Here is a 144,179-nt window from a genome sequence, read left to right as displayed (position 1 = left end):
TTAGATAGTTTTCTACATTCATTAAGCAACTCCTGGGGAAAAATGTCATTGATCGGTGGAGTCAGGCTTGAGTAATCAAGATTAAATAAAAAATTACCATTTTTGAAAGTCACAAGAGTCGTTTTCAGTTTGTGTAAATACAAAGTGGGGCAAAGGTTGTTTTTTGGTGAATTTTAATGCTGTTTTACTATCTATCAATTAGCAATCCACACAAAATTTTGATAATTTGGTTCATGGTTGAGTGAGCACATTTTTGTGACGTATCATCATCTATTTGTAGGGATTAATGGTAGTATCCTCTGTAACCTGTTAAAACATGTTAAAATTTGACAATGTTAGTGGCTCCCCTCCCCCAATTTCTTGGCCCATCCCCAAATTCCGGCACCAGCTCTGATTTGTGTTCATAAATTATACTAATCCTAAAAAAATTATGATGAAAAGATTACATTTATGCAGCAAAAAGAGTATTAGTTCTCGAGTGTGCTCGCTCAACCATGAAAGTGTAAAAAGTTCGGAAAAGGCGTGGTGATAAAACGACGGATGATAAAAACAACAGCAATTAAGTAACATTTGAATACGAATTTGCCCCCAAATTCTCTTAATTAACCATAAAAATGGGTAAAAATGCCCCATTTCCCCCTTTGATGCGTGCTTACTCATCCATAAAATAATAAACAAATTAATTTCATTTTTGCATAGTAACTGCCAAACGATAATGCTAAAGACAGCTTTGAAAAAAAAAAATTCCACTACATTCAATAAGGGGTTACTAATTCCTAAACATGAACCCATTTGAAAGTCGTATTCTTTGTTTTCATTGAAGAGAATACATTTATGCAGTATAAAGAGTATTCATTCCTAAGTTTTCGAATGTGCTCGCTCAGCCATGAAAATGTTTAAGGTTCGGAAAGTGTGTGGTGATAAAACTGATTGATGATAAAATATCATCAATTAAAGTCACATTTACTTTATTGCCCTTTAAAATGAGTCTGAGACATTGAAAATACAAATTTTCCCAGTTTGATGCGTGCTCACTCATCCTTAAATAATCAAATCGACTTCATTTCTGCATAGAATTCTGCCCATAGGTTGATAAACATCATTGCCAAATAACATTGCTAAAAACGGCCCTGTAAAAAGTTCCACCATATTGAATAATACTTATGCTTAAAGAGAAATGCCAGTAGTTGCACTAAACACTGATTTCATGAGAAAATCTTCAAAACCAGGCTTAACTGTCAGTATATCATCGATGATCTAGATCTGGTACAGTTACATAAACTGAACTTTGTGAAATCTTGAAATCTATGTTGAAAATTGTTCACACTGAAGATCACCAACACAGATAGGCACACGTGGGACAGTGTATTATTATTGGTGGAATAAAGACCCGACGGAAGTGACCGAATCCGCGCTGATTTTGCTTATTTCTCAGCAATTGCACAATTCTTTGCAGAATCTTTTGGCACACATTTTTTATTTATTATATTAGATTCTGTAAAGTGTCATTTTGAGATCGTTACCAGAACTAGAATTTATCTTTAAACATATGCTCCCATTATGTACACAAGTCTATGAGAGAGGAAGTCAAAATGTTAACAAATATGAAATGAGGGTTTGTTTCATGGACGTTTTTTGTTACTTCTGCCAACAAGTAATTTCATGAAAATTCGCACATGGCTTCAGAGTAACACTATCCAAAAGATGCGCACACCAAAATAACAATTCAACATGCGACAGAGTGGGGCCAAGGCCTTGAACTTTCTTCTCATTTGCATAATTTTCGAATATTGTGTGCTCACTGATGCATTAAGCATCGGGATTTTCATAAAAATCAAATCGAATGAACTATGCAAGGAGGTTTCTGACAGATGTCCATAGTTACAAATTGTATTTTTTTACAATAACGTAAAAAAGAGCTAATCACATTCCACATGTTTATTCAAGCGTGAATGTTTAATTAAACACCTTTGAATCATTGAAACATGTTAATTGGTCAAGGACATAGCGAAGAAGTTGAGAAAAGATCATTTCCAGTTACCAAAATGAAACATTACTTGCCTAAGATATTTGAAAATCGTATTTTTTGTTTTGACACATTACATTCTCGTGGAATTTTGATTGAAAATTGAAACTTTGCGCAATACATGATTTACCATATAGATCTATGGAAAAGAGCGGAATTATCTTGAAACTTTCTAGAAAACTTTTGCATATCTAATTATTAAGTGGACGAAATTCCAAATGGATTTCGTATTTCTTTACAAACTTATAATGTCTGAAACTTGTAAAATCAATTTTCAGAGATGTAGTTTTTTTCACTGCATTTCCCAGACTTGGATATACTAATGAATTTTGTCACATTTTCAACCCAAAAAATGGAAATATATGGCACTTATATATGCCACATTGTCATACTGTATATACTTGCATGTTCATTTATATCTTTGTAATGATTTCTTTTGCTGTTAAAATTGATTTGAGTTGAAATGAATTAAACCAAACTGAATTACTGAAAACTGAAATAGGCCTTGAATAATGACAAATTGTTTATTATTTTGTTGGTAGAAGTTTATTGCAATCTCTTTATTCTTCAATATAAAGAAGGGTGATATAGTTTTCGAAAGAAGTAAGACTTTTGGCCAAAATTTGTATGTTTTTGGTAAAAAGAATTGCGCATGCATCAGATTTATTATGAATTGTGTACTAAATACACAATGTCAACATTTGATATGAAAGAGTATGTATCAACGAGAACATTGGCAGGCTTCATGCCACCATTGGTATGTTCATTTGCTTTTTCCAGTCCAAAGTTTACAACTTCTGGAACAGGGAATACATTTTTCAAGATCACATTGGCACAGAGTTTTATCTCCAAAAGATCGCCCAAATCTTGCAAATGAGCCAGAACTTTTCGAATGAGTTCTGAGCTTGACTGCCTTTCTATCAAAGCTTGGCCAGGAAAGTCCCTTGTAAGAACCATAAAGCTTAAATTTTGGCATGATAAAAGTGGGTTGTTGCAGAAGTAAAATGCAATTTACTGCATGGCTTTTCCCTGGTACTGATTCGTCACCAAATTTTCTACTCGAGCGTTTTGGCATGGTACATTGTCATTGGATAGCTGCTAGACTAAAACTATGCTATTGTTATAATTCACCAACAAAAGTCTAAATTTACAATCTTGCACCTAAAAGTGAAAAATATTACATAGATAAATAACACAACAGAAAATCTATTTATCTTTCATATGACACTAATTTTGTGGCAAATGCATGTTTGTGCCGGAATCTATGCACAAAAATCAAAATTCCATGAATATGGCGGCCATTTTGGACGCATCTGGGAATGGCATGTAAGTTGTCGCATGAAAGAATTTTTCACATGAAAAACGGATCTATAGGGCCTGTAACACAAAGCTTAGCAATTAACATTTCCTGTGTTTATTTTTATGACTGTAATGTACCATCAATCCTAAAAATCGAGTGTATGATCAATCGTTAACCATTGTGTTACGGGACCCTAATGTCTGCCTCCTCGAGATTGTGAAATCATGCTAACAGAGCACTCGCAGCACACTGTTAGCGAGGTTTTTGCCCGCAGAGAAGTAACGTTCTGTGCAACCTTCTAATTGGTCTAACAGGGCTAGCTATATAGTCATGCTAGTGATTGGGCTAACATTGGGCTTCTACAGGTGCGTGGAAACCTCGCTAACAGTGTTTTTGGTGCTCTGTTAGCACTGACAGCGTTTCTCTGCAGCCGATTCTGGTCTTATTATGCATGAATCGGAGGGATTGATGATTACTGTCGAAAAAACTACATAAAGGTAGTAATCGTCTATACAGCATGTACCAACACCAACAAAGTCACTCATATATCTCTTCAGCAGAAGCTGCTTAGGACCTTTGCAATTATTGAGAAGTTCCTCTTCTGCGAAGCCTACAGTGAGACACACAGAGTTAACACATTTTTTCCCCACTTCCATATTTTTCTTTTCTATATAGAATTCATCGTCAAACTGCAAATATGAAAGCTATCAATACGAGTTTAGTTGGTTGAAGGATTGGATTGGAATATCCAACCTCGTTAAGATTTTAACATTATACGTAATTATACAAAATAAATAAATATCATTACCACTTAGATGCATTTTAACCAGTAAATCCGATAGTGTCCGTTGCATGAAGATGAATTGCAAAATGACATTATTTTCACCGATGTCTCGTGTATCCACTCTGAACGAGACAATCTGTCTTCCCAGATAGCGTAGCTTCGTTTCGTCTAGAATCTTTTGTCAAAATAATGAGATAAAAAAATCAGAAACATGATGACTCAATAATTTTTAAGTTGACATGTCGGGGAGAATAATGCTGATACGGCTTGAGAAATTACCAATTTGACATTCGAAATAAGAATAATTGATTTTAACAAAGAAAAGTAAAAATCAGGATAGGAACGAGATTTGTGAAAAGTGATAGGTAAAACACAGTCTTGTAACTATTTTAATGGTCTAAATTTTGTAAGGTTATAACGACGCAAAAATGTTGCTGCCGCGTAATAAATTCGCACATTCTTGTCACATATCAAAAGTGAAGAAATCTGAAGAATAATAGTCCTTGGGTATTGTAGATGTTTGATTGGGGAAAAGGTGGGGGCTTTATTATTAAGGAAGTGAGTTTACATACAGGGCTGCAGATAAATAACGGAAAAAATAAATAAAAAAAAACGTTATTCTTTGTCAGATTTTGCTAGGTTTAAAATTTGTATGATTTTATTATCATGATCATAGTCCAATCTGTTTAAATACTAAAGTTTTTATCCCGTTGTACCATTGCAAGATTGCTAAACGAATGTCAGAATAAGATGTGATGTGTTGGGGAAGACAGTCAGTTGATAATCAATACACACTGATTACACACTGAAGATAAGAAGAGAAAATCTCTCCATTGAAGGGGAATTCAGCCTTGGTCACTGAGAATGTTGTATAAGAAAGGAGAAAAAAAAAATCAAACAGAATGGTGAAAGTTTTAAATAAGCAATAAGAAAGTTATAGATGCTTTAACATTGAGATCACTAAGACTATGTAGATTTAAAAATTGGCAACTGGGTAGGTAAAATATGACAGGGGCAAGGATTACTTAATAATGATAATAAGCATTAATATAGCGCCATCTATCTAGAAATATTCTATTCCGAGGCGCGTTGTTATTATTATTATTACCCCGGCTTTAGCTCGAGCTGCCTTTCAGCGCTCATGCATTCAAGGAATAAATCCTGCCTGGTACCCATTCACCTCACCTGGGTCGAGTGCAGCACAGTGTGGATAAATTTCTTGCTGAAGGAAATTTACGCCATGGCTGGGATTTGAACCCACGACCCTCTGTTTCAAAGTCAGAAGACTAATCCACTGGGCCACAACGCTCCACATTGCCATAACCATAACTTTGCCATAACCATGTACATAATATTCAGGGATTTGTGGTTTTCTCCTCAGTACCCATTTCCCTTGGCAGTAATCTAAATATATCCCAGGTAGTCATGGTTGTATGTTGTTTTAGGTTACACTTCGTAATTCCGAAGCTTCGTAATTCCGAAGGTTCTTTATTCCGAAGGTTCGTAATTCCGAAACACGTAAATTGCCTATACCTCGATGTTCGTTAATCCGAAAACGAAAAGGGGTTCGTTAATCCGAACATTTGTGGCGTAATTCCGACGATTCGTTATTCCGAAGGTTCGATAATCCGAAAACGAAATAAGGTTCGTTGTTCCGAAGGTTCGTTAATCCGAAAACGAAATAAGGTTCGTTGTTCCGAAGGTTCGTTAATCCGAAAACGAAATGAGGTTCGTAATTCCGAAGGTTCGTTGATCCGAAAACGAAATAAGGTTCGTTGTTCCGAAGGTTCGTTAATCCGAAAACGAAATAAGGTTCGTTTTTCCGAAGGTTCGTTAATCCGAAAACGAAATAAGGTTCGTTAATCCGAAAACGAAATAAGGTTCGTTAATCCGAAAACGAAATAAGGTTCGTTAATCCGAAAACAAAATAAGGTTCGTTAATCCGAAAAATGAAAACCGGGAAGCAGAGGCAGAGGCAAGGGGAGGGGGGCGGGGGACACTTTTGCCGTTCAATTATTATGAGGATGGGAAGGCAAGGGCGGCCGAACGAATTTTCGTTGGGGGTAAAGCCAAAAAATGAAACTCATACGTCAAAATGGGCACTTTGGTGATATTTTCACCTTAAGATTATCATCTGCTTGAAGTCATTGCGTGTTTGATAGTGATTAAGTAGAGATAAACCTTCTTTGAAGTGACTTCTTATTATGGCAAAATGTATATTTAGGCTTTATTTTTCGGGAGAGAGTATAATGAGCGAGCGGCTTGGTAAAACAAATTCAAAGGTGAAGTTGTATAACGTTTTTTGTGGTCAATTATTCTTAAAATGGCATTATTGCGAGGTGTTGCGAGCGTGAATCACAAGCTAAAACTTTAGGTTATTTCAATAAAAAATGAAAATTAGTTTTTAAAAAATCCGAGCAGATTTCTGCTGTCATTAAAAAGATGTGCATCTAACTAAAGAATTAACACGAGCGCAAAACGCGAGCTTAAACATACTGACCAGAAAAGGAACCTGTTAAAGAAAGCATTTAGTGACCTTTTTAGGATGCATATTTCACCAATCGAATGAGAGTGCGAAGCGCAAGCTGAAAATTTTCAGTATTCCAGCCTGAAAACTTAACTTAACTTGTATACTTTAAAAAGAGTATTTTATTTCGAAAAGACATGAAAACGGCATATTTATTTTTGAAAAAGTAACTTTCCCATTTTGGAAAATATTAATTCCCATGTTTTTAATTTCATTTTTGATGCCCCCTGCCTCCCTCCCGACCTGATCTAAAGGGGACATTTTAAGAACTTTTTCAGTTAGCCATGAAGACGATGCGTGTTTTAACCAATGGCGGCGGAACGTTTTTTTTTTGGGGGGGGGCAAAGCAAAAAAAGGGGCCAATAGGGGCAATTTGGTGCAAACGGATATTTTCACCATTAGATTATCATCTGTGTAAAGAGGTTGTGTGTTTTGTAGTAACTAAATTGAGCACAATTTTTTAAGTGATCTCTAAAGTTATATATTTACGTTTCATTTCTGCGAGCGTAGAGGGCAAGCGGTTTGGGGGAAAAGTCAAATCTGAAGATGTAAAATTCACCTTTTTGGTCAATTACTGTTAAAAGGGCATCCTTGTGAGATGTTGCGAGCGAATCACGTGCTCAAACTTTTGGAAATTTCATGTGGGCCTAGAATGATAATATTGATATAGATATTATTTACCCAGGGAAGCCACTTCAGTTCTGAAAACTATTCTCCCAGCTTTTATTATTTTTTTACAAGAATGCTTAGAATGTCCAGTTTTCAGGTTGGAAAATCGGAAAAATTTGGCTCACGTTTCTCGCTCGCATCAAGTATTGTTCATTGAGGAACTCATTCTATTCCTGGTTACAAAAAAGAAGTATGAAATGTCCAGTTTTCAGGTTGGAATATCACAAATTTTAAGCTTGCGGTTCGCGCTCTCATTATTTAGTTCGTAAGATATATATTCTATTCATGAGTTACTTAATGCAGTCCTTAAAAGATTACTTTCTGAAGCCTGTTGCATAAAACTTTTTACCTGAGAAAATTAACTCTGGTAAAAAATGAAAACTAAGGTTAGTCTGATTTCCGCCACTGACTTTAGCACAGGGCAAAAACTCCTGTAAAAACAACCTGAGTTTTCTCAGGTAAAAAGTTTCATGCAACGGGCCCCAGGTCAGTATATAAACAAATTACAGCTCGCCCTCGCATTAAATCTTTAGAAAGATACACATCTTTCTCACGATTACAAAAAATGCTCCGAATGCTCACTTCACGTCTTGTTACATGAAATGTCTACTAGTTTGAGCTTGCGATTCGATTTCAACATCTCACATAGTATTATTTTTATTTTTATTACCAGCAGAAGCTGTCATTAAAAATGACATCCCCTCCAATACAAATCCTATTATCTAGAGGTTGCTCGCACGCTTCCAACACACTTGATCCCCTGCATCTTTAATTAAACCATTTGCTTATAGGCAGCAATTGCTCAGATAAAATCGAAATTAGCCTATGCTTGATCAGGGCGCCTATCATGAAATACATGCTTTGGCCCCAACACACGCATGTATCATCGATCGTTATTACTATCATTGCATAATATCGTGTAATCTTGTAAGACAACATCGTTTTTGTTACCAAAATGAATTATTTTCATTTTCGGAAATACGAACCTTATTTAATTTTCGGATTAACGAACCTTATTTCGTTTTCGGATTAACGAACCTTCGGAATTACGAACCTTATTTCGTTTTCGGATTAACGAACCTTCGGAATTACGAACCTTATTTTGTTTTCGGATTAACGAACCTTCGGAATTACGAACCTTATTTCGTTTTCGGATTAACGAACCTTCGGAATTACGAACCTTATTTCGTTTTCGGATTGACGAACCTTCGGAATTACGAACCTTCGGAATTACGAACCTTCGGAAATACGAACCTTCGGAATAACCGAACCTTCGGAATTACGAAGCTTCGGAATTACGAATGTATGCGTTGTTTTCTGTCCTCATGGAAGAAAAAATATATTTTGAAATCAAACTATTTGGAAATATTACATTGAGCTCTTTTACGTAATGGAGTACATGGAAGAGTAGTCCTTGCCCGACATCACACATATGGCTAATTTGAAGTATGAATGCGTTTAGTGATTACCAATATTTACAACTTTTAAAAATTCATATAACTTTCTTATTGTTTGTCCGATATTGTTCAAAGTTTCACCTATCAACTTGTCTGATATTTCTTTTCTCTATAAAACAAGTTTTTATTTGGGTTGGAATCTCCTTAAACTCTTACCCTGGACTTTCGCAATGCATATTGAATTTCCTACAGTGTTTCATGTTATCATAATCATAATAATTAAACAACCTTCCAAAAGTGATTTCTTAACAGGGGTGGATCCGGGGGGGGGGGGTGGATCAAAGACAATCTCCTGCACCTCAGGGTTTCATTCTCGCCATCAACGACTTAGTATAGCTCTGCATAGGATGATTACCATATGCGCTCAAGTAGGCCTAATACATTATTACAAATATGCAATTATTACAAATATATTGTCCAGTTTTCAGGCAATAATATCCAGGAATTTTGCACTCTCATTAGAAATTAGATTATTAAATGAGTTGATATTTTCAGAAAAATATTCTATTTTAATTGTCCCCTTTTCTGAAGACATGTTTCATCTCTCGCTGAGGAAGAGGAATAGGAAGAAAGTCATTTGTATATCATGTATATATGACCAACTTTCTTTGTAATGCCCCGGTCATTTGGTCTAAAAATGATTTTAAAAAAATCAGCTCGCAATTCGCGTTCGCATCATTCGTTAAGTGAAATCCATTTCCACCTCAAAGTTTCCCACACACTTAAAGGCCTTAAAGTGACTCCTTTTTTAGATCGTTGCATCATTTTTTTTTCAGCTCGATCTTGCTTTATTGATCTTCATAACTAAAAAAAAATGTATTCAAAATTTCCAGACTCTAGGTCAAGATCGCAAAAAATGTTCGCACACATGTTTATTGAGATAGGCAGCTTGCTCTTAATTCAGATCGTGCATAAACTACAAAGTTTCAGATTGGAATATCTAAAATTTCATTTTCGCGCTTTTTCGCAGATTTAAATGATAAATCTTAGTGAAAAAATGTTGGAGAAGTCTGATATTTTGTTCAGATTCAATTATGTTATCAGATCCAACTGGCACAAAAAGGGAAAAGATTGTGCTCACTAAGTATCAAAATTTTAATTTTGGTGGCAAAATTGTTACAAAGTGCTTGCATGTATCCGTTTTACTCCAATCGACTCAGAGTGCAAGGAAAATGTATGAAAAATATTTCGCAGGTAAGTTTGATTTCGCCTTTCCCCTGGACGCAGCATGAAAACGAGCATTTCTGCGCAAATAGATTTCTGCGAGCTTTACAAATATGGACAGTGCTCATTGAAGTGTAACATTCTGTCATTTTTTTTTACTTTCATTGGATAGATGAGTCCCAAACCCAAGAATATATGTGAAAAAGTTACCCACATGTTGTATAACTCCCAGGGCTTTTTCAAAGTGTAAACTTTTTTGATACGCACTGTAGATCATAACAATCAACCTCATGTAAATTACTCCATCAGATTTGACATATGAGGGTCATTTTGGGTACTTTAGATATTACTGACAATTCGCGCAGTTTTGCGTAATAAACTGTTCCAAATGGCAGGAATTCGAGGTCTATAGCGTGTATTATCTTCTTCTCTTAGAAGATGGGAATGCATTTTAGGTTCTAACCTTCGTAATTTTTTATGCTGATCTTAAATATATCAGTCTTATGACCCTATTCAACAGCTTATGGTCATTTTGGCCACTTATGGCCCTCAAAATGACCAATGACACCAGATCTGTTTATCCCAAAAATACTTTAAATGTTACCAGAATCGTAACAAAGTATGTGCTGTGTCACCTAACATTGGTGTATTAATCTTTTGAATTGAACATCTCAAAAGTATTTAGACCTCAGTAAACTTACCTAGGGTCATTTTGGATTCTTTAGGCATACATGTACATGTAATTGAAAATTCGCGCAGTATTGCATAATAAACTGTGCAAAAAGGTGGGGATTTGAGGCCTTCAGCTTATCTTGTCTTCTATGGAAATGCATTGAGATCAATCTTGCGTAGAATGTTACGCTGACTTCAAATATATCAGTCTTAACGACCCCAATAAAAAGCTTATGGTCATTTTTGCCACTTTTTGTCCCCCATCAGTTCAATACTTCAATTTATCAAAAAAATACTTCGAATGTTACTACAATCGCTACAAGTGAGTGCTGTGACACCTATCACTGGTGTATATGACTCCTTGAATTGAGCATCCAAAAAGTATTTTGACCACCTTGGTCATTTTGGCCACATTGACCACTAACTGTTGCGTATACTAATTAAGCCTATATTAAACATAGCGAGGAGACAATTCAGGATTGCGTTAATATGAGCATCAATTATTGTAAAATGTGAAAAGTTTGAAAGTCATGGAGTGTAAATCAATGCAATGATTCCATATAAGCCAGTGTTATTGGCCTATAACTATTGAATCCTGTGGTCATTTTGATCAATTTGTCCTCAATACGACTAGTGACCACATATTCTTTTGTTTAAAAAGGGTTCAAATGTTGCTTAATATCATTATCGGCGTGAGCTACTACACCAATAATCAAGAGTGTTGAAAACATGGGATAAAACCTTCACATCTAGTACCTATACATAACGTTGTTGTTTGACCATGCACTTTGGTCATTATCATGATTTCAGGCCAACTAACCTCTTCGTAAATATTAATGGAAACGTATATTATACCGGGCAGCAAATTCAGGAATAAAATATTTTTAACATCATGTAATGCTAGATAGGACATATCACAAAACTTTCCGAAGTACATTAATACAATGATTCCAAATATATCAGTCTTAATGATTATTTACAAACTAGTGGTCATTTTGGTTACTTTTGGTTCCTACAATTACCAATTACAATTCAATTCAATTCTTTTACTTCATTTCCATTAAAAAAAAATACAAAGTAATATAAAAACAATACAAATCAAATACAATTTTACAGAAGGGCATTCTTACTTTGTAAAAAAAATTGCATGTATGAAAAAAAATTTTGTTGTGTATTTTTGTAATAGGTATTATATCAACCAGAATCAGTGACAAATTGTTTAATTCAATATGGTATAATTAATAGTACATAATCAAAACCTGACAATTTGGTAATTTTTGGCTACTTTGCCCATTTATCCAGTGTGTGAATTTTGAAATAAACATGAATGGGCAGCAATTGTAGGTCTATGAAAATGCCTTTAATCAAGGCTCACCTTGAGTAAGAATTGTGCCAAATATCTTGCGACTGTCTACCGTGGCCCCTTGGTCACTGTATGGTCTTAAATAGCCAGCAATATTTACCTTTTTTAAAGTCAAATTATGCTGAGAATCTTCACAAAGCAAAATTGGTCACGTTGGACTTTGTTAAGAATTTTGATCATCGTGGAATTTTTGTACAACGCGTCACAAACCTCATATTTATCCTGAATTCTTTTGAAGAAGTACTTGGTAATAAAACACATTCTATATGACATGTATGAAATTATTCTCTGTGCCGATTTTTTTGCCACTCTTCAACAATTTAGGGCAAGTTTTCCACTTTCAACCTCACCAATCATGCCAATTTGAGGTTTGTACAATATTAAACATATGGCGAAGGTGGTAAAATGCATGATAGTTAAATCTATTCATGAAATTCACTTTGTAATGACGCACCTTTGAATTGAATGAGCATTCATCAAGAACATTAGGGGAATGATGTATTTGGAAAGGAATTACATCATCAATAGGCTTACATGGTCATTGGTTTGGGGGAAAAATTACACAAGGTGAGCTTTATTATATTTCCAATCGAAAGGGATTGAACGCATTTGCATAATTGCTCCAAGTCATGTTTATTTACTGCTAAAGATATACATTATACACACAGAGAAATTTTACTTAATATTTCATTATGTAAACTTTCTTTTGTAAAATTTTGCTTAATATATGTAAAAATCGTTGCAAATTAATTTCATTAGGTAAAATTTAACAAGTATTTGTAAAAATTACATTTCATTTTAAAGTTTACTTAATATTTCATTATGTAAACTTCCTTTTGCGAATATTTTGCTTAATAAATATGTACAAGTGTTACAATGCAATTTCATTAAGTAATATTTAAGAAATATTTGTAAAAATTACATTTCACATGTTTTGTAAAATGTAAAATTTTAAAGTTTACTTAATATTTTATTATGTAAACTTCCTTTTGTAAATGCCTTTGCTTAAAAAATATGTAACAAGTGTCAAAATGTAATTTCATTAGGTAATATTTGTAAAATGTAGAATTTTAAAGTATATTTCAGCATGCTTCCTTTTGTAAATGTTTTAGTTGTTGCAATGTAATTTCATTATGTAATAACGGTAAGAATTACATTCTTCATGCCTTGCCAAAATGTAAAATTCTGATGTTTACTGAATATTTCATTATTTAAACTTCCTTTTGCAAGGTTTTTGGTTAAGTGTTGCACATAATTATATAAAATTTAATTATGTAGGCCTAATATCAATGAATAATAATAATAACATTTTATTTTTGGGGCAGCCAGTGTAGCCACTTCAATAAACTATTAGTGAGCTATAACATAGACTGGCAGAAGGTCCCATTTTTCAAATATTTCTTTATGCGCTTCTCAGTTTTTGTATTTTTTGGCTATTATGTAAAAAGATTATGAAAGGCCTAATTCTTCTGTAAGGATTACATATTTGCATTCTTTAATCTAAATTTCGTTAAGCACAACGAACTTCAGTTGTCAAATCATCAAATTGCAAAATGTTGTAAGTCCATGTGTAAATCACTTGACATTTTAGGTTATATTAGGCTTCACGGTGCATCAAGGTCGATATCAAAATCATAAAAACAACAGGAGAAAAAAGGTGTTAGCTCTTAAACATATGCCCTATATGACCGATCTTTTATGCAGCTGCATATATAAAAAATATCACTCTCACTTGATTGCTTCCCCCCCCCCCACCAATAAACAAAAGTAACGCGATGTTTTACCCCGGTGTTTCACATTTTCTTTTACATTTCTTTCTACCGTTTGAAAAATGGCGACGGTCATCATGCGATTGAGCACATGTACTGACGGTACATGTGCAGAGACCACACAGCGCAGCGCGCGTGGCCACGTGCAATACGTACGAGAGCTAGCTACCGGCGGCCGGCGCGGGCCGGCCAGCGCCACCGGTACCCAGACCCAGCGCTCGCAAGATCTTGAAGTTAAGAGTGACTGACTAGAATCAGAATGGCGACCTGGCAAATCTTATTAAAAGAATGGGACCATTCAGACCTCATTGAAACTTTCGAAGGTGAGTTTCGCTTTTTTTTTCTTTGTAGCGTTTTACCTTGGTCTTTATAAATGTTAAACTTGAATGGCTGAAAATCAATTGGCCGACTCACTATCTACCGTTGTTCGTAGATTCTAGCCTAGGCCTACGACGTCATTGAAGTTAACGGTACCGTTCGCCCGTGACAACCTGCCCTGCCGGCACCGAGGGCCATCCTTGGAAGGCTTGGCTTAGCCAGGCAGCTTTCGGGCCTAGGGCTATAGGCGCATGCCATTGATGCCCAGGCCGGGGGGGGGGGGGGGGATTGGGCGGATAACCAATAATGTCAATACAAATTGGTATGTCTAAGACTAAATTAGCCATCACCGTTTCTGCACTTCATACAGTTTCATTCTAGGATTCTACTAGATCTAGATTATAGATCTAGGTCATTTGGGGTCAATAAACATAAAATATGCTGATTTTTTTTAATGTTATAACTTAAACAATATATGGACCTAATTCATGAACTTGGACATAGGGGTAACCAAGTATTACTGATCATCCTGCATGAGTTTCCAGGTCACACGATTAAGGTCAAAGGTAATTCAGGGTCAATGTACTTAGAAAATGCTCAATTTTTTTGTTCATTACTTTAAAAGTATAAGGGCATATTTCATGAGGCTTAAAAGGTTATTAAGTATTGCTGATAATCTTGTATGAGTGTTAGGTCACATGATCAAGGTCAAAGATCATTAAGGGTCAAACTTCGTCCATGTTGGGGTGACATCACTGAAATCTTATTCTTAATCAAATATAACATTTTTAATTTTTGAAGAATATTTTGCAAGTAGGCCCTATATCCTTTTCACATAAATCAAGTATCAGCAAATGGACAAATGTGATCTCAGGTCAAAGTCAACATGCTATAATCATTATCAAATGCATGTGTACTTTTTTTCCTCTCTGTTTTACATGTAGTTGTTTTCAAAGTCAGCACTGCTGCAATAATGAATTATGTGATCCAGGCGAAACTGCCAGAGGGGATCCACTTGTTTATCATAAATGTGAAGTACTTTACATTTAAGCTTATTATTAATTTCTTTTCAAATATTTGTTTCTCCACAAACAGTAATAGAATTGATGATGATAGTTTCTGGCTGTTGGAGAGCGAGGAAATTAAAGAGCTTATTGCAAAGATGGGACCTAGGCTAAAATTCATCAAAAACTTCTCTGTACAGGTATGACTATTTTGTATTCTAGTTGTAAAGCCTGTGTTTAGTTTTAGTAAATCTACCAAAAATGCACCTATCACTATTCCAATTCATTGCTAGCTAATATGAATGGATATATATGCCCTATAACAGTTATGAGGTGGAGGATATGAAATGAAAATGTATTTTACAGGATAAATTTTGCGATTTACATGAAAATTTAATTTGATCGTTGCCCAATCAAAATAAAATATCTGCATGTTTTTGTTTTTTTTTTCAATTAAAACCTATTCCAGAGCATGGAATGAGCACTTTCTGGATATATTCTTTGTCTGTTATTCAGGATATCTAATCTTTAAATTAGATAAATGCTCAAAGACAATTTTTTTTTAAATTTAAAAACAAGCATCGCCGAGAGAAGGCGCTGATATCCAAAATTTGAACATTTGAAATTTTCTCAGAAGGGGTGGTTGGAAAAATATCTAGCGGTCTCTATGCTTCAGTAAGACTTTTATATCGAATTATATTTGACTATAAATCGCATTGTTGACCCTTTACCAAAGCTATACACAGGCTTTAATCATCATTGATATTCAAAATATTAAAGAAAGATATGTAATATGATGGGTAATTTTGAAACATTGCCTACCAGGTACATGTTTGTATTTTTTTCATTTGATTACAACTTTGCTGATATTCCTGAACTGTTGAATTTGAATTTTAGAGTAAAAACTATGTTTCAACCTAGAAAGATATGATGAGACCTTGATATTAAGAAAATAAATAAAACAAAAAAGAAAAACAGATTAAAATATGAATAAAAATTAAATAAAGACAACAAAAGTAAAATTGATTCATGACTGAAAAAAATACAAATGATACATGTAGTAAGATTTTAATACATAACAGGAAATGGGAAAAAAAATTTCTTAAAAAGAAATATCAATAGTTCATTATCACTTTTAACAGTTAAGTTTATCCATATGTAGAATTTATATTTTTCAACTGACAAAACTGCTTTCAAATAATTCTTGCCTCATCCCAAAGTGTATGTATCTCCAGGGATGTGTTTTGATTATTTAATAATTCATTTTGTTTTTCTCCAGTAACTGCTGCCAAAAATAATCAACATGTCATCTTTCATCTGCTGCAAATGTCTTTCTAAAATTCCTGGAGGAATTTCTGGGCTATTTTGCCACCTGAAAGTAGTCCATGGTATACTAACATCTACTTGCACAAAACTTGTTTGTGTAGAATGTAAGGAAATTTTGAGCCGTGGATCATCATACAAAAGGCACCTCATAGGGCATTTGCAACCCCCTACAGTTCAGGCTGATGACCAGTGCCAAGCTAATAGAGTTCCTCATATTGACATATCTGACTTATCTAATGTAAGCAGTCATGGGGAATCAAGTGATGATGACTGTAATCATGTTGAAATGAATGTGGATGTTGATATCGTTAATGACACTGAATATGATTCTCAAGAAAGCACATCAGACCTTGTAGCTGCTTTTTAGCTCATTTACAAAGCATTTAATTACTGTTAACTTGGAGTGTTATTGCCAAGAAATCATGGCTCTTGTAAGACTTTTAAACAATCCCTGTTTAGAAAGTGAAACACCTTTAGTTGTTATTTGTATAATTTTTGTTTGTTTTATTGTTTATATTCAAAAGGAACTAGTACACCTTTTTTCAACAGGCTTTTTAAAAGGTTTAGCCTTAAGAGATTCATTATTTCTTTTTTATAACTCAATTTTGATCATTGTCATTTATAGAGCATACATGTAAGTTGTTCAAGAATGCATGTTTCTTTGAAGACATTACAGGGGGAAACTACATTGATATCAATTTTTTTTATTCTTTTGATCTTAGTTGTAATTGAGAACTGTTATTACCATCACCATGTGTAAACTGAATAAGTGTTATATATATATGGTGTAACATGCCAGTAAATGGTTCATGGCCTTCTAGTTTTAGAGAGCTCTGTGTGAAGTAATTACAATGGAGGAACCTTTATAGATTTGATAGTCATATTTTATTGTAATGACTTGTTTATTTGATTAAGATGCCAGAAAGATACAATGGTAGATTTTTCCGCACCCATTTTGCCCCCCCCCCCCAAAAAAAAAAGGGTTAAAAACTGTCCAGTATTCATTGTGAACTCAATTATTAATATTTCAAAGTTTTTTCCTATAAACTGTAAGAATGCTTAATGTTGATATCCCTCTCAAGAAGTCATGTCAAGTCTTTTAGATTAAAATGGGAGAAAACTCGATTGCATTTCATGCGTAGCATAAACATAATTCAATGACAAATTGCTCCCTATATAGGTTAAAATTGCCATCACTTCATTCTACAATGGTAAGATATGCCAAGAATCCATCTCTGTCTATTGAGACTATAGACTTAAAATGTAATTGATACCAATGTTAAGAGTGAAAGCACTTTTGTCAATAATTTTATAAAGACATAGGGAAACCAGAGGTCCAAAAGATATCAACAGTGTGTATGGGTATTCAATAAAGGGGACATTTCTCATGATATTTTAATTTTCAAATATGCAATACCCCCAATACAATGAAATCTTTTTAGAATACAATACTTTATTTTAAGATAAATTTTTCTGAAAGTTGCTTCCAACATGCAACCAATTTAAATTAAAAGACAAAAATTGGGTTGTGTATGTGATAGGGCATACATTTGTTTACAAACATGTGGAGGTAAAAGTTTACCATTCAATGAAAATATTCAATTTTTCAATTGAATCATGTGATATTGATTATAAGAGAAAGTACTAGCCCCAGATTTACATTGGATACTGTGTACTAAGCCATTACAAGAATTTTGCATAATTGATAGAAATACAGAATACCGTATAGGTGGCACAAATATCTGAGAAGTGTTTATCTGGTGGTCACATGTGTCTATTGTCGTAAACAAAAGCTTACGAGAAAGAGTTTTTGGTCTTCTACCCCCCCCCCCCCTCCTGGTGATGGGGAGGTATGTCTTGAAATATGACACCGAGAGAGCAAAGGCCCATTTTCTTTATAAATATGTCTGATATAGTGATTAGATTTGATTTTTGCTTATTTCAGATGTAAGTCATGGCATGTCACAGAAAATTCCAGATTTCTTTGTAGAGAAGCTGTAAAGAACATATTGCAGCTTTATTATTTTACCTTAAAAAAAAGTTCAATGCAAGTTGGTAAATTAATTTTAAGAACTTAATTTCTTTTCTATCTGATGTTTTATTGTCAAGGGATGTTATTTCTTAAAATAAACACCAAATAGTGTACATGGTTTCTTTGTCAAATATTTTACTTATTTATGCATTTTAATTTTCTATGCATGTTCACATAGTCAAATGTTGCCCCTCCCGTCTACATTTGGAAAGTAGTAATACACTAATTTATCTAAAATGATTTGGGAAATATCTTGACACAATTAGATTTTTTTTCAAAGGCAGTTTGACTACTTATTACACCTGTATCATTTTATGTCACAATGGTTATGATTTTTTGCATGGTAATTTACAATGTCAACTATAATATTTTAGGCCTCAGGTATGTAGGTTGGTTTTGAAAATAGAAAATGAAGTAATTGGGTTTGTAGTTTACACAATGATTTGAATAATTGTGAAATTAACTTTTAGGTAAAAATTACATAAAAGTTATGAAGTTCCAATTTAATATCACTTTACATAATTTCTGTAAAAAGGTAATATTTACACAATGAATTGGGTTTTGTAGTTTACATAATGATTTACATAATATTTGTGAAATTTGCTTTTAGGTAAATATTACATAAAAGTTATGAAGTTCCTATTTAACATCACTTTTTACATAATTTCTGTAAAACATTCAAGTTAGGTAATATTTACACAATAAATTGGGTTTTGTAGTTTACATAATGATTTACATAATATTTGTGAAATTTGCTTTTAGGTAAATATTACATAAAAGTTATGAAGTTCCTATTTAACATCACTTTTTACATAATTTCTGTAAAACATTCAAGTTAGGTAATATTTACACAATAAATTGGGTTTTGTAGTTTCACATAATGATTTACATAATATTTGTGGAATTTACTTTTAGGTAAAAATTACATAAAAGTTATGGAGTTCCTATTTAACATCACTTTTTACATAATTTCTGTAAAATATTTATATCAGGTAATATTTACACAATAAATTGGGTTTTGTAGTTTACATAATGACTTACATAATATTTGTGAACTTTACTGTTAGGTAAAAATTACACAGAAGTTATGGAGTTCCTATTTTACATCACTTTTTACATAATTTCTGTAAAACATTTAAATAAGGTAATATTTACACAATAAATTGGGTTTTGTAGTTTACATAATGATTTACATAATATTTGTAAACTTTACTGTTAGGTAAAAATTACACAGAAATTATGGAGTTCCTATTTTACATCACTTTTTACATTTTTTCTGTAAACATTTCTCTGTGTGTATAAATGGTCAAAAATGGCCAAAATAGTCACAACATTTTGATTACGTACTGTTGGTAGTATTATATTGAAATCATTAAGTATATTGTCACTTATTAATGTTGATATAATGCATCTTATTAACAACACAGAGCAACAACAACATTTGAATCCTTTTTGATACATTCAAATGTCATTGGTCATTGTCGGGACCAAAAGTGACCAAAATAACCACTAGCTCATAAATGGTCATTAAGACTCATATATATGGAATCATTCAATTAATCTACTTCAGAAAGTTTAGGGTTATGTCCTAACACTGATCAATGCTAAAATGTATCGTTCCTGAATTTGCAGTCCCATATTATGTGAAATTTCTATTTACATTTACTCTGTGGTCAAGGTGGCTAAAATCATGAAAATGAACACAGTGCATAGTCAAAAACATTATGTATACTCGATATAAAGGATTTTATCACATGTATCAACATTCTCCACTAATTATTGGTAGTTCTTGCTGATAATAATACTGACCAACATTTGAACCCTTTTTGATTCATCAAAGCATGAGTGGTCTCAATCTGGGGAGGAAAAAAGTGGTCAAAATGACTACAGGGTTCAATAGTTAGGCCAATAACACTGGTTTATGTTGAATGTATTGATTTTCACCGAAAAGCTTTCAAACTTTCCCCATTTAACAATAATTGATGACAATATTAACGCAATCCTGAAGGTCTCCTAACCATGTTCGCTACAGGCTGAATTAATAGACAGATTGGGCAGGAGTCAAGCCCAGGGGACGAGGTGCCCAAAATGACCAAGGTAGTCAAAGTACTTTGGGGATGCTTAATTTCAAGGATTCATACACCAACGTTAGGTCCCACAGCACACCCTTGTTACGATTCTGGTAACATGCGAAATAATTTCTTTTTGATAAGTTACATATGGTCAAAATACTTTTGAGATGTTCAATTCAAAGAATTAATACATCAATACATCAATATTTGGTGTCACAGCACACCCTTGTAACGATCCTGGAAATATTGAAATACTTTTAGATAAATTGAACTGATGTTATTGGTCATTTTGAGGGCCATAAGTGGCTGAAATGACCATCATCTTTTAAAGAGGATCGTTAATAGTGATATTTTGAATCAGCATAAAATTCTACACAAGGTCGACCTTTAAATGCATTTCCATTTTATAAGGGAAGAATATAAAACAGGCTGAAGAACTCAAATTCCTGCCGATTTGCACAGTTTATTATCCAAAACTGAGCGAATGGACAGCTATGACTTAAAGGTCAAGTCCACCCCGGGAAAATGCTGACCTGAATAAATAGAGAAAACCAAACTAGCATAGGGCTAAAAAATTTCATCAAATTCGGATGCAAAATAAGAAAGTTATGACATTTAAAGCTTCGCTTATTTTTCACAAAACAGTGATATGCACAACTAGGTGAGTCAGTCAATAATGTCCATCACTCACTGTTTCTTCTCTTTTTTATTGTTTGAATTACACAATATTTCATTTTTATAGATTTGACAATAAGGACAAACTTGACTAAAACATATAATAATGAACAATGATAATTGTTAACTATTAAGTTCAGGGAGGAAATAATCGCTGTATCACTTGACAATGAAGAGAAAATTAGAATATTTCAAATTTTATATAATGAAATACAAAAGAAATAGTGAATGGATGATGTCATGGTCTCCTCATTTGCATACCAGCAGGATGTGCATATAAATATTGTTTTGTGAAACTTTAAAATATCATAACTTTTTTTTATTTTACATCCGATTGTGATGAAACTTTTATTGTTATGCTTGTTGGATTTTTTTTCTGTTATTCAAATCAACTTTTCGTTGGGGTGGACTTGCCTTTTAAAGGACAAGTCCCCCCCAAAAAAAAAAATGATTTGAATAAAAAGAAAAAAATTCAAGAAGCATAACATTGAAAATTTCATCAAAATCGGATGTAAAATAAGAAAGTTATGGCATTTTAAAGTTTCGCTTTATTTCACAAAACAGTTATATGCACATCTCAGTCGTTATGCAAATGAGGAACTGAATGACATCACTCACTCACTATTTCTTTTGTATTTTATTAAATGAAATATGAAATATTTTTATTTTCTCGTCATCGTCATGTGGAATGAAGTTTCCTTCCTCCCTAAACATGTGGAATTCAATTATTTTAACATTTTGTGCTTCAGGCAATGAGGTCCTAATCGTCAAATTCGTAAAAAATGAAATATTGTATAATTCAAAGATTAAAAAACAACAAGAAATAATGAGCGGTGAGTGACATCATCGACTCTCTCATTTGGATGTAACTGGCTCGTTCATATAACTATTTTGTTAAAAATAAACGAAACTTTGAAATGTCATAACTTTCTTATTTTACATCTGATTTTGATGAAATCTTAAGCATTGTGCTCTTCTGATTTTTCTCTATTGATTCAAATCAACATTTTTCTGAGGTGGACTTGAACTTTAAGTACCAAAAATGACCCTCATAGGTCAAAACTGACGGAATAAATTACATGAGGTTCATTGTTATGATCTAGCGCACATTTTCAAAATAAATGTGGATTTCTAAAGACATCAAATCGTAGTTCTGATCAATATTTGTTTCACATTTCGGACAAAAAAAAAATCATGAAAATGGTAATTTTTTGTCAAAACGTGACCAAAACGACCACTTCTATTGTGATTTGAGAATGAAGCTACTTTATTTGGAATCTGGGTGCATTTCTACTTAGGATGGACCCTTTTAATAGACCAGTTTGTAGTTACTTCATGGACACAATTTTGGGAAATGACCTTTCATTTCTTTCATTATGATAGGCAGATTTCAAAGCAAGATATTACGTAAGCTTGCCTTACATAGCAGGATGAAGAAATTGATAGACCAGTTGACTAGAATAGCACACCAATGAACACTTTACGAAGGTATTTGTTGCATTCCTTCTTTGAATGCATATCATAGCATGTTGCACAATGTACTTGGCAAACTGTGAAATACCAGTCGTTGTTTTTTGTGGATTTAAATGAAAACCACAATTCAAAAGAATACATGAATAATCAAGACATGAAAGTTGGTGCTTATCTCATTAGATTTAAAACCACCATGCCACTTTAGTACAAATGACCTTCCTCTGATCATGCGTAGAATCTTTTGATTATGCGCAGAAAGGAAGTACGAACTGGCTTATTGGATGTGGGTACAAAAGCATTTTGTTTAGGGACCATTTTCCAAAGAGTGGTCAAATGGTCATTTTTGGTCAAAACTTGACCAAAATGGCCAAAATGTCGTGAGTACGGTCAATAAGACCAACACACAACTTTACCCCGGATAAGACTGTCACACCTTCCCCACCAAAAATTCTTAATAAAGCCCCCTATCTCCTGGTCTATTCTAACAAGAGTTCGTAGACTAAATTGCTACGAAACCTTATATATTAAATGAACCAACAAGCTGTATGAATTGTGTATTGAAATAAACGACAGTTTGTATTAAAACATGTGAAATTTAGCAATATGCCTACTAACCTAAGACATGATCTATAATAACTTGTAAAGGGATGTCTGAAGGGGACGAGAGTAGAGATCGAGTAAACAAAAAACTCTTCAATTTTCTTTGAGCAATAAGTTAAAAAACACAAGTTGGCTAATTACAATTGCACCTCAGTCCTCAGTCACGCCCTTTTTGTGTCGTTAATGTCATATATTCATCTCTGTGTCCCATTAAATTGAAATGATGGAAAATATCACCTTAACATCATATTGCACTTGGGAATCTTGACACACAATCTCAAATCTCCCTAAATCGCATCTCAGAAGAAATGGTTCTCTACGTTTTGTGTCGATGAATCCATCCGGGGTCTTTAATCGGGGTAAAACAAGAAAAGAAGAAATAACAATATTTCGTTTGTTAGCACGCGGGCACACACAAAAAAATCCATCATCGAAAATTCGCTGAGAGATAGAGATGGTTTACGGGGATTGGGAAGAAAGAAACAGAGAAAGAGGTTTGAGAAAGGGGTAGGGTGAGAGAGAGTGATAAACTGTCATCATTCAGTTACGAAAATACTACAATTTGTTGCTATTATTTAATATTGTATTGTTATTTTGGCTTTGAAGCTTATCCCTTTCATCTTTTAAGTTGATAACTTTGGTTTGTTTCGCCTAAAATTAGTCATTCCTTTTCCATTCACTTCTGCCATTTTCGAGAGTTTTATTTAATGGTAGGCCTACTTGAAAGAAATATTTACCTTGGTGAATATCGCCAAAGACTATGTAAATAATGCCTAAATAAGCTGGCTTTTTTCGAGAAGTATTACATAAATATAAAACAGGAACAAATAGCATTGAGAGAAGTAATTGGTGTACGAAATATTGAGCGTATATTTTTTTAAGACTTAGAAAAAAAATATATAAAGAGAATGCACACACCTCTCCTATGAAGTTCTCATCTCGTACTTCGACATCCACCAGGTGTACTTCATTCTTTGGAGTTGACTTAGGAATATATGGTGTACAAATAACACGTTTTCCAATAAACGCCCGCTTAATGTCAGCCACAAACCAAAATTGACAGAAGTGGTCTAAGTAGATATCGAAGTCACGTTCCCTCATGACACACCTTGGGTTACTAGTGCTGGTCGATGGTATAGCAGTAAAGCTTGAGGAATCTATACGTGGAATTAATAATACATAAAGTTAAACATCCGACGTATCGAGCACGCAGTATTTTCCCTCTGCTAGTGCCGTACAAAGATATTTTTCTCATGTAAAATCCAGTTATGTTTTCTTTTCTTTTAAGGTTTCTTTGATTATCTGAGCAACATTTTATTAACATTTATAAATATACAGGATTTCGCGGCGAAATTCACGCGATTTTCATTTGAATCAATATTATTGGCATTTAAATTAGCATAGATCTGGTTAATAATAATAATAATGTAGGGTATTAATATTGCGCATATATCCACCTGGTTAGGTGCTCAAGGCGCTCCTACATGTTATTACCCGGCTATTAAAGCTAGGCGTTCATAGCGCACACAGCTTTTAAGAAATTACTTCCTACCGGTACCCATTTACCTCACCTGCACATTCATTGACATTGTGGAACAGTTTCTTTCTGACGTTTTGCCGTGCAAATTGTCATTTGATATATTTAGTTATACATTACATTTAGGATGTCTGTCTAGTTGAGCATCTGATAGTCACTGATTATCGAATATGTCTAAGCGTTGCTTTTAGTTTTTAAATTAGCGATTTGATTTTTAAGGGAACATTCAAGTTAAGAATGCAGGGGAATAAAAGATACAGGGGTGTTTACAAATCTAAGAATGTCCAATAAAAAATGTCTGTATGACGTTGTGATCTACTCTGTTATTTTATCTATTCGTTTTCAAGGACAAACTATATGGGTCTATTCAGAATTTAGCTATTAAGAAGCCCCAGTCACTTTTGTAACCCCTTCCTCCATGACCCACAATGGAATTATGAGAAATAAGTGAATGACAAATATATATATATATATATATATATATATACATATATATACACTTGGTGAATGCTATCCTTGTAATTAAGAGTGCTCGATGTCTGTGATGAGGCAGAGCATGAAATAAAATAAATAAAGTTACACAGATAACGTGTGGTTCATCAATACTTTATTGATTTGCTACTCGGAGTTTCACGCAGATGCGATCTTCAGGCAACAATAAAGGCTAGTGGCAATACCATTTGAACATTAACAATTCACTGAAAAAGCGCGCAGAGCGCGCAACCCCATTTCACGCATATGGAGCGCAAGCTACATGTACCATGGTAATTTAGCGCAGTTGGATGGTTCCACTGAGAAGAAGAGAGAGAGAGAGAGAAAGAAAGAGCATTAAAGAGAGAAAGAAATAGAAAGAAAAAGAAAGAGAGAGAGGGGGAGAGAAGAGAGGAAGAGAGAGAGCGCGGGGGGGCATGAAGCGACAATGCACCAGTAAGACCGTGAAACTGGGTTTGGCAAGAAGATGCAAAGCGATTACGAAAATTCTTTCTTGAAGTTGCACAAGTAGAACTTATTCTGATGACGGCATTTAGAAATGAGTTCCGGTCTCTTATTTAAGAGTGATTGCTTGTCAGCGTTCATTATGAGCAGCTTCTCAGATAAGCACAGGTCACACCTCTTAGACTCGTTGGTGTAAGGATTCGCAGGCGGGCAATCGACCACTTGATGGTGTAGGGTGTATCATGCCGTTTTAGATCCCAGATGAATTTTGATAGCTCCGTGCTGTGTTGATACCTCTCATGTCGGAAGGATAGGAGATAGTTGCTGTACTCTCTAAGAAACTCAATCGGTTTCAGAAGAAGTACTCAACTATTGAAAAAGAGGCCCTGAGTCTCGTACTAGCTCTTCAGCAGTTTGAGGTGTATCTAACCAATGGAGAGATTACAGTCTATACAGACCACAATCTTCTTGTATTTCTGGAGAAAATTCAAAACAAAGAATCAACGACTGTACAGATGGAGCCTAATACTCCAACCATTCCATTTGAAAATTGTACGTATAAAGGGAAGAATAACGTAATTACTGATGCTCTTTCAAGAGTATAAAAAGTGAAATTATTGGTGCTTTTGACCAAGTGTGTCATTTGAAGAAATGATTTTGATGTGATTTTGATGTTCATTTGTTTAAACATGGTTGTGTAGTACACATTTGTACACGATAGCTGTAAACAATTTCTCAAGATGACTTAGAAAAGTTAAAGGAAAAATGTAATCTGAAGGAAACCTTTACTTCGGTAAAGCTTTCTTTTCCCCGGTTGGGAGGTGTTATATATAAGAAAAATTGTAAGAGCAATTACATCCATTTATTTAGTTGTTTCTCTGTAAGGATATTTAAAGTATAGAATGATTAAGAATGTGCCAGAAGGCTTTATAGTACAACTTTGAGTATCTTTGAGTACTCTTTGTTATTTATGAATAGAGATTGCTTTATAATAGACTCGCATTGGTAGTGGAAATGAACGATAGGCTTATCTATTTTGTTGACATTGTTGATTTCAATGAGGTCATTCAATTAAATGTAGACTGCTCTAGAAATGGGCAGAATGTTCTTTTGCAGACAGTACTAGAAGCCTCTAGAATAGTGAATACTGGAAGTTTCGAAAATAGTTGAAGTGTGCATATATAAAGGTGGTAGTGTCTTCAATCATCATATCCAATCACTTAATCATATCAGATCAGAACTCAGAGTTTTACACCAGACTTGATGTTAGAGCCGAGTTTATTTCCACCTGGAATACTTATCTTCTGTGGAATTATTTGCACGCCATCAATAAATGGTTTGCAGTTATTTTGAGAGAAGAATTCTCAGTTCTCGAGATCATCAACCTGTTTTAATGACAACTCTTCAACCCATGGATTGCTGAAATTGACTGTTAATCATCATCAACATCGTCTTCACGGACATTCAACTCATTACAGTGACTCTTGTTATTCATCGTGCTTCAACACCGGTTTCATTGTCGCCATCTTTGTGAACTTTATTTTACGGAATTTTCAGCAGCCGACTGGACTTTTATCTGGATACTATCATTTGGAATAATTAACATCACTTTGGACTTGCACATCTGTCACCTCAAGAGATGTAAATGTAAGATCAGTATCTATTTATGTTTTGTTAGTATTGTTAATTATTCTGGAGCGTTGTGGCCCAGTGGATAAGTCTTCTGACTTTGAAACAGAGGGTCGTGGGTTCGAATCCAGCCATGGCGTGATGTCCTTCAGCAAGGAATTTATCCACATTGTGCTGCACTCGACCCAGGTGAGGTGAATGGGTACCGGCAGGATTAATTCCTTGAATGCATAACCGCTGAAAGGCAGCTCGAGCTAAAGTCGGGGTAATAATATTAATAAAAAAATGCGCCTCGGAATAGAATATTTCTAGATAGATGGCGCTATATAAATGCCTCTTATTATTATTATTATTCTGCTAGGATCGAAAGCTTAGGCCCCTTTTGACTTTTAATTATTTCTTGTAATAAAAAAGGTAAATTCAAATTCAACACTCAATATTTATGGTTATATCTTGCAGTATCGTAACAGGTTTCTCGTAGCAAGAATCTAAGTGTGCCTGTTTCCATTTCCCAACATAAGCTAAACATGATCCAAAAACACAAGAGTGAAACAAAGAAAAAAACAGTCAAAACAGATGTTGTTTATGGAGCATAATTATATGTTTCTGGCAGCAGCAAGAAGCGTCCGCATATAGCAATATGTCATTGAAATTCTATATTTCATATGCAGATGTTTTGGCATATTACACATGCAGATAAGATTATTGTCAAGTATCATTAACTCTTTTATGAAATTGACATATTCGTTATTCGAGCAATTTAAACGTTCCATCTATCCATTACCCCGTAATAAGTCAGCAATAACACATTAGAAGGCGAGCGAGCGACTGCAAAAAAGGCTAACTTTACCATTTGGTCGATAGTAAGTGGAGACTTTTGCATCCTCTGGCCTTGCGAATACAGCACAGTGGGGGATCGTTACTTTAACAGGACTGTCAAAGATTGCATCAGAAGGCGACATCTTCAATCCAGCCGATATGATGGCTTCTGTTTCCTTCAGCTCCAGCTCAGGTGGGACGTCTTCAATCACTTCCACAGAGATGTCCTTTGCACCGTAAACTTCAACTTTGGAAATCCTGACAGTGATGCCATGCTTCTAAAGCTTAATTAAGTCGTGTTTTTCATCATCATTATGATCCACATCTTGTTCTGCAAGGTTTGGATCATCTTGGGGCGTACTGAAATCCTCTGAAACTGCTTCAGCAGAGACCCTAGATTGCTCGAGACGTTCTGTATTCACGCTTTCTGTTGAGAGAGAGAGAAAAAAAACATAATGCATAATGACCCAATCGCCAACAACACACGGCAATGAACACCATGGTCCATACAGGCATACCTTGGATGCCCAGGATGCCCAACACCACCCCGGGACACAAACACCAATGCACACACTACAATACAATTTATTTTTTCTCGATTATAAAAGATATCAAAAATACAATCAATAACAAAAAAATGATTATAATAATATTGATATCACATCGGAGACGTGGTAAGAGAACGTCTGCAGATTCTTTGCTTTTTAACGTGAAATCTTACATTTTCGTTTGGCATTTGAACACAATTTTGAAAATTCTGACATGCCAACGGTTTCCTGGACCATTATGACGTTCAGCATTGCTACTAACAAATGCTCCCAAAAAGGAATAACCATATCTAGCATTTGTTTTATTATTCATCTTATTCGCGATCAGGATTGCCAGGCAGTGATATTGATACTGATAATAAAATTATATAGAACATAAACCACATAAAGAACGTAGTTCGAAGTAGTTGCTTCTTATGATGAATTGCAATATTTATGACTCCTTATGATAACTGTTCATAATTACCGGATAGATTAAATTCAATGGAAGTATTCATCCGTGACATCGTCACTTAGCTGAGCGACAAAAAAAATGACCACGTTTCAATAGAATGAAAATCCAATAGGATATACAGCCGATTGTCCTATTTTAGGGATCACTAGAGCTCGACGTCAGCCTTCTTCTTCTTTCAGTCTGGCACAGTACGCCACTTGCGTATTATCGTGCTTGCCCGGGGGGGGGGGGGCCACTTACATTGACGAGTGGATACCATGCGCGACCAAAAAAACACGTAAAAAGGATGTCTTTTTCACGATTGGGCACGTTACGTACGTAACGTGATAAGGGTGTCAAAAACACAAAAATAATGAAAAAAGGGTATCTATTTTGCTTGGACAATTACGTGTTTAGGGTCGAATTTGCGGGGATGATAAAACAAAATTAAAATGTTTTATAAAGGATGTCCTTTTTGGCCCAACACTTCGTGTTTAGAGTCCGATTTGCGTGAGGTGTAGAAGGTGGGGTCGTACTAACCAAATAAGGTAAAGCCGACGACCGAAGACCCGTAACAATAAAACATTCCTGTACTTGTTTAGGGGTTCATTTCAGGGAATATTTGCCAAGATTATTGTTTTGTTCCCATTACTTGTTAAGGGTAGGGTTTTGACACACCAATACTTCTTAAGGGGTGCATTTTCATAATATGGAAATTACGTGTTTAGGGTGCTTTTCGAGACCCCATGGTCGCGCATGGTATCCACTCGTGAATGGAAGTGGCCCCCCCGGGCGTGCTTGCGCTTGTCAGTCAAGTATTGAGTGTACGATGTAAGTAAAACATTTCTACAATGAACTCTATCTACAGCTTAAAAACAGACTAAAGCTTAACGAAGCTTAAACCACTGCATCACCAGATTGAAAAGCTCCAATGAGGTGCAGTTGACAGCGGCAGGAGGTAATGGACTCCACAGCCTGATAGCGTCTTGGTATATTGAGGTTTGAAGAAATCATGCCCTTGCATAGGGAACCTAGAGTTTAAGTTGATTTCCCGAGTGCGTGGTGCTGCTACTGAATGAGATTGGTGGCCGGAAGATCAACCGAGCCATAGAGTATGCTGTGTATATACTCCCTGCTGAGCCCTCCTCTCTTCAAGACTTAGCCAGTGATGCAGCATAGATGTTACACTGCTCGTGCGGCGGTAGTCATCTAGGACAAAACGGGCATAACTCATTGTAAATTTCTGATGTTCTCTTGTGTGGATGGGTTTCAAACTACAGCAGCATACTCCAAGACAGGGAGTCTTGTACAGCAAGAATGTATTTGGTGGACAGGCCCTCGTGTTCCTCTGCAGAATGCCTTCTGGGTTATTAAATCCACATCATATTACCATTTCAAGTTGCTCTGCAGATGGACTCCCAGATACTGGATGTAAGCACTTCCCATGAAGGCCAGAAGTAAAATAAAACACTATGGAAGTTTGACTCATATTTGAAACATGCACCTCCAGGCATTTTTGTTGATGGCATTGCATTGAGTCATTTGCCCATTTATGGAGTGCATCCAAGGTTTGCTGCTAGCATCTTGCATCACATGGGGATGATACCTTCCTGTACAGGAGGCAGTCGTCTGCGAACAATACCACTGTTGTGCCAGGAGAGGTGCGGCTAGGAAAATCATTATAACAAAGTAGGAACAGGACAGCTCCAGTCACACTAATTTGTGGTACGCCTGACAAAACAGGACTGGTGTTAAATGTGCGGTATTTGCTAATGTTCTGTTGATGGCCAGTTGCCCAGGCACGTGTAACCCATGGCTGACTAGATCGGCAAGGTTTGGTCTGTGATTGCACATGGGTCTCCAGCATTTCTTGAATATTGGACTTGATACAGTCCCACATCTTGTGGACTAGTTAACTCTGTAAACTATACTTGTTCAATAAAGCGACTGTAATGTCCTCTCGTGTCCGACAGATTGGCTTGTTTCCACATGTAGGCCTTCCTCCTCACAGGTTTGGATCAATTCGCTGTGACATTTGAATCAACACTAACAATATCATGATCCCAAAGCCCTGGTAGAATAGAAAAAAAACCATTTGCTCCATATATTGCAACTCATAATTATATCTAGGAGCATTTTGTTGAGGGAAACAAGATTGCTCTGGCCTCTAGCACCCAGGTCCTCCCAGGTTGACATCACTTCTGAGTGGGCGATACACTACTCCTACAATGAGACTAGTGTTTTTGCCAAACGTATCCCGTACTGCTATAGTGTCATACACAAAGTCATTACCCACTGCTCGCAAAAATACCCCATTACCATCGGGTGAGTCTTTCGTTTCAATCCCAGTGATGATATTAGGTTCTGTTGATTCTATAACCAAGGAAAGCTCCTCCTTCTTATTCCTGATACTCAGAAAACTAATGTTAAGTATTTTTTATGTTACTAAGATATTGTTTACGCTTGGCTTCCCTATTCCTATTTCTTATAGGAGATGTAAACTGAGGCTGGAGAAAGCTATTCACTGAATAGATGTGGAGGAAGTAGAAGAATCCCTACCTAAGTACCGGTTGCGTAAACCGGTGTTGTCGGCTAGCATTTCGAAGGTGTTGCATGTGTTAAGACCCCTTGATGAAACATGCTACTAGAGAACTGCGGCAGACCACACTCTATGCAAAGCCAACAGAGTTATATCCTTGTAGGGTTTCATAAATTTGGGGTAGACATGCCCATGTACTCATTGTACTACCAGCTACCGCAATCATCACACGCAGATCATGCCAATGCACGATGTTTCTGAGTCACTGCTTTACAGTGCGTATAAAAAAATTATACTAAGAAATAATCCTATAAAATCGTATATTTGAAATATTCTGAAGCTTTTTCCACATTTAAACATTGATACAGATATCTTTCAACAACTGATGATAAAACTGTCGAAACAAATCTTTCCCTTTGAGTTAGCACGACTTAATTTTTAAAAGTTCGTGACAGTCAGAACGCAGGTCCCTAAGCTAACGAGCAAACAGGCCAGATTAATCCAAATCCTCTGGTGGCTGAATCCCCATCCTGCAAAACCTCCTGAATCATGGGATTTTCTTTCTTTAAAAATTTATCAACTTTATCCTCAAATCCTTGCACAATTGTACAGAGCAAATATCTCTTTCATATTGGTCATTCCTTTTGCATAGAATATTGTGATACATAATTTCACGCCTGAATGATGGCATCAAAATTGAATTTCTTCCTTTGTGTTCTTTTGCAAGTTGGGCAAAACTTTTTTTAGCCTCGTAAATGTGTATATATACGCAAAGGTAAATTTTATGTACTTGTAATGTCACTCTTTACATGCGGCCCTTTTACTCGATTCAAGATCACACTTTTCCCATCGAGGTACAAGATCAACAATTTTGGAGCAGCATGAAATCTAGAGTTCTGAATGGCTGGATAAGGCTTCAAACAGCAGGGGGGTGGTAATTTGATTAGATTTGCACATGAGGAGTATGACTTTGCCTTGACCCAGAACTGGAACCGTTGAGTGTGTGCATGCATGGACCTATAGGTCCATGGTGCTTGGGTGGAAATCCAAGGGGGCAGGGGGACGCTTCCCCTTGCCCCCTCTACTATTTGTGGTCTATTATGACGGAATAAATACACTGTAAAAAATAGTTGAAATTACTCAATGAAACTGTGGCAAAAAATTGCCTTGATTTTCTTAAGTATTCATGAGTTTGGCGGTTTTAAGTAAAATTTACTTATTTCCTTTGCATCCATTTTACCCAAGAAAATTAAGTTACAATAATTTAATTCAATTAAGTAAAACAATCACCAAAGTATTTGAAAACAAATCTAATGGGGAGTGGACTTTCGTGAAAGTCCGCACCCACATCGTCCCACTTTTGGTGGCATCATTTTCATCTTAGACATCTTATATCCAAATATTAGACTTTGTTCATTGTCACTTATCTGTACATGTAAAGGTACTAACGTTGGTATTCGTTCTTACAATAAAACAGTGAGAAGTACATAAGCATTTTCTGAAAACCTAAAAAGAAATCTGAAATTTTCTGCTAAATTACCATTTATTGTTGCTCTTTTTTGATTCAACAAGAGAATAAAATAGTTAGCACACTTTAATCCAAAACATTTTCAAACACCAATAGATATGACAGTTATTAAAAAAACATTTACTTGCTCTAATGAATATTCATACATTATTTGAATAAGGCGTTAATTGAAAAATATAACTACATTCAACATGATTTTATAAGTAATAATCATCTTTGGCTAATTGAGTTAGATTTACTCAATCAAAGCAAGCTAGAAATACGTGAATTTTTTTTTTATTGTATATTGAACCCAAATAAATCAAGTAAATTAAAATACTAGTTAAAACTACTTAAATAAAGCGAAAAATAATCACAAATTGTAAATACATTAAGTTATGTAATAGATTCATTTTTACATTTACTTTCTTCTCTTAGTTTGTTTGATGCTCTATCATACTTACTTATGTCTTTTGCACATGATCAGTTGTTGTTCCCCATTCCCCCCCCCACCACCTTATGCACCAGTTTATTATGCCTTTCTTCGTACCTGTTTGACCCACCTCTCACCAATTCTCTTGTTATTCAACTCTTCCTCATACCCTCTATCGCTGTTTTGTTCCAGCTCCTGTTTGATGTTGCCTGCCTCGTATCTTAATCCCTATAGGCTTGAGGTCTTTCTTTGGCCTTACATATACTAACTTCCCTTTGTGTCTGCCTACTCATTTTCTTTCATCCCTTCATTTACCTGATTGGTCATCTCTTCTCACTAATGCCCCTTTTGTCTCCTTGTTTCTGGTGTTGCTGTTGAATGTCTGTGGTCTATATTATGGTTGTTCCACTTTATTTGTCATTTTGCCTCCGACGAAGATTTTCCTAGGATCGAAAGCTTAGTCCCCTCTGGCTCTCTAAATACATTAAGTGTTAGCTGCTGATCCAGATTTTTTTTTACAGTGTATATCATTCAAAGTCGAAATTAAGCATGTATTTCGGACAAGTTGACCCTACCTATTGGATGATTTATAACGCCCCACCCCCTTTTTGCTTGTCAAATTCATTTTTGTCGTCGCAATGACCTTTGGTGTGATAACCTTCTCTTATTCTTTTTTTTCCTTGACAAATTGCTTTCAGGTGAAAATGATTGTTTTGTAGCATATTTATATATGGTAGGAGGGCGCCCTTGATGTCAGGTAGGAGGGCGCCCTTGATGTTTGTAGGAGGGCGCCCTTGATGTCAAGCTAAAGAGACACAGAAAGGAGAGCAAGAGAAAAAAAATCCGTTTTTTTTTAGCCTGGAATACACATCCTCGGTCAACAAGGTAGTGATTTGATAGTAATTACGATGTTTTCTTTAAAACGACTCAGATCTCCTTCTCCAGAGGACGAACAAAGAGGAGAAAACAGGATTTTAGAGACGACAGTTCGTGAGAGAGGCGCCACACCCAGCTCTGATCCCAACACGGACATGGCAGAGGTACGTGATTCGAATCCAAACTCTACTGACCAACTCTTACGAGAAATTTTGAACAAAGTATCTGGTCTGGAAAATTTGTACAAGAAAGTTGATATCATTTCTGAGAAAGTTGTCAACATTGAAAGGAAAGTAGAAGCATTGGATACAAGGATCATAGATTTAGAGCAGGGTTTTGAGTTCATTGAAACAGAAGTTATGGATTTGAAACGGCAAGTTGAAGAAATGAAGGAGATGAAAGCGGATGTGAAATATGCAAATGAGTTGAAGCGGAATGTTGTTGATCTCGTGAATCGGAGTAAGAGGAATAACGTCGTACTTCATGGAATTCCGGAGGGAGTCGAAGGTGACGCGCATGACTGCTCGCATTTCGTCAAGGAATTCTTCGATACGCATATGAATGTTTCCAACGTAGAGGTCGAAAGAGCACATAGAACGCCGGGTGGAAGATCTAGACAAAGAGATGCAACCGTGGCAACGGCACGCCCCCGTCCCATTCACGTGAAGCTACTGAGATTCAACGATCGAGAAAAGATTCTGAAAAGGAGTGCAGCGCTGAAGGATGTCCGCGTAAACGATAAGAAAATAGGAATAAGCGATGACGTACATCCAGAGCCACGCGAGGAGCACAGAAAGTTGATGATAAGAGTGAAGAAGTTAAGAGAAGAAGGAAAGTTTGCGTTCATACCTAACTCCATTCCCAGAGTAATTAAGTACAAGGAAGGTGCCAAAGATGGACCAGGACCGTTGAAAACACTCCGCGTGACAGACTTACAATAGAATCATTCTAAAAGATAAAACGTGTCAAAAAAAATAATCGAGGAAACCAAATGGAGTGAGATAAATATAAAGGCAGATTATGAGTATTATCGACACATTAACAGAATATCAAACTTTTTTTTCTAATTGTCATGACCAAGAAGACAGTTAATGTTTTATTTTAATACTTATGATATTAGTATGGCTAAAACATGTCTTTTTAAAATGAGAAAGTAAAATCCTCCTGCTCTCTTTTTTTCGGAGTAAAGATCAGTCCTCTATCTGAATGTTATTTGGTTATTTGTTTCAAGCCTATAAGTCTAGGCTAGAACCACGACTGAACAGGCCATCTTATCTTATCTTGAATCATATATGTATTTTGTTATTGTTCAGGAGAAGTGGAAACAATTTTTGTATTTGTAGCTTGTTTATTATTGTAGTAATAATGTGTTCTGTTTTTAAAGAAAGTATAAACTCCACAGGATTTGTTGGTTTTTATAACAAACAGTTTCATGAAGGGTAGTATAAAGATTGTCTCAATGAACTGCCGAGGTTTAGGCAATTCAGTGAAGAGAAGAGATGTCTTTGAATTAATTAAATCAAAAAATTATCATATATGCTGTTTACAAGATACACATTTTAACACTGATAAAGAAGATGATATAAAAAGATTTTGGGGAAACAATTGTGATCAAGTACCAGTGAAGGTAATAAGAACTGAAAAATGTCATGATGGAAATTTTGTTGCTATAGATATGAAGTTATATGATTACAGTATTACGTTGATTTCACTGTATGGTCCTAACACGGATAGGGTTGACTTTTATGCACACATTGAGAAATTAATATTGGATTTCAACAACCCATTTACGATCATATGTGGTGATTGGAATTTAGTTCAGGATTTTGAAAAGGATGCACACAATTATATTCGACTAAATAATCCCAAAGCGAAACAAAGGGTTGACGAGATGAAGATTAACTTAGAATTGATTGACCCATGGAGGGAATTGCATGGCAGTGATAGAGTATTAACATGGCGTCAGCCTACACCTTACAAGGCTGCCAGATTAGATTTCTTTTTAGTATCAAAAGAATTAATGTCAGTAATTGACAATACAGAGGTAGTACCTGGTTACAGATTAGATCATTCGTGGGTAAACCTATCATTATGTTTGAATCGTGACAAAATCGGTCCCGGTTATTGGAAATTTAATAACTCCTTATTGAAAGACGATGATTTTACATATAGAATAAGACAGCTAATTGTAGAAACAGTTGAAACTTATATTGTAAAACCTGACGGTGATATAAACTTCCCGCATGATAATTACGAGAATTGTAAATTTATGATTAATGTCCAATTATTTTTTGACACCTTAATGACTTTAATAAGGGGTGAGACGATTTCATATTCTGTGAATAAAAAGAAAAGAATGCATAATTTAGAAAATGATTTAGAAAAGGAAATTGTAGCCTTAGAAATTGGTATGTTGAATGGACATGATACAAATAAATATATTGAGATGTTGGAAGAAATTTGAAATTTGATAAGAAAAGAAAAGATAGAGGGTGTAAAGATGAGATCAAAAGTTAAATGGATGGAATTCGGTGAAAAGCCTTCAAAATACTTCTTAAATTTAGAAAAAAAGAATGCAGTGAAAAACAAATAAATAGACTGATTGATAACGAAAATAAAACTATTTGTCTTCAGGAAAATCTTCAATCCGAGATTTTACGTTTTTATTCAGAATTGTATCGAAAGACCGAGGTCATTGATATTGATTTGAACACCTCTTTAGATTATGCTGATATACCCAAGTTAACAGACTGTTTATCTCAATCTTCGGAAGGCGAGCTTACTATAGAGGAGATATATCAATCATTGTCAAATATGAAGAATTGTAAATCTCCGGGCTAGATGGGTATACAGTCGAGTTTTTTAAACATTTCTGATAGATATAAAATTTTGCTTGCTTAGATACTTAAATTTTGCCTTTAAGTCTGGAAGCATGTCACAAATTCAGAAACTTGGTGTGATATCTCTTATTCCCAAAAATAAAAAAGAAAGACTTTATCTTCGAAATTGGAGACAACGAATGTACATCTTTTTGAATGTTACATAAAATAGCTTCGGCATGTATCGCAAATAGACTCAAAAAGGTGCTTCCTCTTTTAATACATGAGAACCAAAAAGGTTTCATGGAAGGCCGGTTTATTGGTGAAAATATTCGACTGCTTTATGATTTGCTTTTATGTACAGATGTGAACGATATCCCTGGTTTATTGCTTTTAATCGATTTCGAAAAGGCTTTCGATTCCATTTCTCACAGCTTCATTATAAAAGTTTTAAAATACTTTAATTTTGGTCCATCGATTATACATTGGTTTAATGTCTTCTATGAAAATATTCAATCTTGTATTGTGGTAAATGGTCACCTCACTCAGAGATTTAGAATCGAACGAGGTTGTCGCCAGGGGGACCCATTATCTCCCTATATTTTCCTCTTGTGTGCAGAGATTCTTGGAATTTTATTAAGAAATACAAGGTATATTAATGGAATAAGGATATCTGGAAAAAATTTGAAATTGATTCAGTATGCGGATGATACTTTACTCACGTTAAACGGTACTGCTTCGGAATTGAATATCGCATTAAATATTTTAGATGAATACGCTGCGATATCTGGATTAAAAATAAATATTCATAAGACACGAGCAAATTGGATAGGGCTAAACAAAAACACAAGAGATAAGATACTTATTGATCGTAATTTAACATGGGTATTTGATGAATTCTTTAGATATCTAGGTGTTGATTTTTGTACGGATTTGCAGAAGATGGTACAGTATAATTACAACGAAAAAATTATAGAAATAAAGAGTCAAATGACATCATGGTTAAAAAGATATCTAACTGTTTTAGGAAGAGTAACTGTGGTTAAATCCTTGTTGGTTTCTAAGCTTAATTACCTCATTATGTCTCTTCCGAATCCAAGTGACGAAGTTTTAAAAGATTTAAATTCATTATTTTACCAATTCATATGGGAGGAAAAACCGGACAAAGTTTGTAGGATTCAAATGTCCCAAACATACATAAACGGCGGGGTTAGAATGATAGACATATATTCACACTGTCAATCATTAAAGATTTCTTGGATAAGGAGAATTGTAAATGGATCAATTGATAGTTACATTCTATGCTTTCTTATGTCATCCTTGCCAAGACAACAAGATGTTCTTTTGTATATGACGTATATGGGTAGTCACTACTTTCGAGAATTATCAAAACAGACCTATAACTCTTTTTGGAGTGATATTTTTTTTTGTTTATAGTAATTTTTAACTATCTATTATAATAATCATGTTAATGTATCTTCACATCCTCTATGGAATAATAAAATCAGAATAGGCAATTTTCCAATATATATGAAGAAATGGAATGAAAGGGGTATTCGTTTCATTAATGATATTTTGGATGAAGGAGGGCATTTTTTATCTTTCAAAGATTTTCAGGATCTTTATGATGTCAAATCAAATTTTCTTTTTTATCATTCACTATGTGTTGCTATCAAGGAAGCCTACAAAAGATCTACATTCAATAGAATCCCCCAACCATTAATTCCAGATGTGCTAGCATTTATTACTAAACTTAAAAAAGGATGCTCGCATATTTATTCCATTTTATTGAAACGACGAAAAACAGAAAATAAAAGCTTTCTTAAATGGAAGTGCATATTTGATCTGAACGATAAAAGGTGGGAATCTTATTGCTCATTGGGTTTTCAGTGTACCACTGATGTAACATTGCGTTGGTTTCAATATAAGGTTGTGCAACGTATATTATTTACAAATGATTTGCTTTTCAAATTGAAATTAGTTTCAGTAAACAAATGCACTTTCTGTCGAAAAGAAATTGAAACGGTTTTGCATCTATACTCGGAGTGCAGGCATGTTAATCACATTTGGAAAGAGTTAGAGGACTGGATTAGGACCAAAACCAATGAGACTCTATACTTTTCAGATGAAAATAAAATATTCGGATTTATTGGAAAAAACAATTGTGCACTCAATTGTATTTTTATTATAGTAAGAAAAACTGTGTATGATTGTAAAATAAACAATACAATTCCTCTTTTCAGTATCATCAAATCCTCAATAATTATTACCAAAATGAAAAATACATTGCCCAACTTAATTTCAACCAACACAGATTTGACAAAAGATGGTTTCGATTGAAAAATCTCTTTATTGTTTGACTTACACATGTAAATTATTTTTGTCAGTTCATATCAGTGATTGTACTCTGTATCTATTGATTTTTCATTGCCAAAAAAATCCCTGTGGAGGGAAAAAAGATTGAAAAAAAATTAAAAATACATGGGAAAAAAATATTTATATTAACATTGATGTACATTTAGAGCAGCAATAACCGAAATAAATGAAGTTTATTGGTCGACATAGAGCTCATTAAAATTGCAAACATATAGTCATGAATGGTAATGATCATTTTCAGTGATCAGTAAATTTTTGAGAGAAACAAGTGTTAGATTCATAGAAGAATATAATCTGTAAAAGTCCAAATCGAATCAGATTGTGCATGTGATCACTAACCGGATATCATGTGATCTAATTACAGCGGGAAACAGTGTGTTGTGGAATACACTAGTAACGTGTGCACGTAATAAAGCCATTGCAGTCTGAAATTCCTTCGAGGCAACAAATTTTTTAGGAGGTTGCGACGTCTTTGTTTTTCCCCAACGACGAAATAGCGATATTTGTCTTCTATTTTAGTCATTTCATAATCGAACAGAATCGGGAAACAATGGGGAAGAGGAGAAAGGCCACAGCTGAACCGGCTCAGACGCGTTCTCGGGCAAAACGAGGTAGAAGTCGAGGCACCCGCCAGACAAAAACGACAGCTGCCTCACACACAACTCGGACGGTAGCTCCACCGGGAGGCGGTAGGCCAACGAGTACAACGGGGAATGAGCCCGGACAAGCCTCTGTAGCCACTGCAGCGGGAGCAGCGCCAGAACCCATTGACGTTGAACAGGGTCGTTCATCCGGCCGTTCACCCAGCCGTTCAGCTAAGAGGCCAGCAGCTTCACAGGGGCCTGTGCTGCAATTACCAACCACTCAGGGTCAGACTCAGAGTTGTCCCAGCACTGGTAATAATACCGCAGGTGAGCCTTCTCGACCTGAATGCATGTCAGTACAAACACAAGATCATACAGATTTGTTCTGTGCACCTGGCCATACTAATAATAACATTACAGGTCACGAGTCGCAAAATATTAGAGAACGAAGTCAGTCTGGGATGGTACAAGAGACCCCATTCACAACATCCTTCCCCGCGATTGTACCTCCTAGTGTTCAGATAAGAACCAACCTAACTCAAAATGCACACTGTGTCCATGATAACGAGGCCACAGGGCCAAATAACCAAACCGTAATCAATACAGAACATAGACCTAACACAGAGAACATGAATAGGGGCTATCACCACCCTCACCATTCCCCATTAAACCCTGTAGGTGACACACTGGGTGTATCTATTCCCCAAAGCATAAAGGAAAGGATTTGGAAGGGGGAGTATGTCGATCTAAATTTGTTAGTAAACGCCCAAGATGTAGCCTCCAACACACTGCGCGAAGCAGCAGAACAGAGGACTAATCTGGCGATAGCCGAGGAGGAAGGAAAATGGGTGTTAAAACCCTACAATGCCCCCTCCAAAAACAAAATCATGTCTATTGAAATTTGGACAAATGCCTTCCTAATATACATGAGCGTCTATCTGACAGCAAATCCACGACGCACTCATGAAATTCTTAAGTACTGTCACCTCATTCGTTCTGCGGCTTCACGCTACTATGGATATGGTTGGAGGGACTACGATATAGAATTTCGGCACCGATTTCATGCCACGGGGGGTTCCTGGGCAGAGATTAACGGGGAGTTGTGGCTCCTCCACGTAGTAGGGGGTGGATCTCCGCGTTCGGCAAGGGGCCCTGCCCCCATTCCTCAACAATGGGTAAACAAAGAGGGCAAACGCCCAGGCGTGCCAGCTGCAAATCTCGGACAGGCTAGGAAAAAAGGCCCTCAATATGCACAGTCACAGTCAACCACTTTTCGCAGATATGGAGTGTGCCACGAACTCAACTTCAGATCTGGCTCATGCAAACGTAAGGACTGTAGATATGCCCACAAATGTGTACAGTGCCACGCAGGCGGGCATGGGAAAGTTAATTGCCCACTCAAACAAACCAACGCAACCAACACCACACAAATTAATAGACCTAACACACAATAAGGGGCCAAACAAGGGGGACATACACAAGATCGATATCAAGGAAGTGATGTGCTTGGCCCATGTTCCAATCAAGCTTCAAAATCTTAAGAAGCTTTTAAGGGATTACCCTAATAAACAGGCAGCTGCATTTCTTAACAAAGGTTTCAGTGAAGGATTCGATTTGAATTATACAGGCCCCCGCATGCCCGTGGATCTCCCTAACTTGATATCTGTTGAAAACAACCTTGAAATAGCTCGTGAAAAAATTCTTAAAGAAGTTACACTGGGGCGTTATATGGGCCCATTTGAATCAAGGCCCCTGGTTAATTTGAGGTCCAGTCCCAATAGGGTTAGTGCCAAAAAAATCCCCAGGGGAATTCCGGCTAATCAATCACCTCTCTTTCCCTCCGGGCTATTCTATTAACGATTTTGTTGCAGATGAGTGTTGTAAAGTGGAATACACAAGCTTTGACAAAGCTGCAGATATGATCGTGCAAGCAGGGAGAGGAGCAGAATTAGCAAAGGAAGATATTAAATCTGCATTTCGCTTATTACCCATAAACCCCAAGGATTTTGAATTGCTGGGGGTGAAATTCGAAGGGAAATATTACATTGACAAATGTCTGCCCATGGGAATTAGAAACGCACCTGCTTACTTTGAAAAATTCTCCACATTCATTGAATATTGTGTAAAGGTACGAAGTGGCTCAGATAAGGTAATACACTACATGGATGATTTTCTGTGTATTGGGCCTGGGCAATCAAGGGGCGTATCGTGTCATAATGTGGTACAAGCACTGAAGTCAGTGTGTGAAGAGATAGGTGTCCCTTTAGCAAAGGAGAAATCAGAAGGCCCAGTAACACGGCTAACGTTCCTGGGTTTAGAGCTTGATTCCAACCTCATGCAAATAAGAGTTCCCCCTGACAAACTGGCTAAAGCTAGAAACAAAATCAAGAAAGTTCTGTCATTAAAGACAACAACAGTGAAAGAAATTCAATCACTAGCTGGCCTCCTGAATTTCATCTGTAGGGCAATTCGCCCAGGTAGAGCATTCTTGCGTCGCTTAATAGATTTAGTGCAAGGCCAAACAAACGGTAAGCAACAGGTCACATTATCAGTTGGAGCACAACTGGATTTGCAGTCATGGCTCCTATTTCTAGAGTGCTTCAATGGCATATCAGTTATCCCCGAGGAAAGCTGGGTACAGAGTGAAGAAATTGACCTCTTCACAGATGCAAGTGGAGAGATAGGATTTGGGGGTTATCTGAAAGGCAAATGGTTCAATGGGAGATGGTCCTCAAAGGATATTGTACATAATACCTCTATAGCATGGAAGGAAATGGTGCCTATTACAATAGCAGTGTTAGTATGGGGAGAGGAACTGAAAAATAGAAGAATTGTTCTGAATACTGACAACATGTCGATTAAGTTTGTGATTAACAAGCAGACATCACATGACCCCAAGATAATGAATCTGGTGAGAACATTTGTTGTAGCATGCTTGGAGAATAATATTTCATTCAGAGCAGTCCATGTTTATACACATGATAATGGCATAGCTGATTCCCTCTCTCGCTTCCAGATGGAACGATTTCACAAACTAGCACCTGGGGCAGACAAAAAAGCCACAGCAATACCAATGGGGATGTTGCCGACTTAGAGAAAGAAACTCGAAGATTGTTAGGACAAGCATTATCACCGGGGTCCCTCAGAGCATACCAGACGGCTGTAAACTCCTTCCAAGTGTTCCGCATAAATCACAACATGAGCCCATCATGGCCGGCATCACTTACCCAGGTTATGGCATTCATAGCTCACCTTTCCATTAACGGGAAATCTACCTCAAACTATTTCATTACATGTAGTAGCAATAGCTTATTTACACAACATGTATGGGTGGCCAGACCCCACTAAACATTTCTTAATTAAGAAAATGCAAGAAGGGAAAAAACGAGACAGAACTAACAAAGATGCTAGGAGGCCTATCACGTGGGATTTACTAGGCAAACTCGTAACCAACCTAAACCGGGTATGCTTCTCCAGGTATGAGTCATTAATGTTTCAAGCAGCATTTTTGTTGGCTTTCTTTGGGTTATTGAGGGTTGGAGAATTCACGGTTCAGAGTCAGAGTGATGATGGGAGGAAGGTATTGGCTATGGATGATATCCGATGGGGTCAGGAAGAAAATTCACAATTCATGTTGGTACAGATTAGATTTTCAAAGACGGACCAATACGGGAGGGGTACCACGCTTAAAATCAAAGAAAATAAGACAGAGGGCACATGCCCTGTCGAGGCTATGGAGACATACTTAAGGGTACGGCCTAAAGGGAGAGGGCCACTTTTCTGCCATGCGAATGGCTCCCCCCTTTCCAGGTATCAGTTCGATGCAGTATTGAAGAAGGCACTGTTAGTGTCGGGGGTCGGGGCAAACCAATATGGAACACACTCCTTTCGCATTGGGGCAGCCACAATGGCAGCCCTAAAAGGTATACCTCCCGAGCAGATTATGACCATGGGTAGATGGCGTAGTGATGCCTATCTACGTTACATAAGGTGACTTATTGCGACATTGTAACCACCACAGCTCACTATGTAGGATGGTTATGTATGCTATGGGCAAACAGTTATGAATGGTTCCTGTGGTTACTACTCAGGGAGCATACTTGTAATTCGCTATACTTGGTCGCAGTTTCATCCATATACTATTACATTTATTCATAACTATACAATAATAATAAAGGTAAAGTGCAGTAAGCCGAGTAGTGGGCTTCTACATGGGGAGCACATTTGCAATTTGTCTAAACATGTACATGTAAGCAGAAATAACACAATAATCATAAAGATATACCTAGTCGGCTAATTACAACATAGACAATTGGATACTGCATAGGGCGCATATTTGTAATTACCCTTTGTGTGTAAACAGATATCCAGGTTCACGATGACAATGAGTAATAATTCAATATTCATATAGTGCCTCTGCTTAAAACACATTTATTTGCTCATTGATTTTTTTCTCCTTATATGATTTTTTGTGTAACTATAGGTTTAAATATTCATGTTTAGTTCTCCTTCGTTAGTTTTCTTTGTTAGGGTTTAGCTTAGGCCTGGTGTTTTTAGAGCCCTTGTGAGTTATGTACCTGCCGGATTGCCTTCTGGGCAAGTTCCTTAAACTGCGGGTGAACAGGGCATTAAGATCAGGCACCAGTCCGGTAGATATATTTTAAGTGTTTAATGTAATTCTTATTATAAGTTATTTATTATAAAGCGCCTTGATCATATTTTTGGTAAAGCGCTATATAAGCAGCTGTTATGTATGATGTATGCCTATCAAACTTTCTCTAAACTCTTTACATCATGCATCCTAACCTACTTGACCTGTCAACTTAACTACAATCGGTTGTCACAATACACTAACAGAGATGATAGCCAATCAGCTATACACGTAATATGACAAGAAAGATGTCCGTGCACTGGGCATGTGCACATGTGTAGAACATGTTACTTCCGGGAACTATCATTTTTTATTGCAGAGGGGACTGGAGACTGGATCTGGATTGTCGGGGATAGCCTGGTCAGGAGAGCAAAAGAAAGAGCTTCACAACGCAACTATCAGCAATTTGGAGAGCGAGGTATCGTGGTTCGTTGGCATGGGCAAGGCGGCGCCACCCTCCAGGATCTCCCCAGGATGGTCTCTAACCGGCTGAGATGTGGCACTCCTCCTGCATTAGCTATTGTCCACTTAGGGTCAAATGACATCGGACAGTATGATGTCTGCTGGTGCAGGATGGCAATTGACACAGCCATCCAAGATCTACGCGCGAGAATGCCGCACACCCATATCGCCTGGTCTAGTATTTTACCGCGGCTCTTCTACTATGGTCGCAAGCAAGGCTCTAATTCACAGGAGGCCTTGGATGGAGTACGTAGGTCTCTTAACAAATACGCTAGGAGGAAACTAGCCAGGATGTCGGATACTACCATCATCAAACATGAATTTGACCCCACGATCCACAGCCTCTTCAATAGAGATGGGGTGCACCTCTCTGATTCGGGTTCAGACATTCTCATTGACAGTTTCAAAACTGCAGCAAGGGAAGCAGGATTTGTTTAGATAAGGAGAGGAGACAAACTTGAGAGACATCTTGAGAACTTGAGGCCACTGGCCATGTTTTTTCCTTTGTAATATATCTTGGTGTTATTACGTTTGTTGTTTCTAGTTGTCTATGTACATACTTCATTAACATACTTTGTGAAGAGGGTTACACTTCGTAATTCAGAAGCTTCGTAATTCCGAAGGTTCTTTATTCCGAAGGTTCGTAATTCCGAAACACGTAAATTGCCTATACCTCGATGTTCGTTAATCCGAAAACGAAAAAGGGTTCGTTAATCCGAACATTTGTGGCGTTATTCCGACGGTTCGTTATTCCGAAGGTTCGATAATCCGAAAACGAAATAAGGTTCGTTGTTCCGAAGGATCGATAATCCGAAAACGAAATAAGGTTCGTTGTTCCGAAGGTTCGTTAATCCGAAAACGAAATAAGGTTCGTTGTTCCGAAGGTTCGTTAATCCGAAAACGAAATAAGGTTCGTTGTTCCGAAGGTTCGTTAATCCGAAAACGAAATAAGGTTCGTTAATCCGAAAACGAAATAAGGTTCGTTAATCCGAAAACAAAATAAGGTTCGTTAATCCGAAAAATGAAACCGGGAAAGCAGAGGCAGAGGCAAGGGGGGAGGGGGGCGGGGACACTGTTGCCGTTCAATTGTTATGAGGATGGGAAGGCAAGTGCGGCCGAACGAATTTTCGTTTGGGGGGTAAAGCCAAAAAATGAAACTCATACGTCAAAATGGACACTTTGGTGATATTTTCCCCTTAGATTATCATCTGCTTGAAGTCATTGTGTGTTTGATAGTGATTAAGTAGAGAAAAACCTTTTTTGAAGTGATTTCTTATTATGGCAAAACGTATATTTAGGCTTTATTTTTCGGGATAGAGTGTAATGAGAGAGCGGCTTGGTAAAACAAATTCAAAGGTGAAGTTGTAAAACTTTTTGGGGTCAATTATTCTTAAAATGGCATAATTGCGAGGTGTTGCGAGCGTGAATCACAAGCTAAAACTTTAGAGTATTTCAATAAAAAATGAAAGTAAGTTTTAAAAATCCGAGCAGATTTCTGCTGTCATTAAAAAGAAGAGCATCTATCTAAAAAATTAACACGAGCGCAAAACGCAGCTTAAACATACTGACCAGAAAAGGAACCTGTTAAAGAAAGCATTTAGTGACCTCTTTAGGATGCATATTTCACCAATCGAATGAGAGTGCGAAGCGCAAGCTGAAAATTTGCAATATTCCAGCCTGAAAACTTAACTTGTATACTTTAAAAAGAGTATTTTATTTCGAAAAAACACGAAAAACGGCATATTTATTTTTGAAAAAGGAACTTTCCCATTTTGGAAAATATTCATTTCCCTGTTTTATTTTCCTCGATCGGCAGCTTAAAGTTGATTTCTGATTGTTTCTTTGAAAGGGTAGTCCTCACAGTCAATAATTAGCTTTATACTTATAAAATAAAGTAAATATGTAATAACAAAATAAACCCTTTTTATATAATGCGAGCGCGAGCTATATATATTTTTTTAATATGATGGGCAATATGTTTGTGATCTTTAAGTTCAAAACGAGATGCCTATGTAACTAAATTTAGATAATAACTGAGAGCAAGATCGCAAACAGAAATTTTAAATATATAAGCTCTGACCTGATCTAAAGGGGACATTTAAAGAACTTTTTGCAGTTAGCCATGAAGACGATGCGTGTTTCAACCAGTGGCGGCGGAATATATTTTCCGGGGGGGGGGGGGTAAAGCCAAAAAAGGAGGCCAATAGGGGCAATTTGGTGCAAACGTATATTTTCACCATGAGATTATCATCTGTGTAAAGAGGTTGTGTGTTTTGTAGTAATTGAATTGAGCAAAAAAAAATTAAGTGATCACTGATTGATAAATTATATATTTACGTTTCATTTCTGCGAGCGTAGCGAGCAAGCGGTTTGGGGGGAAAGAAATCAAATCTGAAGATGTAAAATTCGCCTTTTTGGTCAATTACTGTTAAAAGGGCATCCTTGTGAGATGTTGCGAGCGAATCACGTGTTCAAACTTTTGGAAATTTCATGTAGGCCTAGAATGATAATAATGATATAGATATTATTTACCCAGGGAAGCCACTTCAGTTCTGAAAATTGTTCTCCCAGCTATTATTTTTTTTACAAGAATGCTTAGAATGTCCAGTTTTCAGGTTGGAAAATCGGAAAATTTTGGCTCACGTTTCTCGCTCGCATCAAGTATTGTTTATTGAGGAACTCATTCTATTCCTGGTTACAAAAATATATAAAATGTCCAGTTTTCAGGTGGAATATCACAAATTTTAAGCTTGCGGTTCGCGCTCTCATTATTTAGTTCGTGCGATATATATTCTATTCATGAGTCACTAAATGCAGCCCTTAAAAGATTACTTAGAAGCCTGTTGCATAGAACTTTTTACCTGAGAAAATTCTGGTAAAAAATGAAAACTAAGGTAAGTCTGAATTCCGCCATTGACTTTAGCACAAAAACTCCGGTAAAAACAACCTGAGTTTTCTCAGGTAAAAAGCTTTATGCAACGGGCCCTAGGTCAGTATATAAACAAATTACAGCTCGCCCTCGAGTTAATTCTTTAGAAAGATACACATCTTTCTCACGATTAAAAAAACTGCTCAGAATGTTTAAGTTAACGTCTTGTTACATGAAATGTCTACTAGTTTGAGCTTGCTATTCGCGCTTTCAACATCTCACAAGGATCATTATTATAGTATTATTTTTATTTCTATTAAGAAGCTGTTATTTAAAATGACATCCCCTCCAATACAAATCCCTTTATCTAGAGGTTACTCGCACGCGACCAACACACTTGATCCCCTGCATCTTTAAACCATTTGCTTAGGCATGCAGCAATTGCTCAGATAAAATCGAAATTAGCCTATGCTTGATCAGGGCGCCTATTCTTAATGAAATACATGCTTTTGGCCAAAACACATGCATGTATAATCGATCGTCATTGCACAATATCGTGTAATCTTGTAATGACAACACCGTTTTTGTTACCAAAATGAATAATTTTTCATTTTCGGAAATACGAACCTTATTTAATTTTCGAATTAACGAACCTTATTTCGTTTTCGGATTAACGAACCTTCGGAATTACGGACCTTATTTCGTTTTCGGATTAACGAACCTTATTTCGTTTTCGGATTGACGAACCTTCGGAATTACGAACCTCATTTTGTTTTTGGATTAACGAACCTTCGGAATTACGAACCTTATTTCGTTTTCGGATTAACGAACCTTCGGAATTACGAACCTTATTTCGTTTTCGGATTGACGAACCTTCGGAATTACGAACCTTCGGAAATACGAACCTTCGGAATAACCGAACCTTCGGAATTACGAAGCTTCGGAATTACGGATGTATGCGGTAAAGAGCACCTCCCTGACTTTGTGGTGACGTGCATAAATTTGAGACTCAGAAACAAACTGGGAAGGGAAGGATGATATTTAAGACAGGAGAGCAAGATAGATATTGTTTTGTTTATATTTTTTGGGAGGATTCTGATGGTCTTGGGAAGGTTTTGCTGTTAGGGGCTACATGATAATATTTGTGAATGGTGTGTGATGCCTTGTCCAGGCCATTTTGCTCAGTATCCTACATCTTATAGGCATTTGGTACTGAGATGATTATATCAACTAAAAGTTGCTTTAATTTACCCTAGGAGGAATGTCTTTTTATATTTTTGCATCCATTCATGTGAGGTTGAGTGTTCAATACAGCTCCATGCCAATATTAGGTAGCTTTATTTTGCAAGCATGACAAGCTCATGTATGCTCCAAAATCATGTAAATTACGACGGGGCAAAAAAAAAAATTGGGTGGAAGGTTTTTGTTCAGAAACAATTTGTTTGAAACCTGACAGATCACCAATATTGATATCAAAGTATAAGCTCCAAAGATGTTGTTTACCAAGATTTAGGGAAACACCCGTGGGAACTACTATCCTGCGGGTGGGTCACGTGATTAACAGTCCCAGGGAGGAGTTACTACCCTTCCTGGCGATCACGTGACCATATCTTTCAGTAAGTTTAATAGGATGCCACAGATGTAGTTTTTCGTTATGTCTTACGACATTGTTCAGACTGTTTTGATGTTTATCACCTCTTATGTTATTTAGGCATATTGCCTCTCTGTTTTGATGCCTCGTACGGAATTAAACGGCGAGCAATGGCATATCATTTGTCCACGTGTTTTCTTCTCAAAAATCACTAGGATGAAAAAAGCCACTTTCTTGGAACCTGCCTACAGACTTGTGAAACATGATTTGTGCAGTACATGGAAATAGTTATATAAATAGAAGTAGAACAGTGCTCTCTTAAGTAAAACATCCTGTCAAATTTTTTCCTTTCATTTGATAGATGAGACCCGAACCTCAAAATATATGTGAAAAAATCATCCCCATTTTGTATATTGTTCAAATTCTATGACTTTTTCAGACTGAAAACATTTTATTGATACGCACTGCAGTAGAACATAATATCTGACAGAAATGTATTGGGTTCCTTGGGCCAGGAATTCATGTTTATATTATTGTATTTTGAAAAGGACGTACACTGTAGTTTCTTGCCTTACATTTAAAAAGAGTGGATTTAGGGAATAACGTTTAAAATAGAAAACGCCCTCTCTTGAAAAATTTAGAGGGATGGTCAATTACTTTTTGTATTAAATCAACCATTTTAGATTAAACTTTTTGATGGCTGATATTTTATATTTTGGAACCAAGTATGTCATTTCATTTTCTTCACATTATTTTGTAAACAAATTCTCTTGATATCGAAATTTTATAAGAAGGTTTAGGTGTGAAGATTAATTATTTTCAAAACAGCTTTAATTTCTATATTCCTTGTATCTATTATTTGAGGGGTCCACATTATACAAGCTTTGCTTTTCAGTGGACCCCTCCATTCTTCTTATGATATATAATTGCATTGATTCAAATATATTTAATGATATAGATTTTGTTGATTTAACTTGACATGTATGTTTATTTATATTTAAATTACTTTCAAATATGTACTTTTTCTTCCAATATTGAATTTTATTCATGCTATTGTTTATTTAAATTGAATCAATCTATCTTGTACTTATTTGTATCATTTTGAAGAATGAAAATAAATTTGACTTTGAACTTGAATTTGAATTATAAATCTGAAATAAGCGACTTTTTGGTGACATTGGATTTATAGTTATTGTTGATATTATATTTGTCATGTATAAGGAAGGAGTTATTCAAACTCGTATCGTTAAACTTTATTATATTTGCTTGTATGAATACTATACAGGACCAGGCTTTAGAAATGGAAATTATTTTATAAAATGATTGGCATGGGGAATTTTTATCATTGATACCCTTGCTTCTTAATGCCCCGTTATTATTTTACAGCCGTATATTCATAGGCTGGCTTTTAAAGCCATCATAAAATTGAGAGACATTGGCCGTGATCGGAAGATACTGGATATAAGGACTTGATCATTGGACACAAAGTCTACTGTCTACGAGGACCAGCTACGTCTGTTACGATCTTCAGTAAGCAAATCGTGCTTATAGTGTAACTTACCGGGTAAGTTCGCGTAAAAGTGTTGTATTGCAAATATAATGTACGAGCGCACAGTGAAGGGGAGTTTATGCGAGAAAATCACTTCAGTACAATATTAACGCACAAACACTCTGTTTTTTTTTTCTTTTTTTTCCAACTACTTAAGTTTTTCTTTAGGGGTTGGGGTTATAGTCCGTTCTAGAAAAACACATCTTTCTCATCACAAAATAAAAGAAATTTAAGACATATAATAACCTGGCAAAAAAAACCTGCAGCATATTTTTCTTTTAGAGCAAGTCATAGGCGATCGTGTACGTGTGCATGCAGTGGATCATTTGTGTGCATCCGGTGCGTTTGTGTCAGGTTGGTGTACAAACAAATGGTACCAAAAAACACAGAAGCAGTGCGCGCACACACTGGACACATTTTCAATAAGCTAGGGAGCGAGTTACACTATAGCAGGAGTTTACAGTTTAAGACCGTAACATACGTCTCAGATGACGAATCGGAGTATTCAATCAATTTTAAAACTAACGACTCTCTCGTTGTGCTGAACGTTTGAACTATAGAGATGAACTGGTCCGTTATCTTTTACTTTAAAGTAAAGATTATCACTACGGATTTTTTTTATATGGAGTGAAGATCCTCAGAAGCACATAATCAATTAAGCTTTCTGATTATTTCATATTGTCAGAATCATCTGTTGTCAACCTATATATCATTATATTTGTTTTATATTATTTGATTATATCGATTTGAATTTACAAGTTTAGACGATTTGTCTGTAATTAAAACTCGATCTAGCTTGTAACTTTCAAATCTATGAAAGATTCTTTTTTGTGTGTGTGTGTGTATCACCATATAAAATACTCTCATCTACATTATTTGTGACAACAATAAGAACAATAAAATGATAACAATAATAATAATAATTCTTGACTACCATGAGTAACCACTTCAGCTCTTATTAACAGATCTCCCAGCAAGCAAACCTACTTTCTTTTATACTCTTCGCCATTAGAAGACGTCGAGTGCCCATCAAGGAAGAAAATCCCATTTTAAAAGTTTGTAATCTTAACAGTGCGTCGAACCCACGAACGGTCTTCCATTTTGGAGGTAGACTTGACTTTTAATAAGGCGGATACTCTACCACTGAGCCACAATATGGTCGTAATGATCACAGTACAACTATATAGATATTTCTTACCTTTATGATAACCGGCCTGTTCTGGAAAATTCATTCTGAAAATTAATCAAGCGTACAATTAATAACATTATGCACAAGGTATCAAGGAACAACATATATATATTCAGTTATGTATATATATATATATATATATATATATATATATATTATATATATATATATATATATATATACATAATTGAATCAATTGCAAATACATGTATACTCTGTTAGAGGGAGGTTGAATATAAATATGCAAGATATGTATACAGCAAATGGAACAGGAGATATCATTTAATATCGCCATTCACGGAGTATTCAATCAATTTCAAAACTAACGACTCTCTCGTTGTACTGAACGTTTGAACTATAGAGATAAAACTAGGAATTAGAATGATTTTCATGCATCATGAAGTGTTTAATATGATATTTTTGTGAATTAGTGACAAAACTTAAAAAATAATAGGAAATTGCTGGTTAGGAAAAAGTGTGCATATTGAGGTTTTAGTCATGAAAACAAAAATCACCTTGCTAAGATCATCTGTTCAACCACTTCATCCTGGGCATAGTGGATTGGTAGTTTTCCTGACTTATCTTCCACATCTGTTTTCGCTCCACTGTCAAGGAGATAGAACACCAAAGCCTTCTCGGGCGGTAGTTTTCCATTATAATAGCTGTTTGAAATCTAATTCAACGAAAGAACTCTTAAGACATTATTTTCCCCGGGGGGGGGCATCACTGCCATTTAAATGTCAACAATATAACTGCAAAAGTAAACCTTTTTTCAATGTAGCTTTTCCATACTTTGTTAATCTGTTTAGCAACATGTAATCAATAAATTATGTTTTACTCTGTTTGTAAACGGTTCCATGATTGAATTTCATAAATGCATATTATATCATTTTACTATTTAGCTATATGCATAATGGTTTTTAAATCTCATTGGATTTTATGTGCTACTATCTCAATGTAAGTGATGAAATATGGTGTGTATATATTATGTCAAAATACGAGATGAACGTGATCTCTTCTCTTTCTCCTTCCTGTTTTTACCATTTTTTCTTTCTCCTCTATGCTATCCTCTCCATTTACACTACATGACTTCCATTTATATTCATATAGTTTCTTTTTTTCCTTTTTACTCACCTATTACTTATCAGAACCCTTTTTATTATTATTTATTTATCAAATATCTTTATACAGGATAGCAGTCTCAGATTAACTGTTTTTCAGCCTGGTCTTGGTAACATAAAAATAACAATATATATACATAATAGATAAAGGTAACATTGGGTTCTGTATTGATTGAGTTCAATAACATTTAAAATTAGAATTATTACAAATACAAAATTGTTCAAAGATAACATACACTACCAGTCACAATTCCCAGACTTACCACTACCTGCCTCAGCCAAAATCCAGCCGAAACAGGCAATAGTGATTCGAAGGAATGGTAACTGGTATTGTATTCATTTTTTTTACATTGACTCTTTATTTTCTAAGATCACATGTTGTATATACATAATAGATTTGTGTATCATTTAGAAAATGTTTTTATACTTATAGTATTAAAAGTATACTTATAGTATGAAAGTATGTAACTTAAGGGTCAAGTCCACTCAGAAAAAATGTTGATTTGAATCAATAGAGAAAAAATCAGACAAGCACAAACCTGAAAATTTCATCAAAATCGGATGTAAATAAGAAAGTTATGACATTTCAAAGTTTCGCTTATTTTCAATAAAATAATTATATGAACAAGCCAGTTACATCTAAATGAGAGAGTTGATGATGTCACTCACTCACTATTTCTTTTGTATTTATTGTTTGAATTATACAATATTTCAATTTTTACGAATTTGACGATTAGGACCTCCTTGCCTGAAGCACAAAATGTTAAAATAATGAAATTCCACGTGTTCAGGGAGGAATGAAACTTCATTTCACATGACAATGATGAGAAAATAAAAATATTTCATATTTCTAATATTTTGTTGAAAATAAGCGAAACTTTAAAATGCCATAACTTTCTTATTTTACATCCGATTTTGATGAAATTTTCAGTGTTATGCTTGTTGAATTTTTCTCTGTTAAGTCAAATCAATTTTTTGTTGGGGTGGACTTGTTCTTTAAATGTAAAATTGATCACAATTTGGCCTTTGGTTAAGATGATCTTTTAATAAACCATTCTATCTATCTAAGTGGCACTATCCGTGAGAATAGCCATTTCAAAAGCACACTTAACGAAGATTCAAGGGCAGGACGCTAGGACACTCCTGCCCATCGGGGGGGGGGGGGCACTCAGTATATAATGCATAGTGGGTATGTGCAGCGGAGGGGACCCCCATTTTTGCACTCAAATTTCCGTTCCAAGGCATAGCATTTTTGTCTTATTGAGAAAAAGAACAAAGAAAGCCGCTCCAAAGCATAGCATTTTCTTCTTATCGAGAAAAAAGAAGAAAGAAATCCGCTCCAAAGCTTCGCATATTTTCCGTTACGACGTTCCAGTCGTGTTTATCTGCTACAATGAGCCGCAAATTTGATGAAAAGCGGCCACAGAGCGCTGTCCGACCATCGCATCTGCGCTAGCCCACCCGACGCCCGTACCGCCGCACAGTGGGCCAGAATGAGTTGAAAGTGCGCCAAAATTATATTCCGTGTTAGATTTTTACTGAAACTTGTTGATTATAGGTATTTTGGGCGTAGAATCGACTGAACATAATTTAACCCGATATGACGTCACCTTGATACCAAACTTTGATTGGCTACTTGAAATATCTGTGAAAAGACAAATTACACTAGGTAAATTGTGTAGTATATAAACTTTGTGTTACGTGCTACTTTAAAGTTGGCCAGAATGAATGTTAGTTTATGCCTAAAAAGTGTTTTAAGAGATGCCGAAAACAATTTTTACTGCATCAAAATCATTATTAATAAGCACTTAATAAATTTAAAAAGACAACTCAAATATCTCAATTAAATATTGATGGTAAAATTATTGACGATCCCCACGCTATGGCGGAATCTTTCAATTCTTATTTTTCTTGTATTGGTGAAAATCTTTCCCGTGCGATTCCTAACTCGTCTAAACAGTTTCATGATTTCCTAACAAATCCTAACCCCAACTGCTTTTTTTTCAAGCCTACTAGTGCTCATGAAATTATCACTATAGTAAGTAAACTGAATTCCATAAAAGTCCTGGGTGTGATGGGATAAATAATTACCTTTTGAAAAATGTCATACACCAAATCGTTGATCCCTTAGTTTATATTTTCAATTTGTCCCTTTCTAATGGTCAAGTACCCAAAGACATGAAAGTTGCTAAAGTCATACCAGTCTTCAAAAAAGGTGACAATGACTTACAGTGCCGGCCGCGGGAAACGTCACAGTGCCCCCTAGGGCGGATGCGGTAGCCCGTAGCGGTCATTTGAGGGGAGCGGACGCGGGAAGACGCCCGCGTCCGCTCCCCTAGAAAATAAGTGCCCTAGGGAACCGCCCGCGTCTATCCTAGGCTGTTTTCCCTAGGATGTTCGGCCGTGCATTCTTGGTCGAAAGAAGAGGTCTGATTTGACACATTTGTTCAAGACTGCATGTGATATTTATATCATATCAACCATAAGTTTTCCCTCATTTATCGTGGATAAAATCTGTTATGAAAATTACAAAGTTTTGGGTTGATAACGGGGATTTTAGGCTTTTCACCGAATGACTTATTGTGTTGGATTACACACTGGCACCAGCGTAAATGGTCATTTCCTATTAATATTCTCCCCGTGGTGTCCGTTATTTCATTCACTGACATAATGAGTTTCTGACAAAGGAGCTGGTATTTGTCGATGTTGACCCTACATTCCGGAGGTCGTCCTGGAACTATTTACTCTATTCTTCCTCAGCATGGTCATCCTTTTTTATATACCCTGATATGCCTTTCAGGCGCGTATCTACGAGATCAGTGCAGATAAAAGGGAGAAGAAAGCAAAAATGAAAGAAAAATGCGAAAAAGGATGGGTGTTGGAAGGAAAGATAAGAGATATAGAAAACTGGGAGCCCGGACTGAGAGAAGGGGAAAGGGGAGAAAGAGAATAGAGGGGGGGGGTGAAGAAGAGAAAGAGGAAAAGGTAAGATGGAGAAGGGATAAGGAAGGGGGAAATTAAAAAAAACAAGAAAAGCTAGAGAGAGAGAGAAAACAGAAGGGATAAAAAAAAGCGAAGGTGAGATAGAAAAGAGGGAAGGTGGAAGGAAATAAAAGAAAGTTGGAATAAGAGAAAGAATAAGGGGTGAGAAATTAAAAAGGAAGGGAAAATTGAGAAAGATGAAATAGAGGGGATAAAAGTTACTGAAAGGGAGAAAGAGAGAGAGAAAAGGCCTAAGAAAAGAAACAAGGAAAAGGATAGAAAAGGATATAAATATGAAGCTTGTTTTATTCACTAATGCTCACGCGTGATGATTAAAGGGATTTTCGACTATATTATATAGAGGTGAACCGGGACGGGCTTTTATTCTTCAACTTGGCTTAACTAACTCCTTTGTTCCCCGAAAAGAATAGTTAGGTTTGATACTTAGCGTTTACGTGAGCACCCGCTAAAATTCTTAACAAAAGAAAAGAATGGTTTGTATAGCTCCATTCTTGCTTTGTCGGTAAGTGATAATTACCTCGTTAAGTACCCATTCCATACAATACGTCATAGTAGCTTTCGAAAACATACTTTTCCTTGGTACGTGTTTAAACATTGAAGCTAAATGCCTTAGGAAAGTTTTTAATAGATACATTTAAGCAAATACCTTTTGTTGTTGTTCTGCTCTGAACCGCATTGAGCATATAATCAAGATGGAAAGTGCGCTTTAAAAATCTCATGTACTATTATTTTGATCTGCCACGTAAAACTTAATTTTGTATTACAGGATGTTGTTACTTGGTTTTATCATTTTAAAATCAATTGAATTTGTTACGATTCCGCAAAAAATAACAATGAAAAATTAGTTTTAAATTTCGTTTCCATGTTTTATTACAGGAAATATAAATCATAAACAAATAAATAAAACATCTTGCATGTCTTTCTCTCTCAATCCCTCTCTCAAGAAATCAGATGTTTTAGCTAAAAGACAAACCTAAAAGTGATGTTATATTAAAGTAAATTTATACTTTCATAGGGTGAGGGCTTGGGAGACCCGATTTGAACCGAAATGAAAAGAATATCCTTATTCATTGTTGTTGACGTATCAACAAATTAATGCCCCCCCCCCCCATTTCTAAGAACATCCTGTCATAAATTGGGAAGCGGATGTGATCAAAGGAGAGGGGTCGGCGTGGAGGGGGAGCAAGACTCTCCCAGACTGTTGACAATAACATAAGAACCAAATAAAAAAAAAATCGATGAGCACAACCAGTTTTGCTGGTGTTCGCTTTTTGCGCGTCTACTTTTTATGATGTGAGAAAGAACAATTTTCCCCGATATGAGAGGGATTTTTTGCTCTCCCCCCGGCCCCCTATACCCGCTTATTATGATAAAGGTTTATAAAATATCAATACCGAAATGAGATAAAATGACAATAAGTGGGCTCTTGCCTTCCGTGCATGATGTGATGTCGAAAGAACACACCAACGTCGGATCGTAATCGACAACCCCCTTTAAAGAAATCAAAGAAAGATCGTGGCACAAAAAGGAGGCGGTGAAATATCATGAGTCGACCTCGCGCATGACCGATGTCATAAACACGTCGTAACGTTGTATCGTAATCAACGATCATTGTGACTATTCCAGCGAAAGGAAAGGATAAATGAGCACTGAAAAAATGTCAAGACTCAGGGAAGGCCTTCGTCCGAGAGTACATGCATGTATCTATATGTCGAAAAGTTTAGATTCATTGCGATAATAGCTTCGACGTTCCAGCCGGGGTGACTAGATTTCACAAAATTAAATACGGGACAATCTGCAAAGCACTACATAGGATCGACCGAGCTAGGCCAAAAAAATCAACAAAAAAAGGCCACACAATGTTAGACTTGTTAACAAAAAATATATCAAGAAAGGGAAGGGAGGGTTAGTGGAAGAAAGAAGGAAGCAAGAAATGAATTGAGAGAAAGAAAGAAAGAAAAAATGAAGGAAAATTTAAAGGAAAAAGTATGATTAAAAGGTTGAAAGAAAGAATAAAAGACAGATAACGGTTTCTGTCATTACTTGAAATGAATAAAGGAAGAAAGAATTAAAATAAAGGAAGGGAAGATGAATGAATGTGTGAAAGAAAAAATATATTGAGAGAAAGAGAAAAGTAAGAAAAAAGAGAAAGAAAGAAGGGAAGAACGAAAGAAAAATAATTTTTTCATTATTTGAAAGAAACAAAGACAGAAGAAAAACGAAAAGGTAACAGGGAAGGAAAGAAGGAAAATATAATAAGGGAAAATAATTAAAAGGAAAACAGATATTAAAGAATGAAAGAAGGAATAAAGAAAAGAAAACAAATAACATCTTAAATCAATAATTCAACCTACAATAGATCCAGATCACGCTAGTTTAAAAACATAATGGTCTATCACAAGATAATCGAAGTACATGTACATGTAAACATAGTGCAATGTACGTACCCTAGGATTTCCTAGGGTAAGTGCGGGCACGGCCAATATTATATAGCACACAGGAAACCGCGGGCCCGTCTAAACGCCATAGACTGCTCCCCTTGAATACCCTCGGTTAGACGCGAAAGCCCCCTAGGCTGTTTGCGTGCTCGGGCGTGACGTTTCCCGCGGCCGGCACTGTAGTAACTAATTATAGGCCAATTTCATTATTAACTTCACTATCAAAGATCCTTGAAAAAAATCGTATATACTCGTATAATTACTTTTTTAAATAAACATAATATTCTGAATAAAGAACAATTTGGGTTCCGTGAGAAACATAGCCCACCTCATGTTCTCTTAGCATTTACTGATAAAATTGCAAGGGCAATTGACGCTTCTCACCATACTGTAGGCATTTTTATTTAGATCTTTCCAAGGCCTTCGATACTATAAACCATAATATATTATTACGTAAATTGTCACACTACGGAATTCGAGGGAGACCTTTAGAGTGGCTTAGTAGTTATTTAACCAATCGTCAACAATTTGTTTTTGTCAATGGTGTATCTTCTTGTAGTAAAGTTGTATCTTGCGGTGTTCCGCAAGGGAGCTTATTAGGTCCACTTCTTTTCCTCATATATATCAATGACATTCGAAACTCTTCTAATTTCTTGGTATTCATCCTCTTCGCCGACGACTCTAATATTTTGTATCCCCCCTGATCCCACTGAATTGATCGACAAAGTAAATGAAGAACTTTCTCATGTTTCAGAGTGGATAAAAGCCAATAAGCTATCCTTAAATTTGCAAAAAACAAAAAGTATGCTCTTTAGTAATACCCTGAATAATTTTCCCAAACCTGTTATATTTGATGGTATTGTTATTGAAGAGGTTACATCTACCAAATTTCTTGGAGTCACAATAGATAACAAACTTTCCTGGAATATACACATTGATAATGTATGTAAAACAACTGCCCGTAACATAGGTGTTATTATGCAACTTAAACATGTCCTTCCACAAACCAATTTACTAATGCTCTATTTCACACTAATTTCACCTTACATCAACTACGGGATACTTGCTTGGGGCAATGCCTGCTCTTCGTTACTTAACAGATTATATTTACTTCAAAAAAAGAAACTTAGAATTATATTTAATGCTGAATCCCGATCTCACACAAGTGACTTATTTCGAGGAAACAAACTTTTAAAGATATATGAGTTATGTCAGTTCCAACTAGGCCTCTTCATGTATAATTTACATACGAAAAACCTTCCGTCTATATTTTCTCATATGTTTGTTTCGAATAACTCGATCCATTCATATCCTACCCGACAGGCTAGCTGCATTCACTTGCGTACTCTTTTTGCTCAAAAGACATTTGTTTATACAGGACCCACACTGTGGGACTCGCTACCGAACCAAATTTAAAAATCTCTCGGTGTTCTCTCATTTAAATGTAAATTGAAAAAGTTCTTACTTCAAAGATATTAAACTACTCACACATGCGCAAGCTTACATGACAACACTGTCATCTCAAATGCTGATGCTACTGTCAATAGATACTCTGTAAGCTGACCTCTTATTTCTTGTCTTATCTTACTAGCCCTATATGTGATTATATGTAATTGTATTGTTGTGTTTTTGTCTTCATGTTACGTCATGTCTGTTCTACTTGTCCCTCTCTCATGTATATCTCGTCTGTCTGTCTGTCTGTCTGTCTTTCTCTCTCTTCCTCCTTCTGTTCTTAGTATCAGGTGCACTATTATTATTCTATTATTATATTATTATTATTCTATTATCATTATTATTCTATTGCTATATAAGTAGTAATATGTATATTGTTTCCCTTTTCCTTTTTTTCAAACTGTACACGTATTACCTATAGCAAGAATGTCCGTTCTTATTTTTTTCCTGTTAAGGATAACTTAAGATTATTACATACTGTTATTTTAGGGAACTTGCCTTGTAACAAGCTTTGTTTTTTTTGCATGTTCCCCCCATATCCAATTTGTTCATTATTATTATATGCTTTATCATTCAGTAACATCAATTGTGTAATTTGTATGCATGAGTTATATTTTATACTTTGTGATATCATGGATATGGAAATAAATGAAATGAAATGAAATTAATTACATTTATAGACAAAAAAACTTTAAAATCTGAAAATATTAACCGTGCTTTATCAAGCTGTGTTGACTTGTGTAAAACGCAGAGTATATAACACCACGAATGTATCACTATGACGAGGGTTTTGGCTGAAATTATTCTACAAGTAAGTTTTATCCCTGTTCTACTTGTCCCTGTCTCTGTATATCTCGTCTGTCTGTCTGTCTTTCTCTCTCTTCCTCCTCTGTTCTTAGTATCAGGTGCACTATTATTATTCTATTATTACATTATTATTATTCTATTATCATTATTATTCTATTGCTATATAAGTAGTAATATGTATATTGTTTCCCTTTTCCCTTTTTTCAAACTGTACACGTATTACCTATAGCAAGAATGTCCGTTCTTATTGATTTATTTCCTGTTTAAGGATAACTTAAGATTATTACATACTGTTATTTTAGGGAACTTGCCTTGTAACAAGCTTTGTTTTTTTTTTCCTGTTTAAAGAAACTTGTAATTATTACATACTGTTATGTAAGGGAACTTGCCTTGTAACAAGCTTTGCTTTTTTTGCATGTTCCCCAAATATCCAAATTTGTTCATTATTATTATATGCTTTATCGTTCAGTAACATCAATTGTGTAATTTGTATGCATGAGTTATATTATATACTTAGTGATATCATGGATATGGAAATAAATGAAATGAAATGAAATTAATTACATTTATAGACAAAAAAACTTTAAAATCTGAAAATATTAACCGTGCTTTATCAAGCTGTGTTGACTTGTGTAAAACGCAGAGTATATAACACCACGAATGTATCACTATGACGAGGGTTTTGGCTGAAATTATTCTACAAGTAAGTTTTATCCCTCTCTACTCCTCCCTCTCTCATGTATATCTCGTCTGTCTGTCTGTCTGTCTTTCTCTCTCTTCCTCCTTCTGTTCTTAGTATCAGGTGCACTATTATTATTCTATTATTATATATTATTATTCTATTATCATTATTATTCTATTGCTATATAAGTAGTAATATGTATATTGTTTTCCCTTTTCCTTTTTTTCAAACTGTACACGTATTACCTATAGCAAGAATGTCCGTTCTTATTGATTTATTTCCTGTTTAAGGATAACTATGATTATTACATACTGTTATTTTAGGGAACTTGCCTTGTAACAAGCTTTGCTTTTTTTGCTTGTTCCCCCCCCATCCAAATTTGTTCATTATTATTATATGCTTTATCGTTCAGTAACATCAATTGAGTAATTTGTATGCATGAGTTATATTATATACTTAGTGATATCATGGGTATGGAAATAAATGAAATGAAATGAAATGAAATAATTACATTTATAGACAAAAAAACTTTAAAATCTGAAAACATTAACCGTGCTTTATCAAGCTGTGTTGACTTGTGTAAAACGCAGAGTATATAACACCACGAATGTATCACTATGACTAGGGTTTTGGGCTGAAATTATTCTACAAGTAAGTTTTATCCCTCTTCTACTCCTCCCTCTCTCATGTATATCTCGTCTGTCTCTGTCTTCTTTCTCTCTCTCTCCTCCTTCTGTTCTTAGTATCAGGTGCACTATTATTATTCTATTATTATATTATTATTATTCTATTATCATTATTATTCTATTGCTATAAAGTAGTAATATGTATATTGTTTCCCTTTTCCTTTTTTTCAAACTGTACACGTATTACCTATAGCAAGAATGTCCGTTCTTATTGATTTATTTCCTGTTTAAGGATAACTTATGATTATTACATACTGTTATTTTAGGGAACTTGCCTTGTAACAAGCTTTGCTTTTTTTTTCCTGTTTAAGGATAACTTAAGATTATTACATACTGTTATTTTAGGGAACTTGCCTTGTAACAAGCTTTGCTTTTTTTGCATGTTCCCCAAATATCCAAATTTGTTCATTATTATTATATGCTTTATCGTTCAGTTACATCAATTGAGTAATTTGTATGCATGAGTTATAATATATACTTATGATATCATGGATATGGAAATAAATGAAATGAAATAAAAATTAATTACATTTATAGACAAAAAACTTTAAAATCTGAAAACATTAACCGTGCTTTATCAAGCTGTGTTGACTTGTGTAAAACGCAGAGTATATAACACCACGAATGTATCACTATGACGAGGGTTTTGGGCTGAAATTATTCTACAAGTAAGTTTTATCCCTCTTCTACTCCTCCCTCTCTCATGTATATCTCGTCTGTCTGTCTGTCTGTCTTTCTCTCTCTTCCTCCTTCTGTTCTTAGTATCAGGTGCACTATTATTATTCTATTATTATATTATTATTATTCTATTATCATTATTATTCTATTGCTATATAAGTAGTAATATGTATATTGTTTCCCTTTTCCTTTTTTTCAAACTGTACACGTATTACCTATAGCAAGAATGTCCGTTCTTATTGATTTATTTCCTGTTTAAGGATAACTTAAGATTATTACATACTGTTATTTTAGGGAACTTGCCTTGTAACAAGCTTTGCTTTTTTTGCATGTTCCCCCCATATCCAAATTTGTTCATTATTATTATATGCTTTATCGTTCAGTAACATCAATTGAGTAATTTGTATGCATGAGTTATATTATATACTTAGTGATATCATGGATATGGAAATAAATGAAATGAAATGAAATTATTTACATTTATAGACAAAAAAACTTTAAAATCTGAAAATATTAACCGTGCTTTATCAAGCTGTGTTGACTTGTGTAAAACGCACAGTGTATAACACCACGAATGTATCACTATGAAGAGGGTTTTGGGCTGAAATTATTCTACAAGTAAGTTTTATCCCTAGAAGAGTTGTTGGTATAGCCCGTATTTGCTTTAGCAACATTTATTTTGTTTACATTAAGCCTGGAATTCATGTCATTTTCATGGAATGGAAGGGGAATCGTCCTCGACGTGCAAAAGCGAACGGCAATGTACCCCATGCGGTGCGCTACGATGACTGTGCGGTGAGTTCGCGGTATTTTGAACAGGTTTTTGTGGTCTGTGTCAAGTTAAATCGGCTCTAATATAAAAACGGGCCGCTAAATTTGGTATCGACTTAAAGCTAAAACATCGGGAAAAACGATATTTATAGAATTTAGACGGAAATTCACGGAAATCTAGACTATTCTATTGTAAATGCAAAAAAACGTGGATTTTTCAGCCTATTTCGAGGAAAAATTTTCCTATAAACCTCTTAAAAGGTGTCTTTTATCTACTTTGAACCCTTTCACACGAAAAAAAGAATATATCAGGATTATGGGGGAGCCATTTCAGATTTCTACATGAAAAATTTCCTGTGAAATGGTCTGTTTTAAACTACGATGTCATATACGCGACATTTCGCAAAATGTCACATTTTACGATTTGAGGTAGGAAATCAACAACCTTTATGCGAATTCTGGAATGAAATATTTTGCTGAAATATTCTTCAAAGTATTGTCTTTCAGCTGGGCATGACAAAAATCAAAAATATGAAATTGCCCAAAATGACTTTTGGCTCACTTTTGTTTCGCCCGGCCCACTGTGCGCCGGGCTAGCTGCATGCACGTTCCATAGGGATAAATACGCAATCACACGCTGGCGACCCGTCCCAAGGACCCCCGTTTTTTGTCTCGCCGCGGCACATACCCACTACTTTTTTGGTCGAGTGCCGCCCCACCCCCCGGGGACACTAAAAATGCGGATTTCGTGTATGCACCCGGTGCAAATGTCTAATATTTACACTTTAAACAACGTTTGTTTGTGCAAATGTTTCAAATTTGAAAGTTACAACCTCTAATGAAGTTAGGCGATCGTGATTTAGGGGATTTTTTCCTCAGTCTTTCCTTCTTTTTGTTCTCTTTAAGACGATTGGCAAACCACGCGTTCTGTGCCGACTTGTTCTTGTTCATTATTCCTATTCCGTAATCTTCTTCTTCTTTACATTGACGCCTACTGGTGACAATGCCTTGTTCTTGTTCAATATTCTTCCTCTGTATCTTTGCATCGACGCCTACTTGTAACAATGCTTTTGTTCTTTTTCATTAATCATATTCCAAATCTTCTTTTATTTTCTTCTACCAAAATCCCATTCATTAAACACAGGCCCGTATTTACTTAAACTCAGATTTAAGGTTTTGGTTTAAGTATGGAAAGCCAATTATTACATAAATCACTAACATTAGGGATATCATATTTCAGCTCATTTGGCTCTCAAATCATTCATAATTGTCTTGGAAGTATAAATAGATGATTGTCTTCACCATCGATGAATCGGGAAAGAGCATAGTAAACATAAGAAACATACAACTTAATAAAAAAAATGATACTCTTGGCTTCCCATACTTGAATCACAATTTTAAACCTTAGTTAAAGGTAAACCTGCTATCAGAATACAGGTCATAGAGTTAGTGGACACTGCACAGGACACGTCCTCCGCCCCCCCCCCCCCCCCCCCCTCCTCCCGGTCGGAGGACCTCATTTGTGTTCCCAAAATGTCCGGTAAAGGGGTACTATTTTGCGGGGAAACTTCGGGCCGCGAATTGTAAAAAGGGGGTGTATTTGAATTTTCACCCGGGGATTTCTTTTAAAATGTTTTTTTCCCTCTCTCTCTATCGAGATCCCACCTGAGATCGGGGGTACATTGAGCAGTGGTCCGGATTAAGGGGTGTCTCCAAGGCAGGAAAAACCAGCGAAAGGTGGTTCAAAAGGGAACGAGCATAGGCCTAGATAACACTGATTTTTTTTTTTTTTTTTGGGGGGTACGTCCCTCATCAAATTCCTCCAAATATGGCAGACATTGTCTCTAGCATCCCTAGCTGTACAACATACATTCAGTCTTCCAAAATCACTCAGGCATGCCTATCCGGATAAGCCCGTCAGTCATAAGGACCATAAGTCATAATACTAACTGGTCATAAGGACCGCTAGTCATAACGTGTAAAATCCTATACCCAAAAGCTCGCTAGTCATAATAGGCAAAAGGGGTCGCTAGTCATAAGGTCATAAGGACCGTGGGTCATAAGGTCCGATTTTCATAATGCAAGATAAGGGTTGCTATTCATAATGGACCATAAGGGTAATTGATCATAAGGATCGCCAGTCATAATCAACAATGAGGGTCGGAATTCATAATACTAGATGAGGGTCGCTAGTCATAAAAAGGAAGAGGCTACATTGATCATAAGGGTCGCCAGTCAGAATAGGGGATGAGGGTCGCCAGTCATAATGGTAGAAGGGGTTCGCCAGTCATAATAATGGATGAGGGTCGCCAGTCATAATAGGAGAAGGGGTTCGCCAGTCATAATGATAGATGAGGGTCGCCAGTCATAATAGTAGAAGGGGTTCGCCAGTCATAATGGTAGATGAGGGTCGCTATTCATAATAGTAGAAAGGATTCGCCAGTCATAATGATAGATGAGGGTCGCCAGTCATAATAGTAGAAGGGGTTCGCCAGTCATAATAATGGATGAGGGTCGCTAGTCATAATAATAGATGAGGTTCGCCAGTCATAATAGTGGATGAGGGTCGCTATTCATAATAGTAGAAGGGGTTCGCCAGTCATAACAATGGATGAGGGTCGCTAGTCATAATAATAGATGAGGTTCGCCAGTCATAATAGTGGATGAGAGTCGCTATTCATAATAGTAGCAGGGTTCGCCAGTCATAATGATAGATGAGGGTCGCCAGTCATAATAGTAGAAGGGGTTCGACAGTCATAATGGTAGATGAGGGTCGCTATTCATAATAAGCGAAAGGGTTCGCCAGTCATAATGATAGATGAGGGTCGCCAGTCATAATAGTAGAAGGGGTTCGCCAGTCATAATAATGGATGAGGGTCGCCAGTCATAATAATGGATGAGGGTCGCTATTCATAATAAAGAAAGGGTTCGCCAGTCATAATAATGGATGGGGGTCGCCAGTCATAATAGTAGAAGGGGTTCGCCAGTCATAATAATGGATGAGGGTCGCTAGTCATAATAGTAGATGGGGTTCGCCAGTCATAATAGTGGATGAGGGTCGCTATTCATAATAGTAGAAGGGGTTCGCCAGTCATAATGATAGATGAGGGTCGCTATTCATAATAGTAGCAGGGGTTCGCCAGTCATAATGATAGATGAGGGTCGCCAGTCATAATAGTAGAAGGGGTTCGCCAGTCATAATGGTAGATGAGGGTCGCTATTCATAATAGGAGAAAGGGTTCGCCAGTCATAATGATAGATGAGGGTCGCCAGTCATAATAGTAGAAGGGGTTCGCCAGTCATAATAATGGATGAGGGTCGCCAGTCATAATAATGGATGAGGGTCGCCAGTCATAATAGAAGAAGGGGTTCGCCAGTCATAATAGTTGATGAGGGTCGCTATTCATAATATAAGAAAGGGTTCGCCAGTCATAATAATGGATGGGGTCGCCATTCATAATAGTAGCAGGTTCGCCAGTCATAATGATAGATGAGGGTCGCCAGTCATAATAGTAGAAGGGGTTCGCCAGTCATAATAATGGATGAGGGTCGCTAGTCATAATAGTAGATGGGGTTCGCCAGTCATAATACTGGATGAGGGTCGCTATTCATAATAATGGATGAGGGCCGCCAGTCATAATAATGGAAGAGGGTCGCCAGTCATAATAGTAGAAGGGGTTCGTCAGTCATAATAATGGATGAGGGTCGCCAGTCATAACAATGGATGAGGGTCGCCAGTCATAATGGTAGAAGGGGTTCGCCAGTCATAATAGTGGATGAAGGTCGCTATTCATAATAGTACAAAGGGTTCGCCAGTCATAATAATGGATGAGGGTCGCCAGTCATAATAGTAGAAGGGGTTCTCCAGTCATAAATGGTAGATGAGGGTCGCCAGTCAAAATAGTAGAAAGGGTTCGCCAGTCATAATGATAGATGAGGGTCGCCAGTCATAATAGTAGAAGGGGTTCGCCAGTCATAATGGTAGATGAGGGTCGCCAGTCATAATAGTAGAAGGGTTCGCCAGTCATAATAATGGATGAGGTCGCTAGTCATAATAATAGATGAGGTTCGCCAGTCATAATAGTGGATGAGGGTCGCTATTCATAATAGTAGCAGGGGTTCGCCAGTCATAATGATAGATGAGGGTCGCCAGTCATAATAGTAGAAGGGGTTCGCCAGTCATAATGGTAGATGAGGGTCGCTATTCATAATAGTAGAAAGGGTTCGCCAGTCATAATAATGGATGAGGGTCGCCAGTCATAATAGTAGAAGGGGTTCGCCAGTCATAATAATGGATGAGGGTCGCTAGTCATAATAGTTGATGGGGTTCGCCAGTCATAATAGTGGATGAGGGTCGCTAGTCATAATAATGGATAAGGTTCGCCAGTCATAATAGTGGATTAGGGTCGCTATTCATAATAGTAGATAGGGTTCGCCAGCCATAATAATGGATGAGGGTCGCTATCATAATAATGGATGAGGGTCGCCAGTCATAATAGTGGAAGAGGGTCGCCAGTCATAATAGTAGAAGGGGTTCGCCAGTCATAATAATGGATGAGGGTCGCCAGTCATAATAGTGGATGAGGGTCGCTATTCATAATAGAAGAAAGGGTTCGCCAGTCATAATAATGGATGGGGTCGCCATTCATAATAGTAGCAGGGGTTCGCCAGTCATAATGATAGATGAGGGTCGCTATTCATAATAGTAGCAGGGGTTCGCCAGTCATAATGATAGATGAGGGTCGCCAGTCATAATAGTAGAAGGGGTTCGCCAGTCATAATGGTAGATGAGGGTCGCTATTCATAAGAGAAAGGGTTCGCCAGTCATAATGATAGATGAGGGTCGCCAGTCATAATAGTAGAAGGGGTTCGCCAGTCATAATAATGGATGAGGGTCGCCAGTCATAATAGATGAATGAGGGTCGCTATTCATAATAGAAGAAAGGGTTTGCCATCATAGTAATGGATCGGGGTCGCCAGTCATAATAGTAGAAGGAGTTCGCCAGTCATAATAATGGATGAGGGTCGCTAGTCATAATAGTAGATGGGGTTCGCCAGTCATAATAGTGGATGAGGGTCGCTAGTCATAATAATAGATGAGGTTCGCCAGTCATAATAGTGGATGAGGGTCGCTATTCATAATATTAGAAGGGGTTCGCCAGTCATAATATAGATGAGGGTCGCTATTCATAATAGTAGCAGGGGTTCGCCAGTCATAATGATAGATGAGGGTCGCCAGTCATAATAGTAGAAGGGGTTCGCCAGTCATAATGGTAGATGAGGGTCGCTATTCATAATAGGAGAAAAGGGTTCGCCAGTCATAATGATAGATGAGGGTCGCCAGTCATAATAGTAGAAGGGTTCGCCAGTCATAATAATGGATGAGGGTCGCCAGTCATAATAATGGATGAGGGTCGCCAGTCATAATAGAAGAAGGGTTCGCCAGTCATAATAGTGGATGAGGGTCGCTATTCATAATAGAAGAAAGGGTTCGCCAGTCATAATAATGGATGGGGTCGCCATTCATAATAGTAGCAGGGGTTCGCCAGTCATAATGATAGATGAGGGTCGCCAGTCATAATAGTAGAAGGGGTTCGCCAGTCATAATAATGGATGAGGGTCGCTAGTCATAATAGTAGATGGGGTTCGCCAGTCATAATACTGGATGAGGGTCGCTATTCATAATAATGGATGAGGGCCGCCAGTCATAATAGTGGAAGAGGGTCGCCAGTCATAATAGTAAAAGGGTTCGCCAGTCATAATAATGGATGAGGGTCGTCAGTCATAATAATGGATGAGGGTCGCCAGTCATAACAATGGATGAGGGTCGCCAGTCATAATGGTAGAAGGGGTTTCGCCAGTCATAATAGTGGATGAAGGTCGCTATTCATAATAGAACAAAGGGTTCGCCAGTCATAATAATGGATGAGGGTCGCCAGTCATAATAGTAGAAGGGGTTCGCCAGTCATAATGGTAGATGAGGGTCGCCATTCATAATAGTAGAAAGGGTTCGCCAGTCATAATGATAGATGAGGGTCGCCAGTCATAATAGTAGAAGGGGTTCGCCAGTCATAGTGGTAGATGAGGGTCGCCAGTCATAATAGTAGAAGGGGTTCGCCAGTCATAATAATGGATGAGGGTCGCTAGTCATAATAATAGATGAGGTTCGCCAGTCATAATAGTGGATGAGGGTCGCTATTCATAATAATGGATGAGGGTCGCCAGTCATAATAGTGGAAGAGGTCGCCAGTCATAATAGGAGAAGGGTTCGCCAGTCATAATGATAGATGAGGGTCGCCAGTCATAATAGTAGAAGGGGTTCGCCAGTCATAATGGTAGATGAGGGTCGCTATTCATAATAGAAGAAAGGGTTCGCCAGTCATAATAATGGATGAGGGTCGCCAGTCATAATAGTAGAAAGGGTTCGACAGTCATAATAATGGATGAGGCGCTAGTCATAATAGTTGATGGGGGTTCGCCAGTCATAATAGTGGATGAGGGTCGCTATTCATAATAATATAAGGTTCGCCAGGCATAATAGTGGATGAGGGTCGCTATTCATAATAATGGATAAGGTTCGCCAGTCATAATAGTGGATGAGGGTCGCTATTCATAATAATGGATAAGGTTCGCCAGTCATAATAATGGATGAGGGTCGCTAGTCATAATAGTGGATGAGGGTCGCTAGTCATAATAATGGATAAGGTTCGCCAGTCATAATAGTGGATGAGGGTCGCTATTCATAATAGTAGATAGGGTTCGCCAGCCATAATAATGGATGAGGGTCGCTATTCATAATAATGGATGAGGGTCGCCAGTCATAATAGTGGATGAGGGTCGCCAGTCATAATAGTAGAAGGGTTCGCCAGTCATAATAATGGATGAGGGTCGCCAGTCATAATAGTGGATGAGGGTCGCTATTCATAATAGTAGAAGGGGTTCGCCAGTCATAATAATGGATGAGGGTCGCTAGTCATAATAATAGATGAGGTTCGCCAGTCATAATAGTGGATGAGGGTCGCTATTCATAATAGTAGCAGGGGTTCGCCAGTCATAATGATAGATGAGGGTCGCCAGTCATAATAGTAGAAGGGGTTCGCCAGTCATAATGGTAGATGAGGGTCGCTATTCATAATAGTAGAAAGGGTTCGCCAGTCATAATAATGGATGAGGGTCGCCAGTCATAATAGTAGAAGGGTTCGCCAGTCATAATAATGGATGAGGGTCGCTAGTCATAATAGTTGATGGGGTTTCGCCAGTCATAATAGTGGATGAGGGTCGCTAGTCATAATAATGGATAAGGTTCGCCAGTCATAATAGTGGATTAGGGTCGCTATTCATAATAGTAGATAGGGTTCGCCAGCCATAATAATGGATGAGGGTCGCTATTCATAATAATGGATGAGGGTCGCCAGTCATAATAGTGGAAGAGGGTCGCCAGTCATAATAGTAGAAGGGGTTCGCCAGTCATAATAATGGATGAGGGTCGCCAGTCATAATAGTGGATGAGGGTCGCTATTCATAATAGAAGAAAGGGTTCGCCAGTCATAATAATGGATGAGGGTCGCCATTCATAATAGTAGCAGGGGTTCGCCAGTCATAATGATAGATGAGGGTCGCTATTCATAATAGTAGCAGGGGTTCGCCAGTCATAATGATAGATGAGGGTCGCCAGTCATAATAGTAGAAGGGGTTCGCCAGTCATAATGGTAGATGAGGGTCGCTATTCATAAGCGAAAGGGTTCGCCAGTCATAATGATAGATGAGGGTCGCCAGTCATAATAGTAGAAGGGGTTCGCCAGTCATAATAATGGATGAGGGTCGCCAGTCATAATAATGAATGAGGGTCGCTATTCATAATAGAAGAAAGGGTTCGCCAGTCATAATAATGGATGAGGGTCGCCAGTCATAATAGTAGAAGGAGTTCGCCAGTCATAATAATGGATGAGGGTCGCTAGTCATAATAGTAGATGGGGTTCGCCAGTCATAATAGTGGATGAGGGTCGCTAGTCATAATAATAGATGAGGTTCGCCAGTCATAATAGTGGATGAGGGTCGCTATTCATAATATTAGAAGGGGTTCGCCAGTCATAATGATAGATGAGGGTCGCTATTCATAATAGTAGCAGGGTTCGCCAGTCATAATGATAGATGAGGGTCGCCAGTCATAAGTAGAAGGGGTTCGCCAGTCATAATGGTAGATGAGGGTCGCTATTCATAATAGTAGAAAAGGGTTCGCCAGTCATAATGATAGATGAGGGTCGCCAGTCATAATAGTAGAAGGGGTTCGCCAGTCATAATAATGGATGAGGGTCGCCAGTCATAATAATGGATGAGGGTCGCCAGTCATAATAGAAGAAGGGGTTCGCCAGTCATAATAGTGGATGAGGGTCGCTATTCATAATAGAAGAAAGGGTTCGCCAGTCATAATAATGGATGGGGTCGCCATTCATAATAGTGGCAGGGGTTCGCCAGTCATAATGATAGATGAGGGTCGCCAGTCATAATAGTAGAAGGAGTTCGCCAGTCATAATAATGGATGAGGGTCGCTAGTCATAATAGTAGATGGGGTTCGCCAGTCATAATACTGGATGAGGGTCGCTATTCATAATAATGGATGAGGGTCGCCAGTCATAATAGTGGAAGAGGGTCGCCAGTCATAATAGTAAAAGGGTTCGCCAGTCATAATAATGGATGAGGGTCGTCAGTCATAATAATGGATGAGGGTCGCCAGTCATAACAATGGATGAGGGTCGCCAGTCATAATGGTAGAAGGGGTTCGCCAGTCATAATAGTGGATGAAGGTCGCTATTCATAATAGAACAAAGGGTTCGCCAGTCATAATAATGGATGAGGGTCGCCAGTCATAATAGTAGAAGGGGTTCGCCAGTCATAATGGTAGATGAGGGTCGCCAGTCATAATAGTAGAAAGGTTCGCCAGTCATAATGATAGATGAGGGTCGCCAGTCATAATAGTAGAAGGGGTTCGCCAGTCATAATGGTAGATGAGGGTCGCCAGTCATAATAGTAGAAGGGGTTCGCCAGTCATAATAATGGATGAGGGTCGCTAGTCATAATAATAGATGAGGTTCGCCAGTCATAATAGTGGATGAGGGTCGCTATTCATAATAATGGATGAGGGGTCGCCAGTCATAATAGTGGAAGAGGGTCGCCAGTCATAATAGGAGAAGGGGTTCGCCAGTCATAATGATAGATGAGGGTCGCCAGTCATAATAGTAGAAGGGGTTCGCCAGTCATAATGGTAGATGAGGGTCGCTATTCATAATAGAAGAAAGGGTTCGCCAGTCATAATAATGGATGAGGGTCGCCAGTCATAATAGTAGAAAGGGTTCGCCAGTCATAATAATGGATGAGGGTCGCTAGTCATAATAGTTGATGGGGTTCGCCAGTCATAATAGTGGATGAGGGTCGCTAGTCATAATAATGGATAAGGTTCGCCAGTCATAATAGTGGATGAGGGTCGCTATTCATAATAGTAGATAGGGTTCGCCAGCCATAATAATGGATGAGGGTCGCTATTCATAATAATGGATGAGGGTCGCCAGTCATAATAGTGGAAGAGGGTCGCCAGTCATAATAGTAGAAGGGGTTCGCCAGTCATAATAATGGATGAGGGTCGCCAGTCATAATAGTGGATGAGGGTCGCTATTCATAATAGAAGAAAGGGTTCGCCAGTCATAATAATGGATGGGGGTCGCCATTCATAATAGTAGCAGGGGTTCGCCAGTCATAATGATAGATGAGGGTCGCCAGTCATAATAGTAGAAGGGGTTCGCCAGTCATAATAATGGATGAGGGTCGCTAGTCATAATAGTAGATGGGGTTCGCCAGTCATGATACTGGATGAGGGTCGCTATTCATAATAATGGATGAGGGTCGCCAGTCATAATAGTGGAAGAGGGTCGCCAGTCATAATAGTAGAAGGGGTTCGCCAGTCATAATGGTAGATGAGGTCGCTAGTCATAATAGTAGATGGGGTTCGCCAGTCATAATAATGGATGAGGGTCGCTAGTCATAATAGTAGATGGGGTTCGCGGGTCATTTATATGGATGAGGATCTCCAGTCATAATAGTACATTGTAAAAAATGAGGTGCTAATCAAGCGCTTACAGTGCTTGTATAGTGACTGCCCTGGGAGTGTTGATTTTCTAGTTTAAATGTGAACTAGAAAATCAACACTACTAGTGCAGTCACTATACAAGCACTGTAAGTGCTGAATTAGCAATTCATTTTTACAGTGTAGTAGGGTTTTGCTAGTCATAATAGTAGATGAGGGTCGCTAGTCTTATTAGTAGAAGAGGGTTGCTAGCCATGATAGTGGAAGTGGTCGCATTTCAGAAGGGAACTTTGCTACATAATAGCTGAGGTGGGCGCAAAGCGTGAGAACACAAAAAAGGTGATTTTCAAGCCTAATATGTATTATGTTGTAGTTCAAGAAGGGTATTTAATTTCGAATAAGAGCACATTTTTATTTTGAAAAATGGGATTTTTTTTTAATCATAACCAGCAGGAGCTATTAAAAATGACACCCTTTAAAAAGATAGATTATCTCATGTTATTGACATTACTTTTGTGACCATCCTGAAATGTTTTATGTTGGACTTCAAGAACAGTATTTAGTTTTGAAAAAAGCGCACTTTTCATTTCGCCAAAAGGCTTTTTACTTTTGAAAAAGGGCATTTTTTTTACCTACGGCGATTTTTTTTTTCATCATAACCAGCAGAAGTAGTTAGAAATGATACCCTCCCCTAAAAAATCAAGGAAATCTTCTTTGAATATATGCATTTAAGATAGTGTTGACCTAAACCTGTACCAGAGTATTTTCTAAAAGCCTTTTTTTCAATAGAGGTTGGTTTTTTTTTACAGAAAAATGTCTTTTCTATCTATATTATACTTTTTTTTAGTTGATGTTGAATATGATATGAGCATGAAATTATTCCTTCATATTATATATATCATTTTTTGAAAAGGAAAAAAACCCAAATATTTATTGTTTACAGGACACTCATTTTGTAAAGGATTTGGAAAGAACATATTAAAGGAGTGGGAGGAAGGTTTTTTTCTCATATAAATCATCTAATGCAATGCTATATTATTTGATAAAAACATACAACTTGTTATTAAGAGAGTAAAATGCGATACTGATGGAAACTATGTTGCTTATTTCATTGATATCATTGTATAGGCAAAATGACCCTAAATTTTTTAGGTGTAATAAAATATCTTATTGGACTATGATGATCCTCATAAAATCCTATGTGGTGATTGGAACCTGGTCCAAAGTTTTGAGTCAGTGAGTTAATTTAGTTGATCCATGGCGTCAGTTAAATCCAAATTCAAAATGTTATACTTGGAGACAGTCCACACCATTGAAGCAAAGTAGAAAACATTATTTTTTGATATCTTCAGATATTATTTCTTTGGTTAGAAAATGTGATATTGATTTAGGATATCGTACCGGTCACACAATGATCAGTTTAGAGACTGTGTTAGATGAATGTTTTTACAGTATCTTGATATTGATTGTCTTCATGATAAAGCTTTTGAAACTGTTAGAAAAGAGAAACTCAGATTTATTATTGAATATCAGTTGTTTTGTTTATACACTGTTCATAGGCGGATCTAGGGGCCCGAGGGGCCCGCCCCCAAAAAAAAAAGTAAAAGGGGGAAGAAAGAAAGAAAGAAAGAAAGAAAAGAAAGAAAGAAAGAAAAGAAAGAAAGAAAAAAAAGAAGGAAAAGAGAGGAGAAAAAAGAAGGGAACACAAGAAGAGAAGACGAGTGAATAAAATAAGATGAGGGGAAGCCTAGAAAAATGATTTTTAAAATCCTTAATGTCACTATAAAAAAAATCGCTTGCGCTTCGCGCCCGCATTGCATGTTTGGTGATTTACATATCAATATGGAGATTGAAATATCAAATTTTGAAGTCAACATAGAAAACATATTTCAGCTCAGAAATCGTACTTTCATTATTTTGTTTGATTTACAAATTGATTTTTAAAAGTGCTCTGCAAAACTTTTTGTTTTATGGTCTGAATTTTTTAAAATTTCGGCTCGCGATTCGCGCTCGCATTGATTGTTGAAAATCTATCAACTCACGCATCTTCTTCATAAATCATAAATACAAAAGTGCTTTAAATGTACAGTTTTCAGGCCATAATATTATAATTTCACGCTCTCACATTAGGCTTATTAGGTTAATAAATAAGATATTAATTCAAGAATCAAATTGTACCTTTTTCAGAATGCAATATGACAAGTTTTATCTTGCGCTTAGGAAGAGAAATAAGAAGATATAGTCATAATTTTGATATGATGACATAATGCTCTTGGAATGTCCTGGTCCTATGTCAAAACTCAAAGTAATAATAATGAAACTTTTGAATGAAATTAAAATGTTGAAACTCTTTTTTTTAATGTCATCCATACACACCTCACAATTTTTCCTACAAAGTGCTTGAAATACAGAGCTTAAATTGACCCTTTTCAGATCGGAATATCAAATGTTTTAAGCTCCAGCTTCGCGCTCACTTTATCGATTTTAACGATCAAAAAAGGTATTTAGAAATGCCCACTCAGATTCTAGGTCTAAATCTGAAACACGCGCGCGTTTATTCAGATACGCAGCTTGTGCTCTGTATAAATCATTATCCAGTTTTAATCCACAATATAAAAAATTTGTGCTCGCGCTTTGCGCTCGCAATATCGATGTAGAAAGATATCCAATTACTCATCCTTTTCACGATTTACAAAACATGAATGGAGTGTCCCGTTTTTTAGGTGTAAACAGCGGCGTAACAGGGGTCGGTGGCCAAGGGGGGGGGGGCAAGAGCCAAAAATTTCCCGGTCATATCATGGTATAAACAGGCGCAATGGTGTAATTAGGCGACGATTTCGAAAGGGCAAGACATTGTGTATCAGGCAGAATTTATCTTTAAAAAAAGTCGCGAGAGAGCGATGCGAGCGAGCGATCAAAAATTTTGACATTTTTAATACAAAAATCCAATTTTGTGATAGATTTTGACATGATATCCAGAGAATATATTTCACTCTTCTCTCTTTCCATCCCTTTTGTGTGATCTGTACGCCACTGTTAACAGGATTATTTGCGGCAGTAGCGTGCAGAGTAAACAAAACAAAAATCAAGGTGCGCAGTATGGCGCATGTGCTAAAAAGCTGTTTAATATAAAGTCCCAGCGAGCGAAGCGAGAAAAATCACCTTTTCATGAGAATCTAACTTTGAGATATCTTTTTTTACATGGTAAAACTTTTGGGGACCATGGCCCAATCCTTCCATACTCATATACGGCAGTGCTATGCGGTTGGGGTCTGGGGCGGAGCCCCCGAACTTCTTGATCTCAAAGCCATTTAAACCTCGCAGATTGCCGCTATTTAATCAAATTGCGGGTATATACAGAATATAGCTTTTACACAACACATTTATTCAACAACCCAGTTGAACCAAATATTTTGAGGGGGCAAAACATAGCAATGTGGGGGGGGGGAGTCGCAAGCGAGCAAAGCTAGCTGGAAAAAAATTGCCTATTGAAATTAAATTCTAATTATGTGATAAATTTCTCCATTATATTCAGCAAATAACACATTTCATTGTTTCCATTCATTTCATTATACGTTGTCTCCCATAAATTCTTTATTTCCTCTTGGGTGTTGAACCAAGACCCCCCCGCGCCTGTACGCCAGTGATTGAACGTGAAGCTTAATGTAGGAAGGGTCCCTAAGGGGGGGGGCTAATAAGCCATTTGAAGGTCATAGATGAAGAGCCCCTACTGCTTGGGGTCTGGGGCAAAGCCCCGGTAGCTTATTTTGCATAAAATTTAGCAAGCTAATAGCACAATGTTGTATGCAGTTCCTCTTTCTTCCGCTCTTTATTTTCTATCCTCGTCAGCCCGGTCGTGTTATTATTTTTTATTTCTTGTCCCTTTTCTTTGTTTTCCAATTTAGCTTTGGACTAATTCCATTCTACCTTCATTTCCCGCTATTGTTTGCCATCTTTTAATTTATTTCCCATCATGCTATTGCACTCTATAGGTCTATTTCAGAATGATTTGTTCTTTCTCAAATGTTTTTCTTTCGTTCTTCTTCCCGCTTTCCTTCCTTTTCTATTTCAAAAAATACATTTTTCCTTGTTTTCTTTCCACTTTTACCTTCTCTTTCCTTTTCCTCCTTTCCTTTCTCTCTTTCCTTCCCTTTCCCTTTCTTTCTCCATCCCTTTTATTTTTCCCGGTTTTTTTTTTTCCCGGTGAAATCCGCCGGGAGCAGCTTGCCCGCTGCCCCCCCCCCCCCGCCGTTACGCCACTGGTGTAAATCTCGAATTTTTCCGCTTGCACTTCGCGCTCGCATCAATTGTTTACTTACATACTTATCCTTTTTACGATGACAAAAAGTGCTCAGAATTTCGTTTTTCAGGTAGAAATGTCAAAATTTTTAGCTCGCGCTTCGCGCTCGCATTATTTGATTATTGAAATATATAACGTTCTTAGGCTAACTGCAAGCAGCCGTTAACAGATCATTTTTTATTACATCAAAACGTATATATTAAAAATTTCTGCTCGCGCTTTGCGCTCGCTATATTAAAGGTCAAGTCCACCTCAGAAAAATGTTGATTTAAATCAATAGAGAATAATCAGACAAGCACAATGATGAAAATTTCATCAAAATCGGATGTAAAATAAAAAAGTTATGACATTTCAAAGTTTCGCTTATTTTCAACAAAATAGTTATATGAACGAGCCAGTTACATCCAAATGAGAGAGTCGATGATGTCACTCACTCACTATTTCTTTTGTTTTTTTATCGTTTGAATTATACAATATTTCAATTTTTCGAATTTGACGATTAGGACCGTCCTCGTTGCGTGAAGCACAAAATGTTAAAATAATGGAATTCCAGGTGTTCAGGGAGGAATGAAACTTCATTTCACAGACAATGACGACAAAATAAAAATATTTCTTATTTCATTTAACAAAATACAAAAGAAATAGTGAGGAGGTCAGGAGGTGATAATGTGAAATATGTAAAATAAAGGGGGAAATCTAAAAATATGTGTACAAAACAAGTGGAGAGTTGTCCACAAAATCAGCCATTCAGTCATTTCTGCTCGCGCTTCACGTTGTAGTAGTTATTCATTTGCATGCACATCTTTTTCAGACAAAATACAAAAGATTTCCAAAAATTAGCTCGTGCTTCGCGCTCACATTATATAAATAGATATATGATATTGTCTATAAATGTTTATTCATAGGAATAAAGCTAAGAAGTGAGTATTAGGATTACCCCTTCAAAGAAACCAAAATCATCTTCGAGTGGCTGATCGGGAAAATATGTCTGAAAAAATTCCGCCCCCCCCCCTATTGGCGAAGGCTAGATCCGCCCCTGCTGTTGATGGAGTTGAGAGCAGCGACTATATTGTATGTAAGAAGAGAGAAGAGAAAGAAGAAAGTGTAGAAAAACCTCGAAATTGAAATACTTAACTTAAAAAACTTCTAGACCAAAATATAAATACTAGAGAAAAATTTACAAAAAATTAGGCTACTTAGGAAATAATTAGAACAATTTAGATAAGACTTCAAATAATGCAATATGGAGAAAAACCGTCTAAATATTTTTTTATCTTGAAAAGCAGAGGATAGCAGAAATAAACATTTGTTGAATTGATTCATGATAATGGTACAGTATTGCAAAACAAACAGACATTTTAAGAGAAATTGGCTCATATAATGAACAGTTACATAAATATGCAAATAGTGATGCTGAAGAACTTTTTTTATCTTATTAGAGAGGAGAGTTTCCATAGTCTTACAGAGGAAGACGATTCTTCTTAAGGAGAAATATCTTACAGTGAAGTTGATTTAGCATTAAAAAAATATGAAAAATAATAAGCCTCCTGGACGAGATGGATTTTCAACTGATTTTTTTTTAAAGCATTCTTTCAGGACTTAGGTATACCCTCATCCATTATTATGACTGGCGAACCCTTTCTTCTTTTATGACTGGCGACCCTCATTCATTATTATGACTGGCGAACCCTTTCTACTATTATGAATAGCGACCCTCATCGACCATTATGACTGGCGAACCCCTTCTACTATTATGACTGGCGAACCCCTTCTACTATTATGACTGGCGACCCTCATCCACTATTATGACTGGCGACCCTCATCCACTATTATGACTGGCGACCCTCATCCATTATTATGACTGGCGACCCTCATCCATTATTATGAATAGCGACCCTTATCCATTATTATGACTGGCGACCCTCATCCATTATTATGACTGGCGACCCTCATCCACTATTATGACTGGCGAACCCCTTCTACTATTATGACTGGCGACCCTCATCCACTATTATGACTGGCGACCCTCATCCATTATTATGACTGGCGACCCTCATCCATTATTATGAATAGCGACCCTCATCCATTATTATGACTGGCGAACCCCTTCTACTATTATGACTGGCGACCCTCATCCATTATTATGAATAGCGACCCTCATCCATTATTATGACTGGCGAACCCTTTCTACTATTATGACTGGCGACCCTCATCCACTATTATGACTGGCGACCCTCATCCATTTATATGACTGGCGACCCTCATCCATTATTATGAATAGCGACCCTCATCCATTATTATGACTGGTGACCCTCATCCATTATTATGACTGGCGACCCTCATCCACTATTATGACTGGCGAACCCCTTCTACTATTATGACTGGCGAATCCCTTCTACTATTATGACTGGCGACCCTCATCCACTATTATGACTGGCGACCCCATCATCCATTATTATGAATAGCGACCCTCATTCATTATTATGACTGGCGAACCCTTTCTACTATTATGAATAGCGACCCTCATCTACCATTATGACTGGCGAACCCCTTCTACTATTATGAATAGCGACCCTCATCTACCATTATGACTGGCGAACCCCTTCTACTTTTATGACTGGCGAACCCTTTCTCCTATTATGACTGGCGACCCTCATCCATTATTATGACTGGCGAACCCTTTCTCCTATTATGACTGGCGACCCTCATTCATTATTATGACTGGCGAAACCTTTCTCCTATTATGACTAGCGACCCTCATCTACCATTATGACTGGCGACCCTCATCCATTATTATGACTGGCGACCCTCATCCATTATTATGACTGGCGAACCCATTCTACTATTATGAATAGCGACCCTCATCTACCATTATGACTGGCGAACCCCTTCTACTATTATGAATAGCGACCCTCATCTACCATTATGACTGGCGAACCCCTTCTACTTTTATGACTGGCGAACCCCTTTTAGTATTATGACTGGCGACCCTCATCCAATATTATGACTGGCGAACCCTTTCTTCTATTATGACTGGCGACCCTCATTCATTATTATGACTGGCGAACCCTTTCTACTATTATGAATAGCGACCCTCATCGACCATTATGACTGGCGAACCCCTTCTACTATTATGACTGGCGACCCTCATCCATTATTATGACTGGCGAACCCCTTCTACTATTATGACTGGCGACCCTCATCCACTATTATGACTAGCGATCCCCATCCATTATTATGAATAGCGACCCTCATTCATTATTATGACTGGCGAACCCTTTCTACTATTATGAATAGCGACCCTCATCTATCATTATGACTGGCGAACCCCTTCTACTATTATGAATAGCGACCCTCATCTACCATTATGACTGGCGAACCCCTTCTACTTTTATGACTCGCGAACCCTTTCTACTATTATGACTGGCGACCCTCATCCATTATTATGACTGGCGAACCCTTTCTCCTATTATGACTGGCGACCCTCATCCATTATTATGACTGGCGAACCCTTTCTCCTATTATGACTAGCGACCCTCATCTACCATTATGACTGGCGACCCTCATCCATTATTATGACTGGCGACCCTCATCCATTATTATGACTGGCGACCCTCATCCACTATTATGACTGGCGAACCCTTCTACTATTATGACTGGCGACCCTCATCCACTATTATGACTGGCGACCCTCATCCATTATTATGACTCGCGACCCTCATCCATTATTATGAATAGCGACCCTCATCCATTATTATGACTGGCGAACCCCTTCTACTATTATGACTGGCGACCCTCATCCACTATTATGACTGGCGACCCTCATCCATTTATATGACTGGCGACCCTCATCCATTATTATGAATAGCGACCCTCATCCATTATTATGACTGGCGACCCTCATCCATTATTATGACTGGCGACCCTCATCCACTATTATGACTGGCGAACCCCTTCTACTATTATGACTGGCGAACCCCTTCTACTATTATGACTGGCGACCCTCATCCACTATTATGACTGGCGACCCTCATCCATTATTATGAATAGCGACCCTCATTCATTATTATGACTGGCGAACCCTTTCTACTATTATGAATAGCGACCCTCATCGACCATTATGACTGGCGAACCCCTTCTACTATTATGACTGGCGAACCCCTTCTACTATTATGACTGGCGACCCTCATCCACTATTATGACTGGCGACCCTCATCCATTATTATGACTGGCGACCCTCATCCATTTTTATGAATAGCGACCCTCATCTATTATTATGACTGGCGACCCTCATCCATTATTATGACTGGCGACCCTCATCCACTATTATGACTGGCGAACCCCTTCTACTATTATGACTGGCGACCCTCATCCACTATTATGACTGGCGACCCTCATCCATTATTATGACTGGCGACCCTCATCCATTATTATGAATAGCGACCCTCATCCATTATTATGACTGGCGAACCCCTTCTACTATTATGACTGGCGACCCTCATCCACTATTATGACTGGCGACCCTCATCCATTATTATGACTGGCGACCCTCATCCATTATTATGAATAGCGACCCTCATCCATTATTATGACTAGCGACCCTCATCCATTATTATGACTGGCGACCCTCATCCACTATTATGACTGGCGAACCCCTTCTACTATTATGACTGGCGAACCCCTTCTACTATTATGACTGGCGACCCTCATGCACTATTATGACTGGCGACCCTCATCCATTATTATGAATAGCGACCCTCATTCATTATTATGACTGGCGAACCCTTTCTACTATTATGAATAGCGACCCTCATCGACCATTATGACTGGCGAACCCCTTCTACTATTATGACTGGCGAACCCCTTCTACTATTATGACTGGCGACCCTCATCCACTATTATGACTGGCGACCCTCATCCATTATTATGACTGGCGACCCTCATCCATTATTATGAATAGCGACCCTCATCCATTATTATGACTGGCGACCCTCATCCATTATTATGACTGGCGACCCTCATCCACTATTATGACTGGCGACCCTCATCCATTATTATGACTGGCGACCCTCATCCATTATTATGACTGGCGAACCCCTTCTACTATTATGACTGGCGACCCTCATCCACTATTATGAATGGCGACCCTTATGATCAACGAACCTTTTTCCTCCTTATGACTGGCGACCCTCTTCATTTATTATGACTAGCGACCCTCATGTTTGATTATGAATGGCGACCCCCATCGTTGATTATGACTAGCGACCTCTATGAACAAAGCCCCTTATGAATAGCGACCCTTATGACTATTATGACTAGCGGTCCTTATAACTAGCGGGTATTATGACCAGTGGTCCTTATGACTGGCGGGTGGACCCCGCCTATCCAGGTGCCATTTTGTAAATTTCAAGTCCATTTGCATACAATTCATAATCCTAACGTATCTCCCTTATCCTGCATGCTACATACTTAACAAGTTGCTTTAAATTGTTTAAGACATGCTTTTTCATATAAAAATATGACTTGCCCTTCAAAATGCAACTTCAAATTCAAACCTTGAATATTCTTCTTTCGAAAACGTCATATTTATTAAAATGCAAAGAAGGAAAATCGTAAAATGGCCATAACTTCCTTTTTTACATTAATTTCCGTTTCATATTTTCAAGATTAATTTTGCTAATGTATCATCCCTCACAATTCAACGGTTTTTACGCATCAGTGACCAGTACCTTTAGAAATGGAGCCCTCTATTGCGAAGTCGGAAAATCAGTAGTAAAATGACCATGTATTGTAATTTCCATGTTGTCATTCATTTTGGTCTCAAGTTTTTAGGGTTTGCTAATGGTATCATCCCACACAGTACAACGGTTGTTTACGCATCAGTCAGTATTTTATTCAGAAAAGCGCCCTCTATTACAAAGTCGGAAAAAGTAAAATGTCCAAAACGTCCTTGTTTTCATTCATTTTGGTATTTTATTTTCAGGGTTTGCTGATGGGATCATCCCTCATCAGTCTTTTTTACGCAATCAGTGACTATTACCTTTAGAAAAAGCGTACTCTATTGCAAAGTCAGAAAATAGTATAATGGACATGATTTTCCTTGTTTTCATTCTTTTCGGTCACATAATTTCAGGCTTTGCTTATGATATTATCCCTCGTAATCCATTTTTTACCCATCAGTGACCATTACCTTTAGAAACAGCGTCCTATATTGTAAAATCGAAAAATAATAAAATAGCCATAATTTCCTTGTTTTTATTCATTTCGGTTTTATTTTATTTTTTTATTTTTTTTGGGGGGGGGGGAGGTGGTTGCCTACAGTACATCCCTCAATATTGAAATGTTTTTTAATGCATCAGTGACCATCACCTTTAGAAATTGCACTCTCTAGTGCAAAGTCGGAAAATAACGAAATGGCCATAAATTCCTTCTTTCATTCATTTCGGTATCATTTTTAAGGGTTTGCTTACGGTATAGTCTCTCGTAATCCAAATGTTTTTACCCATCAGAGACCATTACCTTTAGAAACAGCGCCTTATATTGCAAATACGAAAAAAATATCAAAATGGCCATAACTTTTTCGTTTTCATTAATTTTGGTATGATATTTTCATGGTTTGCTTATGGACTCATCCCTATTAATTCTACTATGTTTACACATAAGTACATGTAATTATTACCTTTTTTCTATATCTCTGTTTCGTGACCCCCTTTTCAGTCACCAGCGGCAGCGTCAATCCATGCACATCGTTCTGGTGCGATTGCAGTTCTATTTTTTTTTCTCGCAGATGATGTCCATTGACCAACAATAGTGTTCCCCGTGTCATTTTAAGATATTTTAACCGTTCACAAAGACAATTTTCACAAAGACACGAAAGAGGACAATTATTTGCATGTGTGATATAACTAAAAGTGATTTCCCGGTACATACAACATATATTCTAATTATCGACTCTACACCGAATTTAGGAAGGAATTGAAAATTAATCACCATTCGTAGCTTGTCACTTTTTTCTACATTTCTCGAATAGTTGTAACAGAGTTTGATGGCTTCATGAAGACACATCCGACCGTCAGCTGACTGGACATTGAGATCAGCTCCTTGAGACACTAACCGTTCAATGACGGTAGTTTGACCGTGTTGTATAGCAGCATGAATATCCTTGAATCAATAACGATTAAAAATAAGAAGGTTAGGATAAAAGGAAAAAGCGGACGGGAACTATTTTTTCCTGACTGAATAACTACCATTTTTATTTGATGGATTTAAACCATTATTGTTTTGCGTACTTCGATGAAAATGTCTAATCAACTTCTCACTTCGACCAAAAAATTTACTATACAATGATAATCATAACCTGGGGGTGCTGGACATGCTAAAGCATTTTCCTCCAATATTAGCATTGGGAGTGTATGTAATGATAAAATCTTACGCATCTCCCCCCCCCCCTCCCCTTGAATTAAAGTTTGAGAGACCATTAATTTAACTGACTCCACATGTTAATGATATGCCTATCAAAAATGAAATGCATTTGATTATAATTACTCGAGTAGGAATTCTGCATTATGTCAGCTTCTTCAACTTAAACTCTCCATCATGCGTTCGCGTTTCCCACCTGTACTCCCCTTCAACCCCTTTCCTTCTCCGGCCAAATTTAAACCAATATTAATTATTTAAGCCAGAAACGTACCTGGGTATGCAAAACGTCCTTTAGGCTTTGTGCAAGGATCGACAAGTAAAGGAAATTTTGACTTCTCTCATCTTTACGACTTTCCCCTTTGGCCTCAAGCACTTGAACAACATCAAGATGAGATGCAGAGCGAGCAAGGTCTAAAGAAGTAAATCCACTTCGAGTTTTTGCATTCACCTCAGCTCCTTTACGAATCAGATATTTGACGACTTCAAGATGACCATTGGCAGAAGCGATGTGTAATGCAGTCCAACCATTGATATCTGCTTTATTCACCTCAGCCCCTTGACTGATCAAATATGTGAAGACAACAAGATGCCCACTGAAAGCAGCAAAGTGAAAAGCAGTCCGTCCACTGTTATCTACTTCATTCACCTCAGCCCCTTGACTTGTGAGATATTTGACGACATCAAGTTGATCATTCTGAGCAGCCATGTGTAATGCAGTCCAACCAATGTTATTTCTTTTCTTCATTTCAGCCCCTTGACTGATCAGATATTTGACCACATCAAGATGACCGTTCTGAGCAGCAGCGAATAATGCAGTCGCACCATTGTTATATTCTTTATTCAACTCAGCACATTGACTGATCAGATATTTGACGACATCAAGATGACCGTTCTGAGCAGCAATGTGTAATGCAGTCTCACCACTTTCATCTTCTTTATGTACCTCAGCCCCCTGACTGATGAGATAATTCGTGACATGAAGATGACCATTATGAGCAGCATGGTACAATGGAGTTTGACGTTTGTTATCTCCTTTATTCACATAAGCCCCTTGACTGATGAGATATTTGACGACATCAAGATGACCTTTCTGAGCCGCAATGTGTAAGGAAGTCATACCGTTAAGATTTCCTTTATTCACCTCAGCCCCTTGACTGATCAGATATTTGGTGACATCAAGATGACCATCCTGAGCAGCAATGAATACTGCAGTCACATCATTGTTATCTCGATTATTCACCTCAGCCCCTTGACTGATCAGATATTTGATGATATTGAGATGACCATTCTGAGAAGCCATATATAATGAAGTCACTCCGTTGTTATCTCCTTCATTCACCTCAGCCCCTTGACTGGCGAGATATCTGACGACATCAAGATGACCATTCTCAGCAGCAGCGTGTAATGCAGTCCAACCATCTTTATTTCTTTTCTTCACTTGAGCCCCTTGACCGATGAGGCATTTGGTGACATCAAGATGACCATCCATGGCAGCCATTTGTAAGGCAGTCCAACCATCGTTATTTCCTTCATTCACCTCAGCCCCTTGACTGGTGAGATATTTGACGACATCAAGATGATCTGTCTGAGCAGCAATGTGTAATGCAGTCCAACCATTTTTATTTCCTTTCTTCACTTCAGCCCCTTCACTGATCAGATATTTGACGACATCAAGATGATCTGTCTGAGCAGCAATGTGCAATGCAGTCCCACCATCGATATTTCCTTTATTCACCTCAGCCCCTTGACTTATCAGATATTTAATGACATTGAGATGACCATTCTGAGAAGCTATATATAATGAAGTCACCCCGTTGTTATTTCCTTCATTCACCTCAGCCCCTTGACTGGCGAGATATCTGACGACATCAAGATGACCCTCCTCAGCAGCAGCGTGTAATGCAGTCCAACCATCTTTATTTCTTTTCTTCACTTGAGCCCCTTGACCGATGAGGCATTTGGTGACATCAAGATGACCATTTTTAGCAGTAACGTATAACGCAGTCACACCATTGTTATTTTCTTTATTCACCTCAGCCCTTTGACTGGTGAGATATTCGGTGACATCAAGGTGCCCATTCCCAGCAGCAATTTGTAATGCAGTCACACCATCGATATTTCCTTTATTCACCTCAGCCCCTTGACTGATCAGATATTTGACGACATCAAGATGACCATTCTGAGCAGCAATGTGTAATGCAGTCACACCATCGTTATTTCCGTTATTCACCTCAGCCCCTTGACCGATGAGACATTTGGTGACATCAAGATGACCATCCCCAGCAGCAACGTGTAATGCAGTCCAACCAGTATTATTTCCTTTATTAATCTCAGCCCCTTTACTGATCAGATATTTGACGACATCAAGATGACCATTCTGAGCAGCAACGTATAACGCAATCGCACCATCGTTATTTCCTTTATCACCTCAGCCCCTTTACTGATCAGATATTTGGCGACATCAAGATGACCATTCTGAGCAGCAATGTATAATGCAGTCACACCATCGATATTTCCGTTATTCACCTCAGCCCCTTGATTGGTCAGATATTTGACGACATCAAGATGATCATTCTGAGCAGAAATTTGCAATGCAGTCCAACCATCGTTATTTCCTTTCTCAACCTCAGCCCCTTGACTGATGAGACATTTGGTGACATCAAGATGACCCCCCTCAGCAGCAATGTGTAAAGCAGTCCAACCATTATTATTTCCTTTATTCATCTCAGCCCCTTGACTAATGAGATAATTGATGATATCAAGATGACCCTTCTGAGCCGCAAGGCGTAATGCAGTCACATCATTGTTATCTCCTTTATTCACCTCAGCCCCTTGACTGATCAGATATTTGCTGACATCAAGATGACCACTGAAAACAGCAGTGTGTAATGCAGTCCAACCATGGTTATTTCCTTTATTCATCTCAGCCCCTTGATTGATGAGACATTTGGTGACAGCAAGATGACCATTCCTAGCAGCAATGCACAGTGCAGTCACATCATTCTTATCTCCTTTATTCACCTCTGCTCCATGACTAATCAGTAATTTGCTGACATCAAGATGACCAATCTCAGCAGCAATGTGCAATGCAGTCCCATCATTATTATTTCCTTTATTCACCTCAGCCCCTCGACTGATCAGATATTCAATCACATGAAGATGACCACTGAAAGCAGCAAAGTGTAACGCGGAGTCCCCATTGTTACTTCTATTGTTAATCTCAGCTCCTTGACTGATTAGATATGTTGTGACATCAAGGTGACCATTCAGGGCAGCAATGTGCAATGCAGTTAAACCATTATTATCTCCTTCTCTCACGTCAGCGCCTCGACTGATCAGATATCTGATAGCATGAAGATGACCAAGGTGAGCAACAACGTGTAAAGCAGTCAGACCTTCAACGGACTTTGTAATCTCGGCCCCTTGATCGATGAGAAATTTCAACAGATCCACACTGCCGGTCGTTGCTGCTATCACTAATGGCGTTTTACCCTCTGCATTACTCCGATTTACGTTTGCCCCTTGACTTACTAGGCGTTGTACTTCATCAAGGTGACCTTTCCTTACAGCCTTTAGTAATGGAGAGTAGTCCTCTGTATCTTCTTCAACCATAATTGCTCTAAGATTTTTGATAGATTTTCCTAATTCAGAAGTTCCCTGTGGAGTACCTAGATAATGTGGTGTGACCACTAAGGTCGCCCTATTCATCATTAGGACCATGGTGAACTATTTTATTTCTTCTATTTATATGTGTGCAAGTCCCTTGGTGCTTTCAATTCACTCAGTTTAGATACTGATATTGATGCTGGTTGACGTTTTCTACTTCCATCATACGTTTATCAAGTTACCCTACACATTCTTAATACCGTATTTCAGAAAGATTATAACTGCAAAGGGCAGTTTCAAAGATCATTAAAATTTATGTGATATACTTCCCTGTTTCTCCTGTGCGGCAATGTGTAAACCAATGACGTTTCCAGCATGTGTTGTAGAGACGATTCCAGTGCAACGCTTTTTCCAAACACATTTAACGTCGATAGTGTACTCGATATTGTTGAGCAATTCGTCTTCGGATGAAAATCATGTTTATACCATGTACACCTCAACTATGTTGGCGACAAAGTTATTACAGCTACACCTCCTTCCTAAAGAAATTTTCGAGCATATTCGTGGAGTAAGAACGGTGGCGAGCGGAGTGAAGTCTACGCAGTCCAGCAACGGTGTACTATTGATTATGAATGAAACTTGACACACAGTAGAACAGCCGAACTAATGATGGTGGATTTCAATGAATGGAATGACGTTAAGAGCGGGGTTAAGATTAGCAGTCAGCCCCCTGCTGAGATCCTGGATTTTTAAAGGGTCTAGCCCCCCTCCCCAAAAAAATAAATGAAACAAACATAAAATCGTAACTAAATATTTAAAGCGTTTAGGTCCAGGAAAAAAGTGGCTAGTCAAAAACATAGTTTTACGGGTTTTTCCTTGCGCACTCGCCCCTAGATCCGCAGATGGTATTGAGGGTACCAATTGGATGACATCAGGGCATTATGATAAGGGGAGTGACAAATTCTCTCACATGGGTATATAAAGTTACACGTACGACTAAACTACAGTTTCGTTCAAAAACTTCCCCTTCATTAAGTTGATAAAAGTGATATTGTACTCCATGCAATGATGCTACCTATATAACGCGTATAAAAAGGGACAGTTTTCAAAGCCTATCAAAATTTTGTTTTAAAGGGATGGTCCAGGCTGAAAATATTTATATCTTAATATGTAGAGTCGAATTCACTGAGCAAAATGACGAAAATTTCATCAAAATTGGATAACATATAGTAAAGTTATTGAAGTTTAAGGTTAAGCAATATTTTGTGAAAACAGTCATGATGAATATTCATTACGTGGGCTGATGACATCACATCCCCATTTTCCGTTTTCTTATGTCATTACATAAAATCATACTTTTTTTCATCATTTCATACTTGTGTGCATAATAAGTTTCCCTTATAATGAAATAAGTTGCAGCAATAAATATGTAATGCACATAATCAGTTGTCAGTCCAATTCTTCTATATCTTAGAGGAAAAAATTGAACAAACCTTATTTCATATAATAGAATACAAAAGAACAAATGGGGATGTGACATCATCAGCCCACCTAATGAATATTCAAGACGACTGTTTTAAAAAAAATTGCTGAACTTTAAAAGTCAATAACTGTGTTATTTGTTGTGAATTCTACTCTATTTATTAAATTATACATACTTTCAGCGCGGACCATCCCTTTAAATTACGATGCCTATATTTTGATGATAGTAGATGCTCTGAAGTATTATCTTTTGAATGCCATTTTAAAAAGTAAGTTTCATTCATGCTTGAGTGAACACAAAACTTTTTTTCAGGAGGTCAAAAATGGCTCGCGCTAAATGGCATAAAATTAAAAAAAAACATTGATCATGATAATTCTTACTATAGTTCTTATTCAACTTGCTCTTATTTCTTTATTTTTGCATCAATAATGCTCATCTTTGGTAAAAGTGATTATTGGGTAATACCACATAATAAGAGTCTGATAAGATCAAAGGTCATCTAGAGGTCAAAATGTCAATGATATGTTGTCTTGTCCATCCTTTTTTTTTAAGTTTTGTTCACCTTGCTCTCAATACTTTATTTCTGCATCAATTATGTTCCTATTTGGTACATATGATACTTTGGTAATACTACACGCGTATTAATGAGGATCATGTGGTCAACAGATTATATTGCATATCTTTATAGGTCAAGTCCATCTCAGAAAAATATTGATTTGAATCGATAGAGAATAATCAGACAAGCACAATGCTGAAAATGTCATCAAATACGGATGCAAAATAAGAGAGTTATGACATATCAATGTTTCGCTTATTTTTAACAAAATAGTTATATGAACGAGCCAGTTACATCAAATTGAGAGAGTAGATGATGTCACTCACTCACTATTTCTTTTGTTTTTTATTGTTTGAATTATACAATATTTCAATTTTTACGAATTTGACGATTAGGACCTCTTTGCATAAAGCACAAAATGTTAAAATAATGGAATCCCACGTGTTCAGGGAGGAATGAAACTTAATTTCGCATGACAATGACAAGAAAATCAAAATATTTCATATTTCATATAATAAAATACAAAAGAAATAGTGAGTGAGTGATGTCATTAGTTCCCTCATTTGCATACCGACGGAGATGTGCAGATAACTGTTTTGTGAAATGAGGCGAAACTTTAAAATGTCATAACTTTCTTATTTTACATCCGATTTTGATTAAATTTTCAGTGTTATGCTTGCTAAATTTTTCTCTCTTTATTCAAATCAAGTTCTTGTTGGGGTGGACTTTTTTACCTAGATATTACATGTTCTGGTTAAACAAGAGTGATCGATCATAATGATATAGGAATTATAACACCGTCACGTGCTTAAGGAAATCAAGGAGGGGTTTTCACAAGAAGTACAACTATCTTGGAGGACGAAAACCCCAAGAAGAACTAACTCATTATGATAACACCATTTGTAGGAAGACAATTTGGATTTTTCGCATTTACTTCTGGGAAATTATGTAGGCCCATCTTTGTAATAATGTTGTAAATCCTGTTATATATAATCTTTAGTTGGGTTTTATTAACCGTATAGAAATTACAACAAAATGCATTGCACAACATTAACAAATGGATGGATTACTCTATTCAGAGCCATTAATGAAATGGCTGTATTTTTCCTTCTAGTGCGGATCTAAGAGCATACAAAACTATTATTTTCCATGCAATATTCTATCAGTCATTCCCTTTACACAACATATGCACATCCCACACTCCCTGGGGAATATTCAAACCAGTCGCCAGTGAGGTGCACACAATAATGTACAAGCTACAATGGTATCCTACCGGGTACCCATTATATAGCACCAGGATTGAGGGTGGAAAAGTGTGGATTGATGCTTTGCCCAAGGACGTTAGTCTGAGTTTGGATTCGAACCCACGACCCTAAAAAGCGAGAATTGGAACCACTACACCACTACTCTTCCAGTTATAGACGTAACTGAGGACTCTCCATCAACACGATGAAACATAATTTGATAAAAAAATGATAGCAAATTGAATAGCATGGCAACGGGGGGGATGAAGAGAGCTGCAGAAGAGAAATAAGCACGCCGAGCTTGAAATGAATGATTGAAGTAACCAGACTTAATTTTTTTTCAAGCTAACGGGCAGGTCGAGTGAACGAAGTGATGATGGGAAATTCAAGTGTCCCCAAATATTAAAATCTGATACCCCACCTCAAAAAGTTCTACGACATCAGACACCAACCCGCCTCTAAGAATAAGAAACGAATGAAAGGGGGGAAAAAGAAAAAAATCAAGAGATTTTATAATATCATAAATTTTCAATTAGCATAATTTATCCAACAAACGCACACACACTTACTCTTTATATCATTTTGTCATGATTGCTGGTCTTCTCCACATCTCTCTTTCTAAAAAGTAAGGTCATCCCGTCCTAAATACTTGCTTTATTTCGTTGTTTAATGATGTATTTCTTTCCATCATAAAGGGCCAAAAAAATAGTAGGAGACATTTATATTGTGTCCCCCTACTATTTTTGGATAGGGGAGAGGGAACCCATTTCCGCCGATGCTTACCCTACATCATTCTGTCATAATTGTTTAACTTCTCTACCCTTTCTCAAAAGTGTCTAAATATAGGATTAAATGCGTATTCATATCCTTCCCTTCTACTCATCGTAACATATGAATACATATAGCTACATGTACATAATAAAAAGTAATAAATGGTAGAACCCAGTTAATACATATCGTTCATGATTTTTTTCTCCAATATTTAGAAGCATAAATCACTTTGAGAGTATTGACTTGGTTATCATGTTTACTAAAAATGTCGTTATTCATCATTATCCTACTAGGTCCTCCGGGCTCTTTCATCCACCAAGAGCTAGAACAATCCTTTTGAATGAAACATTTATTTTTACAGGTATCAAACTTTGGAAATCCCTATAAAATCATTACGTAACAAACCAACACATTTAAGTTTCAGTCGAGGGTTAAATAATTTTTTTTTTTTTTTTTGGGGGGGTTATAAACCCCATAACTCAAACATTTCTGTGTATGCAGAACATCTTGTTCTTCTTCCCTTCTTATTTTCTTCCTTCTTCTGTTTCCCCCCCCTCTCTCACATTTCTTTTTGTTCCCGCTCTCTCTTCCTATCAGCTTAATGTCTATTTCTATTGTTTTTCTTATTTTCCTGTTTGTCTATGCTTTGTAGTGTGTTTTGTTTTGGTTTTTTTTCTTGTTTTTTGCTGTCTTGTCCTGTTCTGTCCTGTTGTGGTTTGTGTGCTTTTTGTTGTTATTTAGTATTCTTTCTGTCTTTTCAAAGTGATTGTCTGTTCACACACTCCTGAAATCATGTTTTTTTTTTATACAGCGGGGGTATGATATAACATTTTTTTTTCTTAATTGTAACATAGTGAGCATAAAAAGCTTAACCAAAGTAATATTCTTTTTCATTGTATAAACCTTTTTAATTTACGATTTGAATTTCATTGATCAAAGATATACTTTAATTAACTATTTATTGCAGGGAACCCATACTAACAAGCTTTGCTTTCGAGTTGGTGAACTTCATTTCTGTATATTATATTTTTGTGTTTTGCTATACATTGTAACTTTTGTTAATTATTAGAATGAAAAAAAATAAATGCAATCAATCAATCAATCGTGCAACTCTTTTAGTTACCAACTTTCATAAAATTAAGTCAAAGAAAATGCTTTGCCACTGAACAGTTTCTGACACGAAGATTGGATTTATAAATACCCACCCTATAATCGGCTTCTTCTCACAATTGGAAAAAACACATGATAATAGACTAAATCTGGTAATTGATAAGCCAACCGAGAAAAGCAATTCAATTATATGAAATATGTTATTGCCAAAAGACATAAGACATGGCTTATGAACAGACACAATGCATATTCATTTCGCATGACGTCAGACGCAGACGACCCTATTCACCGGGGAATACCAATGGAATTTAAATCTCAGAATACCAGGCAATGAACAATATCGTAGGAATGAATATTTTCATGAGATTCGTAATGTGCCAAATAGAAGAGAAATAGAGAGAGAGAGAGAGAGAGAGAGAGTGAGATACATAGGGAGAAGAGAGAGTGAGTGAAGGAGGGATGGAAAGAGAGGGGACTGATATTGTGCGTTTGGGTGTATGTGTGTGTGTGTGAGAGAGAGAGAGAGAGGGGGGGACGCTGATTTAAAAAGTGAGATTACCAAGTTCACAGATCTTGTGAACACTTTGGGTGGAACTTGTAAAAATATTTGCAATGAAGTTGCCCATACCTGCTGTCTTTGTATCGCAATGAAAATAAGATATAAGGTAAATTTACACGAAGTGCTTGCATGAAAAGGCTAGACTTTCTATACAAATTTTGTATGTAAGCATGCTCAGAAAACATATTCAATTTATAGAGAGAAATGATAAAAACTATACTTTTCTATATCAAGTGAAGTAAAATGAATAACCAGAATTAATTCCTTTTTTCATAACATTATACACACCTATACTACCAGTGTACAAAATCAAGACCTAAAACCAAAGATCATCTCTGGGCATGCGTGAAACAACTTGACGTTATACCCTTGCTTGATTGGTCATTGGATCGACCAATAATAATGATCAGTTTGTCGAATGGTTATTGTTCAATATTCAATTTGGTATTAAAGAAAAATTAATAAAAGTTTTTGTTCCCTACACCATAACATGTGCTGGCTTTGGCCGCGTTTGAAAATTTTTCTATCAAAGGAAACAGAAAGTGAATCCGGTTAAGCTAGTGGGGTAGGAGCTATTGGTATGTAAGTAATAACAAAAAAGTAATTCAATCTCTAACTCATTTGGCTTGGGGCTTAATTCGAACTGGAAAAAAAAAGTGAACCCTATCTGAAGAGGACCGTGTACGTGTACACCCCCTCCCCCCGCGGACGTCACCCCCACCGCACCCAAGATTCCCGTACAAGCATAGTCTGCACTCGAGTATTAAAGGGTCTGAATTGCAGCCTACTCAAGCCTGTGTACTGAAGGCCTTATTGCTCAGCAAGTTTTGTATGTGTTTAGTCCTTGCGTGGAGGCACACTAGTTTATCAAAGTTCCAATCAGGGTCTGTGCCTGCAGACTAGGCCAAGCAAGGGTCCGCAGCGAACTTTGTCTCGACGTTATGTAAAAAACGGAACGATCTACCTACATACTTTAGTGTATATAGGGTATTTGGGCAAAGACTAGATGAGATCTGACCTTGCGCAATACGGGCCTTAAAGGGAAGTTCACCCTGACAAAAAGTTTATTGTTAAAATAGCAGAAAAAATAATAAAAAATATTGCCGAAGGTTTGAGAAAAATTCATCAAATAATTAAAAAGTTATTAGAATTTCAATTATTTTGATTTGTGACGTCATATGTGAGCAGCATTCCTACATAGCGAATGGTAAAAAAATCAATGAAATGTCATTTTCTCAGAAAATTGAAAATGGTTTTCATTGTAACTTTTGTATATCAATAGACAAATCGTTTCACACCCGATCATGAAAAGAAAACAAAATTAAGTCATCAGGAACCATACAAAATTTGAAATTCATACATTTTATATACATAACACATGGGGCAGCTGCTCGTTTATGACGTCACAAATCCAAAATTTTGAACTCTAATAACTTTCTTACTCTTTAACGAATTTTCCTCAAACCTTCACCAAAAAATTTTACTATTTTTTCTGCTAATTTTACAACAAAGTTTCTTCAGGGTGAACTTCCCCTTTAAGAGTGTATTGGGCACACATGAGTATTACAGACCCCCATTCACTCACGTGTTATATCATAGCTCATCAAAGAATCATTAAAAATCAATCCCTCGATAGATTTTGCTTTAATTCACTGACATTAGTCACAAATAACAGTACATTAAGATTTGATATGTTAATCAGGTACTTGCCCAGCTCAATCAAAAGTTAAATGGCCTGAAATAAGACTAACCATAATTTCGGCCAGTTCATCGCCAGAAAAACCAGAACTGCATTGTGGGTAATAATGATTAAAATGAAATACAAAAATGCAGTCTAGCCTTCCCAAACGCCTTGATTATGAAAGATTATGAACGTAGCATTATGTCTATTGTTTTTGTTTTGATATACAAGCATTTGATCTATTTTAAATGAATTATTTTAATCAATAAAGTCATGTGATCTTTACTTACGCCTGTCCGGCATGCTTTGCGCGCGGTTGAATTACTCTCATGTGCCCTATAGCGTCGGCTATGCATTGTGGATACTTCGTTTTTCACATTCCGTCTGGATGCAGATGGTTGGGCTAATCAATGCCGGGGTTCAAACCTTGGTGGCTCCACACGAGCCATCCGACAATTTTCATCTTAACTCTCAGGATTTTGTTTCATTTAATGTTAAAGACTTATATTAATTAAGATTTGTTTGATTGGTTTCAGGCTGTTTGTTTCATCGTGAGGATCTCTGTTATACATGCAAACAGAGCTATCGATTATTTCCCCATTTGCAACTCGACATCAAGTCAAAATCTATAACAAAACGACCCACAAAATAGGCCTAATGATGAAAAAGGGCCAGGGTCCCTTTTCCTTTCTTGACGGAAGGACAAAAGGCTATATAAGGCTGTATATGATCGAAACAAATAGACAAAATGAGAAGCGAGACTTGTATGACGCTGATAACTTGATTAACAATTAAAAGAATGTAAAAAAGAGATTAGGGGTCAGGTGTAAGCAGAGATTTGTTTTCAGTGATATAGTCATGGATGGAAGTGAACCATAGGGTTAGATAGGGTTAAATAAAATAGGAGAAGGTCATGCAGAAGTTGCAGGGGCCGCGGAACGGTTTTTGAAAGGGGGGGGGGCTGACCATGCAAAAAAAATCATAATCACATGAAAATTTCTCACGTTTTTTATACACAGTCTTGTAAAAAAAAAAAAAACTTGCGGGGGCTGAAGCCCCGCAACCCCTCTCTGGTTCTGCGACCCTTAATTGGGTGGGATCTGTACTTCAAAATATACGAGGTTTGTTGGGAGTAGGCTTTTTTCTTTTTACTTTCAGTTTAAATGTACGTAAGGGTTAATCTCTCTCTTATAATCTAAGGAATTCAAAAATTCATTTGGGGCAGTGAATAGAGTGTTCTGTGAAAGCGAGTCTTGGCACTGCAGGTGATAGTTTGTCTGGTTGGGTAATGGTGAATTTTCAATTCAGACATCATCCAACACTTTTGGATCCTGCTCTTTTCATGATGGCATGATCATGACAAGCATGATATCATTTTAAATAAAATTAAATGATATTTTGAATAATATCAAACATGCCTTGTGTAAAATTGGAAGTTTGGAGAAATTACTGGCCAAACTCAGATTTCCAAACTTTTTTTTTGGAGAAGTTTAGTTTACCCTTGAATGGGGCATTTGTACAATGCATTTTGTTGTGATCTGTAAACGGTAAAGAAATCCAAATCAACAAGTATAAATGATTGGATTTGTATGATCATGACATAGATATATAGTTTACCCTTGAATAAGGCATTTGTGCAATGTATTTGCTGTAATTCGGAAACGGTAACTAAACCAAACAATAAATTATCAATAACCGGATTTACAGTATTATGACAAAGATAAACATGTTTATATTTTCCCTTGAATGAGGCATTAATACAAAGTATTTTGTGAACGGTAAATAAAACCAAAACAAACATTATAAACTCCTCAAAAAAGGTTTGGAAATCTGACTTTGATCAATAATCCCTCCTCGGTTCTAGTCAATATCAATGAGTTATTAATATTAATTAATAGATCATTTAATTTTCTTTGAAATGATACCCTACATGATATGATTATGGTTCACATGGAGGTGCAGTGCCGTGAAATGTGGAGCAAGGTCAAAATTCAAAAGTTGCAAAATGACACTATATTGAAAGTTATTGTTCTTTTTTTCCGTGGTGATGAGTGAGTTTCTTAGCGGTTTATTTGCTTTCAGCATCTGAACATCAACATTAACGTGGAATCAAACACACCTCTGCACAAGCAAACAAACATGCATGGATATTTCAAACTACGACATCTCACAAGAACCAGCACCACATAAACGACAAGAAAACATAAAAAATGAAAAAGCAGGGGATTGATTTGAATGGATTTTCATCTCTATTGGCACAGAGAGAAAAATCATGTTCTTGGATGGTTGTTTGGTTTTATTCACGATTAAAAATGCATAAATACAAACAAATAACATCACATGATCAAATAATTAAAAAGCAATATAACAGTAATGAAGCTTACAATGCATGTAATACAGAATCGTACGGATAGACCCGTTTCAGATTGGCTATTAATAGCCAACCTGTTCTTCCCCGGGGTTCTGTATTGATGACCCTTCATTTTCAATTCAGACCTCATCCAACACTTTTGAATTCTGTTCTTTTCGTGATGGCATGGTCATAACAAACATGGTATCATCTTAAAGAAAATTAAATGATCTTTTGAATGATGTCAAATATGCATTGTGTAAACTTGGGAGTCGGGAAAAATAGATGGCCAACCTCAGATTTCCAAACTTTTTTGAGGGGTTTATATACTGTATTATTTTGACCTACGAAACACACAAACCTAGTGATATTATTTATCTTTGTATTTATCAATGTGCAAGTACATTCTTTCAGAGTCTCCTTCTTTTTATCCTTTAGTTTACCCCTTAAAGGACAAGTCCACCCCAGAAAAAAGATTAATATGAATAAAAAAAGAAAAATTCAACAAGCATAACACTGAAAATTTCTTCAAAATCAGATGCAAAATAACAAAGTTATGACATTTTAAAGTTTTGCTTAATTTCACAAAATAGTTATATGCACATCCTGGCTGGTATGCAAATGAGTAGACTGATGGCATCATCCACTCACTATTTCTTTTGTATTTTATTATATGAAATATGGAATATTCTATTTTTCTCCTCATTGCCAAGTGAAACGACAATTAATTTCTCTCTAAACATGTGGAACTGGCACTGTATAGTACTATATGGTTCAGTTAAGTTGGTCCTTATTGTCAAATCTGTAAAAAAAATGAAAAAATGTATAATTCAAACAATAAAAAAACAAAAGAAATAGTGAGTTAGGGACCTCATCGACTCTCTTTTGCTTGTCACTGAGTAATGCACATCACTGTTATGGGAAAAATAAGCGAAACTTGAAAATGTCATAACTTTCTTATTTTACATCTGATTTTGATGAAATTTTCAGCATTATGCAAATCAATATTTTTCTGGGGTTGACTTGACCTTTGATAAGGCATTTATGATTAATGTTTACATGTGATATAAGCACTGTTAATAATATAATCCCTTCTTTGAACGCTTTACAAGTGAATGGCAATTGGTCTCCTTTTGATGTTAGTCTTGATTGTCATACAATATTTACACATTATTTTGTCGGAAATGTTTAAGCTAATTGGTTTCTAATTAAACTATTTTAATTGAACAATTTCTTTGAGAAATTGTTAGAAACAGATGGATTGAGAAAGTAAATGTCGGGATGAAGTAGAACATGTATATGTATTACGTGAGATTGGTTCTTAAATTTTAGCCCTTCCCCGAAATAAATTTAGCACATGGGGTATGACCCTTGTTGAATGGAACTTAATTTTTGTTAGTATTCTTCATCCATGTTTAAGACGCAAAATAAACGAGGAGCACACACAACGAAATGAGAATTTAAATTCTAAAATGATTAAAAAAGGGTTTTTGTTTTCAATAATGTATGCTCACGCTTAGCGATCCCATTGATAGGGCCTATAGTCCTTTTATGTAGGCCTGCGTAGTGCATTTTCCTGAAGGCTTAAACGCACGAATTCAGACCCCCCTGATAAACATGGCCAGAAAAAAAGTAAAGGAAACCAAAAAATAGCAGGTGAACTATATAATGTTCTGATATGTAAAACTCTATAACAAAATTCAATTTTTTGGGGTTAAAACTGGCAAAAATTTTTGCTCGCTCGCTTTGCTTTCAATCATTTTTCTTTTAATTGTCCTCTAGATTTGTTACGCCACTGATCCCATCCCCTTAATTGAAATATAAAAAAATCCTCTCAGATGACCATACCAACTCCAACATCGAACATCGATGAACACTCATGGTTGTATGTGACGGAGAGGGTTTGGTTTGGGTAAGTGTATCTTTCAGTGTGGGAGTATGTGTGTATGTGTGTTGGGGGAGGGGTGAATGTATATGTGACGAGTATCCCCCCCCCCTTACCGTGTTCACACCACTGGTGGACACAAATTTAATGCAAGCTTGGTTTTGGTTTCGCCAAAGTATGATCGTCAGATTCTTGATAATTTCAAATATTAATATGGTCTGTCATACGTCCGAATCACTAAAAGCTCCGTACGTCTTTTTCTGAGCGAAAAGTAGCTATTTACAATTATTGTTTACGAAACCTTCGAAAATTGTAGTTTTGACTATGATTGTTTGTGGTATACAGGGTTACACAGGGTACCGTATTACTTATTTAATATTTCCCCTGATTCCATGCGATTCAAACTTCAAATCATTTGATGTGTATTCTCAATTTCAATAGAAATATTTGAGGAGCGACAGAGCGTGATTACATGGAAAACTTTGTATAGAACAATAGAAAGGTTAGCCTTTTCACGCGAGGCCTTCGTGTAATATTACCTTATATCTTATACCTCGGTTACATTCGTTCTACGGCGGCTGTACGGCGAGTCGAAAACAGCCGTTTTAACATTATTTGTACCTGCTTAACTATAGATGGTTTGAATGAAAATGAATAAAACGGCTGTTGTCGACTCGCCCTACGGCCGCCGTAGGGCAAATGTGACCGAGGTATTACTGTCTTCACACACACACACACACAGACAACAGGGTGGGTGAGCAATCTCATTACAAGTTTTCTATATAACTCCACTTAAAGGGGACCCAAAGTGTACACAAGATCCGTGAACTTGCTTATTTCGCCTTTGAAATCCAGTTTGCACCTCTCTCTCTCACACACACACAAACATACACCACCATGACGCACAAACTCACTCCTCCTCTCTTCCACTCCCTCTCTTATCTCTCTGTGTATCTCTCTCTTTCACTCTCTCTCTCTCTCTCACACACACACATACACCCCAAAGCACAAACTCACTCCCCCTCTCTTTCCATCCCTCTTCCACTACCTCTCTTATCTCTCTGTGTATCTCACTCTCTCTCTCTCACACACACACAAACATACACCACCCCAACGCACAAACTCACTCCCCTCTCTTTTCATCCCTCTTCCACTCCCTCTCTTATCTCTCTGTGTATCTCTCTCACTCTCTCTCTCTCTCTCTCACACACACACACATATACCCCAACGCACAAACTCACTCCCCCTCTCTTTTCATCCCTCCTCTACTCCCTCTCTTATCTCTCTGTGTATCTCACTCTCTCTCCCTCTCTCAAACACTCTCTCCCTCTCTTTCTATTTCTCTTCTATTTGGCACATAATGCATGTTATGAATCTCATGAAAATATTCATACCTACGATAATGTTCAGTGTTTGAGATTTAAATTCCATTGGTGTTCCCAATGAATACGGTCGTCTGCATTTGACGTCATGCGAAATGAATATGCATTGTGTCTGTTCATAATCCATCACGGTCTTTTAATTGTCATTTGGCAATAACATATTTCATATAATAGAATTGCTTTCCTCGGTTGGGTTATCAATTACCAGATTTGGTCTATTATCATATGTTTTCAAATTGTGAGAAGGAGCCGCCGATTAAAGGGTGCCTAGTTATAGATCCACTGTTCGTGTCAGATATTTTCTTTGGCAACGCATATTCTTTGACTTAATTTAATGTAACTTGGTAACTAAAAAGAGTTGCACGATAACCAGGTCAATGTTCCCAAAGTGATTTATGCTTATAAACATTGAAAAAAATCATGAACGATTTGTATTAATTTTGAACATATATAATCATATAGTATCTGTTATATATAGACCACCAAACCAATCAAAGGTAAAATTTATGGATGACATAACCATACTTTTAAATAATATTTCAAAGGAAAAGAAACAGTCCACACTATTGGGTGACTTTAATATAAATATTCTTCATTATAACATAAATTCTTCTGTTAATAATTTTGTTGATACTCTGGCTACTTTTTCTTTTTATCCACAGATAGTAAAACCGACAAGAATTACTCCAACATCAAAGACCGCCTTAGACAATATAATATGTAATATCCCTGAAAAGGTTGTTAAGTCAGGTATACTCACTGTAGATATCAGTGACCACCTATCTCCTTTTATTATTTTACCTGGTAATGATTCCAATAATAGTTTAGATTGTGTACAAGAACATGAAATCCGAGAGTATACTGATTTAAATTTATATCTATTCTGTAACAAACTGCAAGCCATCAATTGGTCATTTTTAGAAAATGAAAAAGATTTTAATAAGCAATTTGAAATGGTTATACACATGTATTCAAAACTACATGATGATAGTTTCCCTATAAAAATAAAAAAGAAACGATTCTGTAAAAGAGACAAACCTTGGCTCACGAAATCATTGAAAAAAAATGTGCAAAAAGAAGCATTTACTTTTTAAAAATATGTCATAAATCCTACCGTAACTAATTACATGAATTATAAAGCACATAGAAATAAGGTGAACAGTGAAATAAGATATGCAAAACGTAAATACTTCGATGAAAAATTTCAGCATTTGAAAAATAATCCTAGAGCCACTTGGAAAGTCATCAATGAAATACTAAACAGAAAGCCAAAATGTCAGCATATTAAGAACATAAACTGTGACGGAAATTATACCAGTGATGCTCATACAATTGCTGAATCTTTTAATATGTTTTTCACTTCAATTGGCAGTACCATACACAATGAAATTGCGGAAAATACCGATTGTATACATGACCATATGCAATATCTGAAAGGCAACTATGTAAACTCAATGTTTTTTACTGATATTACAGAAAATGATGTTCTAAAGATTGTACTAAAATTACAGTTAAAGAAGAGTCACGGATATGACGGCTTCACTACGAAACTTATAAAGTCGATTATTCATTTTATTGTTCGCCCCCTGCATGTTATTATAAAAAAATTCGCTAGAATCTGGTGTCTTTCCTGATAGTCTTAAAACTGCAAGAGTTACTCCTGTTTACAAAAGTGGTGACACAGATATTTTAAATAACTATCGCCCCATTTCAGTATTGAGTGTATTTAGCAAAATATTTGAAAAAATTGCCTGTGAAAAATTAATGTCGTATTTAAGAAAAGCTAATATTTTATCTCCAAAACAATATGGATTTAGACAAGGCTATGATATAAATTTAGCTTTCATTGAGTTTGACAAATAAGTGAAATCTTTTGAACAGAAGAAGATAACTGTTGGGATATTCCTTGATCTGTCGAAGGCTTTCGATTGTATGGACCATCGTATTCTATTTGACAAATTATATTTTTATGGCATTAGAGGATTAGTTCTCAACTGGTTTAAAAGTTATCTATCAAACCGAAAACAATATGTTGCAATTGGAAATATTAAATCTTCACCAAAAATTATTACAACCGGGATCCCTCAGGGTTCAATTCTAGGGACAGTGTTATTCCTGATATACATAAACGACCTTCAAAATGTTAGTACTAATACATCAGTGATACAATTTGCCGATGACACTAGTTTCTTCCTGTCAAGCAAAAATATTGAATTGATAAAAAATAACTTACAAAATGAGTTGAAAATCTATGAGCAATGGTTTTTATGTAACAAATTACAAATCAATGCTAAAAAAACTTCATATGTTATATTCCACACGAATAGCAAATCCATCAACTGTGATATGCAATTACGGATAAACAACATCGAAATAAAACGAGAAAATACTGTGAAATTTCTTGGCATATTGATAGATTCCCAATTAAATTGGAAAGATCATGTCGGCTATATCTCAGGGAAAAATATCAAGATTTACTGGAGCATTATACAGAGTAAGGGACCTCCTTCCACTGAGGATCCTTGTAAGTTTATATTATTCGATGATTTTTTCACATCTTACTAATGGTATAGCTGTATGGGGACAATGTAATAGATACCTTTTCCAAAGATTATTTCAACTTCAAAAACGGTCTATCCGTATTATAACAAACTCAAATTATTATGCTCACTCCGAACTATTGTTCAAAAAACTACAAATTATCCCTTTGAATAACCTTTATAAGTTTCACGTAGCATTCTTTATAACATAAATAAATATAACTGCAGAAACTCTACAGACCATATATTCCACTTCTTAAATATGATGTTTCAAGAGGAAGTATATGCTATCAAGGACCTCAGATTTGGAACAGCCTTCCAAATGATTTAAAAGAGAGTCAATCATTAAACATATTTAAGAGAAAATACAAGCATACTCTTTTACATACTATACTGTAGCTTACTCTGCTTCTATATCATACAGCATGTTGGTGCAATTTTTTTTTCCTTTTTCTTTTAAGAGTCATATTAATCATAAAATACAGAATATTTAAGTGAAATTCTAAATGCTATATTACTTGGTTATATATATTTATACATCTGTATCAGTATTTTCATGTGTATATACGCAATAATGACATATTACAATACAATATCAAATAATTAACACTTGTGTGTCCCCACCTTTGCCTGCCAACTCCTCCCCCCCCCCCCCCCCAATTAGGATTTTAATTCCTTTGTTTTCACCCCTTTCTTGCGTTATGTTTGTTTGTTTGTTTTGTTTTGTTTTTTTTCTCTCTTTCCTTGTAAACTGTGTAAGCCTTTTCCTGTTGAACGGTAATCAGGGGGATAGACCTCGATAGGCCAATGGCTTTCTGTCCTTCCCCCACATCCGACGTACAGTGGAAATCATTTTTTTACTGTCTTTTATTATCTGTTTATACTTGTCAATATTTGTTCTCCTGTATAAGAATTTTGTTTGTATTTATATATTTATGTATTTTTGTGTATTTTAAAGAGGTGTAAATAAATGAATCTGAATCTGGATCTAACATTCATTACTTTTTATTATGTACATGTAGCTATATGTATTTATCTTTTAAAATGAGGAAATGGGAAGGATATTAACCACTGTGATAAATGCGCTTTTAAACCTATATTTAGTAAATTTTAGGCATTTTTTTTTAGAAATAGAGATGTGGAAAATCTAAACAATCATGACAAAATGATGTATAGAGCAAGCATGGGCTGACATCCCAAGGAGGACGCGTCCCCCTACCCAAAAGAGTAGGGGGAACACAATATCAAATGTCCCCCTACTATTTTTGATCTTTTATGATGGAAAGAAATACATCATAAAAATCGAAATTAACAGTTATTTTGGACGAGATGACCTTACGTTTTGGGTGATTAATTTTCTTTTTTACTTGTCAAATTTATTTTGTTCGTCAAGTTTATTTTGTTCGAAATGACCTTTTGGGTAATTACCTTTTTTTCTTTTCTATTTTTTTTTTTTGCTTTTGCTTCTAAGATTTTCCAGACCCGGTTCCCCTAATTTTGGGGAGAGATGTCTGCCCTTGAGAGTGTGTGTGTGTGAGTTGGATAAATCATGCTAATTGAAAATTGGCGTTATATTTTTTTACATTCGTTTCTTATTCTGAGAGGAGGGCTGGGGTCTGATAACTTTTTTGAGGTGGGGGTATCAGATTTGTCAGATTTGTTTGGGGACACTTGATTTCCCATCATCGCTTCGTTCTCTCGAAATTCCCGTAAGCTTGGAAGAAAGTGTATAAACCAGGTTTACTTCAGTCATTCCTTTCAAGCTCGGCGTACTTATTTTTCTTCTGCATCTCTCTACATCATCCCTGTTGTCATGTTATTCAATTCGCTATCATTTTCTTATCAAAGTATGTTTTATCATGTTGATGGGGCATCCGCAGTAACATGTACCATGGTTACGTCTATAACTGGAAGAGCAGTGGTGTAGTGGTTCCAACTTTCGCTTTTCAGGGTCGTGGGTTCGAATCCAAACTCAGACTAACGCCTTGGGCAAAGCATCAATCCACACTTTGCAACCCTCAACCCTGGTGCTAAATGGGTACCCGGTAGGATACCATTGTAGCTTGTCCATTATTGTGTGCATTCCCCAGGGAGTTTCGGGTGTGCATATGCTGTGTAAAGGGAATGACTGACAGAATATTGCAGGAAAAATACTAGTATTGTTAGCTCTTAGATCCGCGCTAGCCTAGAAGAACGCAGTCATTTTATAAATGACCCTGAATAGAGTTATCCATCCAATTTTAATGTTGTGCAATACATTTTGTTATTTCTATACTGTAAACCCAACCAAAGATTATACATAACAGGATTTACAACATTATGACAAAGATGAGAATACATATAGTTTACCTTTGAAAGAGGCATTATTTGTATAATGTATTATGGTAAAAGGCAAATAAGACCAAACCAAACATTATAAATAACCGATTTTATAGTATTATCACTTACGAAACGCACACATCGTTAGTAATATTCTTTGTAATAAACAATGTGCAAGGACATTCTCTTATCGTCTATCGATTATCATCTTCTTTGTCTTATAGTTAACCCTTTATTGAGGCATGTTATGATTACTGTTTACACGTGATTTAGCAATGGGAATAATTTAATCACTCCTTTGAACGCAAAAAGAGGTTTTTCACTAATGGCATTTGGTCTCCAGAAAAAAAGTCATCTCTCCCGAGTAATGGAACTTTAGATTATCCTTTTTCTTTAGTTACAATTTTACAGGGTGTGTCAATCCCCCCCCCCCCGGATTCATGCCTGCATTGCATGGGACATAAAGAGTTTTTTTACATTCTCTACAAAACAGCGATTACTTTGAAAATGTAATTAAAATCACAAGGGAGAGCTGAGAGGCTTATATCGAAAATTGGTGGAGCTGGACAGCAGGTCATACGAAGATTTGCACCGGACGAACAATTGCAATTATGTCATTATCCAGAGTCAAGAGATTCCGATGCTGTCCCAGACCATCAACTTTCGACAAAAGCCTCTTTGCTCTTCGTTGTCATGTGGCTTTCATTTCCAAAAGAATGTTTGTATTGGAGAGTTTCCCAGTAGTAAATGCGAAAAAGTCCGAATTGTCTTCCGACGAACGGAGTTACCGTAGTGAGTTAGTTCTTCTTGGGGTTTTCGTCTTCCTGGATAGTTGTACTTCTCGTGAAATACCCTCCTCGATTTTCTTCTACACGTAATGGTGTTTAATTCATATCACTCTTGTTTAACCACAACGTGCTGGAAATAAGCAGTGTCAGAAGAAGAGCCACCAGTCTTTAGATCCATGTAGAGGGCGTGATTGCAATTATCTCCAAATACATCACAGAGCACTTAAGTTACCAGCTGGGTACGGATAGCCTGCAGAGGCACAGTTACTCTGATTATAAAACAAAAGAAAGCAAAGAAGTGTATTACAGTTTCATTCAGATACGATACAAGCTGGTCACTGGTTAAAACCCCTAGCTTCCCGAGATACACCACAGAAGGATGAAGCAATTTTTAAAAAATAAATGTCATTTCATTTTCATTGTCATTAGAAAAGTGATAACAAAAATCATTGCATCTCAAAGTATTTCTGTTTCATATAAAAATAATGTCATATGAGATTGTATACATCATTGACATAGAAAAGGTATTTTTTACCATTTCGTATATATATATATATATATATATATATATATATATATATGTATATACAGGCTTTATCACAAGAGGGAGGAAGGATTATCAGCAAAAGTTGATAAGAAATAAAAGCGTATAGGGAAACATGCCCCTCCCTGTCTCCCTGAAATAGGGTGTGTGCATCAACAAACAGACGACATAAAAGTGTTGATCAGTGATGTGTGCCGATGTACTGATGCCCTCTACGATCTTAATCTGGGTATTTGATTGGCTTACTTGTGAATGATCTTGTCTGACTTGGCATCTTGCCCACAGTGTAACATGTCGTACGTCACATTCACTACATCAGGTTTTCCAGGAGTTATAGTAGCAGTCAGTCCGCCGATAGCGTTTTGCTGTAAGATGGAGGTGGAGATAAATAGTTCCAAGCAAATAAACAATCTGAAGAGGCTCTTGTATCGGAAGTACCTTGAAAGAATTCATTAATTGGAGATCGTGCTTACATCATTGTAATAAAAAACACCCTAAACAAGTAATCCCTTCATCCATTACTGGCCTGTCAACATGTTTGTGGCAAGTGATCAGTGGTCAATCTTTCAGATAATCCAAGGGTATCATGGCCATTGGTCAATCTATCAGATAATCCAAGGGTATCACGGCGATTGGTCAATGGTCAATCTATCAGATAATCCAAGGGTATCATGATGATTGGTCATTGGTCAATCTATCAGATAATCCAAGGGTATCATGGCGATTGGTTAATGGTCAATCTATCAGATAATCCAAGGGTATCATGATGATTGGTCAATGGTCAATCTATCAGATAATCCAAGGATATCATGGCGATTGGTCAATGGTCAATCTATCAGTTAATCCAAGGATATCATGGCGATTGGTCAATGGTCAATCTATCAGATAATCCAAGGGTATCATGGTGATTGGTCAATGGTCAATCTATCACATAATCCAAGGGTATCACGGCGATTGGTTTATGGTCAATCTATCAGATAATCCAAGGGTATCATGGAGATTGGTTAATGGTCAATCTATCAGATAATTCAAGGATATCATGTCGATTGGTTATTGGTCAATCTATCAGATAATCCAAGGGTATCATGGCATTTGGTTCATGGTCAATCTATCAGATAATCCAAGGATATCATGGCGATTGGTTAATGGTCAATCTATCAGATAATCCAAGGATATCATAGCGATCGGTCAATGGTCAATCTATCAGATAATCCAAGGGTATCATAGCGATCGGTCAATGGTCAATCTATCAGATAATCCAAGGGTATCACGGCGATTGGTCAATGGTCAATCTATCAGATACTCCAAGGGTATCATGATGATTGGTCATTGGTCAATCTATCAGATAATCCAAGGGTATCACGGCGATTGGTCAATGGTCAATCTATCAGATAATCCAAGGGTATCACGGCGATTGGTCAATGGTCAATCTATCAGATACTCCAAGGGTATCATGATGACTGGTCATTGGTCAATCTATCAGATAATCCAAGGGTATCATGGCGATTGGTTAATGGTCAATCTATCAGATAATCCAAGGGTATCATGATGATTGGCCATTGGTCAATCTATCAGATAATCCAAGGGTATCATGGCATTTGGTTCATGGTCAATCTATCAGATAATCCAAGGGTATCATGGTGATTGGTCAATGGACAATCTATCAGATATTCCAAGTGTATCATGGTCAATCTATCAGATAATCCAAGGGTGTCACAGCAATCGGTCAATGGACAATCTATCAGATAATCCAAGGGTGTCACGGCGATTGGTCAATGCTTACAATGTTCCTTTTTCTAGGTTATCAAACAATTTCAGCTCGCGCTTCGCGCTCGCATTATCTGATCAGTAAGATACATATCCGTTTAATGGCACTCCTTAAAATGCCTCAATTAGGTCAGTATCCCTGAAAATTGAGTGCGGTTCGCGCGCCCACTAAGTGACTCAAGAATTTTGCTGGTGCCTCCCTACCCCATACCGTAACCCACGGTCCGTCACTGATTCAAAGGTATCGTTACAGAATCTGTGGTCAATTGTTAATCTACTATCCATAAAATCAAACATGGCTTACCTCATAGTATATATTCTTGTTGATTGGTTGGCCATGATCCATTATGACGTCCATATTCCTGTGATCTAGGACGAGAATTCCTCCAGGCTTGAGCATCGATTTGAAATTCTCGAAGCATTGCCGATACTGATCGAAGTTTGGCGATGAGTCGAGGAAAGACAACAAAGAGTTTCCTATGCAGAATACAGCATCAAATAGTCCGTATTTTGATAGGTCCTCGGTCAGAGAGAGCCAGTTTGCCTGTTTAATTTCTACGAAAGAAAAAAAAATAAGTTTACGTTACAATGCAGAACGATAAACGTTCTAACGTAAGATCCTTTAAAAAAAACACAATAGGCTTATCAAATAATAGCTATCTATACAAAAACACGGATATATTAATTTGTGAAAACTGTTTGGAAATTACTTTTCAACAAAATAGCGACAAATCAAGCAACGCGAGAGGCTTTCCTGTCAGACAATCGATGCAGCTATTTCACGGGAAGGCCATGGTACAGAGAGGACACCAGGCAATGCTGATAGGGGGAGGGCAAGAAGACCTGGACCCTGATGAATAGCAATTATGAAACAATAAGCCAGTTCGTAGTTCCTTTCTGCGCATGTTCAAAAGATTCTACGCATGATCAGAGGAAGGTCATTTGTACTAAAGTGACATGGTGCTTTAAAATCTAATGAGATAAGCACCAACTTTGATGTCTTGATTAATAAAATATTCTTTTGAATTGTCGTTTTCATTTACATCCACAAAAAACAACAATGCTTCCACGAACGACTGGTATTTCACAGTTTGCAAAGTACATTGTGCAACATGCTAAGATGCATTTTGTTCGACAAGTTTATTTTGTTCTATATGACCTTTTGGGTAATTACCTTTTTGCATTCAAAGAAGGGATGCAACAAATGCCTCCATTAAGTGTTCATTTGTGTGCTATTCTAGTCGCCTGGTCTACTTAATTTCTTCATCCTGCTATGTAAAGCAAGCTTACGCAATACCTTGCTTTGAATTCTGCCTATCATGATGAAAGAAATGAAAGGTCATTAGACCAAAATTGTCCATGAAGTATCTACGAACTGGTCTATACGTCTCATTGGTCCTTGGTCAGTACATTTAATTAGATGCGCGTGTAACATTGATCCTGATTGGTCAGTCCATTTAGCGATTGATCGCTATTTTTTGTGTGACGGAGCCCTGAATGTGACGTTATCATTTTTCTATCGTTGAATAGCATGGATAATATACAGCTACACAACTCGCCCTGCCACCTCCCCCCTCCTTTCTGGTGTCATCCCCAAAATTATGAGAAATGACGATATGAGTGCGTTGAATTTCGTTTGTATTGATATTACACATGTTTACTTCAAGTGCATTGTTTTTGCTCGGTTTTGTTTTGTTTTAATCGATTTTTAATTTATCTATGAATTTTATTTTTTAAGTTGAAAATTGATAAAGCAATAGAATAAAAATAACATATTAACAGAAATAATGAAGGCAAAATTTGAGAGCTTAGTTTTGAAAACGTCGCACTTCTCTGAATATTTGGAGCAGAGCAAAAAGATGCGTGAACGCCAGGGGCCCGTTGCAGAAAGAGTTGCTTTAAACGCAAGCCAAAAATCAATCGTGTGTCCCAAATTCACGCTGTTGATTGGTTGAAAATCAAGTTGCCCATGATTTTTTAGAGTTGCGATTGATTGCAACTGTTTCTGCAACGGCCCCAGAGCTACAAACTTACCCCAGTTTTTTAGCTGACGTCGATCTCTTTCCAATTTTGCGTAATTTAGAAGCGTTTCTGAGACATCACTACTTACTACCTCCATCCCTTGTTCGATGAGGAATATGGAGTCTTCACTGAGTATAACATAAAAGGAAATTCAAAAGAAGGACATGAAGATAACATTCCATTGTGAGCCACCGTCCTCGAGAACAGGGGCCCGTTGCAGAAAGAGTTGCAATCCAACGCAATTCTAAAAATCATGCGCAACTTGATTTTCAACCAATCTTCTTCTTCTTCTTAGTTGTTCTTCCCCCGGTATTCGAGGATCAGCGGCTATCCGCAGGTTGGGTGTTGAGCAGAAGTAATTTCTCTACACGAATGTGATGAATTTTAAGAATGTATCTGAGGCAGTGGATCATAACATTGGCAGCAAGAGCGATAGAAAGGTGCGAGGAGGGTAATAAGATATTAGTGGCAAAGATGAAGGTGTGAGCAGAGGTGAAGGCTTGGCTGACTGAAGCAGGGAGGTTTAGAGATAGGACATGTTGAATGAGAACACACCGTTGGGGTTTGAGGACTGGGCAGGAAGCAAGGAAGTGGGTGGAGCTTTCTTCCTCCGTTGAGCAAAGTCTGCAGGTGGCGCTGGGAGACTTGCCTATGGTCTTCAGTCTTTGTTGTGTTAGATATGTGCCTGTCAGAAGTTGGGAGCGAAGTCTTGCAGCAATACGGAGGTGTGAGGGAAGTGCAGGGAGAATAGACGGCTAGGGCCTGGGAACGTTGAACAATGCTTCCAGTAGGCAAGAGTGTTCTTCTCTTGAATGGCATCAACTAGGTCAGCATTGTGCTTCTTGAAGATGGCCTGGCGGCACAATCTTTTCCAAGTGAGGTAGTCGATGCTCTGGGAGCCAAATAGGATGGCAGGCAAGCTGTATTTGGCGATTAGCTGCTTCCAGTAGGAGATGAAAGGGACATCAGCAGCGAGAGCATGTAGAAGTATTCTATGCTCAAACCTATCGCTTGGTAGAGTAACCAGTTGCCCGAGAGTCATCAAGGTGTTCAGGTCGATCTGCATAGAGAGAGGGATAATTCCGGTAAGGAGAAAGACTGCCTCGTTTGCTGTGCTTCTGGGGAGCCCTAGGATTTTTTTGAAGAGAAGGGCCTGTGCTGAGTCTAGCTTATCCCTGGATCTCTTGGTAACTCTAATGGCAGCAATACCATAAAGCATCCTAGGAATGCAATAGATGGTCCATAACTTGGCAATAGTTGGAGGCCAGAAGTTGTTTCTTGAAGCCGAAACACCTAGCAGAGCAAATATGGAGTTATATCCCTTGGCAATGATTTTCGGTGCAGGATCTTGAGAAGTTGAGGACTTGGTGACACCAAGATGGGGATGCTGACTGACTTCTTTAACTTCCTCTTCATTCAGGTACCAAGTGTGCTTGAGGTGGCCTTGAACATTAAAGAAGAGGATTGCACTTTTTGATGGATTGATCTTGTACTTCCATGTGGTTGCATAGGTATGGGTAAGACTCAGCATGCATCGAAGTTCTTTGGCTGAGAACGCTATGAGGGCCACATCGTCAGCTAGAACAATTACCCCCGCATACAGGTTTTGGCAGTGGCAACAAAGATCTTTGTCTCTTAGCAACTTTATCAAGCCGTCAATGAAGATGTTGTACAGAAGAGGGGAGAGGATTCCTCCTTGTCTCACACCCTTCTGAAGAGGAAATGAGCAGCTGGCATCCCCTTTCCATAGTACTCTGCTGGATGCACCATTGTACATTTCCACCAGTGTTGACTGAGCTTCGAGTGGTATAGGCGTGTCAGCTAGCTTTTGAAAGAGGCCAGGGTGCCAGACACAATCAAAAGCTTTAGCAGCATCCAAGAGGGCAAGATATGTTGGCTTCTTCTGAGAAGTATTCAGCTCAATAAGCATCTCAAGGGTCAGTGAAGCAAGAATACAGGATTTTGAGGCTTGGAATCCAAACTGAAGTTCGTCAGGTGTGTTGACTTCAGCCAAAGAGTCCCCAATCTTAGGTTTTAGGGCAATTTCCACGAGCTTTGATAGAGTTGGGGTCAGGGAGATACCTCTGTAGCTAGAGGGTTCGCTGACAGGTTTGCTCCCTCCTTTGTGCAGTGGAATAATCATTGCTTCCTTCAGTGACGCTGGAAGATGTGCCAGTTTGATGGAGTTTTGGAGGAGAAGGAGAAGAAGGCGACGGAAAATTGGACCCGAGTGAACCAGATGCTCAGAAGTTATGCTGTCGAGGCCTGGGGATTTGTGAAGCTTGAGTTTTCTAATGGCTGTGTCAAGATCATGGGAGGTGAGAGTAAGTAAGACTTCTTCTGCACCTTGTGATTGAGTGAGGGGCACATTAGGGGAGTGCTCAGCCATGTGTTTGGTTCCTTCGAAGTTGGTTGCAGTAGGATCTGAGGAGAGATCTTGGAAATAAGATTTCCAGCCCTTGATGACATCCTTGCCCTTGAACAGGGTCTCTTTGTAAACCATGAATGGGAGGTCCACTGTTGAGGATTTGCCTGCTTTGTTTAACTTTACCAGGCTGTAGAACAAGGAGCTGTTCATGTCATTTGCTGACTCTATCATCCATGCAGTTTGAGTCTGTTGGAGGCTTCAGATTGTCTCAGGGCTCTCCTGAAGTCCTTTTTGGCTTCCAAATAAGATTTCCAAGTAGGATGCTCATCTACTGGTTTACCGGCCTGTTTCCACTTCTTCCAGTAGGCTAAGGAGTGGGAGTAGGCAGATTTGACATCCTGAGTCCACATTGGTTTGCCTTGCTTCTTGTCTTTATGGGCTTTGTGAGGAAGTTTCAAGGAGAGCTATAACATCTGATTTTGAAGGCGACCAAAGAGCAGATCCACAGTGGCATGGTCCAGAGATAGTGAGTGTAGATTTCGGAAGATGGTAGCTGCTTCTAGGTCCAGAGGGTTGGTGTAATTTGAAGCGATTTCATTGCGATCACTGGGCCACAAGATGGAGTATCTCTGGATTGGTGTGAGATTGTTAGCGGTTGCCTCAGGCATGCGCTTTAGTCCAGATGGGGACTGAGAAGTAGGGAGTTCTGCAGTGATGAGAACAGGACGATGATCTGAGGAGTTGAGGGGATGTTCTGCAATAATTTTATGTTGAGAATAGAGCCCTAAATCCTGTGGTGGGATGATAAAGCCATCGATCCTGGATTTCTTAGAGCCATCATCAGACATGAAGGTATAATCACTACTAGAGCAACTAAGAGAAGTAAGACTGCACAAGTCTTCTGAAGCAAGAGAGTTCTTGAGAATGTCAGCCGTGCATTTCCTGGGAGAAGTCTTGGTGGGGTCAGCATTGAAATCTCCTGCAACAATCTTAATGTGGTTACGTGTGTCCACAGAACTCAAAAAGGACAAGATAGTGGACAAGCATAAATGGTATTCATTCACTTCATCATGAGAGGTACCTGAAGGAAGGTAGCAGTTAATGAAGAGGAGGTTTGTTGATGTTGAGATATGCTTGGTTGAGATGGCTTGAACCCGTGGTGTGGTGCTTTTGAGATCTTTGGAATCTATGAAGAGTGCATTACGTAGGAAGATGGCGAGACCTCCCTTGCCTCTTCCAAATTTGGGAATGCCAGGGTAAGTCTCCTCTTCATGTGCTTTGGCAAAAGTGAGAAAATGTGAGTCTAGACGGGAGAGGGAGTGGAGCCCATGTTGGTTTGCCCAGTGCTCTTGGATGCAGGTAACATCTGAGGTGCATAAAACGTGCTGGATGAAGGGAGTGCTACTGGTGGTGCCTCGAGAGTTGAATGTGACTACATTGATCGAGCAGGAGGTAGAGCACTCAGGCTGCTTTGAGCTAGATGGATTATTTGATGGTGAAGGACGTGTAGGTTGGACAGAACGACCTGATCCTGCGGAAAGTTTGGGTGGGAGAGAAGGTAAAGAGCTTTTGATGCGGCAAATTGGAGTGATTCTAGGAGGGACGCATGTGTCAGTGCCGAGGCTCTGCCCTGGTGAAAACCCGAGGGGGTTGAGTTTGGGCGGTGCGTTGATGAAGTCGGAGCTGCATGGGTGGTCACACGTTGGGCAGGAGGAGGATGTGGAGGGTTCCGCTCAGAGGCACTGCTACTGGGATGTGGCAGAGAAGCGTTTGTGGGGGGCTGTGAATATGATGAAGCAGACCTTGAGGGACCCTGGGAGGTATGAATAGTGGGTACCGCAAAGGGGTGGCGAGCATTTCCTGCACGAAGGAGTGGCGTAGGTGAAGGGACATTGCATGGTGAAGTGGCTGGTAGAGGGTTGGTAGGAGACAGGACAAAGCAATCACTAGGTTGAGAGGTAATGGAGTTGTCCAACCTGGTAAGTGGAGTTTTTTTGGCCTGGGGTAATCGAGCCTCTTAGACTGTTTTTTGAAGGATTCCTTGACCAGCTGGTAGAGTGTGTAGGAGAACTGTTAGGCTCAAAGAGATCAAGACTTTGAGTGTCTGCAGTAATGGTGGTAAAAACACGACTCTGTCTGGATCCCATTTGCGTTTGAGCTGCTGAAGCAGGACTCTTCTGGATTCTGATCCCCATAAGAGGTGGAATTTGGCTAGGTGAAGTAGGGTGATCAAGTCTAGGAATGGAAGTGGCTTTGGGTGCAGAGGTATCTGCATTCTGCTTTGGTGACATGACATCTCTGGGTCTGTTGCTCCCGAAGTGAGGACTTCCTGGGCTAGTAGAAGACTTACTCTGCTCTCTCGGAGGAGAGAATCTAGATCTGTTGCTCCGGGTAGCCGTGACTCCTTGCCCAGTGCAAGATTTAGTCAGTCCTCTATTAGGGGAGTCTCTAAGTCTGTTGTTCCGGGCAGGAGTGACTCCTGGTGCATTAGAGATCTTATTCTCTCGTATCTGTGGAGAATCTCTGGTACTGTCGCCCCGGTTGGAGGGGTCTCTCGGACCGATGGAGGTTTTATTCTGTCCTCTCAGGGGGGAGGAATTGGTCGCCGAGGAAGTTTGGGCATGGATTGAGATTGCAGGGAGGCAGACTTGGGAACAAGACGCTTCTTGGGCGAGTTAGATACATCGACTTTGGTAGTAGAGGTTGGAGTCTGACTTTTAGAAGGAGAATCTCTAGGGTCCAAATGCTTAGGAGGGCTTTGGAATGCTCTCCTTTGAGATGGAGAATCAGCTGGCTTGATATGGCTTCCTCGGTTAGGATCACTAGGAAAGGGTCTAAGATGGATTGTTTTGAGGAGATCCTGATCGGTTGTCTTGAAGTAGCCAGAAACATCCTTGTTCTGTCTGTGTGTCTCAGATGACGTTTGGCCTGACTTTCTATGTGTGTGTTGTGAGATACTACATGTAGATGTAGGATGAGGCTTAACAGAATTGCCATGTTCCTCCTCTGTTCCAGCATTGGAAGCATGTAGTGAGTCATTCAGGTGGGAGACAGGGGTTCCTTGGCGTGCAACAGAAACTTTGTGAGTGGTGGGAGTTTCCAGGCGAGAATAGGGAGGGAAATGGTGTGTCACCTTGTTCACCTTGCTATGTCCAGTAGCGCGCTTGTCCTCTCGAGGATACGGAAGTTCATTCTCATCAATGCCATGGGTCAGGCAGATAGCAACAAGGTAGTCATTTGAGGATAAGAGCGATACAATCAACAGCGCGCATTTTGGACTTGCGATTGATTTTTTTGACTTGCGTTTAAACGCAACTCTTTCTGCAACAGACCCCTCAGCTATTATTTCAATGAATCTGGATAGAGAGATTCACCCGTATCTTTTAAGGCCATCGCACACCTGACGACTGTTCGCGATCCGACTTTGGAACAAATCGCATTTTGCTCATTTTCTGAAAATGTGAATGAACATATCATTTTCTTTGAGGTGAAAATTAAATGAAAGAATACTAATATTACAATTTTTAAAGGCCAAATTAGTTTCAAATCGTAGCCAATCGTACGACTGCTATGGCGTCATTACGACTAGATATCAAAGTTGCTTGTATTCTAAGAAGGATGATAGTATAGTCGCAGATTTAAATATATAGGTATTCGTTACGATGATTTTGTATTGTTATTATTATTGTTATTATTATTTATTCGGCATAACCAAACACAAACAACATATACAATCAATAGTATAAGGAAATTCACATGGATGCCTGGAAAGAAAAAAGATTAACTAAATAACTATAACCCGAAGGTCTTCCTTTCCAATCTTGTGACTTTACAAAAATAATATACATGTAATACAAAATAGTAAAATACAACTATACAGTTGTTGAAGATGACAACAAATTAAATTTGAATCAAACGAAAAATCGAAAATAAGAAATGTCAACCTGGGTAGAAGTAGAGCTTACAAGAACAATGAAAACAGTTTAATCATAATAATTAAATGTGAGCACGTTCCCATGCAGACTGACACAATTTAGAACATTACAAAGTAAGATACTCAAAGTCTCAATATTAACATCATATTCTACTACATTTTATTCTGAAATCTGGTCGCAGACCAATCGTAAGGTGTGCGGTCGCCTTAAAGTGTATTAATTTAAAAAAAAATATTTGTACAATATTTGTACACGAACAGCATCAGAATCTATTGACTCTGGCCAACGACTTATTTGCCATTATTCGTCCGGTGAAAATCTGAATTCGGATGATCTGCTGTCCCAGGCCATTTCACTCCTCATATTCTTTAATTTGTTTGATGAATAATATAATTGTTATATTATGCATTGTTTTTCACCTTCTATTTTATTATTTTGTATTTTCATATGACCTCCTGAGGAGAAGTAAATGAAACTAAAAGAAAACGAGGCTTTAATTTGACACGGTGATATTTGATATTTCGCCATGTCGTCAAGTATAAATAACACAGTACAGAATATAGGCCTACCTACTTATTATCTGGACATGAACTCAAAATTTGACAATTGATCACCAATAAAACGTAATGCATGTTTCAACCAACAATACCCCGTTCTCACTGGCGAGCGTTCCGTTACTAACGCAACGATTGGCCATTCGTAGCTGATCGCGATTTTTTACCATTTTTTTCTACGGCCAGTGGATACGAGCTGATACGATCACACTTCGAACACTGCACGAGTAAGAACACAATTCCAATCGAAGCACGAATCGTGTCAGTGGGAACAGGGTATTTGAATAAAATGAAATGATTAATTACCCTTTCCCGCATGCCGCATCAAGAATACGACAAGAGTTGTTTCTTTTCAACACGTATAGCTGCCACGTCTTGTATTGCTCTGATCTCTCTGATGACGTGAAGAGCTTCTGAACACTGTCATCATCTTCAAATTTCGATGTGACGTCCTTAAAACAAATCAACATGGACAAAAATGGTTGGGCCCTTTAAATTATTCATGCAATGAATCAAGCAATATAAATCGCTTACTCCATCCTCAAACAGACAGCCAATTGATAAAAAACAGTATATTTGTAAGCCAGTGATTGGAATCTTGGCAAGTTCCCTATTAAAGCAATGTAATTTCTCATCTACTTGGTTTTTTTTTGCTTGGCTGAATCAAATTAAATAAAATATTACAGTAAAAAGACAAATAGTTAAAGATGTATAGATGTATAGATGTAGAACACAATAGACATGCCAGCTGGCAGAGAGTAACTCAGAGCATAACTATTATGCTAATATATGTACCAGTGAAAGTAAGCAGAGCTAGCCAGTGACATTGGAACAATAGATGTATGCACCTGCCTAACATTTCTACTTTAGGATGAATGCCATTGTTGTTCCACTGCACTTCACTTCCAGCAGCCAAGCAGTTAGCATGGACACACCCTTACCTCTAAGGTAATAATACAGACCAATACATGCTATAGTGGGTATAAAATATAACAGTAGATATGAATTAATAAGATATTCATCAATAGAATGAATAAGCAAATGAATAATCGAATGTATAAATGAATGAATAAGCCAACATTAAATAAAAAAACAAATATAAAATGTATTTTAAAATGGTACCCGCGACCATTTTATCAACAGTCGATGCGTAGAGTATTAATGTCACTATGAACCAGTTGCGTACAAGGGAGGGAAGGGGGATTGGGGAGCTTGCCACCTTGTCACCCGCCACCCCCCCCCAAAAAAAAAAAGAATATATATATATATACATGTATGTATATATATATATATATATATATATATATGATAGATAGACCTCGTACCAATTTTGGTGACCTTTGACCCGGTCAGCCATGACCTTTAGTCTGATCAGCCACGCCCTTTGACCCGGTCAGCAACGACCATTAGCCCGGTCAGCCATACCCTTTGACCACTACGCCATAGTTGTGCAACCACCGTGACGTAGTGCGCCGTCATCCCAGGGAATTACCCCGTCGGGTATTGCACCAAATCGCATCATCGGTATATTGCATCACTGTTGCGTAATCGGGTTCGTCATCGCCACGTATTGATGACTTCCGGTCAAGACCGACCTTATGACACGATGCAGGGACGTTGCACTGCTGGGGTATTGTTAGCATATGATATGATGCACAAAAAAAGACATTTGATTTCTATATTATTTTCTACATTATAATTTCCTATTTAAAAGGTGAAAAGTTATCTTTCTCTGCCTACCGGCAGATATGTCAAGTGCCTCGCGGTCCACGAAGCGATCACCCCATGCATGGTCAACGCGTTTCATTGAACTCGCGGGGTTATCCGGGGCAATCCAGAATGGTCAAGTACAAGTTAATTATATAGAATCCACACTCTTTAGTGTATATGATAATATTATGTCTTTTGGATTGTATGTAATTATGTTTTAACTTGCCTATGTTTATATTTTTTAGGTTGCGAGGCAACTTCTAGGTTATTAAGTTTGTTGCTGTTTTATATATACTGTACTATACCATGCAAGCATTTCCTTGGGGTCTGATAAGAAATGTTAAACAAGGTGTTCACACGAAGACTAGCACAAAGAAATTTCTTGTTGGGAGCTGGGAACTTCAGTACACAGTTCAATGGCAGGGAGTTTAGGATGCATGTTCAGTCCAAGAGTATAAGGTTTAATTACACATCAAAATAGTATGCCCCTTAACAACACCAGATGACGTTGATGAATTAATAACTGAAGTAAACAACGAAGTTATCTCCTCCCCGCTTATACTTATAAAGATACACAACTCGGAAAGATTTTAATTATGAATGGATAATGCAAATACCTACACTATCCAAACCTTTGCTGTTCAATATTGTTATATTGCAGTCACTTCACATCCTAAAATACAACGCTCTTTTATCAAGTGATAGTTCAGTATGTCCTTTCTACTCCTAAAGTCCTATTTTCACTCCTGTCATTATTTGCGTTTTAAATCTGAATAACTCCTGATTCTTCGTTAAAACAAATCAACAAAATTGGATAACAAATAAAGAAGTTACTGAATTTTACAGCTTATCAATATTTTGTGAAAACAGTTATATGCACATCGTCATAAATATTTATTAGATGGGCTGATGATGTCACATACCCACTTTTTTTTCGTAAGTTATTACATGTGGTATTACATGAAATCCCAAATGTTTTGATCATTTCATACATGTGTAAATGATGTGTCTCCATTATGATCAAATAAGTTGCGACAATACATATCTAATCTACTTAACCAGTTGTCAATCCAATTGTTTTAGTTCTTGGAAGAAAAAATAGCAATAAACCTAATTTCATGGTATAAGATACAAAAGAACAAGTGGGGATATGACATCAGCCCAGCGAATGAAAATTCATAAGGACATGCCTATAAAACTGTCTCACCGGAATAATGCAAATCTTTGAAATTCAATATTATTTGTTATCCGATTTTGATCAAATTTTCCGCAATCTGCTTTGTGAATTTCACTCTGAGATATAAATATCTCCAGTCTGAATGATCCCTTTAATTTCCATAAAGAAATAAAAACCCATCCCCTCCTCTTTTACCCTGATTAATCTCAGATTATCTGGACAATCTTATCATACAGTGCGTCCCACAAAGAAAAACGAAACCGAGATTTATCACAACTTAATCAGAGAAACAATAGACAAATGACCCGCCGTTTTAAAGCTTAGAATCTCCTCTTTCATCTGAAATTACTTAGACAATTTCTCATTCAGGCATTAGTGAGCAAACATAATTTGAAAAGGGGATACCAACATGTCAATCCTTCGTATTATCGTTCGTCTAAAAACTTACCATTCTGATCACTTATTGGTCTTGAGCCTGGACCTCAAATCTACAAACAATCTGTTGTTATTGTTGCTGTTGCTGCTGTTTTCACGGAGGTTGATAAACGATGATACGTATTCAAAATAGCCACTTAGTTGGTGAAAACGTGTCCGACAAAAACAAAAAAGCACAGCCTGGCCGGTATTGATGGTTTAGGTCGCCCCTATTCACTGCCGTTCATTTCGTCAGCTGCACCGGTGGCTTCTTTCATCTCCCATTGACTTTGTACATAACGAGCGCACACACACACACTGACACACACGAGAAGAGAGGTGACTTATTTCAGGATAAGGCCTGTTACAACCGATAATCCCGACCTTTCGTTTGAGGACGCGGACGCTTATTTACAACGGTCGTTGACTTTGGAAGGGACTTTTTGGGACCGTCATCATGGTCGTAAAACTCAGTCCTGCAATGCAAATTGTGTGACATGAGATTTTTTTTCGTTTCGCATCTGCGACGGAAACATTCAATATGCGTTTCGTGTGCAAAATTCTGGTTGCTACTATGGTAACAGCGATTTATCCGATTGAGGACGACTTTCCAAAGCCACAGTTGACTCCTCCTAGAGCTCGAGAGGCCGCCCGGGGGGCCCACTTCCATAGATTAGTGGATACCAGTAGCGACCACCCGTAAAAGGGGACAGAGTGGGCAGGTACGTTACGTATATAGGCCTATGTAACGTTATAAGGGTGTCAAAACGATGTTTAAAATGCTGAAATAAGGGATATATATTCAATACTTGTAGGGTTTCACAAGCCAAATACTTGTTAAGAGATGCATTTTCATAATCTGGAAAAGAATTGCTTCCCTTGTTTAGCATGTTTAGGGTACTTTTCGAAACCCCATGGTCGTGCCTGGTATCCACTCATCAATGGAAGTGGTCCCCCCGGAATTTGAATCTAATCCCCATTTCTGGGGAATGTAAAACATAATGCCCCTCACATCGTGTGCGAGAGGCATATCGTTTGTGTATAAGGAGTAAACAAAAGAAACAAAGAAACAAAAGAAACAAAAGGAAACGAGTTCAAAGGTATCGCATATGATGTGTACATATCAACGCATGCGAAATGTTCGGCTGGAGAGGTTGATCTTATCCATGAAATCAATTGCCAGTGATCCACCAATAATCCACATTAAATGTAATATCGATTCGATGGACTGTAATGATCTATATTTAAGCCTTCATTCAGTAAGTTTTTCCTCACTCAATATGTTCTCGATTTGTTTGAAAAACCACTTTCTTCTCCATGTCATAAATCTATTTTAGGTCCTGCATTTTGAATATCTCCAGCCATCAGTCGTAATATACATGCATGTATGCGGTACGGGTGTCGCGGAAAGGGATTTTGCACACGAAAAGCAGATTTGTAGGGCCTGTAACCCACCTGTTACACAAAGCTTAGCATTGATCGTAGAGCAGTTTTCTACGTTTGATTCTATTGACTGTAATGCACAATCAATCTTAAAAATCAAGTGTATGATTAAGCGTTAACTTTTGTGTTAGGGGACCCTAATACTAGCGTCCGTGATGATTGCGAAAGGTCCCAAATGTCGCACCAACGCATAATGTCGCAGCAACGCATAATGTCGCAATCTGCGACATTATGCCAAGTAGTCAGGTCCAGATTTAAAAAAACGTGCTCAGAAAAAGTGCTTCAGGCATTTTGTGTTAATGCTGATTTATCAATTGTTTTAAGGTAATTTAGGGGTGCTGAACCCAAAAATGCTGTTTGCCAAACTTGATTCCGACGTTTTCATCCTCAAATCGGCAAAAAACACAATGGCGGCATTTTTAATGCAGTTTCCCATATTACACGATTTTATGGGTGATTGTATTTAAAAAATTGGGATCTATGCGTTATTTTTGATACCCAGGGTTGCAAACATAATGTGTCCGATTGATTCGTCAGCCATCTTTAATTCCAAGATGGCTGCCATGATTCACAGATGCTGATGATTTGATAAATAATATGGCGAAATATTTGTTAATTTGGGTGCAATGATGGCATATTCACATTGGATATCTAGGTGAGTCAGTCGATAATGTCCGCCATTTTTTCCTCGCCTGCATAGCAGAATCAAGACATGGACGTCGCTTTTCCGACGGCGGCGGCGAAGTCAACATCAAATCTTAACCGAGGTTAAGTTTTTGAAATTTCATAACTTTAGGGTTTAGATGTCTTATTTCATGAAACTTAGGCATGTTAGGATTAAACAAAGTCTATTGACACAGGTTATAGTTACAAAACGTTGTCAAGGTTACCGGGAAATCCAACATAGCGTCCACAACGGCAGTCGTTGTACTATCAACTCCAAAAATAAAATAAATCCTCAAAATCAAAATCATCAAAAAGCTTTCAAGGCAAATAATGAATCAGGACATGTTTACAAGATAGTGAGTATGTCAGAGAATTCAAGATTACCTTCCAAAATGGCGTCTATTATGGACGTTGTAACTTTGAAATGGTCCAAATTCATATAATATCCTCCTGGTAGAAATAACTTTGGGGTCTACCGATAATAAAATAAAACATATAAAAATCATGATTCCAAAGGGAAAAATTACATTGGAAAAATTTCAAGATTTATCAGTGGTGCAGTTTTGCCCCCCCCCCCAAAAAAAAAAAAAATAATGATGGCTTAAAAAATAGTTGCTATTTCTTAAAAATCTGGCTGCAAAGTTCATATACTATCTACCTATAGTAAGAACATTTTTGTGCCTTTCTCATGAGGGTCATATGATATACATGTAGGTGAAGACAGATTACAGGGAACCACTGTTGTCCATTTTATCAAAAAATTGAAGAACGCTCCAATAATTACATTCAAATTGGCCACCATTGTTACAAAAATGACAATACTTCATATCTCATCTAGTGCCACTATTTTGGTGTCTCTGTTTCTAAGACTCATGAAAATATGTTTTACAAGGATTAGTGACATAATTAGGTAATGGTGCAACAATAAATAAACATTCAAAAACAAACTTTAAAAAATGAGGTAGACTTTCACCTCAATATTTCCATAATTCACTGACAAAACTCAACTCAAAGCTCAGCTGGAAGACGCATATTGACAGTACATGTAAAAAAGCAAACAGTACACGAGGATTCTTCCAGAGAAACCTGTATGGCTGCCCTAAGAAAATCAAGGACCAGGCATACAGGACATATGTACGACCTATCCTTGAGTATGCAGCAACAGCCTGGGATCCTCACTACCAAGACTACATCTCAAAACTTGAAATGGTTCAGAGGCGTGCTGCCCGGTTTACACTTGGTGACTACCATCCCAGACATAGTGTCACCGAAATGCTTCACTCATTGAAATGGCAGTCTCTCGCTGAAAGGAGAGCTCATCTGAAAGTGATCATGCTCTACCGTATTCTTCATGGACTGATTGCCATCTCACCTGAACCACCTTACCTTTACCCAGCACTACGATCATCTGGACGACGACATACTCAATATCGACAACAATTGTGTAGGACCTCTGGGTTTCAGAACTCCTTCTTTCCTAGTGTTGTACGCCATTGGAACCAGCTTCCTGCTAGTGTAACATCTGCTTCTTCTCTGGAACAGTTTAAGAGGCAGCTGGACGGGATAACGCTGCTCCAGGCTTAGATGGAAAAGGAGTTAGTTTTTACTTGCACAAGGAGCACTTTTACCTTTTACCTAGTATGTACATACACCTTTAACCTCATAAGCATATTACTGAGGTTTGGCAATGCAGCATGGCACACTAGTTTTTCAGCACTGCACAAAGTACGAAAATACTCTACCCAGAGGTCTGTACTACACCCGGAAGAAGAAGAAGAAGAAGATAGGTATTTCAAGACACCTCAGTTTTGTGCTCAGGACTATCCTATGATTTCATGATTAGGGAACAGCAGTCATTTTCACGCAATTTTAGAAGTCGCTTTGAACTTTTTACGACGAAAAGGAAACTGACCATCTTTTTATTTGTTCCGATTTATTATTTCAGCCTTCAAACCACAATACATGTAGTGAAAATTTTATTCACCTAATTATGACTATCCAGTCAGTCGGCAAGCCCTGAAAAAGTAGCTTCTTTTATCCAAGTGATATTCATGACTATAGGGTTTTTGCATAGTTAATGAGCTTGGTGCGAACCAAAACACCTCTTTTTATTCTGCCATTGCTGCTCTAAATATTAACCAAATTTCATGTTTTTGGTATCTTTGTAAAGAAGAAGAATCATTCTTTTAGGTCATGTGTTTGGAATTTTTTAAAAAATGTTGTAATATAGGGAAAACTTTTGATATAAAACATGAAACAAAATGATTTTTTCATGCAACAAATGTTGTTGTTTTCACACTTGATTTCTGTTTGAGTACAAATGATTTTCAGATCATAATAAAGCTGAAGATCTACGCTTTAATATGATATAATTTGTATAAGAAGATGTATCTTAGATGGGTCAGCAGCCAGTTTTTCATAGGCCAAGTACATTTAGCAGCTCAAAAACAAGGATACTGCACTCTGATTGGTCACAGAGACCACACACCCACGCAAATTCCAATGTTCCCCACACTGGGCCTCTGCAAGGTCACACTCACCATGTGGTAATCTCTTCAAATAACCCGCGCCTGTTGTTGTGAAAACATTATTCAGCCAATCAGAACTCTGGATTTTATGTTACTCAGAAATTTTAGAAATCTCATCTTGCATCTTGATGGAAAAAGCTGGCTGCTGACCCATCTAAAAGATGCCACATATCAAGAGTGACATTGTAAGAAAGTATGGAGTTTGAGCTTTCTGATGATATAAATAATGTTGGTACCTAAAACACAAAATGTTGCACAATTTGCAAGTGAAAACAGAGGAAGAAATTTCTGTTTGATGCATCTTTTCTGGTAAAAAAATCACTTATTTATCAAAATATTTTATTCCAAAGAAATAATCAATATGAAAGAGTAACATTTACTCTTCCCAATGGTACAAAAATTATCAATTTTACTCCAAGAGAAAGTGGTTAAATTCTTCGAGAAAGAAAGTCTCACAATTCACGAGATTTTGCAGGGACATGAATTCAGCCACGAGAGGACTTGGATAAATCTGGCCCATTTGCTCATTAACACAGGGGCTTGCCGACTGACTGTATGTTTAGCTGATGGAAGTATTTTAAGACTCACTTTGAAAGCCAACTTTAAATAATAGGCAAAATTGACTGCTTCATACCATTGTAACTAATCCAAAAGTATTATTCAACCCTTTAAACTATAGTGTAGCAACCCATATCATATTTCCCTAGTGGATTTTAAATAGATTATGTCAATTTTTGAGTATCAGTATCCATTTTAGACTCCTTAATTGGAAGCCATCTTGGATTTTTAGACATACAGGACCATTGATTGCCCTTGTAACTTATCCTAATGTATTACTTGACCATTTAAACAAAGGGTTACACAACATAGTCATATACCCAGGCGGATATTATACAAACTATGACAGTTTTTAGTTAACAATAGCCATTTTAGACTCCAATTTTGGAAGCCTTTTTTGGATTCTTGGACATGCTGGACCTCTGACTGTCCTTGTCACTTGTCCTTATTTATTACTTGACGCTTTAAACCATGGGTTAAACACCAAAATCATATACCCCGGGCTGACACTAAACAAACTATGTCAGTTTTTCGGTGAGAACGGCCTATATAGACTCCATTTTTGGAAGCCATTATGGATTTTTGGACATAATGGAACCAATAACTGTCCTTGTAACTTGTCCCAATGTAATACTTGACCCTTTAAACCATGCGTTATACTAAAAATCACATTCTCCAGGCGGTCATTAAACAAACTTTGTCGGTTTGTAATTAACGAGAGACATTTTATACTCCATTTTTGCAAACCATCCTGGATTTTTGGACATGGAGGACCATAGACTGTCTTTTTTACTTGTCCTAACGTATTTCTTGACCCATTAAACCATGGGTTAGACACCACTATCATATGCCCAAGGCAGGTATTAAACAAACTATGTCGGGTTTGGGGGTTTTTAGATAACAACAGCTATTTTAGACTCCATTTTTTAAAAGCCATCTTGGATTTTTGGACATAGTGGACTGTTGACTGTCCTTGTAACTTGTCCCGGTTTACTTCTTGACCCTTGAAATCACCAATGAATACAACCGAAATGAAAGACAATAAAATACGTAAAAGACGAATTATGAATTTTTAGGCCATGGCAGCCATTTTTACGCAATCTTGGATTTTCAGGTACCCTGGAGTGCTTATGTTCACTTTCCTTTTTCGCCCTCCACCATTGAACACATGTATGCACCGAAAATGGTGTCTAGGGTAGATAAAGTGCCAGTTATTTTAATTTTCAGTTCATTGCGGCCATCTTAGACGCCATCTTGAAAATAACCACTTTCTCGGATACGGATTTTGGTGGATTTTTAGTATGTTATTTTTGAGATCAAATAGTACCAAAAACCGTTCACAAACATTTTTGTTACAAGTTTTGGGGGTCAGAATAGAGTAAAAATGGGTGTAGAATGGCGGCTATTTTGTTTTTGCCAATTTGATAATTTTAACATCAAAATCAAGGTTGGCAAACAGCAAATTTGGACTCTGCGCCCTCAAATTATGTTAAAACACCTCTCAATTCAGCATTAACACGATTTGCCTAAGGCAGTCTACTTTTCTCAAATCTGGACCTGACTAAAGAGCGTCCGACGCATAATGTCGCAGTCAACGCATAATGTCGTAGTTTTTCTAACGCATAATGTCACATGTCGCAACGCATAATGTCGCAGCAAATCGTTAACGCATAATGTCACATGTCGCAACGCATAATGTCACAACGGTATTTTCTTCAGGACTTGAGATATAAAACATGCTTTTACTTAGTATTTTGAGACACGAAAAAGAGGATGAAATTATTTTGGAGTTTTTTGTTATTTTTAATCAGGATTACTCTTTGTATGGATATTTGTCACTTTATTGCCATTTCGTCTACTGCCTTTTCCCCACTATCGCATGGTCTGATATCATTTCGTCTACCATTAGTTAGTCAACTATCAACATAGTCCAATAACCATTTCGTCTAATTACCATCTCGTCTAATAGCCAGTTGTTCTAATAGCCGTTGTGTTTATTATCATTTAGTCTAATTGTATTTTTTCAGTTGGTCCAATATCCATCTTGTCCAATATCATTACGTCTATTACCTTTTGGTCTAATAACCACTTGGTGTACTCTCCTTTTCGTCCATGTTCCATTTGGTCTAACTTCAGTTGGTTCGCTATCACTTTGTCTAAATCCATTTCGGCTAATACTCATTTGGTATCGTTGCCACGGGTCAAATCACCAATAGGTCCAATCATTGGTTCTAGGACAATTACCCCACGGACAATCACCCTTCCGGACAACTAATCCCTGACAATTTTACCCACCCGAGGACAATTACCCCCTGGACAATTACCCCCTGAGGACAATTACACCCCGGACAATTACCCCCCTGGGCAATTACTCCCGGACAACTACCTCCTGTAAAACTACCCCGAGGAGGATTACCCCCTGAGGACAATTACCCCCCCCCGTGACTACCCCCTAGGGCAATTTCCCCCCGGATAATTACCCCTGGACAATTACTCCCTGAACAACTGCCCCCCGATGACAATTACCCCCGGACAACTACCCCCTTACAATTACTCCTTAGGAAAACTACCCCCCCCCCGAGGACAATTACCCTGCCCCGGGGACAACAACCCCTAGACAAAGGGAATGCACAGAGTTAGGGCCTAAATAGTAAAATTACAAGGCGTTCTTGTGTATAATCTTTGCATATTTTATTTTTGCTTACTGTATTAAAACTAAAGCCACATCTTAATCTGGAATGTGCACCAATTGTTTCAGAATTCTTAGCTTCTTGATAGATGAATTGTTTTAAAATAACAGGTTTATAGGTTTTTCTTGTCGATAGTAGTGTTGATGGTTTGCGTTACCGACTTTCAATATTTCTACCTGTGAAGGTGTCTTTTTAATGTTTTATCTATTTTCCTGATTTTTTCCTGAAATTAAACCCCAAATGAATCAAGAAAAAATCAGATCAGTTGGAATCAGAGAAATTAGGCATTTGTGATTATTATGTCTAATCGTATCTTTTCATGAATGTTCAATTGTTCTATGAAAACTTAGTATGTGGGCCAGTTTACACATTTTCTGATGTACATATGCGTAGCTATATAGCGCAAGCCCCCACCCCCATTTTTCATGATGCAGAAGGCATTGCTGAACAAAAAGAAAGAAGGCGGAAAAGGAAGAAAAAATGAAAAAGAAGAAAATGAGAGAGAGGGAGAGAGAAAAAGGGAGAAAGAGCGATATAAGAGAGAAAGTTATTAACATAAGATAAAGTAGAAAATATATTGAAAACCTGTGCCACCGACCCAGACCATTATAATGGTTCACGCCCGGGGGGGGGGCACTCAGTATATGATAATGTGCAGCGGAGGGGACCCCTATTTTTACACTCAAATTTCCGTTCCAAGGCATAGCATCTTTGTCTTATTGAGAAAAAGAACAAATAAAGCCGCTCCAAGGCAAAACATTTTCTTCTTATCGAGAAAAAAAGAAAGAAATCCGCTCCAAAGCTTGTCATATTTTTCGTTACGCCGTTCCGGTCACATTGATCTGCTACAATGAGCTGCAGTTTTGGTGAAATGCGGCCGCAGAGCGCTGTCCGACCATCACCTCTGCGCGAGCGCACCCGGCGGACGTGCCGCCGGACGCTAGCGATCCGTTCCAAGGACCCCGTTTTTTGTCTCGCCCGCGGCACACCCCTACCACTTTTTTTGTCGAGTGCCCCCTTCTCCCTGGGGTCACGCTTGATTCGATGTCAGAGAGAAATGGGGGGATTTTCGGGGGGTAATTGTTTGGCGGTAACTGTCTGGGGAATTATTGTCCTCGGGGGCATTTGCTGGGGGGGGGGGTAATTGTCTGTGAAATAATAGTCCAGGGGATGATTGTCCGGGGGGTAATTGTCCGGGGGGGTAATTGTTCTCGGAGGCTAAATGTTAAAAGGTGGGTAATTGTCCTAGAAACGGTGATAGGACCTAATGGTGATTGGACCAATGGCAACGATACCAAATTATTGTTAGCCGAAATGGGTTTAGACAAAGTGATAGCGAACCAACTGAAGTTAGACCAAAATGGAACATGGACGAAAATGAGAGTACACCAAGTGGTTATTAGACCAAAAGGTAATAGACGTAATGATATTGGACAAAATGGATATTGGACCAACTGAAAAAATACAATTAGTCTAAATGATAATAAACACAACGGCTATTAGAACAACTGGCTATTAGACGAGATGGTAATTAGACGAAATGGTTATTGGACTATGTTGATAGTTGACTAACTAATGGTAGACGAAATGATATCAGACCATGCGATAGTGGGGAAAAGGCAGTAGACGAAATGACAATAAAGCGACAAATATCCATACAAAGAGTAATCCTGATTTCAAAATAATTTCATTCTCTTTTTTCGTGTCTCAAAATACTAAGTAAAAGCATGTTTTATATCTTATCTGTAGCTCAAGTCCTGAAGAAAATACCGCTGTGACATTATGCGTTGCGACATGTGACATTATGCGTTAACGATTTGCTGCGACATTATGCGTTTGCATTATGCGTTAGAAAAACTACGACATTATGCGTTGACTGCGACATTATGCGTCGGACGCTCTTGGCATAATGTCGCAGATTGCGACATTATGCGTTGCTGCGACATTATGCGTTGGTGCGACATTCCCGACCTTTCGTTTGAGGACGCGGACGCTACTTTACAACGGTAGTTGATTTTGGAAGAGACTTTTTGGGCCCGTCGTAAAACTCTAGCCGGCAATGCAAATTGTGTGACATGAGATTTTTTTTTTCGTTTCGCATCTGCGACGGAAACGTTCAATATGCGTTTCGTGTGCAAAATTCTGGTTGCTACTATGGTAACAGCGATATATCCGATTGAGGACGACTTTCCAAAGCCACATTTGATTCCTCCTAGAGCTCGAGAGGCCGCGGGGGGCCCACTTCCATTGATTAGTGGATACCAAGAGCAACCACGCGTAAAAGGGACAGAGTGGCAAGTACATTACGTATAGACCTATGTAGCGTTATAAGGTGTCAAAACGAGGTTTAAAATGCTGAAAAAGGGATACTGACATATCCAATACTTGTAGGGTGTCACAATCCAAATACTAATTAAGAGATGCATTTTCATAATATGAAAAAGACTTACTTCCATGCTAAGGGTGCTTTTCGAAACTCCATTGTCGCGCATGGTATCCACTCATCAATGGAAGTGGTCCCCCCGGAATTTGAATCTAATCCCCATTTCTGGGGAATGTAAAACATAATGCCCCTCACATCGTGTGCTCGAGGCATATCGTTTGTGTAGAAGGCGTACACAATAGAACAAAGAAACCCGTTAGCTCAAACCATGGACCCTATAGGGTCCGTGCTTAAACGTATTGTACATGTATATGCTGTGTACAGAAATGGTTTTGGCTAGAGAGGTTGATCTGACCCATGAAATCAATTGCCAGTGATCCACCAATAATCCACATTAAATGCAATATCGATTCGATGGAGTGTAATGATCTATATCTAAGCGTTCATTCAGTAAGTTTTTCCTCATTCAATATGTACTCGATCTGTTTGAAAAACCACTTTCTTATCCATGTCATAATCTATTTAGGTCCTACATTTCGAAATCTCCAGCCATCAGTCATAATATACATGTATGTATAGTGCTGTCGCGGGAAAGGATTTTGCACACGAAAAGCAGATCTGTAGGGCCTGTAACCCCCCTGTAACACAAAGTTTAGCATTGATCGTACAGCAGTTTTCTACGTTTGATTCTATTGACTATAATGTACAATCAATCTTAAAAATCAAGTGTATGATTAAGCGATAACTTTTGTGTAAGGGGACCCCAAAATTAGCGTCGGTGAAGATTGCGAAAGGTCCCAATTATCGGTTGTAACAGGCCGACTGATCATCATTAAAGGATCTGCATGGGTTTACCAATGATTTATATTTTTTAAGTCAAAGATTTGTGATACGTATTATAGGTCCGTATCCAGCATCAGATCAAAGCATTTCATTGGTCCGAATGTCTCGGTAAAATACTGATTCTATATATGCTTGTGCATGTGCCCATACATATTTTGTTTGTCGTTGATGTTGGTTTTCACGGATATGCCAGTTCTTCTTCCCAAGATATCAGAGGATCAGCAGTTAGATCGGCTCCATTCTGCGCATGATCAGAAGAAGGTAATTTGTGCAAAAGTGACACGGTGGTTTAATATTTATAATAAAATAAGCACCAGTTTTGGTGTCTTGTTTATTGATATATCTTCTTTGAATTGTGTTTTTATTAGATCCTCAATGTGTCCACTACAGCGACTGGTATTTTACAGTTGGCCAAGTACATTGTTAAAACAACCTGCTTGTGCATTCTAAGTAGAAATGCAACAATAAAGTGCTCATTGGTGTGCTATTCTGGTCACCTGCTATATTCCTTTTCTTCGTCAAATATCTTGCTTTAATATTTGCATATCATAATGAATAAATGAAGGGTGATTTAACCAAAATTGTCCACAAGGTAATACCAAACTGGTCAATAGACCCCTCCCCCCCCCCCCATGAACAAAGGATTATCTTCCGCGCTGGCGCCTATTAATTATCTGTGTCAGAATGCATTCAAACTTAAAGTTAGGTGCTTAATATAAAAATGGTACTCCAAACTGGCTTATAGTTAGGAGGATTATAGGGGTGTGTCCATACTTCGCATGAATTCTGCCGAGTTCATACTGAAGGCGAAATGGGGTTACTCCGAAATAATTCCAGATTGAGTTGAATATTGGCGATTTTACTGCGGACCGACACCCCCCTTTTAAACTGCCATACCCCGAATCGGTGTATCCACAGTCGTTTCCTTGGTTTCCAAGCAAAGAAGCTCGCGCCATAATGGGCGCACGAAATCTCCCCACGATCCTCTCGCAGAGGGTTGAGTACTCCGCTTTGAATCCGGATCGAAAATAATCCTAGAACTTTCGTACTGCCCTCCGAAGTGGAGTAACTCCTTCTGGACTCCGGACTAACTCCACTTCGGCTGTCAGTATGAAAGTGGCTTTAGATAACAAAGAATCAAACAGTGAAATAAAAAAAGGAAAGAGTACCATCTCACTCATTTCATTTAAAGCCACATTTGATGCCGCAGTGTCAAGGTATGCATGCATTTATTTCATCGCTTTTTCTTGCAGATTTTAGATTAAAAAAAACCCGACAGACTTACTTGTCAGATACGATGGGAAATTAGCTTTCGTAATGACAATTGCTTTTCGCTGCTTCTGGTCGGATATTATGAGCAGACACACTGCCATCTTTTATGGGGGAAAGCAAAAATAAATACAAGTTTTATTGAAATATGATTTGAAATTACTCGACTGGGCGTATGAGGACATTGGGTGTATTTCCTGAAACTAATCTAAACTTTTTATCATGAGGAAGTGCATGAAAATTATTAGGCTGTTCACATTTTGAAACTATTATCACACAATATTTCAGGACATAATGCACATTTGAGATGTATTTCGTCATGTATTTATCCACATTTTGTGATCAAATGAAATTGGAAATATTCGCAATTTTTTAATTTCAACACAAATCACCTTTTTATTTTTATTTTTTATGACACTGGCGGCATCTCAGGTTGCCACTAAAGGCTTTACTACACTTGTGTATTCTATGTAATTCTTTAGACGTATCTACTCTTAATTGAAACATATAGTTTCACTTGTGCTTATCAAAGCGTGCTATTATACCTTGCAAGCAGGATTAAAGGAGTGTTTGCAGTGCGTCCCAGAAAAAACGAAACCGAGATTTATCATAACTTAATCCCAAATACAATAGACAAATGACCTACCATTGTAAAGCTTAGAATCTCCTCTTTCATATAAAATTACTTAGATTATTTAAAGAGGGGATACCACAAATTCACTCAGCGGGCTGTATCTGGGTTTCAAAAAGAAAACCACATTTTTGAAAAGTTCAATATCTGCTCTTTAATCTGATACCTCAATGACAGAAAATAGTCAAAAAATAAAGTTCTGTTTATTTGAAATAAAGCTTGAATGTCAATAATTTCATACAATGAAGATGTTTTACAGGCTAGCGTTCCGAGTCGCTCGACACTCCGTTTTGTTGACGATCTGCCATGCATTAAGTCTGTTGTTAACCGTGCGAGCTTCTGTGGGAAACCGGTGAAAACACGTTTTATTCACACAAGCTTTCAGGTAATTGTTTTTTGCCCCCTCTTTTTAGTAGGTTTTCTATCTTACCTCCTTTCCTTTTCGTTTTCCTTTTTCTTTTCTTTATTGCACCAAGAGCAACTTTATTGATGGATACCGGAGCATTACAAATGTTCGTATCATTATTTATTTAATGAAATTATGGAAAAACAAGCATTGTTTCGAGGAAACAGAACTGTTTTACTCCTTGACCATTTTCTGTGATTAAGGTATCAAATAGAATAGCAGATACTGAACTTTTTCGGAATATGATTTTTTTTTATTCAGATACCCCCGCCAAATGAGTTTTGGTATCCTTTCTTCAAATTGTTTTTGCTCACTCATGCGTGAATGATGAATAATCTAAGTAATTTTATATGAAAGATGAGATTCTAAGCTTTACAATGGTAGGTAATTTGTCTATTGTATTTGTGATTAAGTTATGATAAATCATCAACAAATCTCGGTTTCGTTTTTTGTGAGACGCACATGTATAACATCTACGCATGAGTTAGAATCAAGCAGTTGAATGGACGCCGCACCGTCACCAAAAACCCTAAAATAAAAGTAAAAATGGCTTGGCAAGGATCCCTGTAAACAGGCAAAAATTTAAAACCTATAGATCAAAAAATTGCGTCATCTGAAAGGATAATTTCTCCTCTTCATACTGATTATTGAAAGTAGTAAAATTAAGGAAAATGAGATTCAAAACCTGTTTTACACATTTTATGTCGGACAGCTCGGACAGTTGAAAATTTCGCAGATGTTTCATATCGCTTCAGTGAATCTAAATCGTGTTTTGGAAGCTCTCTTATATCCTAGGCTCTACTTTTTAAAAGATAATAACAAAAAATTTTTTTAATCGTTTTGGGCGACTATTGTTGGTTTTGAGTTTAATGGTCGCATTTAAGAATAAAAATAAATGTTAAAATTACCGATCTCTTTCTGTATGCTATATGGTAAGCCTTTGTATCAGTTTACTTAAACAAAATACGATTTTCATGTTTGCCTTTTTAAAATGTTTTTGATCTAGGTGAAATCCACATTAAAAAAAAAGTTTAAGCAATGTACGGGAAACATGATAACAATGATTGGGAGATTTCCTTAGGAATATCGTCCCAACCTGTCCCTTCATCACCCCTCGCTTTCTCCCCCCCCCCCCCCCTCTCTCTCTCTCCCTCTCTCCCCCCTCTCTCTCTCTTCCCTCCCCTCTCTCACTTTCTCCCCTACCCCCCTCTCTCTCTCTCAATCTAACTCTCCACATCTGACTCTCTCGTGTTCTATTTTTGTTTGTCTTCATTTCTAGTCGAATTTATCATTTTCTGTATTTGCAAGAGTTGACAACAATCCGATAAAGAAAGAAAATCTTTTGTCACATTACTGAATCATTTCAATGTGCTAAGCGGAACATAGATTTAATGATTTAAACATATAGTTAAAATCATTTCAATCATTGTACAACAAGCATTCATACATTGAAGATTTTTTATTTAATATTTACATCTAGTATTTACATAACATTTAAACGTAGCAAAAAAAATAGATTTTAAGAATAGCAAAACCATGAATATATAATATGTACATCACATTTAATAAAATTAATGTCTAGTTATTTTGAAATTCATTGTGGCAGTAATCAAAAAGTGTTTTTAACCACTTTGTTTTCTTTTTATTGTCTCTCAAGGAAAATCAAATCCATTTTCACCAGGTGTAGGTGCAGTTTATCAAGGTTTTTTTTCCTTTACAAATGGTTATACGGCAGTGCATGGATTTTTTTTTTATTTACATTTACACTTTATAATCATTGTTCCATATTGAGGAGATGAATTATATGAATTGTCCAAATCAATCCCTGAGCTTAATTAAGTTAAACGTGGGACATTGTTGCATACTATTTAGCCCATCTTGTAATTTATATGACGGAATTTCCTTCACTATAGCCCGCATTCCGAAGTCGGGTTTAACTTAGATCATGGACTAATTCTGAGCTAATTTATGAAAAGCCAAAATGTCAGAATTTTCTTTACATTGTTTATTTCTTATCATTAGTATGCTCTTTACTAACTCGTGACTGGTGAAGACAGCTATCTTATTTGTTCTCCCGAAACAGATAAAAATGATTTGAGAGAAAAATGAGCTGATGCATTCAAATTATACTGTTGCAGATCTATGTAACTATTGGCTATTTATACTTGAACCACAACTTTTAACCAGAGTTTGAATTACACCCGTCTTAAATACAGGCCCTAATGCGTCTAAAATGGATAAAAGAACTGAACGGAATTCTCATTGGGTATAAAAATTATTCAACTGGAATATAATAATGAAAAAAGAAGTAAGTTATCAATCAATCAATCAATTAATTCGATGTAGGCTTTGCTGCCTGAACGCCTTTAATATATAGTGCAATAGAACTGCACGCGTCTCGGTACATAGTTTAACGTCTATGGGTGTTACTATAACACATTTGGTAGTTTACACTCTTTATTATGTTCAGTGTTTGGTTTTATGCTCACTAAATAAGGTGTGATTTTAACACCTACGGGTTAAGTCATAACTCGAGACAACATGCGGTGTAAGTTTTAACACCCAAGTTCTTGGTGTACCAAATCATACCCGTGACGGTTACACACTGAAAGTATTTTGTGTTGGCTTTTCACTTTACTTTCGAAAAAAGGGAACCTTTCATTCTCCTCCTTCATGTGCAAATGGTTGCAAACCATTGTATGTTTCTCATACACTGGATTTTTTTTAATCTACTAAAAACAAATAACTGATAATAATCAAAAGGGAAACAAAATAATTGCTCAGTCAGATACTTCACTGTCTCGATGAATCTATGATTGCTATTTGGATGACGTGGCTAGCGCCATCCTGTGGTGAAATCATAAAAAGGTTTTATTTGAAGGGCGTATATGCTGAAACCCATGTTCCAATTCAAAGCACCTTCTAATTAGAAGGGCTGCAATGAATCATCAGGCATTTATTGTAGCTATTCAGGTTCTGTAAGCACCTGCCTATTCCATTCTTATTTCAATATAAAAGAAAGTTACAATAGTAATTTGCTAGTGAAGCAAAATATATGTGTATATATATGTTTCATCGTTAGGTTTTTGTAGAGCACGAAATCATATCAATTTTGAAGGTTGCATTTTTTTTCAAAAAATGTGAATGTTTTGAAACACTGGTAAATTTGGTGAACCTCTTTCAAATCGGGATGTTATTCATTTCATTTTGCCACAATCGATTTATTTTTTAATGAAAGCCTGTATTATGCGGTGATATCTAAAATTTTTTTTTTTTCAAACCTTTGTCTGTTGTCAGTTGAGGTGCATGAGTATTTTTAATAAGCTTACTCTTAGAAGAACATTATGGGATTTGAATAATGGCTATAATTCATCATAAAAGTATCAAGTATGAAAGTTGGTTTTCCTACAATAACTCATTTTCTTTTTTTGTTTGTTTTTTCTATCAAACTACTTTTCAGGCATGGAATGTAAAGAAGACTATATGATACATTATGATTTTGTTTGTTACAGACATACCACATTTACGATACAGCTATTCAAAGGCAATTTAAACTGATCAAAGGTCGCCGAGTCCATTCCAGGAAAAAGGGATTTGCATTATTAATGAATCAAACAAAGAAAATGTTGAAAAATTCATCAAAATCGGATAAAAAATAAGAAAGCTATGAATTTTAAAGCTTTGCGTATTTTTCTCAAAAAAGGGTTATATGCACAACGCAGTGACATACACAATGAGAGAGTCGATGATGTCCCTCACTCACTATTTCATTTGTATGTTATTGTTTGACTCATACAATATCAATTATTCTTCACAGGTTTTAACAATAAGGACCAATATGATTGAACCATGAAATGTTTCAACAATTATTACTATTATAGTGATGCCACATATTCAGGGCGGAATAAAACTTTAATTCACATGACAATGGGGAGAAAATGAATATTTCATATTCAAGAATGCGAAAAAAAAAATAGTGAGTGGATTACGCCATCGGTCCTGACATTTGCGTACCGACCAAGGAGTGAATATAACTTCTTTGTATGAAATTAAGCGAAATTTAAAAGCTTCCACCTGCCAAAGTTCAGGGCCCCGTCTTACAAAGGGATGCGATTGATCCGATCGACCACAACTATGGACGGCCGGCAACGTCAAAAACTAAAATGCAATTTTGTTCAGAAAACTTTAAAGATAATTATGATGTATATTCAAACATTTGTTGTTCTCTTGAAGATCCATGTGATTCTCTTTTCTTCACGGAGAGTGTGCACATTTCCTGTAGACAAAAATATGGTATTGATGGATTTCCATATACAGTAGAGATTGATTGGATCAATCGTTACTCTTTGTAAGACGGGACCCAGAATACGGACCACAGAGTGTAGTCCTACTGTACCAATGATCTCTTCACTCCATATTTTGTACATTGAGCGATTCCTGAGCCACATATAGTGCTTTAACATCGTCCATACTTTCTTGTTTCGTTAGAGTGGTTCGGAGATTGTCTGTAGTAGTAGTAGGTCGATCAAGAGCGGTTGACAGGGTGATAAAAAGAGTGGAAGGAGGGGGGTCTATGTCACCTCTCCTTCTCTTAGCCTCCAATCTGGCAGATCTCCTGGTGCTCTTCTGCTCCTTTGTGACGCCAGGGTCTTCTTTGTTCCTGCCATCAACTTCAGTTTTTTGCGATTGTTGATTTTGAGGTGCTTGACCCGGTCTGACCTGTCGCTGTTTCTTGCTAGCGAATGCCTTAGCGTTACGGTGGTTGCTAGGCGACGGCGTGAAACCTGGCGCGACGCGGTTTCTACACAGCACTCGCGCGAGACAACTATTCGCGAACGCGCGCCGGAAGTTTCTACGCATGAACACATAGAGGATGGGGTGCATGAGAATGGTTGTGTAGGCTAGAGCCGAAAACCACCATTCGAGAAGATCATACAGTTCTGTCCTGCCTTTGACTAAAATAACAATACTAATAGCGGTGTGCGGTCCCCAACAGATGATGAATGTCGACAAGATGATCGTAGTGGTGCGCGATACGCGCTTCTCCGGGTCGCGATGCGTAGATGTAGGCGTGTTCTCGCGTTCAATCTGCTTGCTATTGTTCCCTTGTTGATCTGCACGCATGTGGAAGGGTACCGTAGTCGCTCTCACTAACGCGTTATGAATAGTCTTTACTCGAGTCACTCGAATGATAGAATAATACGCGTACATCATAACGGCTGACGCGAGAAAGAATATGGGAACGTGGTACAATTCGTAATAGTTATTTGATCGTGTAATCTGGAACCATTCGTAACATAGGGCCGGTCTTGTTGTGTTTCCGTCTCGAAATGTCACCATAAAATCTCCACGAATTCCCACAAACGGCGTCACAAAACCTATCAGTGACATCACCCACGTGATTCCGATGATCCATTTTACATTGCGCACTGATATTCGTCTTTTCAATGGGTTTGTGATCTTGTCGTGGCGGTCCAGCGAAATAACAAGAACGTTCATGGCCGAGGCAACACTCGCGAAGCTAATCGTCGCCTCGTGGATATAACAAATAAACGGATTATCCCATGCGCGTATTATAACAATGAGTGTAAGAGGTATAGATACAACACATATTACCAGATCAACGAGGTTCATGTTCGTGATGATCAGATCACTCGCATTTTGCTGGAACTGTTTATTAACATGATAGCTCAGCAACACAAGCATGTTGCTTAGAAACCCAGCTACCATCTCTATTACGAGGATCAGCGAAATGCTGATGACGTAAGGGAGTTGGTAACCTTCCGCCATCTTGGCATTTGCAAGTGTTTCTAAACGAGTCAAAGACAATTAACGCGACGGTTGATGTGATCCTCAAGAAGATTCCATCTTGTTGGTATCACAGATTTCCAAACAATAAACGATAGGTTTGATCACCCATATTTAGAACATGCAAGCTTTTACAAAAGAGTCTAAGAAAAATGCGATGGCCGGCATAAAGTCCAACAATATTCCATCTTATATTTCCACAAAATTCAAAACATTACTTAGCGTCCTTCATCATATATAAAACTGTGATGCCTCTATGCATGATTAGCGTACAAGTAAGATTATTGACACGATGGGTTAAACAAGATTCCTTCATTTTCGCAGGAATCAAAACACCAGTCGGCATTTTCCCGCCATCTTTGGCACATGTTGCCCATAAACGTAGAGGATCGACATGCTCAACAAGATGCCATCATTAATTTATCAGGATCTTAAGCATCAGATGCTCTTCGGTCATGATCTGTGCATGTCTCTATCAACAATTCACGGACAAATGAGATGATTAACATGATGTGAAACAAGGTTCCATTATGTTAATCCCATACAAAGTTCAAGATAAGCTGTTAGTAAGGTACTATATGTTCACCATCATGAAATAATTTGAGTCTTTACAACCTGTTCCAGGATTGAGGAGGCATTAGCGATGGTGTCCAATGGGATTCTTTCTTTTGTTTCACAAAGCTTCGAACAAGACAAACTTCGAGAAAATCACTTTGATGCAAATGATCTAAATTACTCCTTCGATTTGATCAGGTAGTGACCAAATACATATTAATATTTCCCGTTTGGAGTAAAACTCTATAAAGATGCGTTCGCGATTGCATATGGGGGAAAGAGCCATTCTTTGATGATGTTTATCCCAGGATCTGTGCATTTATCTTAGGAAAAAAATCGAGGTACTTCGAATCTCACTATGTAAAGTAAGGAGATCAATACCTTCTCGTAAATCTGTGAAATCGGTAAATATTAACGGTGACGATTCAAGGCTTCGCAATCACACCGCGTCGTGTCATCTTAACCATACAAGATGGCTTTTATAGGATATTCAATCGGTGGGACTATTCCCTAAATAAACGATGATCTGAACTGCTTTCGATGTCTTCTCGCCATCTCCGTATCGATCAGATATCAAATCTTGGTGGTATTTTTCGACCGCATCTTTCGGGGTATCTACTGCTTGATGATAGGAGTAGCTATCGTAGTTGCTCTCCTTGTATCCTCCTTTCAAAGTCCATAAAACCGCAAGGTAAGGTAGCGCGGGATGAAAGTTGAATTTAAATGAAGCTTTATTATGCAGGCCGTGTCCTCAGCTATCATGTATCGCGTTGCTTTTTGTAGGAGATGAAGAATGACACCTGATTCTCTCTCGCTTACATCAGGAAGAGAAGATCTTGAACATCTCTTCTCGCAGCCACCTTGTTTAGTAATCCTCCCTCAGAGTCTCCATCTGTATGCAAACGAGATAGAAAAAAAACGGGTCGTGAAATCAGAGAAGTTCCTTACAAATCTGAATTTTAAAATGTTAAATGAGATTCGACGGGTAATAAATTTGCATTTTTGTGTGCAGTTGAGGCTAAGAGATTTGTTATTCGCCATTTGAAATGAGCGCGGTGGGATCCTTGTAAAGCGAGTATCACAACATTGTTTGATTTTGATTGAATAGAAGACAATCACCTTTTTCAAACGATGAGAATTGTTAATTTCTCCCTCTTCTTTTTTATTATTTATTACAGTTAGTGTAGATTCTGTCAGTATTGTAAGGGATAAGAAAGAGAAGGAAAGGGTAGTGAGATATTACATAGTAAAAGCAAAATCAGCACCTTGTTTGAGACTGTCACTCTACACTGCAAAAACTAATTCGGTGTCAATTTACCACCAGTCCGGAATGTATGAATGTCCACACCAGAGTTGGTCTTACACCAGATAGGTGTTCGTGCAACACATTTAGTATTTAAAAAATTCCAAACTGGTGTTGTTTCTATACTCTAAAAAATGAAGTGCTAATTTAGCTCTGAAAGAGAACTAGACAAATCAGCACTCCGAAGTGCAGTCACTATACCCGCTCTTTCAGAGCTAAATTAGCACTTCATTTTTTAGAGTGCAGTTATTTTACACCGGTGTTAGATTGGTGGTGTTAGTTTTACACCTATAGGTGTTATTACAACACCTATGGTTG

The 144,179-nt window shown here is 37.4% G+C and overlaps 4 protein-coding genes across 4 annotated transcripts; 1 reads left to right on the top strand and 3 right to left on the bottom strand.

The window, feature by feature from the left end:
* Positions 1–39,964: 39,964 nt before the first annotated feature.
* Positions 39,965–45,822, top strand: LOC121405733. Its single transcript, XM_041596678.1, has 2 exons — positions 39,965–40,594; positions 45,238–45,822. Exons 1-2 carry the CDS (start codon positions 40,234–40,236, stop codon positions 45,816–45,818), a joined length of 942 nt encoding a protein of 313 aa, XP_041452612.1. The 5' UTR covers positions 39,965–40,233; the 3' UTR covers positions 45,819–45,822.
* Positions 45,823–84,770: 38,948 nt separating this feature from the next.
* LOC121406201 (serine/threonine-protein phosphatase 6 regulatory ankyrin repeat subunit B-like) lies at positions 84,771–90,241 on the bottom strand. Its single transcript, XM_041597223.1, has 5 exons — positions 88,870–90,241; positions 86,789–88,390; positions 86,285–86,707; positions 85,585–85,755; positions 84,771–84,800 (listed from the first exon to the last, which is right to left on the bottom strand). Exons 1-5 carry the CDS (start codon positions 89,731–89,733, stop codon positions 84,771–84,773), a joined length of 3,090 nt encoding a protein of 1,029 aa, XP_041453157.1. The 5' UTR covers positions 89,734–90,241.
* A 15,682-nt stretch (positions 90,242–105,923) lies between these two features.
* LOC121406058 (glycine N-methyltransferase-like) lies at positions 105,924–123,161 on the bottom strand. The gene is made up of 6 exons (XM_041597067.1): positions 122,813–123,161; positions 119,784–119,929; positions 112,633–112,748; positions 110,903–111,153; positions 109,078–109,196; positions 105,924–108,556 (listed from the first exon to the last, which is right to left on the bottom strand). Exons 1-6 carry the CDS (start codon positions 122,813–122,815, stop codon positions 108,511–108,513), a joined length of 681 nt encoding a protein of 226 aa, XP_041453001.1. The 5' UTR covers positions 122,816–123,161; the 3' UTR covers positions 105,924–108,510.
* A 16,170-nt stretch (positions 123,162–139,331) lies between these two features.
* On the bottom strand, positions 139,332–143,446 carry LOC121406108 (G-protein coupled receptor 22-like). Its single transcript, XM_041597125.1, has one exon. It carries the CDS (start codon positions 141,983–141,985, stop codon positions 140,603–140,605), a length of 1,383 nt encoding a protein of 460 aa, XP_041453059.1. The 5' UTR covers positions 141,986–143,446; the 3' UTR covers positions 139,332–140,602.
* Between the last annotated feature and the right edge of the window lie 733 nt (positions 143,447–144,179).

This window comes from Lytechinus variegatus, chromosome 19 (genome assembly GCF_018143015.1).
Source record: "Lytechinus variegatus isolate NC3 chromosome 19, Lvar_3.0, whole genome shotgun sequence".
NCBI lineage: Eukaryota > Metazoa > Echinodermata > Echinoidea > Temnopleuroida > Toxopneustidae > Lytechinus > Lytechinus variegatus.
This window is presented reverse-complemented; position numbering and strand designations above follow the sequence as displayed.

What these genes read in the sequence shown, in the direction of transcription:
- LOC121405733 (XM_041596678.1), top strand. Translation starts at nt 40,234, where the DNA reads ATGGGGAAGAGGAGAAAGGCCACAGCTGAACCGGCTCAGACGCGTTCT. An exon ending in CACTGGTAATAATACCGCAG is followed by an intron (nt 40,595 to 45,237) that starts GTGAGCCTTCTC and finishes TTTTTATTGCAG; the next exon opens with AGGGGACTGGAGACTGGATC.
- LOC121406201 (XM_041597223.1), bottom strand. Translation starts at nt 89,733, where the DNA reads ATGGTCCTAATGATGAATAGGGCGACCTTAGTGGTCACACCACATTAT. An exon ending in TTTTCAGTGGTCATCTTGAT is followed by an intron (nt 88,391 to 88,869) that starts GTCAGCAAATAT and finishes GTTGCTGCTCAG; the next exon opens with AATGGTCATCTTGATGTCGT. An exon ending in AGGACGTTTTGCATACCCAG is followed by an intron (nt 85,756 to 86,284) that starts GTACGTTTCTGG and finishes TATTGATTCAAG; the next exon opens with GATATTCATGCTGCTATACA.
- LOC121406058 (XM_041597067.1), bottom strand. An exon ending in GATGCGGCATGCGGGAAAGG is followed by an intron (nt 112,749 to 119,783) that starts GTAATTAATCAT and finishes TGTTATACTCAG; the next exon opens with TGAAGACTCCATATTCCTCA. An exon ending in ACAAGAATATATACTATGAG is followed by an intron (nt 109,197 to 110,902) that starts GTAAGCCATGTT and finishes TCCATCTTACAG; the next exon opens with CAAAACGCTATCGGCGGACT.
- LOC121406108 (XM_041597125.1), bottom strand. Translation starts at nt 141,985, where the DNA reads ATGGCGGAAGGTTACCAACTCCCTTACGTCATCAGCATTTCGCTGATC.